The sequence below is a fragment of the Procambarus clarkii genome, chromosome 14 (genome assembly GCF_040958095.1).
Source record: "Procambarus clarkii isolate CNS0578487 chromosome 14, FALCON_Pclarkii_2.0, whole genome shotgun sequence".
NCBI classification, from domain to species: Eukaryota; Metazoa; Arthropoda; class Malacostraca; order Decapoda; family Cambaridae; genus Procambarus; species Procambarus clarkii.
This window is the reverse complement of record NC_091163.1, coordinates 20,306,395-20,436,394: the sequence shown is the minus strand read 5'-3', so window position 1 is coordinate 20,436,394 and position 130,000 is coordinate 20,306,395. Positions and strand designations below refer to the sequence as shown.

The following is a 130,000-nucleotide window of genomic DNA, read 5'->3' as shown; positions in this document are numbered from 1 at the left end:
TGGTGTGGTGTGAGGCGTGCTGATGATGAGTGTGTGGTGTGGTGTGGTGTGAGGCGTGCTGATGATGAGTGTGTGGTGTGGTGTGGTGTGAGGCGTGCTGATGATGAGCGTGTGGTGTGGTGTGGTGTGAGGCGTGCTGATGATGAGTGTGTGGTGTGAGGCGTGCTGATGATGAGTGTGGTGTGGTGTGAGGCGTGTTGATGATGAGTGTGGTGGGGTGTGAGGCGTGCTGATGATGAGCGTGTGGTGGGGTGTGAGGCGTGTTGATGATGAGCGTGTGGTGTGGTGTGGTGTGAGGCGTGTTGATGATGAGCGTGTGGTGGGGTGTGAGGCGTGCTGATGATGAGCGTGTGGTGGGGTGTGAGGCGTGCTGATGATGAGCGTGTGGTGGGGTGTGAGGCGTGTTGATGATGAGCGTGTGGTGTGGTGTGGTGTGAGGCGTGTTGATGATGAGCGTGTGATGGGGTGTGAGGCGTGCTGATGATGAGTGTGTGATGGGGTGTGAGGCGTGCTGATGATGAGTGTGTGGTGTGGTGTGAGGCGTGTTGATGATGAGTGTGGTGTGGTGTGAGGCGTGCTGATGATGAGTGTGGTGTGGTGTGAGGCGTGCTGATGATGAGTGTGTGGTGTGGTGTGAGGCGTGCTGATGATGAGCGTGTGGTGTGGTGTGAGGCGTGCTGATGATGAGTGTGTGATGGGGTGTGAGGCGTGCTGATGATGAGTGTGTGGTGGGGTGTGAGGCGTGTTGATTGTGAGTGATGTGTGGTGTGTGCTGATGGTGAGTGTGTGTTGGCGGGGGAGGATGATGTGGAGTGAGCCATTCTGATTGTGAATGTGGAAAGAGATGTGGTATGAGGCGTTCTAATGGTGTATGTGAGGGAAGATATGGTGATCAGGGCGTAGGGATCATGTGGTGTGGGTCATGATGATGGTGAGTGAAGATGTGGCGCAGGTGATAACAATAGTGAATAGGCAATACAACCCCCTTCCCCCCCCCCCCCCCCCGGCAAGGCGCAGACAGTATGATAACTATCGAAATCACACACAGGCAAATTAAAGTGTGTTCTTGTTCCCAAAAAGGCTTTAATCTTGGCTATTTCGTATGCCAATACCATATCAACCCACCCAATTGGTTCCTACCTCTACCCGCCTGACCTGAAAATCTTGATTTTGGCTTCTGATTCCTCAATAGGATTTTTTTTGGGTGGGGGAGAGGGGGGGGATTCCTTCAAAGTTATTCTCTGAATTATAAATCCCTCCTCCTCTTTACTTGTCACTCCACATCTTTACCTCTCCCTTCACCTCTTTACCTCTTCCCCATCTCCCTTTGTCCCCTCCCCCTTACACCCTAAAATAATGTTCGTTTTCCTGGTCCATTACGCCCTTTCGTACCCACACTAATGAGAAAGAAAATATAAAATGAGAGAGAGAGTGAGTTGTGGGAATTGAGGCTCTTTCTCAATAGAGAATTGAAGAAGAGCCTCGCGTTAGACGTGGAGGTAGAGGAAAGGTGAGAGAAAATACTGTGAAAGAAGTAAAAAAAGGTAAGGCAGTACGGGCTCACCATAGCCCGTGCTACTTGGAACCTTGTTCCATGTAGCGAATCTTTAGCAACAACAACAACAACAACTGTGAGAGAAGAGAGGAAGTTAAGAATGGGAAGAGAGACGTAGAAGAGACAAAACAGTAGAGGAGAGGGGGAGAGAGTGGGTGGGATTGATTGGAAAGAGGGGGAGAGTAAAGAAGGGAAAATATATTAAGGAACAGAGAACAAGTAGAAATTGATGAAGTGCTGAAATGAGAGCGAGCGAGAGGGAAAGGGTCAAATTAAGTGTAAACATTTATTATAATTAAAACTAAAGAAATTAAACCTCGCGTCACTGCGGCACTGAGGAGAGTGACATGATCACCACCTACAAAATTATCAGCGAAATAGGCATGAACAAGGTAATATAGGTGAAAATTAAGTACCCTAATGAGCCATGGAGACATATTACAGAGGATTATTTTAATATCATTTATGAACAAATATATGGCGCTGAATATGGGAGTAGTGAAGACACACTCTATTGACAGATTCAAATATAAATATGACAATTCAATAGACTTTCAGATGTAAACATTATCGAGCTGAGGATTGAGAGGCGAGACCATAGAGCTAAAACCCATTGCAAGCAAGAACAACTTTATAAACAGCACTAAGGTGAATTACATCGAGGGTCATAAACTTGGTTTCAAAAGCGTGAAGGACGCTTGAGAACCAACCTAAGATGTAGTGAAGTATTGCACCTAAAACTGGACAAAGAGGAGAGGAAAAAAGCTAGAATCTTCCAAGTTAGTCAAGTAAGTCTTGACATAAAGTCATGTAAGAGTGTACAGATATTGGTTGTGTTAGAGGATCAGGAAACAATAGAGCCGTCAGCAACGGCTCCATTGTAACAAAGGAGGCGAGTGACATGAGAAACATTTTTCTCGAGAGATCACAGTCAGCTCTCAGACTTTGAAATCATGTCGCTACATTTCTTTTTAGAGAAAGATGTGTGGTTAGTTGTTCGATGAATTTCCGGGGATGATTTAAGAATATTTAATTGAAGACAAAGAGATGACGACCGACAGAAAGAGTTGACAGGATCTGAAGACCTTTGATTACAACTGAATGTATCTCGCTTGTGAGAGAACCAATAGTTAATCTCAACGATACTTCAAAGACAGGTCAATCCAGTAAAACGAAGACTCTCAAGGTATGGAGTGAAATTGAAGAAAAAATTGCCTGAGATCTAAATACGTATTTGCTCCTGAAGGGACAGTGAAGCCCTTCAGGAATTCCTCCATGTATCCTGAAGAAAAAGCGAGAAGGAGTGAGCAGAATACAGACAGATATCTAAAGAAAACATATTTGTAAGAACTTTCAGATAAATAGAAGTAGAATTTCCAAATAAGAGTTGGCATAAATATCTAAAATCTAGCGCCGAGCCATGATCATGGGTAAGATACATCTTAACTACTGTAAGGATGCGTTTTATCAGTGGCAACAGAGTCAATCCTCATCTTAAGAAACGCCTTCCACCTTGCTGGACACCGGCGACCACTTATGTGATATCACACAAAAAACATTGTTGGAAAAAAGGAGAAATATTTTGTTTAGGTTTCATGTAATGTTTGGGGGAAGAGGAGTGTGAGGGAGATAACATAGCAGTCCCAGTTTATCTGTTGGCAGCAAAACTGTACCACATGGTGGAGACAGAACAGTAAATACGACTAATAATGTTAATTTGGAAAGCAGGAAGAACATTGCAATGAACTGACCTGGATGTTGACTCTTGACCCTTTGATGTTGCATGTGTTGAGTTATATAAATAAATGCAACAAATCAGAATGAAGTAGAAAGCACGTAATTATTATTATTATTATTATTATTATTATTATTATTATTATTATTATTATTATTATTATTATTATTATTATTATTATTATTATTATTATTATTATTATAGATAAAATCAGTTGGAACAGTGTGGGGATTCCAACGAGCGTCCTGGTGAATGACAGATGCGCACCTTAACCACTGGGTCACGACAGGACAAAAGTTATTCAACGTGGGACTCTTATAATGAGTCCACTAAGGAAGTCTAAAACCCCCAGCTGGTGCCACAACCGGGTTTTTACGAATAGCCCGCCTGCACTCAGGTGTGGGTAATATAGTTCTCAACCAAACAATGCAGAGATTGAGGGGTGGAGTCCTTCACTTATTCTAACTCAAACACCCCATCGCACTCACGCTCATTCACTCCATTTCACTCACTATCATTCACTTCATCACACTCATTCTCCTTCACAGTACAATCTTTCCCAAAGTCACCCATTTCACAGGACCACCTCCTGCAGTCTTTAAAGCTAGATCAATTGTCTTTCTCCTCACTCACTCATTCACCGACTCACTCACTTATTCACTCACATACTTATTCATTCACTCAACCTAGCTCTCGACTTTTCTCTCTCTCATTATCGCCCTTCTCCGCCCGTCTAACATCCCTTTTACATATATCTGGAAATCCTGTTATAAGTGTTGAAACCTATCATTACAATCTTGGATCTTCTTAACCTTTAAATCCCCTCCCACCTTCCCTAGATCCATGGCACAGTGCCACTGAATATCTTTGTGTGTGCCTTCATCCAGAGTTCGATGATTTTTTGGCCAAGGTGATAGTTTGTGGGCAACAGAAAAAGAAAACAGTGTTTGCTTGCATTGTATAATAAGTGGTAACTAGATCAGCTGGTTGACAGGTGAGTTTGGACAGGTTTGTTTACCTTTCTTTACCTGTGATCTGAGCACACGTGAGCAGATTGTTTAATATGCCCTGGGGATCACCTGTGGGCTAGGTTTAGCATGGGAGGCCCGCAGCATGAGGGGGCTCGAAGAATGAGGGAATATATTCTGTTTCCTCATTCCCACATAAGGAACAAAATGAGGAGATCCCGCCATTACGAATCACCGTATGAAGCAATGCACCATTAGGCGAGGCAGAATGTGAGGTGGCACAGAATGACGGGACTCGGAAAGATGGGAGGCAAAGTCATGAGACGCAGAACGACGGGATATTAAAGAATGCGACGCAGTGAGATAAGACGCAATAATCATTGGACGTAGAACGATGAGATGCAGAATGAGGTTTGTGAGTATGTGTCTGTTCTTACGTATAGGTACTCATCTACATGGGCTTATATAGAGAGATTCAGCTCCTGGGCCACGTCTTTCAACCACATACTGCAATAGCTTCCGATTCAAGTCCTTTTCAATACATGATTCCATGACACTATGAATTAAATTAGCCTTAACTACCTCTCCGTTAAGTTCATTCCAGTTGATAAATATTCTTAAACAATAATAGTGTTTTATTAAATTCGTATATATCTTATCTAAGTAACTAGTTACCACCCATATTATCTCGTCAGTCAAATGTTCAAGCAAAACCTCAATATTTTGCCTCTCAGAATCATTTATGTCAAGATCATGGCTCCTTTTTTTCGGGTTTTCAGCAGTCTGATCTTACATATCAAGCTTAATTTTGACCTTGTTTTTAGCCTCACTTTCTTGGCAATCTATCGAACCTACTGAAGCCAGTGATCATTGATCGGTTGTAACACATTTATTGGTACGCTTTTAACTGGCCTAAACCACCTCCACTTTTACGTAGGGTCCGATAGAGTTAACACAGTGGTGTGTTAAGAGAGAAAAGCAATGTGAGGTCATGTATTCTCAGCTTATCAACCTACCTCAGCCCTCTCAGTTAAAATGAGTGTAGCAGCAAACTTTCAGAATTCCTTTAAATTTGCTATGAAAGTTTCAGGTTGATTTCTCCTCAGGGAAATATATATATTTGAGAACTGGTTGAACGCGAAAAGTGTAAAATATCCTGTAACATGTTCTATTCAGGTTCCTGAAGGATACGCGAATGTGCTTCAAGCACAGAGCTCACATTTTTGTCGGTAATGGTTTTAATACGTTTTCCTTCGTTCTGTGGTTTGTTGACAAGAAGTTCATATAGCATAGTCTTGTTTATTGGAGTAGCTCTGTTGTGTTCTCCACAACTCTGCTCTGTTCCAACAGAGCAGCTTGTCTTCCTTTTGATGACCTTTTCGTTATATATTATAATGTATCCAATGTTCTGCATCCAATTGGAGCCTGGTTAATGTATCAACAACTGATCGGTTGTTAGTTGTCTTGGAATAGACTTAAAAGCATGTGAGCCGTAATTCATTACCGAGAAGGTTAAACTTCCTATCTCGCAAGCAAAGCTAATCAAGGAATATCGCTCGTAGCATTGTCAGGTATCTACAAGAAAGAATCATCAATAGTTCAGTTGAAAACGTTAGTTTTAGCTTCCGGTTAATAGGAAATCTTCTCATATAAAAAAGTACATGCATTATTGGATGGCATCTGCAATGCTAACTGGATACGGTAAACTTTCTCAACAATCATCCATATTGTCTCATTTACGGACACGTGGATAAGACAATATCATCAGGATGAGACACACACACGTTATCTGTGTGCGAACAGATAAAGGAACATAACACGTATGGAGTTAGCAGAGTTTCTGAGTCAGCCAATCTGTAGGTATGTGAGGGGGAGGGATGTTCCGACTGGTGTTCGAACGAAGCACTTACTGAAATTATTTGTTAATTTAGGCAACCAAAAGAGGACTGTTTGACGAGTATTTTAAAATATAATGAAATTAGTTCAAGGTTATTAGGACTGTGCGTCCAGAGTGAATTTGATTGTGGCTAATCCTAAAAGTTTTCATGAAAAATGTGTATGTATTCGTGTGTATGTATAATGTGTATGTATTCTGTATCAAGGTAACAGCTACTTTTGAAGGTATTGTGGAATAGTGTTTACCTCGACTCTCCAATACATTAACACACCTCTACCTCTCTCCCTGCCTGTCTGTCTGCCCCCTTTGTTTACCAATATTTCTTCCTGGACGCCCAACGCAATTATTACCTGTCTCTCCTTCCTGAATACCCGGTCAGTCTGGTACGTTGCTGCTGCCTCTCGATGCTCAAACAGCGACCAGGAGCCACAGCTCCTCCCTAGTGATGTGTACCATGAAACGACTACAATATCTGAACTGCTCCGGGCGAATATGGGGCTAGATTCACGAAGAAGTTATGCAAACACTTATGAACCTAAACATCTTTTCTTAATCTATGGCGACTTTGTTTATAATTATTAAACAGTTATTGAGCTCCGAAGCATCAGGAGGCTGTTTATAACAATAACAACAGTTGGCTGGAAAGTTTTCATGCTTTTAAACTGCTTAATAAATTAACAAAAGCCATCAAAGATTTAGGAAAGATGTACACGTTCGTAAGTACTTGCGTAACTGCTTCGTGAATCTGGCCCATGGACCGCTTGTTGTATCGTCTGATGGGTCAAACGACCCATGAGCCATGGCTGGAAACGAGAAGGTGGATATTTAGTAAATTTTTCAGAAGCGTTTTAGAAATACTGTTTTGGTTTCTTGATGGTGGACCTCATCTGGTGGTGTAAGAGTTCAGGTGTTTATATTATTATGTCATGTGGTTGAGTTAAAAAATGTTAAATATGTATTTTAACTGCTTATGGTGGAATTGGATGAGAAATCATACGCATATTTTAATTGCTTCGATGATTAGGGGTTACATTTCCGTAAAAACATTCTTATGAAGGTGTACGCGTTTGTCCGTGTATGAAAAGCATAGTTTTAATTGTTTTTCCAGTAAGAATTATGGGCTATTGATAGATTGCTTGATTGTAGATTTGCATTCCTATGCATGTATTCACGCTATGCGTATAATATCATTCATAGAAGTGTTCCTGTTTTGCTTAGAACGTATGTTTATCAACCGTTAGTTTACTATAGTCAACAGGCTTCCTTAGTAAGGTTAAACACCTAAGAAATAATAAAATGTCTCAACATATTATTGTTTATAAACTAGTTATTTTATTTACTTTGAGATCTGCTTAGACTATTTATTAGGCTACAAATTCATTCGAGAATCTTTTATATAAATTTCACTTAGTGGTTTATATATATAAAAATTATCAAAATATAATCTCACATCCTCTCCTCACATGTGGTTCTTCACATAGAGGAAAGTCATACTAAACAACGCTCTCCTCACCAGTTGGTAAAGTTCCTTAAGTTATATCACAACCTCTTGTAAACAGCTCCAGAATTCTGTATATTTTTTCCAAACACTCCCTGTGTAACATCTGGGGAATTTCGGGAGGCTTCCGCTAAGACAAAAAACGTGGATTGTCCTTATTCACGAAGGAAGTCAAATCTACTTCCGAAAGCCAATCGGACTCATGGGCTCTCGCAATGTCTCATAGTGGGCAATTTACTGATTGGTTAAATGATTTCCTTTGACTAATCATTGCACAAACTTTTAATGTCCCCCTTTTCTCTTTGGTTTAGACTTTTCACAGCTGTAACGAAACACGAAGACAGTGACGTTAGAGTCCCATTTTCTGCTCTCTTGACTTATAAATATGTACATTTCTTCAAAGAAAATGAATCACAGTAATTCCACTGTAATATTGAGCAAAACGAGGCCTCTTTCATGCAATAAGACCTCATGAATGACACTCTCATGAGCAGGATATAAAGACATGCAGGCCAGCTGTATTGTAATATACTCGCAGTATATACACTGAGGAGTATAACATAGTTTTCAGTGCACATATCGCTTGTCAGGGTAGAAATGTCTCCAACGGGAATCATTCTAGAGCACCAGAGTTTGGATTTTTGAATGTGGTGTGGATGTGTAGCGGATGTTGTACAGATGTGGTGTGGATGTGTAGCGGATGTTGTACAGATGTGGGGTGGATGTGTAATGGATGTAAGGTGGATGCGGCCACAACTATATATATATATATATATATATATATATATATATATATATATATATATATATATATATATATATATATATATATATATATATATATATATATATATATATGTCGTACCTAGTAGCCAGAACGCACGTCTCAGCCTACTATGCAAGGCCTGATTTGCCTAATAAGCCAAGTTTTCATGAATTAATTGTTTTTCAGCTACCTAACCTACCTAACCTAACCTAACCTAACTTTTTCGGCTACCTAACCTAACCTAACCTATAAAGATAGGTTAGGTTAGGTTAGGTAGGGTTGGTTAGGTTCGGTCATATATCTGCGTTAATTTTAACTCCAATAAAAAGAAATTGACCTCATACATTATGAAATGGGTAACTTTATCATTTCGTAAGAAAAAAATTAGAGAAAATATATTAATTCAGGAAAACTTGGCTTATTAGGCAAATTGGGCCTTGCATAGTAGGCTGAGAAGTGCGTTCTGGCTACTAGGTACGACATATATATATATATATATATATATATATATATATATATATATATATATATATATATATATATATATATATATATATATATATATATATATATATATGTTTCATTGAATATGACCTCATATTCCGTATTTATTATTTTCTGGTTTAGGGCTTCTATCCCTCTAACTATTTTCTTAGCATCAGGGCTTAATTAAAATAGGAGTTCTCCAAAACTCATTTTCGTACTTTTAAGGTGAAGAAAAGAAGTGATTTACTATAGAGTGTATTACACTTATTTATATAATTTGCACAACGTTTCGAACCTCCATGGTTCATTCTCAAGTGAACAGATCTTACAATACTAGTTGATTTTATACCCGCAATGGGTCAGGTGATAATTCAATAAAGATAATAAATAAAGATGTTTTCACCTTTATTGTATTATCACCTGACCCAGTGGAGGTATAAAATTAACTAGTATTGTAAGATCTGTTCACTTGAGAATGAACCATGGAGGTTCGAAACGTAGTGCAAATTATATAAATAAGTGTAATACACTCTATAGTAAATCACTTCTTTTCTTCACCTTAAAAGTACGAAAATGAGTTTTAGAGAACTCCTATTTCAATTAAGCCCTGATGCTAAGAAAATAGTTAGAGGGATAGAAGCCCTAAACCAGAAAATAATAAATACAGAATATGCGGTCATATTCAATGAAACATGTTTGAAAGAAAACCTGCTGCCAGTATACACCAATATATATATATATATATATATATATATATATATATATATATATATATATATATATATATATATATATATATATATATATATGTCGTACCTAATAGCCAGAACGCACTTCTCAGCCTACTATGCAAGGCCCGATTTGCCTAATAAGCCAAGTTTTCATGAATTATTTGTTTTTCGGCTACCTAACCTACCTAACCTAACTTAACCTAACTTTTTCGGCTACCTAACCTAACCTAACCTATAAAGATAGGTTAGGTTAGGTTAGGTAGGGTTGGTTAGGTTCGGTCATATATCTACGTTAATTTTAACTCCAATACAAAAAAGTTAACCTCATACATAATGAAATGGGTAGCTTTATCATTTCAAAAGAAAAAAAATAGAGAAAATATATTAATTCAGGAAAACTTGGCTTATTAGGCAAATCGGGCCTTGCAGAGTAGGCCAAAAAGTGCGTTCTGGCTACTAGGTACGACATATATATATATATATATATATATATATATATATATATATATATATATATATATATATATATATATATATATATATATATATATATATATTAGTATATTTTCGTAGCAGTCTTTCCTGTAGACATATATTATTAAATATGACCGAAAAAGTAAGATTAATAATTCTAACACGAATTTTCTCAATCTTTCGTACATTACGCTTCACTGTTGGAGGTAAATAAAAAATCACTTCTCCAAAATTCATTTTTATTTCTAGTCTGACGCGACACGGGCGCGTTTCGTAAAACTTATTACATTTTCAAAGACTTCACAAATACACAACTGATTAGAACGTATCTCTGATTTTATATCTACATTTGAGTGAGGTGGGAAGGGTGATGTGGCACTAACACAAGACTGAACAGGAGGGGATATTAATAGGGTATTAAAAGTATCAACACAAGACAGAACAGAAACAATGGGTATTGAATAGAAGTGTTTGTAGAAAGCCTATTGGTCCATATTTCTTGATGCTTCTATATTGGAGCGGAGTCTTGAGGTGGGTAGAATATAGTTGTGCAATAATTGGCTGTTGATTGCTGGTGTTGACTTCTTGATGTGTAGTGCCTCGCAAGCGATAGCAGGCGGCTTGACGTTTGCGAGGCACTACACATCAAGAAGTCAACACCAGCAATCAACAGCCAATTATTGCACAACTATATTCTACCCACCTCAAGACTCCGCTCCAATATAGAAGCATCAAGAAATATGGACCAATAGGCTTTCTACAAACACTTCTATTCAATACCCATTGTTTCTGTTCTGTCTTGTGTTGATACTTTTAATACCCTATTAATATCCCCTCCTGTTCTGTCTTGTGTTAGTGCCACATCACCCTTCCCACCTCACTCAAATGTAGATATAAAATCAGAGATACGTTCTAATCAGTTGTGTATTTGTGAAGTCTTTGAAAATGTAATAAGTTTTACGAAACGCGCCCGTGTCGCGTCAGACTAGAAATAAAAATGAATTTTGGAGAAGTGATTTTTGATTTACCTCCAACAGTGAAGCGTAATGTACGAAAGATTGAGAAAATTCGTGTTAGAATTATTAATCTTACTTTTTCGGTCATATTTAATAATATATATATATATATATATATATATATATATATATATATATATATATATATATATATATATATATATATATATATATATGTATGTGTGTGTGTGTATGTTTTGTCTGGTACAATCTTCTGAAAAAAAATGATGTTTCGTCTTTCCAATTCTTGCGGAGATTGCGATATGTTGTCTAATAAAAACAGATTTTGGTATTTACCTTCCTTGTTATAAATTCTAAAATTCTACGTTGACATAAGCAAGTCTCTTTGAGTGAATAAACAACACCAGTTTATTAATTGTATACATTTCATCAAAACTTGAAAATATTATCTGAAATTTTTACTATGCAATCATTCACCATTAATGTTTTCGAGAATATTTTCTAACAATACACAGTTTTCACTAGTTTTTCTTAATAAGCGTAAGACTGAGAAGATAGTTGAGCAGTATTGAGAGAGATAGACCTCTGGTGCCTGGGTTAAGAGTGCCACCAGATTTTGAAGTAAACGGGTTCTAAGTTAATTGAAATAATAAGAAACCCAAGAGATGCCTCCAGCTTCCTTTTATAGCGCCTCAGCGTTTTAATATGGAAAATAAATGCTTGCTTCATATTGGACTCATACACACACGGCCAGTAAGTAGCTGGAAGTGTTTTTTTTTAAATGTTTTATGTTTTAAAAAACTTTTTTTCCGAACCTGAATCCAGTGATTAATATGTGTGTGTGTGTGTGTGTGTGTGTGTGTGTGTGTGTGTGTGTGTGTGTGTGTGTGTGTGTGTGTGTGTGCGTGTGTGTGTGTGTGTGTGTGTTTGAGTGTTAGATCTACCCAACTCTCATTTTTTTCAAATCAATTTAAACAAGTTAAAATAATGACAAAATAATAAAATATTTATACTATTTCAGAGAGAACACGTTTAATATTCTTAGTTATTAAGGATACAAGCCACCCGGTAAGTGACATAATATCTCCTCTAATTTGATTTAACTCTGAAAAACAGGTCTCAGGAATCAAAAAAGAATCTCTACGAATGTATTTGCAGAAAAAGTGTAGTATGGACCTCTTGGAGTCTATATATGTTCCTGTAGCCTGCTCTCAGATCGTTTTGTCGCCTATAAAGCAACCATAAACCGTCGAACACCTCTTGACGACCGCATATCTTCAAGAAATACATTCCCACAAAAGTTTCAGAACGTGTTCTGTCCTCCATCACAACATCGTTCATGCAGTTTCTACACTTTATATGACTTTTGTCACATTGTCAGCTGTAAAGCATTTTTTTTGTACTGGAGAACGGAAATTATTATTTTATATATTAGGACAGATCAAGACGTTTTCTTTTTTTAAGTCTGCATGAAGCGTCTACCGATAGCACATATATAGGACATAAATATATAGTAAGTTATATATACACGACTATATATAATTAACAAGAACTAAAGATATACATTCGACAATGAAAATGGCTTTCTCTCTGTCGTTGTCTCTCTCTCTCTCTCTCTCTGTCTCTCTCTCTCTCTCTCTCTCTCTCTCTCTCTCTCTCTCTCTCTCTCTCTCTCTCTCTCTCTCTATCTCTCTCTCTCTCTCTGTCTCTCTCTCTCTCTCTCTCTCTCTCTCTCTCTCTCTCTCTCTCTCTCTCTCTCTCTCTCTCTCTCTCTCTCTCTCTCTGTCTGTCTGTCTCTCTCTCTCTCTCTCTCTCTCTCTCTCTCTCTCTCTCTCTCTCTCTCTCTCTCTCTCTCTCTCTCTCTCTCTCTCTCTCTCTCTCTCATTTACGACGCAGAAGGACTCAGTGAAGACGATCCAACTGGATAGTTGGATAGTTAGTGGTAACCTCAGATCCATTACTAATGTTGCAGGAAATTAATTTCTAATTTTGCAAAAGGAAGATTCCTTGAGAGTTGAATAACTGTAAAATCAAATTAAAATGGGGGAAACAATTGTAGTTTTTGCTAAACATAATAACAATTTTATCCAGCCGTATGCAGCCCTTTCTGCCACCGAAGAAAATAACAGTCAACGGATGGACAGCCCGTTTTACCACGCAAGTAAATAATAGTCAATGGGTAGGCAGCCCGTTCAGCGCAGAGATAGTTCCGAGACACTTTCTAAACTCACTACATAACACTCTCTGTGTATATAATTGGCGGTCATTTTATACATGCCCGAGAAACAATACCGAAGCGGTGAAATCTACGACAGAAAGAAATGGGGGCTGGCGTGGAAATTGAGTAAAAAAAATAGGTTGATAAGCATAGGTTTTGGAAAAGTGTGCGCGCGGTGTTGGCATCAGTGTAGAGTGGGCTGACTGGGTGGGGTGGAGGCTAGGTACTGGAGTGAGAGCGTTCAGTGCGCCTTAGATGGTGATGGTGCGAACACCTCCGTGCTGAGCTCCCGATACTGGGGGTCTCGTCCTGTTGACGTTTCAAGGACCTGAAGTGGTAATCTTTTACTTGGAAACGAGCCCTGACTTAATTCCCTTCTCTGCTTGTTAACTTCTTGTGTGGTTTTAAAAAGTGCAATTTTTTTTTATAATTTTGATCTTTGTATCGAAAAGTAAAACACATCAAAAATATATATATGAAGTTATCGTGTTTTGAATCATATTAAATTTCAGAGTTAACTAAATAACTGAATTACGAATGTTAATACTTAACTGCAGAAAATCAATTTGAATTGTTTGACTCACACTGGATGATAGCAAGAAGTTAATATTTTGTTCTGAGCAATAGAGATAATTTATCGTCAGAATTGAGTGGGTTTATGGAGTAGCACTAGCGAACTTATTTTCTGTGGATTCTGCATCTTCATTTCTACGGGAACTTAGTTCAAGCATCAGCATCTCCACAGGTAATCAATTCTCGTACATTCAGTTCCACTGGTAATGAATTCTAGCATATTCATCTTTACAGGTAAACAGTTGTTGCAAATTCATTTAAACAGGTAATCAGTTGTAGCATATTCGACTCAACAGGTAATCATTTGTTGCAAATTCATCTCAACAAGTAATCAATCAGGTCAAGAAACATCTTCCTCTATAGGACTTCTCAATCTTGCAAGCACAATGATTAAGCTGTTGCATCTTGAGACACGATCGATCGCATAGACTTGGACATATGATTGATGTTCGAATTCATGTTGTTGATGAAGGTAGTCATGTATTGCATTGCTGAGGTTGCAAGTAGTAGTATGTTGCATTGTTGTTGCTGTATGCAGTTTATTGCATTGTTGTTGATGACCGTTGGTTTCTTGCATTGTTGCTTATCGAGGTAGTTTCATACATTGCTATTGATACAGGAATTTTATTTTAATGATGTGGTTGAATGTAGGGTATTGTATTGTTGATAAAAACAGTAGATCACTGAATTATTTTTGTTCAAAATCAGTAGTTCACTGAATTATTTTTGTTCAAAAGCAGTAGTTCACTGAATTAATTTTGATCAAAAACAGTAGTTCTCTGAATTATTTTTGCTCAAAATCAGTAGTTCATTGAATTATTTTTGTTCAAAAACAAGTAATTCTCTGAATTATTTTTGTTCAAAATCAGTAGGTCTCTGAATTATTATTGTTCAAAAACAGTAGTTCTCTGAAATATTTTTGAACAAAAAAAGTAGTTCACTGAATTATTTTTATTCAAAAACAGTAGTTCACTGAATTATTTTGGTTCAAAAACAGTAGGTCAATGAAATACTTTTGACGCAGGTAGTTTTCTGCATAAAGGAAACTCCATATTTTTTAATAATCCATATTTTTCTCATTCATGTCTCGAAGATTCTTGCTTCGATAAAGTTTATATTTAATGCGAATCGTTGCGAATTCTTTTCTCAACAGAAGTTTTTTTTCCTGTTTTTCAACCTATAATCTTCATAAATTACAGCCACATTGTTCCACCTTATTTATTTTATTGGAAAAAATATATTATTTAATTTTCTGTTGTATTGTTATTAAGTCGCAATTAGTCCCCCGTCACACATTTTAAGATTCACTCGATCGCATAATAATTCCATCGAGTGAAGGGTATTATAAGCATTTAACCGCTGGTTATATAGTTATTCTCGCCTTCCACCTTGTATCCACACACCTGCCTTGAGCTCCTTGTGGGTCAAGGAGCTCAAGCAGCCACTTGCCGGCACGTCATTATCTTGACTCACACCAGTCATTTCTTCCCCCCCTCCAGCCCGAGTTTGCAATGTTTTTGTAATGGTATTAATAGTGGTAATCCTAGTTTATGGCTGGAACGTCTCCAGCGGGTCTCAAGTGGGAACGATTGAAAAAATGATGGATTTGTGGAGGATTCTATACATTGTGGTACAGCTGCAGGAGGCACGTGTGATCAAGTCAATGCTCTGGTCCACACCTGGTCCAGACCTGATCCACACTGGCCCACTCCTAGTAATTTATATATTGACCAATGTCGCCAATATATATATATATATATATATATATATATATATATATATATATATATATATATATATATATATATATATATATATATATATATATATATATATATATGACAATGTCAGACCACGGAGGAAAAATGAAACAGCCCTGTTTCATATTTATATACATATATATATATATATATATATATATATATATATATATATATATATATATATATATATATATATATATATATATATATATATATATATATATATATATATATATATTATATAAATATATATATATATATATATGTATATATATGTGTGTATATCACGAAAATAAACACGTGATTAAGAATGTGACAATGTCAGACCACGGAGGAAAAATGAAACAGGAAATTTCCTTAAGTACTTTCGTATATTAAATACATCTTCAGAAGGTCATTTTACAGATCGAGTGATGGGTATAAATAGGCAGGAAGGAGTGGTGAAGTAAGGTGAGGTACAATACTTGGACAACGCAGAAGGCCCATTGGCCCATCACATGCACCCAATTGGCACATCCGATGTAGCACAATGGCCCATCTGATACAGCAGACATACAAGCATAATATATAGGTAATTATAACATAAAGAAGTAAATATATACAATAAATTAGTGAGACAAATGTTTTTCAATGATTCTACTTAAATCGCCCTTTAGCTGATCTATTAGAAATGGATCTAAGTTATATAGACCACTGCTAATATTCAAATTACTTTCTTTGGTGATCTGTATCAAAGCAGATTCAATTATGTTTCTGTTATAGGTGCTTTTACAATTTGTTATTGAAGAAGCACTCTCCCAATCAATTTGGTGAGCTTTTTCTGACAAATGCACAAACAAAGCATTAGACAATTGGCCATGTTTTACAGAGTATTTATGTTGCGATATTCTACATTTTAAATCTTTAGATGTTTGCCCGACATAGAACTTATTACATTCCTTACAAGGTATTTTATAAATGACGCAATTATCACTACGAGGGCTGTTCCTTACTAATAGCTTACCAACAGTGTTTTCGTAGCTAAACATTACATCTATATTAAAAAGTTTCAAGGCCTTGACAATATTCTCAAACCCAGAGAAATATGGTAAACATAACACATTCTTTGGGCGAATCCTTTCACTGCATACATTATTATAATATGTACGACGAGCTTTGTAAATTTAAGAATGTAAATTTACCTTTAATAATGAGTATTATTTACAGACTTTTGGAATGGCAATGGGGAATCCTCTATCGCCATTGCTCTCAAACCTGTACATGGAATTCTTTGAAAAGAAATTCGTTTCAAAAATAACTCCTGGAATCATTCCTTGGTTTAGATATGTTGATGATATCTTGTGTATTTGGCCTTCAGATGTAAACACAGACGAATTTGTAGCCAAACTTAATGACCAAGTTACCTCCATAAAATTTACTATGGAGACTGAAATTGATAAATGTTTGCCATTCTTAGATGTGCTTATTCATAGGGAAAACTCTTCATTAAAGTTTAGTGTTTACAGAAAACCTACGAACAATTTATCTTATGTTCATTATTTTTCAGGGCATAAATACAATGTAAAAAAGTCAATTTTTTCTTCAATATATCTAAGAGCTCTTCGAGTTGTGAGTCCAGAATTCTTAGATGAAGAATTTAAGAATATTGATTCGATTGGTCTTAAGCTTTGTTACCCACTGAATTTTTTGGAAGTTTGTCGTAACAAAGCTCGTCGTACATATTATAATAATGTATGCAGTGAAAGGATTCGCCCAAAGAATGTGTTATGTTTACCATATTTCTCTGGGTTTGAGAATATTGTCAAGGCCTTGAAACTTTTTAATATAGATGTAATGTTTAGCTACGAAAACACTGTTGGTAAGCTATTAGTAAGGAACAGCCCTCGTAGTGATAATTGCGTCATTTATAAAATACCTTGTAAGGAATGTAATAAGTTCTATGTCGGGCAAACATCTAAAGATTTAAAATGTAGAATATCGCAACATAAATACTCTGTAAAACATGGCCAATTGTCTAATGCTTTGTTTGTGCATTTGTCAGAAAAAGCTCACCAAATTGATTGGGAGAGTGCTTCTTCAATAACAAATTGTAAAAGCACCTATAACAGAAACATAATTGAATCTGCTTTGATACAGATCACCAAAGAAAGTAATTTGAATATTAGCAGTGGTCTATATAACTTAGATCCATTTCTAATAGATCAGCTAAAGGGCGATTTAAGTAGAATCATTGAAAAACATTTGTCTCACTAATTTATTGTATATATTTACTTCTTTATGTTATAATTACCTATATATTATGCTTGTATGTCTGCTGTATCAGATGGGCCATTGTGCTACATCGGATGTGCCAATTGGGTGCATGTGATGGGCCAATGGGCCTTCTGCGTTGTCCAAGTATTGTACCTCACCTTACTTCACCACTCCTTCCTGCCTATTTATACCCATCACTCGATCTGTAAAATGACCTTCTGAAGATGTATTTAATATACGAAAGTACTTAAGGAAATTTCCTGTTTCATGTATATATATATATATATATATATATGTATATATATATATATATATATATATATATATATATATATATATATATATATATATATATATATATATATATATAAACCTAGAAGGGGTACCACCTCTGGTGCAAGTGTAGGGACCCATAGCCTCGGAGAAGAAAATAAAGAGTACTCAGAGAAGACCTTGTGGATCCTCACTGAACACTTTGATATTTTCTTCTCCTGCCACCCCTATTCTTTTGGTATGTGTGTATATTTATCTAACTTTATTTGAAAATGTCATTACACAAAAAAAGTTACAATATTGATTACATGCAGGGTACAAGGCTGCTTGTCACAAGTTGAACAGCTCCTCCAGCTCCTCAGATGGCGGGCAGGAACCATGGATGCAGTGAGCATTTCCTCTCTGGATTGCCACACTAAGGCGCTGAAAAAGAAAACTGGCAGCTCTAGGGTCTCTAGTTATTTCGATTAGCTTAGACCCCAACTCCTTCAAAAAGCTAGCAGCACTTTTACCCCAGGCACCAAGTGTCTCTGAGGCAATGGGGACAAAATTGTAGTGGTGCTCAAGGTCTCTGTATTTACGTGACTTGGCCGCTTCCCGGTGATTGGCAGCTCCTCCTGCTTGTGTAACACTGAAGTCAACATAGGTATTGGCTAAAGTTGAAACGCATGTGTAGTCCCACACCAACTGTCTACCATTCTTCCAGGGGTTCACCGTGATTCCGTCTGGGCGACCGACAGGCTCATCAGAGTTGCGGGACATTAGGTAACGGGGCTCTCTCTCTGCTGGACAACCGGCTGTGGTAAGGCTTCTCTTAATAATGTCATTAACCTCGCCATGTCTTGCATGCCATCCTCCCGTCCTATGGCAAAGAAGGCCATGCCGTCCATATCTGTCGGCCTCTGCCTCGCCGCAAATACACCTGTATTCGGTGTGGATTGGGGCAGCGAGGCGGAGAGCCACGGCAATTCGGAGCCGTGGAGAATATATATATATATATATATATATATATATATATATATATATATATATATATATATATATATATATAAATATATATATATATATATATATATATATATATATATATATATATATATATATATATATATATATATATATATAAATATATATATATATATATATATATATATATATAAATATATATATATATATATATATAAATATATATATATATATATATATATATATATATATATATATATATATATATATAAATATATATATATATATATATATATATATATATATATATATATATATATATATATATATATATATATATATATATATATATATATGTCGTACCTAATAGCCAGAACGCACTTCTCAGCCTACTATTCAAGGCCCGATTTGCCTAATAAGCCAAGTTTTCATGAATTAATGTTTTTTCGTCTACCTAACCTACCTAACCTAACCTAACCTAGCTTTTTTTGGCTACCTAACCTAACCTTACCTATAAATATAGGTTAGGTTAGGTTAGGTAGGGTTGGTTAGGTTCGGTCATATATCTACGTTAATTTTAACTCCAATAAAAAAAAATTGACCTCATACATAGAGAAAAGGGTTGCTTTATCATTTCATAAGAAAAAAATTATAGTAAATATATTAATTCAGGAAAACTTGGCTTATTAGGCAAATCGGGCCTTGAATAGTAGGCTGAGAAGTGAGTTCTGGCTACTAGGTACGACATATATATATATATATATAAATATATATATATATAAATATATATATATATATATATATATATATATATATATATATATATATATATATATATATATATATATATATATATATATATATATATATATATGCAAACAAGCCTGAATGGTCCCCAGGACTATATACAACTGAAAACTCACACCCCAGAAGTGACTCGAACCCATACTCCCACAACTGGTATGTACAGGGACGCCTTAATCCGCTTGACCATCACGACCGGACATAAGGAAGTGATAGCCGAGGCTATATGAACCATCCGAGTGCCGGCGGGGAAGTGGTTCATATAGCCTCGGCTATCACTTCCTTATGTCCGGTCGTGATGGTCAAGCGGATTAAGGCGTCCCTGTACATACCAGTTGTGGGAGTATGGGTTCGAGTCACTTCTGGGGTGTGAGTTTTCAGTTATATATATATATATATATATATATATATATATATATATATATATATATATATATATATATATATATATATATATATATATATATATATATATATAGGGCCCCCGATTCAGCCCCCGCTCATGTAAGTCACCTGCACTCGATCATTTATATTTAGATTTGTCTAAGTAAAGTAGGATTACCGTTTGCTGAAATCTATTTTTTTTGTATTAGTGTTTATAAGGGTTGAAAATTTGTCATACAAATAAATGTGTATATATATGTGTTCCCGTATTTGGCAAACATAATGTTGTTGACATAGTGAATAAAAAAATAATAAACGAAATCAGTTTAAATGATTAAAATAAAAGAATATACATATTTTTGTTCTTTTGGGGTTTTATTAAAATGTCTCAAAGAATAGGAGGTTTGCGCGGGTTGCAATATATACTTCAAGAGGAAGATATACTGGCGGTATCTGTGGCCTGCACTTGACGCTGTGCCGACACTGTGCCACCGCTGTGCCACCGCTGTGCCACCGCTGTGCCACCGCTGCCTTGGTGGTGAGTGTCGGAAGGGGTATATGCTTCCTCCTGATATTAAAAAAGGTTCAGTCGGTAACAGGTTAGCCCTTCCTGGAGTGGGAGGGTTTCAGACGACATGAAGGGGGTCGAGGCCCCTTCCTTCCTTCCCACCGACCTTTACTAACTCCAGAAAGGGCTGGCCTTCCTCTTTTTCACCCCTTAACTCTCGTGAACCTGAAGGAGTTCGCCCTCTCTCCCCCTCTCACACACTAACCTCAGGAAGAGATAACTTCCACTTTCAGGAGAGAACATCCGCTTCACCCCAATCCAAACCCAACCCTCTTTAATGTCAGGAGGGGGGGATCTCCTCCACTTTCCCCCCATCTTCCCCCACAGCCCTCTGAGACTCCCCGCACATGAGTAATCACCTCTACACCACCCCTAAGGCCTGGTGGGTAGAGTGTGGTGGCAGAGCTCAAGGTCGAATCGATTTCTCTACCTCTATGTTTTGTCCCAAAAAACATATTAAATAATGCTTCATTTTCATAGTGAATGAAAATAAATATAAAATATATACACAGTAATTACATTATCTTGATGAATCAATGAGAAAATCCACAGGAGCATTGATAAGGATTCTAATGTATGCGCTTGGTACAAATATATAGTATTCTTAGGAATCCGATTTCCTAATAATTTCGGTCTGAAAAGCAGGAATAAACCGCTGTCTTAAGAACACAAACTACAGCAGAATGATGATGAATTGTCTGCGCAAGTCTGCGAATAATAAAGTGTCTTAAAATAGGCTATTGAAATAGCCTTCACTATTTTACTAATATTTTAGTAAATTTAGTAAATATTATTTTACTAATATTTTACTTCACTATATTCACTAATAGCCTTCGTGAAATTTTTTCACAGTATTTTTCAATATTTTTTCACAGTATTTTTCAGTATTTTTTTACAGTATTTTTCAATATTTTTTCACAGTATTCATTAGAAATGAATACTGTGGTGGATTGTAAAAATGAAATTCGCTGATAAGGTAGAGAAGGTCTATGTATCAATATAGTGACACACGTATCACTTTAGTATATTTGAATTGAATAGAAAAACACCAAATAATGTCTCACAGTGTCGTGTGAGAGAATAATTCAGTGTGGTAATACAATGTTATGCTTGAGTGAGATACACTGTATTATTTCAGTATAACAGAGTGTTGTTTCAGTGTAACATAGCGCATTTTTGTGTGTAATAGAGTGCATGATGATTTAGTACTATATAGATTGGATTGTTTCAGTGTAATACAGCATGTTCTTTCAGTGCAATACAGCATGTTCTTTCAGTGTAATACATTGTATTTGTTCAGTATAAAATAGTTTGGTGGGTCAGTATAATACTCAGTTTAAGTAACATTAGAGTGTAACAGTGAATTACTGTGTGTTGCTCCACTTATACATACAGTTTATACATGCTGTATAATACACTACAGTGTAATATAATACATCAGAGTGAAGAAACAGTGTAAAGAAGAACGTTTATTTCTGTAGTTCACTGAGATCTATGAATGAAATACATCGTGGGTAATGTAGTTATTGTAACGTGATAATTCAGTGGTTCTTGTTCTATCATCGTGTTCATCCGTAATATTCTAACATCATGTTCTACCATCATGTTCTTCAATTATTTAGTACCATCCTGTTCTACACTAATGTTCACAACCACGTGGATTTATGTTGTACCATCCTGAGTGACGTGCAAGTGAAGTATAGTGTGATGTGAGAGTGAAGGATAGTGTGTAGTGTGAGAGTGAAGGATAGTGTAATGTGACTGGATGATGGTGACAAAGGACTGGATGAAGAACCTGTCCTCACACTTAATGTGTCGCAATTTTGACGGTAATGACATCCAACGTAAATATTGAACTTCCGAGGCCGGCTAGTATGGATCGGCGACGCCAGCCGGCCCAGTCCTCGAGGTAAAGGCCGGATAGTGAGGAGAGCCGGATGGTGAAGGGGGGACCGAGCGCGGTCGAAATTGGGACTGGGGGAGAAGAGAAAACTGCGAAGAATGTGAAGAAAAAAAAAAGGCTCACGAATGAAGGTGATTTTTTTTCGAGAAATCATTGCATTTTTTCCTCCAAGAAACCATGTAGTAAACACATCATTACTGACCATATGTCTGAAAGGCTTACGAAAACTTTATATATATGTATATATATGTATATATATATATATATATATATATATATATATATATATATATGTCGTACCTAGTAGCCATAACTCACTTCTTAGCCTACTATGCATGGCCGAATTTGCCTAATAAGCCAAGTTTTCATGAATTAATTGTTTTTCGACTACCTAACCTACCTAACCTAACCTAACCTAACTTTTTTGGCTACCTAACCTAACCTAACCTATAAAGATAGGTTAGGTTAGGTTAGGTAGGGTTGGTTAGGTTCGGTCATATATCTACGTAAATTTTAACTCCAATAAAAAAAAATTGACCTCATATATAAAGAAATGGGTAGCTTTATCATTTCATAGGAAAAAAAGTAGAGAAAATATATTAATTAAGGAAAACTTGGCTTATTAGGCAAATCGGGCCTTGAATAGTAGGCCAAAAAGTGAGTTCTGGCTACTAGGTACGACATATATATATATATATATATATATATATATATATATATATATATATATATATGGCACAACTCTCCTAAACACGAGAGTGAAGTATACAACTTTAGAACACTTTCCCACCAGGAGACTCGAACCCTAGCCAGCACAGAAGCCTTCCAGCAACTGGCATAACAGGTATGCCTTAACCCGCTCCACCACCAGCTCAGACCCCTAAAAGAAATGGTAATTTCGGAGTATTTAAATACACCAAAGATCACCACCTCCCAAGAGCACTAGAGCAAGTGAGGGGTCATTTATACGTTTATTTCATCAAGTCCCTGTTAATATGGGAAGACACAGTGTCTATGCTTAAGGCACAACTCTCCTAAACACGAGAGTGAAGTATAGAACTTTAGAACACTTTCCCACCAGGAGACTCGAACCCTAGCCAGCACAGAAGCCTTCCAGCAACTGGCATAACAGGTACGCCTTAACCTGCTCCACCACCAGCTCAGACCCCTAAAAAAAATGGTAATTTCGGAGTATTTAAATACACCAAAGATCACCACCTCCCAAGAGCACTAGAGCAAGTGAGGGGTCATTTATACGTTTATTTCATCAAGTCCCTGTTAATATGGGAAGACACAGTGTCTATGCTTAAGGCACAACTCTCCTAAACACGAGAGTGAAGTATACAACTTTAGAACACTTTCCCACCAGGAGACTCGAACCCTAGCCAGCACAGAAGCCTTCCAGCAACTGGCATAACAGGTACGCCTTAACCCGCTCCACCACCAGCTCAGACCCCTAAAAGAGATGGTAATTTCGGAGTATTTAAATACACCAAAGATCACCACCTCCCAAGAGCACTAGAGCAAGTGAGGGGTCATTTATACGTTTATTTCATCAAGTCCCTGTTAATATGGGAAGACACAGTGTCTATGCTTAAGGCACAACTCTCCTAAACACGAGAGTGAAGTATACAACTTTAGAACACTTTCCCACCAGGAGACTCGAACCCTAGTCAGCACAGAAGCCTTCCAGCAACTGGCATAACAGGTACGCCTTAACCCGCTCCACCACCAGCTCAGACCCCTAAAAGAGATGGTAATTTCGGAGTATTTAAATACACCAAAGATCACCACCTCCCAAGAGCACTAGAGCAAGTGAGGGGTCATTTATACGTTTATTTCATCAAGTCCCTGTTAATATGGGAAGACACAGTGTCTATGCTTAAGGCACAACTCTCCTAAACACGAGAGTGAAGTATACAACTTTAGAACACTTTCCCACCGGGAGACTCGAACCCTAGCCAGCACAGAAGCCTTCCAGCAACTGGCATAACAGGTACGCCTTAACCCGCTCCACCACCAGCTCAGACCCCTAAAAGAGATGGAAATTTCGGAGTATTTAAATACACCAAAGATCACCACCTCCCAAGAGCACTAGAGCAAGTGAGGGGTCATTTATACGTTTATTTCATCAAGTCCCTGTTAATATGGGAAGACACAGTGTCTATGCTTAAGGCACAACTCTCCTAAACACGAGAGTGAAGTATACAACTTTAGAACACTTTCCCACCAGGAGACTCGAACCCTAGCCAGCACAGAAGCCTTCCAGCAACTGGCATAACAGGTACGCCTTAACCCGCTCCACCACCAGCTCAGACCCCTAAAAGAGATGGTAATTTCGGAGTATTTAAATACACCAAAGATCACCACCTCCCAAGAGCACTAGAGCAAGTGAGGGGTACCTGTTACGCCAGTTGCTGGAAGGCTTCTGTGCTGGCTAGGGTTCGAGTCTCCTGGTGGGAAAGTGTTCTAAAGTTGTATACTTCACTCTCGTGTTTAGGAGAGTTGTGCCTTAAGCATAGACACTGTGTCTTCCCATATTAACAGGGACTTGATGAAATAAACGTATAAATGACCCCTCACTTGCTCTAGTGCTCTTGGGAGGTGGTGATCTTTGGTGTATTTAAATACTCGGAAATTACCATCTCTTTTAGGCGTCTGAGCTGGTGGTGGAGCGGGTTAAGGCGTACCTGTTATGCCAGTTGCTGGAAGGCTTCTGTGCTGGCTAGGGTTCGAGTCTCCTGGTGGGAGAGTGTTCTAAAGTTGTATATATATATATATATATATATATATATATATATATATATATATATATATGTATATATATATATATATATATATATAATATTAGTGTATTATATATATATAATTAGTTATATATATATATATATATATATATATATATATATATATATATATATATATATGTCGTACCTAATAGCCAGAACTCACTTCTCAGCCTACTATTCAAGGCCCGATTTGCCTAATAAGCCAAGTTTTCATGAATTAATGTTTTTTCGTCTACCTAACCTACCTAACCTAACCTAACCTAGCTTTTTTTGGCTACCTAACCTAACCTTACCTATAAATATAGGTTAGGTTAGGTTAGGTAGGGTTGGTTAGGTTCGGTCATATATCTACGTTAATTTTAACTCCAATAAAAAAAAATTGACCTCATACATAGAGAAAAGGGTTGCTTTATCATTTCATAAGAAAAAAATTATAGTAAATATATTAATTCAGGAAAACTTGGCTTATTAGGCAAATCGGGCCTTGAATAGTAGGCTGAGAAGTGAGTTCTGGCTACTAGGTACGACATATATATATATATATATATATATATATATATATATATATATATATATATATATATATATATATATATATATATATATATATATATATATATATAAGTTTGTGAGGGTACCACCTCTGGTGCCAATGTGGGGACCCATAGCCTCGGAGAAGAAAATAAAAAGTATTCAGAGAAGACCTTGTGGTTTCTCACTGAACACTAATATTATCTTCTACCACCTCCACTCTTTTGTATGTACATATATATATTTGTTTTATTAGAACTTTGTTACAAAAAAGAAGTTACATATAGGGTACAAAGGTGGTTATCATAGGTTGTCGAGTTCCTCCAGCTCCTCAGATGGCGGGCAGGAACCCTGAATGCAGTGCGCATTTCCCCTCTGTATCGTCACGCTGAGGCGCTGGAAAAGAAAGCTGGCAGCTCTAGGGTCTCTTGTTGTTTCAATGAGCCTAGAACCCAGTTCCTTAAAAAAACTGGTAGTACTTTTACCCCTGGCGCCGATGGTCTCAGAAGCAATGGGGATAAAATTGTAGTGGTTATCCAGTTCTCTGTACTTACGGGATTTGGCTGCTTCCCTGTGGGTGGCAGCGCCACCTGGTTGTGTAACACTAAGATCAATGTAGGTCTTAGCCTGGGCTGATACGCATGTGCAGTCCCATACAACTGCTTGCCATTCTTCCAGGGGTTCACTGTGATACCATCCGGGCAACCAATAAGAGAATCAGAGTTATGGGGCGTTAGGTAACGGGGTTCTCTTTCAGCTGGGCATCCAGCTGTGGTGAGGCTCCTCTTGATGATGTCGTTAGCTTCACTGTGCCTCGAGTGCCATCCCCCTGTGCTTTGGCAGAGTAGGCCATAGTGGCCGTACCTGTCAGCAACCACCTCGCCGCAAATACACCTATATCTGGTGTGGATTGGGGCAGCAAGGCGGAGGGCCACAGCAATTCGGTGGGCGTGTGGTGTGAGATGCGTGCCAGTTGCCGACATTGGGGTTGCTAACAGGAAATCCCCTGCATGTGGTGCTGCTACTGCTGTGAGGCGAGCAATGTCGTGTTGTGTTGTTGCAGCACCCAGGCACTCTGCAGCAACTTGGTCTACAATGGGGCCATCCAAGCTGGATTGCTTGTGGGCTTTCGAGGATGGTGGTTGAGGTGATGGGCCTGCACGAGAGGCCCATTCTGTGGCATAACGTGTAAAATTGGAATCATGTACACCTGCCAGCTGATGTAAGTGGGCAGGTAGAATTTCCTTCACAAGGTCGTCGGATGCCGATAAGGAGGACAGGAAGGCTGGAACAGCGATTTGCGTTGCTGTTCGAACTCCGAGGCCCCCAAGTCTTACAGGAATACAGGAAAAGAGGCTTGTTTCCACTGTAGGTCATCAAGAGAGAGGTTAACGGCTTTTTTGGCATTGATTTCAGTAACCGGTCATACTCACCTATTTTTTTGGCTACTGTAAGATGGTGAACACCTCAGAAATAGGTTAACCTGGGGAGGGACAGACATCTGGTGATGAGGTAGAGTGCATCAGTATCCTCAATCCTCCCATCCATCCTCTTAAGGTCGGCGATTTTCTTATCAAGGACCTCATCGATGGCTTTCAACCCCAGGGGAGCTCCTAGGAGTGTGCTGTCTTCAGGTTTAGTTTTGTGGATATTTGGCAGAAGACCCTCTCTCTCTATTCTCTCTACGATGCCCTGGTTGGAACATATTGTTTCACATTTAGAAGGGTTCAGGGTGAGGCCTAAAACTGCACCTTGCTCCTGGATTTTTCGGATGTCCTCCAGAAGGGAGTCTTGGGAACCAGCTAGGGTACCATCATCCAAGAACCAGCTGTTAAGCTCGCTGGACAGGACCTCTGTGACTTGTTTGATGACTAAGCAAGGGGGACACCCTGTTGGACGCCTTCTCGCGAGTCAATTTCATGTTCGCCAAAAAAGTAGCTTTAGATCCATACTGTAGCATGAATGTACAAAAGGGTAGAGGGATGGGAAATGACTATGAACCGCACGGAGTACAGCATCCCTCCGCACCAAATTGAAGGCATTTTTGAAATCTAGCTTGATAAGGGCCTTTTCGTCTGTGATGTTGGCGATGAAGGCTCGAGCTGCATGGGCTGCCGCCTCACACCCTTGTGGAATGCCGAACCCGAGCTGTTTTGGCTTCAGCATGTTGGCCGCTGCATCACTAACTGTTCTTGCAGCTGCCTTTGCGAAGAGACGCCGGAGAGAATTGCCCACAACTATTGGCCTGATCCCTCCATCCTTTTTCTTTAGAGCACAGAAAGATGCTCCAAAAAAGATAGGTCTTATGGTCGCTGGTATGTTGCAACCTAGACATGTGTTGGTGAATCTGATTAGTTCCACCAAGAGGTTCTTTGCAATGTCACCCAAGGCAGGGTTGAGCATTTGCTTGAGGTGGTTGGGTTTTAGTCCTGTGAACCCACCTGCTGATCCTGTTGGGAAGGACATGGCTGCTTTATGGACCACAGATTCAGCCACCCAGAGAGGTTCTGCTCCAGTAGCCTCCACTTGTACAATGTCGTCCTCACGCCGAGCCCTGGGTGGGTGTTTCTCCCTTAGGGCTTGAGCTGTTGCGGCATCTCTGTCGGCAATTGAGTCCTCACTGGTGATGACTCTTATTGCGCCAATTGTGTTTTCTTCTTCTATTTTCTTGGTGACTGATGTTCTGATTTTTGATGTCTCGGATATGCCACTGTTGCTCTTCCTGCCGTGGGTGTTTCTCGCGCGAGTGGGAAGGCGCACCTGGTTGTCCTCCCTGGGAAAATCATTTATAGCTTTGATGAATGAGGCCGCTAAGGTTTTGTTTCTCCTTGCAGGGATGGCTAGACATATGTTGCCAAACATTAGGAGGTTGTGCCATGCTTGGGTCGTTCCAGGAGAGTCGTTGACCTTTCTCAGGAGGGCAGATAATTTGGCTGCTGCATGGGGGCGGGCTGCTTTAGGAATGTGTTGCAAGGTTCTGGACGATGTTGCTTTGATAGCTTCTAATAAATTTTCTGTGGGAATGAGGGTCTGGGAGGTGTTTTGCCTGACGGGTGGTGTGGGCTGTTGATTGGTGTTCTCCCTGGGAGGGCGCCCAGAACCCAAACACCTTGCTCCGTTGTGGTATTGATTGCGCACATTACCGTCACTCGACCGGATATAGCTTACCTTGTCACACGTCTGACATCTGCCTTGTCTACCCCCTGCTTGATGGCTCATCTTGGCTTGTAGAAGCCTGGCTGTCTGTTGAGAGCTGCGACATGGGCGGGTGCTGGGTTGGCGCTGGGCGGGCTCTGGGTGGGCGCTGGGCGGACGCTGGGCGGAAGGGTGGACGGCGGGTGGAGACTGGAGGGTGGGCGGCGGTTGGTGGCGGGGGAGATAGTCAGCTGGCCGTTGCACTTACTACTCAGATGCAACCCGTTCTCGCAAATTTAATAAGTCAATATTGACTTATTAAATATGTGCATAGGTGACATACTTAACATAATAGATACCCTTAAAAAGATTCATAGAAAACACCGACCTTACCTAACCTTGTTAGTATCTTAAGATAAGCATCTTATTGCTTAGTAATTACAATTATTACCTAACCTATAATAAGTATAGGTTAAGTAATAATTGTAATTACGAAGCAATAAGATGCTTATCTTAAGATACTAACAAGGTTAGGTAAGGTCGGTGTTTTCTATGAATCTTTTTAGGGGTATCTATTATGTTTAGTATATCACCTATGCACGTAGTTAATAAGTCAATATTGACTTTACGAATTTGTGAGAACGGGTTGTCAGATGAGTGGTAATACATATACCACCTCTATACGAAGTGTGGGTATACACCCACTACACAATATGTGGGTTTACATTGGGTGGGTGGGTAGCGTAGATACACACATGGGAGCCTCCCGGCTTCTATGGGCGGGTGGCAAGGTGGTCTCGTGGGTGGGGAGGAGACGTGGTGGGGTGGGGAAGGAGGGGGAGAGCAGGTACTTCCCTGTCTGGGGGCTGGGTGGGGGCGGGGGTCAAGGCGACACTAACACTGGTATAATTTTCCCGTATATCACTGCACAATGATGAAAGAATCATACACTTGTAATATGACTCACTGCACGTGTGATGTACCCACTATATGATAGATATGTTGCGCCAATTATCGCTGACGACGTAACTTGTTCAACAAAACTTTCAGAAAAGAAAAACACTATTTGGCACACGCGTAACCCCCACCTCTCTCTCCTGACCACACAACACCCCTCACTCACCCCCCACCTCCCCTCACTATGGGAGGGCTGCAGGGTCCATCCTGGCCCCTCACTCCAGCCTCCATGACTCCACACTGCCAACCCACCTGTTTTGATAAGTTTTCACATAGATGGTACACCGTAGGCACTTCCGGCTACTCCCAAGTCTGCTTGATGTATTCACGGTAAATATGGTTAAGTCTTGGTACGGTGAGGCCAAGATGTCTCAGGGTAATGGCTGAGAAGGCAGCAGCTCCTCCACCACACGTCCGTCCCCTAGGCCTCTCTCTCTCATATATATATATACATATGTCGTACCTAGTAGCCAGAACGCACTTCTCGGCCTACTATGCAAGGCCCGATTTGCGTAATAAGCAAAGTTTTCTAGAATTAATATATTTTCTCTAATTTTTTTCTTATGAAATCATAAAGGTACCCATTTCATTATGTATGAGGTCAATTTATTTTTATTGGAGTTAAAATTAACGTAGATATATGACCGAACCTAACCAACCCTACCTAACCCAACCTAACCTATCTTCATAGGTTAGGTTAGGTTAGGTAGCCGAAAAAGTTAGGTTAGGTTATGTTAGGTAGGTTAGGTAGTCGAAAAACAAACAATTCATGAAAACTTGGCTTATTAGGCAAATCGGGCCTTGCATAGTAGGCAGAGAAGTGCGTTCTGGCTACTAGGTACGACATATATATATATATATATATATATATATATATATATATATATATATATATATATATATATATATATATATATATATATATATATATATACTAGGTACGACATATATATATATATATATATATATATATATATATATATATATATATATATATATATATATATATATATATATATATATATATATATATATATGTCGTACCTAGTAGCCAGAACGCACTTCTCAGCCTACTATGCAAGGCCCAATTTGCCTAATAAGCCAAGTTTTCATGAATTAATTGCTTTTAGACTACCTAACCTACCTAACCTAACCTAACCTAACTTTTTCGGCTACCTAACCTAACCTAACCTATAAAGATAGGTTAGGTTAGGTTAGGTAGGGTTGGTTAGGTTCGGTCATTTATCTACGTTAATTTTAACTCCAATAAAAAAAATTGACCTCATACATAATGAAATGGGTAGCTTTATCATTTCATAAGAAAAAAATTAGAGAAAATATATTAATTCAAGAAAACTTGGCTTATTAGGCAAATCGGGCCTTGCATAGTAGGCCGAAAAGTGCGTTCTGGCTACTAGGTACGACATATATATATATATATATATATATATATATATATATATGTCGTACCTAGTAGCCAGAACTCACTTCTCAGCCTACTATGCGAGGCCCGATTTGCCTAATAAGCCAAGTTTTACTGAATTAATATATTTTCTCTAATTTTTTTCTTATGAAATGATAAAGCAACCCATTTCATCATGTATGAGGTCAATTTTTTTTTATTGGAGTTAAAATTAACGTAGATATATGACCGAACCTAACCAACCCTACCTAACCTAACCTAACCTATCTCTATAGGTTAGGTTAGGTTAGGTAGCCGAAAACGTTAGGTTAGGTTAGGTAGGTTAGGTTGTCGAAAAAACATTAATTCATGAAAACTAGGCTTATTAGGCAAATCGGGCCTTGCATAGTAGGCTGAAAAGTGCGTTCTGGCTATTAGGTACGACATATATATATATATATATATATGTCGTACCTAGTAGCCAGAACTCACTTCTCAGCCTACTATTCAAGGCCCGATTTGCCTAATAAGCCAAGTTTTCATGAATTAATGTTTTTTCGTCTACCTAACCTACCTAACCTAACCTAACCTAGCTTTTTTTGGCTACCTAACCTAACCTTACCTATATATATAGGTTAGGTTAGGTTAGGTAGGGTTGGTTAGGTTCGGTCATATATCTACGTTAATTTTAACTCCAATAAAAAAAAATTGACCTCATACATAGTGAAAAGGGTAGCTTTATCATTTCATAAGAAAAAAATTATAATAAATATATTAATTCATGAAAACTTGGCTTATTAGGCAAATCGGGCCTTGAATAGTAGGCTGAGAAGTGAGTTCTGGCTACTAGGTACGACATATATATATATATATATATATATATATATATATATATATATATATATATATATATATATATATGTCGTACCTAGTAGCCAGAACTCACTTCTCAGCCTACTATGCAAGGCCCGATTTGCCTAATAAGCCTACTTTTCATGAATTAATGTTTTTTCGTCTACCTAACCTACCTTACCTAACCTAACCTAACGTTTTCGGCTACCTAACCTAACCTAACCTATAAAGATAGGTTAGGTTAGGTTAGGTAGGGTTGGTTAGGTTCGGTCATATATCTACGGTAATTTTAACACCAATAAAAAAAATTGACCTCATACATAATGAAATGGGTAGCTTTATCATTTCATAAGAAAAAAATTAGAGAAAATATATTAATTCATGAAAACTAGGCTTATTAGGCAAATCGGGCCTTGCATTGTAGGCTGAGAAGTGAGTTCTGGCTACTAGGTACGACATTATATATATATATATATATATATATATATATATATATATATATATATATATATATATATATGTCGTACCTAGTAGCCAGAATGCACTTCTCAGCCTACTATGCAAGGCTCGATTTGCCTAATAAGTAAAGTTTTCCTGAATTAATATATTTTCTCTATTTTTTTTCTTGTGAAATGATAAAGCTACCCATTTCATTTTGTATGAGGGCAATTTTTTTTTATTGGAGTTAAAATTAACATAGATATATGACCGAACCTAACCAACCCTACCTAACCTAACCTAATCTATCTTTATAGGTTAGGTTAGGTTAGGTAGCAGAAAAAGTTATGTTAGGTTAGGTTAGGTAGGTTAGGTTGGCGAAAAAAACATTAATTCATGAAAACTTGGCCTATTAGGCAAATCGGGCCTTGCGTAGTAGGTTGAGAAGTGCGTTCTGGCTACTAGGTACGACATATATATATATATATATATATATATATATATATATATATATATATATATATATATATATATATATATATATATATATATATCTACACACACATATTTTTTCAAGCCAATATCATCTCAGCTTTGTCAGTCAAGACTGAAAATGTCTTTAGATAATTATGCTATATTTTCAGTGTTTTTTAATACTGAAAATGTATACGTTAAAGGCTGCATTATTCAATATTTAGTAAATATCATGAAAATATACAATCAAAGGAAAGTTTTTTCCGAACAAAATTATATTTTCGAGTAAGGAATTTTTTTTTCGAAGGAATGAGTTGAGTTTTCCAGCTCAGAATTTGATGAATTTCTTGGTGGTGACTCAATGGTCCGGTTGCATATTTTTCCTCCCTCGGCCACGTCTTCAACGTATACGCTTGTTGCAAAATTTGCATAGAGGCCTCCTCGGCGAATATTGAAATCTTTGGGAGTAGGTCACGCTTTCAGAATACGTATATGCTCGCCTTGGTACCCTATCGTGTATTCTGTCACCTTCCTCACCGAAACTTTCGGAATCCATCCTCCTGCCATCCTAACCTGCGTCACCCACACCTGTAACCACGCAAGCCTGTCACCCCTACACATGTGGCTAGCTAGAAAAGCGTCACTCACATGTAGCACCTTCGTAACTTAAACCTGCAACACTCATAGAGGGGTAACCAAAGCTGCATAACCCATACCTGCATTAGCAACCCAAAACAAAATCTCCCACACCTGCCTCTAATATACCTGCCTGCTCTAAGTGGAACGTTGTTTAATCTTTTTTACCCTCCTAGCTGCTGCTGCTTTTACCAAAATTTCTCAGTTTTTCTTATCAAGACGAATGGCGGTACCGTTTTGTATGGCTACTCGTCTTAAATCCAGTGTGACATCAGCGTCAAAAGGTTTCTTATCTTGCTTCGTAATAACTTGTGTGTAAACTTCTTGTTTATAAATTATAAATATAGAGCATTCATACAATTTTTACCTTTGTTGAAGTTGTAGGATTTTTCCCCATGGTCAGTGAGAGTAAAATATTACAATTCTTAATATTAATATAATTATTGAAATATATGAAAATATATATTTTTGAGGGCTTGACTAAATGCTACTAAGTCTTAAGAATTCAGCGTCTGTTAATTTAGATTTGTTATGGTAAGGAAATTTGACGTGAGGCATACTTACACCAGAAGACAAAGTCTACTCTGCAAACGATGGCTTTTGTTGATTATACATTCATATCTAAATGCAGACGATGAGTCACAATAATGTGGCTGAAGATATGTTGACCAATGAAATTGGTCATTGTCATTGTTCAATGTTGCAGCTGCTGTGTTGTGGTCAATGTTGCAGCTGCTGTGTTGTGGTCAATGTTGCAGCTGCTGTGTTGTGGTCAATGTTGCAGCTGCTGTGTTGTGGTCAATGTTGCAGCTGCTGTGTTGTGGTCAATGTTGCAGCTGCTGTGTGTGTGGTCAATGTTGCAGCTGCTGTGTGTGTGGTCAATGTTGCAGCTGCTGTGTGTGTGGTCAATGTTGCAGCTGCTGTGTGTGTGGTCAATGTTGCAGCTGCTGTGTTGTGGTCAATGTTGCAGCTGCTGTGTTGTGGTCAATGTTGCAGCTGCTGTGTTGTGGTCAATGTTGCAGCTGCTGTGTTGTGGTCAATGTTGCAGCTGCTGTGTTGTGGTCAATGTTGCAGCTGCTGTGTTGTGATCAATGTTGCAGCTGCTGTGTTGTGATCAATGTTGCAGCTGCTGTGTTGTGGTCAATGTTGCAGCTGCTGTGTTGTGGTCAATGTTGCAGCTGATGTGTGTGGTCAATGTTGCAGCTGCTGTGTTGTGGTCAATGTTGCAGCTGCTGTGTTGTGGTCAATGTTGCAGCTGCTGTGTTGTGGTCAATGTTGCAGCTGCTGTGTGTGTGGTCAATGTTGCAGCTGCTGTGTTGTGATCAATGTTGCAGCTGCTGTGGTGTGATCAATGTTGCAGCTGCTGTGTTGTGGTCAATGTTGCAGCTGCTGTGTTGTGGTCAATGTTGCAGCTGCTGTGTTGTGGTCAATGTTGCAGCTGCTGTGTGTGTAGTCAATGTTGCAGCTGCTGTGTTGTGGTCAATGTTGCAGCTGCTGTGTGTGTGGTCAATGTTGCAGCAGCTGTGTGTGTGGTCAATGTTGCAGCTGCTGTGTGTGTGGTCAATGTTGCAGCTGCTGTGTTGTGGTCAATGTTGCAGCTGCTGTGTGTGTGGTCAATGTTGCAGCTGCTGTGTGTGTGGTCAATGTTGCAGCTGCTGTGTGTGTGGTCAATGTTGCAGCTGCTGTGTGTGTGGTCAATGTTGCAGCTGCTGTGTGTGTGGTCAATGTTGCAGCTGCTGTGTTGTGGTCAATGTTGCAGCTGCTGTGTTGTGGTCAATGTTGCAGCTGCTGTGCTGTGGTCAATGTTGCAGCTGCTGTGTTGTGATCAATGTGGTCAATATGAAGATATGATGATCCAATCACACATCTGAAGGTGAAGAAACGACGACGTTTCGGACCGTCCTGGACCATTGGTGTGATCGAAACGTCGTCGTCTCTTTATTCTCTGATGTGTAGCTTGTTGTTCATATTTAAAAATAAATTTAACGTAGTTATCTCAAAGTTTCATTTTACGGAGTTATGTCTCATTTTAATCTAGAAATAAGTATATAAATTTCAAACTTTTTTACTTCTTAATTCTAACTTGTACTCATCAATCAATTAGACGTTGTTCCACTTCATAACTGGTAACTTGTATGTGATATCTTTAGTTAGTGGATACAGCTAATTAAAAATAAAAATTAAAAACTCATTCTACATTAAGGTCCTAGAGACAGATGAGCAGGACATCTGTAGTAGTACCCTGAGCACTTGTTTTCATAAGTTTTGATGAGTTTATTAGGTATATTTCCATCTCAGAAATCACTAATCATCAAGACTTCAGTGTAATTATACAGGACTGACAATGTAAGTATTTTATTGACGTTATTATAGAACGTGGCAGTTGTTTGATTTTAACCATTTGGGCATAAATAAAGACAAACGTAATTGCCTTTGATCGTTGTTTAATGTGTTACAAAGATCGTTTTCAGGAGGTGTTTTGTTGTTGTCGGTTAGTTTCCGTTCCGTCATCGGGTGACTAAAGGCTTAAATTACATTTTTTGTTCTCTTTTTTTTTTTTGTAAACTTTAAACGTCGTTCTAGCTTTTATTTAATTTATAAATGATGTATATTTTCGTCGCATTTATTTAGTATGAACGTCTAACTTTATATGTATTGACTATAAGGATACCTTAAGCCTACTTACTTAAGTCTACAATGTATTTTTGTACTTTCTTTTCAATCATACAAATACCTTCTTAAAATTATATGTTAAAATAAGGATCTGCCCGAAACGCACTGCGTGCTAGTGGCTTTACAAGAATGTATAACTTCAAGTCTTTGTAATCTAATAAACCCAATGTACCTTCTTGTATATGAATAAACAAACAAAGAAATAAATAAATAAATAAATAAATACCTACAATTATTCGAGTGGATTCAGACCTAAGGAATACTCTTTGTCCGTTCGTCAGTTAATTCCACATAACTTATAAGTGATTTTGACTTTACTCAAACTTGGCAAACTTTCTGGTGTTAGTTAAGTATTATTTGCATTTTGATATTAAGCTAATAACGTTTTCTAACGATGTTTTAATCACTAATTTGATATTTTTCATCTTAAACGGGAGTTATTTGAACTTTGTTGACTATGTGGTACATAAACCTGTAGCTCTTACTCTATGGAATGATTTCGAATGGAAATATTCACAAAAAAGTAATGATTTGATTTAAATTTATCCAAACATGGCAAAAATGGTTCATTAGCTCATTTCAAATGGTTCAAAAATGGTTCGTTTCAAATGGTTCAAATGGTCTATTTCATTTATCTCAAACACTGAATCAAATTATTAAATTGAAGAGTTATCATGCGTTACAGTGTGACAAGATCCATACTGATATGTTTGTGAAGAGTTAAATTTCGTTTTTCAGAGTACAATCATTCTAATCATTTGCAGATTATATTTCAGGGTGATACGAGACTTGTGTTATGATGTGTGTGAATACTGTTTGTGCCTTGCTGAGTAGAGCTATTAGCTCTTGGACCCCGCCTTTTTATTCAATCTATATTTTCTCTATTATGTCTACTACTTATATTTCACTTTAAAACACACACACACACACACACACACACACACACACACACACACGCGCACCTCGCCAAGACTTTTGTTTGTAATTATCAGGAGAAAGTGCCAAGCCATTACGACTTTATAGCATTTTAAAGGGGTCAGGATTTAGGATGGGTTGGGAGGAGGAAGGAATGGTGCCCAACCACTTGGATGGTCGGGGATTGAACGACGACCTGCATGAAGCGAGACTGATGAAAGACGATTAAACATAAATAGAAAGACTGATTCAACAGAAATAGAAAGACTGATTCAACAGAAATAGAAAGACTGATTAAACAGTATGTCAGGATTTCAAACAGAAATGTAATGATAACTTGTCAGAAAACAAGAAGCTATTTCGGGTAAGAATTTGTAAGGAACATTTCGGAAAGACGATTAAAACTATCAAAGATAAACATGGGAGAATGCTATCTTGGTGAGCTGAAAAAAATGAAAGTAGGCAGAGAGAGAAAACTCTGAAAATCGAGTGAAGAAAATTCATGAAAGCTATGCAGATGAGAGCGTGATCGGGTTCACTGGTGGGGGTGTGTGAAGAATGCAAGATAGAATGAGAGAATGTCCAAATTCTGAAATATAGAAAAATTGCATAGTGTGGAAAGGAATGGGATGCGTTTGTGTGTGTGTGTGGAACCTTTCACTTAAAAGTTTGGAAAAAGTGGTAGGCGATGGTGAATTGGCTGGGCACATTACCTTTCATCTAATACTTCTATTCATCTAACAATTAACAGAGTTAGGCAACTGTTGTTGGGTTGTTTTTTGGTAGAAAGACGGTAAATAGTGGTGGGGAGGGGGGATTCCTCGATATATGACTAAAATATATATATATATATACAGAGGCTGTCAGTCCCCGGCAAAATGAATAATTAATTACGTCTGTGAGTACTATTTAGTGTTTATATATCAAATACTTTCTCCCGTTTTAGAAAGCGTATATACAACCTTTATCAACAATTAACTTCTTGAAGGATTGATTGATGAAGATTAAGCCACCCAAAAGGTGGCACGGGCATGAATAGCCCGTAAGTGGTGGCCCTTTTAAGCCATTACCAGTATCAAAAGCTGATACTGAAGATCTGTGGAGGTGCGACTGCACCCTGCGTGACGGGAGATGTCTCGCTTGTGAATATGTTAAGATGAAGATGAAGCCACCCAAAAGGTGGCACGGGCATGAATAGCTCGTAAGTTGTGGCCCTTTTGAGCCATCACCAGTATCAATAGATGATACTGCAGATCTGTGGAGGTGCGACTGCACCCTGCGTGACGGGAGATGTCTCCCGGACCAAATAGTGACCAGATGGAAGGAGGTATTCACCTTCAATTGAATCTAAGTCACATGAACATTATGACATATTTGAGAGCTCTATATTATCATAAAGAGGCTCTTTAATGGAAACTCTTTAAGAGTTCACGTCAACGTTAGAGCTCTTTTATTCCCATTTTATGATCGCCGTAAATTCTAAAATATTAGAAATTGATCGCCTTATATAAGCTGGACATGGATTACCACTTTTACTTAATCCCACCGGGATTGCCATGTCTCTATTGGGATGGCCATGGCAGCCATAGAAGGCACACTTGAGACATTCACACTTTGCATGATCATAACAAAACACTTCATGCCTTACCAAACAGCGTCGTTCGTTGTAATTAAAACTTTCTTCACCTTCCCCCAACGTAAGTCCATTTCCTTGTAGTGCCCCTAAGGTCACGACATAGTTAATTAAGCAGGGTTCGAAATATTTAGGGGACATGGTCAAGACGCTATAATTTCTGGGTGATAAGAAAGCCTGAGGAAGTAGTTAGGTAGTTAAGGGTGTTTTGTGAGGGCTCGTCACGACAATATCGCCCCTTTGGGTAGTGCCATATTACACTCTGAGGCAACACAGTGGCACAGTAGTCTTTGGTGCTACACAGTGGCTATTGAGAGTGTTTCACTGGTCTTACAGAGTGTTACTTCAGCCACTTTCAGTCAAACCCAGGGGGGGTTTGGGCCAAATATGACGCACCGCTGTTTTCAATAATTGGCAAATTTTCGGTATAAATATTCGTAATTTGAAAATTAAAATAGGTGCAGAGAGTCAGAATTCGGCTCAAAAACCACCATCAGGAGTCAAATTTCTGACATTTACGAAATTTTGAAAACTGCAGGGTGTTACGGCCCTCTCGGGACGCAACGGGGTTCTTACTCTGATGTTGTTAGAGTCAGATATATATATCCGTTCCCAAGCCAGTAGTGGCTATCAAGGGATGAGATCCGTGACGCAAGTAACTTAAAGGGAGTAGGGAAAGAAAGCTAAGAACTTAATATAATATAATGTCTGTCACCAATAAATAATATATAAAACGGTTACACAAGGGGGGGGGGGGGGTATTAACACTATACAAGGGGATTAATCCATAATCGTGGTCTTCTGCTGAAGACGCTGGTGCTACAACTCTCGGTGCCGAGTCCTTGGTGCTTTCTTCGTGGCCTCACGACGTGTCCTCTGAGAATGCCGAGCCTACCCGGGCCACAGGTCAGCCAAAACCCAGGTCCACTGGGGGCACCGCCGTGGAGGCCGTCAACCACACGTCCAGCTGGTCTGCTGGCAGGTTCTGAGCCAACAAGGCTGGTACGGCCACTCCACGAACGATAAAAGGGGAACGCCCTAGACAGGAGCCTCGTGTGACAACACAAGTCACTCTCCTGTCTTCAGTACCCCAGTGGATGATCGTCTCCAACAGTCGGTCCCGGGTAAATCCTTTCACTGCCACTCCACTGGCAGGCTAACACACCACAGTGTTCTTCTGGGGGGACGACGTCACAACAGCTGCAGCAAGGTTCAAGGTATGGAGACTGGCTGCCTCGGGTAGACTGCTTCCACTTCCATCACAGCAGTCCCAGGTCGGCTCTGTAAGCAGACACGTCATCAATAACTGGGACACTAAAACACCTCACTTACGGGCTCGGGCGCAAACACCTGACGTATCCAGTCCATAGATGGCGCTGTCGTCGGAGCACCACCTCACCAGAGGTCAGGAGCGGCTGTGTTGTGAGCTGCACAGGACTGGAAACTGGCCCTTGTGGCCGAAATTCGCCGTCCTCATCCGGTGTCGTCGTTCGTTTGGCGGGGGTTTCGGGAGCTGACCCACAGATGGCGTAGTCGTTACTACTCCGTGCTCGGATGCTAGATCCGGGTTCGTAACACAGGGGCGTTTGGGTAAAATATGACCAACCGCGGTTTTCAGTAATTGGCATATTTTTGGTATAAAATGTTGTTATTTGTAAATGAAAATAGGTCCAGAGAGTCAGAATTCAGATCAAAAATCACTCTCAGGAGTAAAATTTCCGACATTTCAGTTATTTTGAAAACTGCAGGGGAGTTTGGGCAAAAAATATGACCCACCGCCGTATCAGTAATTGGCATATTTCCGGAATAAAAAGTGGTAATTTGAAAATGAAAATAGTTGCCGAGAGTCAGAATTCGGCTCAAAAATCACGCTCAGGAGTCAAATTTCTGACACTTCTGATGTTTTGAAAACGGCAGGGGGGTTTGGACAAATATGACCCACCGCCGTTTTCAATATTTGGCATATTTTCGGGCTAAAAAAAAGTAATTTGAAAACGAAAATAGGTGCAGAGACTCGGAATTGGGCTCAAAAATCACGCTCAGGAGTCAAATTTCCGACATTTCAGATATTTTGAAAACTGGAAGGGAGTTTGGGATAAAATATGACCCGCCGCAGTTTTCATTAATTGGCATATTTGCGCAATAAAAAGTTGTAATTTGAAAATGAAAATAGGTCCAGAGAGTAAGATTTCGACTCAAAAATCACGTTAAGGAGTCAAATTTCTGACATTTCCGATATTTTGAAAACTGCAGGGGGGCAGGGGGGGGGGGTTGGACGGAATATGACCCACCGCCGTTTTCAGTTATTGGCATATTTTCGGTATAAAAAGTGGTAATTTGAAAACGAAAATAGATGCCGAGAGTCTGAATTGGGTTCAAAAATCAAGCTCAGGATTCAAAATTCCGACATTTTATATATATGGAAAATTGCAAGGGTTCTGGGCAAATATGATCCACCGTCGTTGTCAATAATTGCCATAATTTCGGTATAAAAATTCGTATTTTGTAAATTAAAATACATACAGAGAGTCAGAATTCGACTAAAAAATCACGCTCAGGAGGTAAACTTCCGACATTTCCGATATTCTTAAAACTGCAGGGGGTGGGGCAAATTATGACCCACGGCCGTTTTCAATATTTGTCATATTTTCGGTACAGAAAACCGTAATTTGAAAACAAAAAAAGGTGCAGAGAGTGGGAATTTGGCTAAAAAATCACGCTCAGGAGTCAAATTTCCGACATTTCAGTTATTTTGAATACTGCAAGGGGGTTTGGGCTAAAATATGACCCACCGCCGTTTTCATTAATTGGCATATTTTCGCTATAAAATGTTGTAATTGGAAAATGAAAATAGGTTCAGATAGTAAGATTTCGGCTCAAAAATCACGCTCAGGAATCAAATTTCCGATATTTCTGATATTTTGAAAACCACAAGGGGGTTTGGGCAAAACATGACCCACCTCAGTTTTCACTAATGGGCATATTTTCGGTATAAAAAGTTGTAATATGAAAATGAAAATAGATCCAGAGAGTCAGAATTCGACTCAAAAATCAAACTCAAGAGTCAAATTTCTGACATTTCAGATATTTTGAAAAGTGCAGGGGGGTTTGAACAACATATGACCCATTGCCGTTTTCAGTAATTGGCATATTTTCGGTATAAATATTCGTAATTTGAAAATGAAAATAGGTGCAGAGAGTCAGAATTCGGCTAAAAAATCACGTTCACGAGTCAAATTTCTTACATCTCAGATATTTTGAAAACAGCAAGGGGTGGGGGGTCAAAATATGACCCATAACAGTTTTCAATAATAACATATTTAAGGTAAAAAAAAGTCGTAATTTGAAAATGAAAATAGGTGCAGAGAGTCATAATTCGGCTAAAAAATCTCGCTCAGGATTCAAATTTCCGACATTTATGATATTTTGAAAAATGCGGGCGGGGTTTGGCCAAAATAAGACCCACCGCTGTTTTCAATAATTGGCATATTTTCTGAATAAAAAGTTGTACTTTGAAAATGAAAATAGGTCCAGAGAATGAGAATTCGGCTCAAAAATCACGCTCAGGAGTAAAATTTCTTACATTTCAGAAATTTTGAAAACTGCAGTGGGGTTTGTACAAAATATGCCCTACCTGCGTTTTCAGTAATTGGCATATATTAGGTATAAAATGTCGTAATTTGAAAATGAAAATAGGTGCATCGAGTCAGAATTTGGCTCAAAATTTCTGCTCAGGAGTCAAAATTCCTACATTTTAGATATTTGGAAAACTGCACAGGGGGGTTTGGACAAAAATATGACCTATTGTCATTTTCAGTATTTAAGTTTTGGCATATTTTTGGTATAAAAAGTCGTAATTTGAAAATGAAAATAGGTGAAGAGAGTCTGAATTCGGTTTAAAAATTATGCTCTGGAGTCTAATTTCCGACATTTCAGATATTTTGAAAAGTACAGGGGTGTTTGGACAAATTATGACCCACTGCTGTTTTCAGTAATTGGCATATTTTCGGTATAAAAAGTCGTAATATGAAAATTAAAATAGGTGCAGAAGGCAGAATTCGGCTCAAAAATCACGATCAGGAGTAAAATTTCCGACATTTCTGATATTATGAAAACTTCAGGGGGGTTTGGGCAAAATATAACCCACGGCAGTTTTCAGTAATTAGCATATTTTCGGTATAAAAAGTGGTAATTTGAAAATGAAAATAGATGCCGAGAGTCAGAATTTGGCTCAAAAATTACGCTCTGGATTAAAATTTCCGACATTTCGTATATGTGGAAAATTGCAAAGTGGGGATTGGGCAAGTATGATCCACCATCGTTTTCAATAATGGCCATATTTTCGGTATAAAATTCGTATTTTGAAAATGAAAATAGGCGCAGAGAATCAGAATTCGGCTCAAAAATCACGCCCAGGAGTCATATTTCCGACATTTCAGATATTTTGAAAATTGCAGGGTGCGGGGAGGGGGAAAATATGACCCACTGCTGTTTTCAGTATTTGTCATATTTTCGGTATAGAAAACCGTAATATGAAAATAGAAATAGGTGCAGAGAGTCCGAATTTGGCATATTGTTGTTATAAAAAGCTGTAGTATGTAAATGAAAATAGGTTCAGAGTCAGAATTTTGCTCAAAAATTATGCTCAGGAAACAAGTTTCCGACATTTCAGATATATTGAAAACTGCAGGGGGGTTTACGCAAAATATTACCAACCGCCGTTTTCAGTAATTGGCATATTTTTTGTATAAAAAGTAGTAATTTGAAAATGAAAATAGATGCCGAAAGTCTGAATTTGGCTCAAAAATCACTCTCAGGAGTTAAATTTCCGACGTTTCAGATATTTTGAAAACTACAGGGGGGATTTGGGGAAAATATGACCCACCGTCGTTGTCAATAATTGCCATAATTTCGGTATAAAAAGTCGTATTTTGAAAATGAAAATACATGCAGAGAGTCAGAATTCTGCTAAAAAATCAAGCTCAGGAGTTAAATTACCGACATTTCCGATATTCTTAAAACTGCAGGGGGGGGGGGGCAAATTATGATCCACCGCCGTTTTCAATATTTGTCATATTTTCGGTATAGAAAACCGTAATTTGAAAATAAAATTAGGTGCAGGGAGTCCGAATGTAGCTCACAAATTCCGCTCAGGAGTAAAAATTCCTACATTTTAAACATTTTGAAAACTGCATGAGGGGTTTGGGCTAAAATATGACCTACTGCCGTTTTCATTATTTTAGTTTTGGCATATTTTCGGAATAAAAAATTGTAATTTGAAAATGAAAATAGGTCCAGAGAGTCAGGATTCTGTTCAAAAATCACTCTCAGGAGTCAAATTTCCGACATTTCAGATATTATGAAAACTTCATGGGGGTTTGGGCAAAATATAACCCACCTCCATTTTCAGTAATTGGCATATTTCCGGTAAAAAAGTGGTAATTTGAAAATGAAAATAGATGCCGAGAGTCAGAATTTGGCTCAAAAATCACGCTCAGGATTCAAATTTCCGACATTTCATATATATGGAAAATTGCAAAGTGGGGTTTGGGCAAGTATGATCCACCGTCGTTTTCAATAATGGCTATATTTTCGGTATAAAATTCGTATTTTGAAAATGAAAATAAGTGCAGAGAGTCAGAATTCGGCTCAAAAATCACGCTCAGGAGTCAAATTTCCGACATTTCAGATATTTTGAAAATTGCAGGGTGGGGGTGGGAGGGGCAATATATGACCCACCGCTGTTTTCAATATTTGGCATATTTTCGGCATAGAAAACCGTAATTTGCAAATGAAAATAGTTGCAGAGAGTCCGAATTTGGCTCACAAATTCCGCTCATGAGTCAAAATTCCTACATTTTAGACATTTTGAAAGCTTGAAGGGGGGTTTGGGCAAAAATATGACCTACTGCCGTTTTCAGTATTTCAGTTTTGGAATATTTTCGGATTAAAAAGTTTTAATATGAAAATGAAAATAGGTCTAGAGAGTCAGAATTCGGCTCGAAAATCACACTCAGGAGTCAAATTTCCGGCATTTCAGATATTTTAAAAAGTGCAGGGGGGTGTGGACATAATATGACCCACTGCCGTTGTCAGTAATAGGCATATTTTCGGTATAAAAATTCGTAATTTGAAAATGAAAACAGGTGCAGAGAGTGCGAATTTGACTTGCAAATCCTGCTCAGGAGTCAAATTTCCGACATTTCAGATAATTTCGAAACTGCAGGGAAGGTTTAGGAAAAATATGACCCACCGCAGTTTTCAAAAATTGGCATATTTTTGGTATAAAAATTCAAAATTTGTAAATTAAAATAAGTTCAGAAAGTCAGAATTCGACTCCAAAATCACGCTCAGGAGTCAAATTTCCTATATTTAGGAATTTTTGAAAACTGCAGAGGGTTTGGGCAAAATATGACCCATCACAGTTTACAGTAATTGCCATATTTTCTTTATTAAAAGTCGTAATATGAAAAAAATAGGTGAAGAGAGTTAGAATTAGGCTCAAAAATCACGACCAGGAGTAAAATTTCCGACATTTCACATTTTTTGATAACTACATGGGGGTTTGGCCAAAATATGACCCTCGCCGTTTTCAGTAATTGGCATATTTTCGTTATAAAAAGTCGTAATTTCAAAATGGAAATAGGTGCAGTGAGTCAGAATTCGGCTAAAAAAAATCACGCTCAGGAGTCAAATATCTGACATTTCAGATATTTTGAAAACTGCAGGGGGGGTTTGGGCAAAATATGACCCACTGCCGTTTTCAATATTTGGCATATTTTCGGGCTAAAAAGAAGTAATTTGAAAACAAAAATAGGTGCAGAGAGTCGGAATTTGGCTAAAAAATCACACTCAGCAGTCAAATTTCCGACATTTCAGATATTTTGAAAACTGCAAGGGGGTTTGGGCTAAAATATGACCCACCGCCGTTTTCATTAATTGGCATATTTTTGCAACAAAAAGTTGTAATTTGAAAACGGAAATAGGTCCAGAGAGTAAGATTTCGACTTAAAAATCACACTCAGGAGTCAAATTTCTGACATTTCAGATATTTTGAAAACTGCAGGGGGGGTTTGGGCAGAATAAGACCTACCACTGTTTTCAGTAATTTTCATATTTTCGGGCTAAAAAGAAGTAATTTGAAAACAAAAATAGGTGCAGAGAGTCGGAATTTAAAAAAAAAAATCACGCTCAGGAGTCAAATTTTCGACATTTCAGATATTTTGAAAACTGCATGGGGGTTTGGGCTAAAATATGACCCACCGCAGTTTTCATTAATTGGCATATTTTCGCTATAAAAAGTTGTAATTTGAAAATGAAAATACGTTCAGAGAGTTAAATTTCGGCTCAAAAATTACGCTCAGGAGTCAAATTTCCGATATTTCAGATATTTTGAAAACCACAAGGGGGTTTGGGCAAAATATGACCCTCCTCAGTTTTCAGTAATGGGCATATTTTCGGTATAAAAAGTCGTAATTTGAAAATGAATATAGGTGAAGAGAGTCAGAATTCGGTTCAAAAATCATGCTCACGAGTCAAATTTCCTGCATTTCATATATTTTGAAAACAGCAGGGAGGGGGGGGGGGGGTGGCAAAATATGACCCCCCGCCATTTTCAGTAATTGCCATATTTTTTGTATAAAAGTCGAAATTTGAAAACGAAAATAAGTGCAGAGAGTTAGAATTCGACTCCAAAATCAAGCTCAGGAGACAAATTTCCGACATTTCAGATATTTTGAAAATTGCAGGGTGGGGGTGGGAGGGGCAAAATATGACCCACCGCTGTTTTCAATATTTGTCATATTTTCGGTATAGAACACCGTAATATGAATATGAAAATAGGTGCAGAGAGTCCGAATTTGGCTCAAAAATTCCGCTCAGGATTCAAAATTCCTACATTTCAGACATTTTGAAAACTGCAAGAGGAGTTTGGGCAAAAATATAACCTACTGCTGTTTTCAGTATTTCAGTTTTGGCATATTTTCGGAATAAAAAGTTGGAATTTGAAAATGAAAATAGGTCCAGAGAGTCAGGATTCGGCTCAAAAATCACTCTCAGGAGTCAAATTTCCGACATTTCAGATATTATGAAAACTTCAGGAGGGTTTTGGCAAAATATGACCCACCGCCGTTTTCGTTAAAAACATATTTTTGGTATAAAAATTCGTATTTTGAAAATGAAATAAGGTACAGAGAGTCAGAATTCGGCTCAAAGATCACGATCAGCAGTCAAATTTCCGATAATTCAGATATTTTGAAAACCACAACGGGTTTTGGGCAAAATATGACACAGCCGTTTTCAGTAATTGGCATATTTTCGGTATAAAAATTCGTAATTTCATATGAATATCAGTGAAGAGAGTGAGAATTCTACTAAAAAATCACGCTCACGATCAAATTTCCGACATTTCAGATATTTTGAAAACTTCAGGGGGGTTTTGGCAAAATATGACCTACCGCCGTTTTCACTAAAAACATATTTTCGGTATAAAAATTCGTATTTTGAAAATGAAATAAGGAACAGAGAGTCAGAATTCGGCTCAAAAATTACGCTCAGCAATAAAATTTCCGATATTTCAGATATTTTGAAAACCTCAGGGGGGTTTGGGCAAAATGTGACCCCCACCTCAGTTTTCAGTAATTGCCTTTTTTTCGGCAACAAAATTCGTAATTTGAAAAGGAAAATAGGTGCAGAGAGTCTGAATTCGGTTCAAAAATCACGCTCAGGTGTCAAATTTCCGACATTTCAGATATTTTGAAAATTGCAGGGGGGGGGGCAAAATATGACCCACTGCAGTTTTCAGTAATTGCCATATTTTCGGTATAAAAATTCGCAATTTGAAATGGAAAATAGATGCAGAGAGTCTGAGTTCGGCTCAAAAATCACGCTTAGGTGTCAAATTTCCGACATTTTAGATATTTTGAAAACTGCAGGGGGGTTTTGGCAAAATTTGACCCACCGCCATTTTCAGTAATAGGCATATTTTAGGTATAAAATGTTGTAATTTGAAAATGGAAATATGTCCAGAGAGTCAGAATTCGGCTCAAAAATCACGCTCAGGAGTCAAATTTCCAACATTTCAGATATTTTGAAAACTGCACGAGGGGGTTTGGGCAAAATATGGACCACTGTCGTTTTCAGTAATTAACATCTTAGGTATAAAAATCGTAATTTGTAAATGAATATAGGTGCAGAGAGTCAGAATTCGGCTCGAAAATCACGCTCAGGAGTCAAATTCTCAACAATTCAGATATATTGAAAACTGCACGGTGGGTTTGGGCAAAATATGGCCCACTGCCGTTTTCAGTAATTAACATATTTTAGGTATAAAAAGTCGTAATTTGAAAATGAAAATAGGTGCAGAGAGTCAGAATTCGGCTCGAAAATCGCGCTCAGGAGTAAAATTTCCAACATTTCGGATATTTTGAAAACCGCAGGGTGGTTTTGTACAAAATATGGCCCACTGGCGTTTTCAGTAATTAACATATTTTAGGTATAAAAAAGTCGTAATTTGAAATTGAAAATAGGTGCAGAGAGTCAAAATTCGGCTAAAAAATCACGCTCAGGAGTCAAATTTCCAAAATTTCAGATATTTTGAAAACTGCACGGGGGGTATGGGCAAAATATGGCACACTGTCGTTTTCAGTAATTAACATATTTTCGGTATAAAAAGTCGTAATTTGAAAATGAAAATAGGTGCGGAGAGTCAGAATTCGGCTCAAAAGTTACGCTCAGCAGTCAAATTTCCGATATTTCAGATATTTTGAAAACCACAAGGGGGTTTGGGCAAAACATGACCCCACCTCAGTTTTCAGTAATTGGCATATTTTCGGTATAAAAAGTCGTAATATGAAAATGAATATAAGTGAAGGGAGTCAGAATTTGGCTCAAAAATCACTCTCATGAGTCGAATTTCCGACATTTCAGATAATTTGAAAACTGCAGGGGGGGTTTTGGCAAAATTTGACCCATCGCCGTTTTCAGAAATTGGCATATTTCAGGTATAAAAAGTTGTAATTTGAAAATGAAAATAGGTCCATAGAGTCAGAATTTGGCTCAAAAATCACGCTAAGGAGTAAAATTTCCAACATTTCAGATATTTTGAAAACTGCACTGTAGGTTTGGGCAAAATATTGCCCACTGCAGTTTTCAGAAATTAACATATTTTAGGTATAAAAAGTCGTAATTTGAATATGAAAATAGGTGCAGAGAGTCAGAATTCGCCTTGAAAATCATGCTCAGGTGTCAAATTTCCGACATTTCTAATATTTGCAAAACTGCATGGGGGTTTGGGCAAAATATGACCAACCTCCGTTTTCAGTATTTAGCATATTTTGTTTATAAAAAGTCGTCATTTGAAAATGAAAATAGATGCAGAGAGTCAGAATTCGGCTCAAAATTACCGCTCAGGAGTCAAATTTCCTACATTTTTGAAACTTTGAAAACTGCAAGGGGGTTATGGCTCAGATATGACCTAGCGCCGTTTTCATTAATTGGCATTGTTTCGCAATAAAAAGTTGTAATCTGAAGATGAAAATAGGTCCAGAGTGTCAGATTTCGGTTCAAAAATCACGCTCAAGAGTCAAATTTCCGACATTTCAGATATTTTCAAAACTTCAGGGGGGTTTTGGCAAAATATGACCCACCGCAGTTTTCAGTAATCGCCATATTTTCAGTATAAAAAGTCGTAATTTGAAAATGAAAATTGGTGCAGAGAGTCAGAATTCGGCTCAAAAATCATGCTCAGGAGTCAAATTTCCGACACTTCAGATATTTTGAAAACAGCAGTGGGGGTTTGGGCAAAATATGACCCACCGCAGTTTTCAGTAATTGGCATATTTTCGGTATAAAAACTCGTAATTTTAAAACGAAAATTGGTGAAGAGAGTCAGAATTCGGTTCAAAAATCACGTTCATGTGTCAAATTTCCGACATTTCAGATATTTTGAGAACTGCAAGGGTGTTTGGGCCAAATATGACACACCGCCTTTTTCAGTAAGTGGCATATTTTCAGTATAGAAAATCGTTTGTAATTTGAAAATTAAAATAGGTGAAGAGAATCAGTATTCAGCAACAAAAATCACGCTCAGGAGTAAAATTTCCTACATTTTAGATATTTTGAAAACTGCAGGGGGGTTTAGGCAAAATATGACCCACTGCAGTTTTCAGTAATTGCCATATTTTCGGTATAAAAATTCGTAATTTGAAAATGAAAATAGGTGTAGAGAGTCAGAATTCGGCTCAAAACTCATGCTCAGGAGTCAAATTTCCTACATTTTAAAACTTTTAAAAGCTGCAGGGTGCTTGGGCAAAATTGGACCCACCGCAGTTTACAGTAATTGCCATATTTTCGGTATAAAAAGTCGTAATATGAAAATGAAAATAGGTGCAGAGAGTCAGAATTCTGCTCAAAATTTAGTCTCAGGAGTCAAATTTCCGACATTTCAGATATTTTGAAAACTGCAAGGGGGGGGGGGGGTTTGGCAAAATATGGCCCCCTGCCGTTTTTAGCAATTAACATATTTTCAATATAAAAAGTCGTAATATGAAAATGAAAATAAGTGCAGAGTTCGAATTCGGCTCAAAAACTCACGCTCAGTAGTCAAATTTCCGATATTTTAGATATTTTGAAAACCACAAGGGGGTTGGTGCAAAATATGACCCACCGCCGTTTTCAGTAATTGGCATGTTTTCGGTATAAAAAGTCGTAATTTGAAAATGAAAATAGGTGAAGAGAGTCAGAATACGGCAAAAAATCACGCTCACGAGTCATATTTCTGACATATCAGATATTTTGAAAACAGCAGGGGAGTTTAGACAAAATATGACCCATCGCTGTTTTCAGTAATTGCCATATTTTCGGTATAAAAAGTAGTAATTTGAAAACGAAAATAGGTGAAGAGAGTCAGAATTCGGCTCAAATTTCACACTCAGGAGTCAAATTTCTGACATTTCAGATATTTTGAAATCAGCAGGGGGAGGGGGGGGCAATACATGACCCACTGCAGTTTTCAGTAATTGCCATATTTTCGATATAAAAAATCTTAATTTGAAAAGGAAAATAGGTGCAGAGAGTCTGAATTCGGCTCAAAAATCACGCTCACGTGTCAAATTTCCGACATTTCAGATATTTTGAAAACTGCAGGGGGGTTTTGGCAAAATTTGAACCATCGTTGTTTTCAGTAATTGGCATATTTTACGTATAAAATGTTGCAATTTTAAAATGAAAATAGGTCCAGAGAGTCAGAATTCGGCTCAAAAATCACGCTCAGGAGTCATATTTCCAACATTTCAGTTATTTTGAAAACTGCACGGGGGAGCTTAGGGCAAAAAATGGCCCACTGTCGTTTTCAGTAATTAGCATATTTTAGGTATAAAAGTTGTAATTTGTAAATGAAAATAGGTGCAGAGTCATAATTCGGGTCGAAAATCACGCTAAGGAGTAAAATTTCCAACATTTTAGATATTTTGAAAATGGCACTGTAGGTTTGGGCAAAATAAGGCCCACTGCCGTTTTCAGTAATTAACATATTTTAGGTATAAAAAGTCGTAATTTGAAAGTGAAATTAGGTGCAGAGAGTCATAATTCGGCTCGAAAATCACGCTAAGGAGTAAAATTTCCGACATTTCAGATATTTTGAAAACTGCTAAAAGGGGGGGGGGGCAAAATATGACCCACCACTGTTTTCATTAATTGGCATATTTTCGGTATAAAAATTCGTAATTTGAAAATGAAAATGGGTCCAGAGAGTCAGAATTCGGCTCAAAAATTAATCTCAGGAGTCATATTTCCAACAGTTCAGATATTTTGAAAACTGCACGGTGGGTTTGGGCAAAATATGGCCCACTGCCTTTTTCAGTAATTGGCATATTTTCGGTATAAAAAGTCGTAATTTGAAAATGAAAATAGGTGCAGTCATAATTCGGCTCGAAAATCACGCTCAGGAGTCAAATTTCCAACATTTCAGTTATTTTGAAAACAGAAAGGGATGGGGGGGGGGTGGTTAAAGAAATATGACCCACCCCTGTCATCAGTAAATGGCATATTTTCGGTAGAAAAATTCGTAATTTGAAAATGAAAATAGGTGCAGAAAGTGAGACTTCGGCTCAAAAATCACGCTCAGGGGTCAAATTTCCGACATTTCATATATTTTGAAAACTGCAAGGGGGTTTGGCCAAAATATGACCTTGCCGTTTTCAACAAATAACATATTTTCGTTATAAAAAGTCGTAATTTCAAAATGAAAATAAGTGCAGAGTTAGAATTCGGCTCAAAAATCAAGCTCAGGAGTCAAATTTCCAATTTTTCAGATATTTTGAAAACCACAAGGGGGTTGGTGCAAAATATGACCCACCACGGTTTTCAGTAATTGACATATTTTCAGTATAGAAAGTCGTAATTTGAAAATGAAAATAGGTGGAGAGAGTCAGAATTCGGCTCAAAAATCAGGCTCAGGAGTCAAATTTCCGACATTTTAGATATTTTGAAAATTGAAGGGGGGTTTGGGCAAAATATGACTCACCGCCGTTTTCAGTAATTGGCATGTTTTCGGTATAAAAATTCGTAATATGAAAATAAAATAGGTGAAGAGAGTCAAAATACGGCTCAAAAATCACGCTTACGATTCAAATTTCTGACATTTCAGATATTTTCAAAACCTCAGGGGGGGGGGGGGGTTGGGCAAAATTGACCCACCGCAGTTTTCAGTAATTGCCATATTTTCAGTATAAAAAGTCGTAATTTGATGAAGTGAGTCAGAATTCAGCTAAAAAATCACGCTCAGGGGTAAAGTTTCCGACATTTCAGATATTTTAATAACCGCAGGGGGGGGGGGGGGGTGGCAAAATATGATCCACCGCCGTTTCAGTAATTGGCATATTTTCGGTATAAAAAGGCATAATTTGAAAATGAAAACAGGTGCAGCGAGTCAGAATTCGGCTCAAAAATAACGCTCTGGAGTAAAATTTTTGACATTTCAGATATTTTGGAAACTGCACGGGGGGTTTGGGCAAAATATGTCCCACTGCCATTTTCAGTAATAGTTTTCAGTAATTGGCATATTTTAGGTAAAAAAAATCGTAATTTGAAAATGAAAATAGGTGCAGAGAGTCAGAATTCAGCTTGAAAATCACGCTCAGGAGTCAAATTTCCGACAAATCAGATATTTTGAAAACTGCAGGGGCGTTTGGGCAAAATATGACCCACCGCAGTTTTCGATAATTGGCATATTTTCGGTATAAAAAGTAGTAATTTGAAAATGGAAATAGATGCAGACATTCAGAATCTGGCTCAAAAATCAAGCTCACGATTCAAATTTCTGACATTTCAGGTATTTTCAAAATAGCAAGTGGGGTTGGATAAAATATAACCCACCGCAGTTTTCAGTAATTGCCATATTTTCGGTATAAAAAGACGTAATTTGAAATAGAAAATAGGTGCAGAAAGTCAGAATTCGACTCAAAAATCAAGCTCAGGAGTCAAATTTCCGATATTTCAGATATTATGAAAACTGCAGTGGGGTTTGGGCCAAATATGACCCTCCGCCGTTTTTAGTAATTGGCATATTTTCGGTATAAAAAGTCATATTTTGAAAATGAAAATAGATGCAGAGAGTCAAAATTCGGCTGAAAAACCACCCTCAGGAGTCAAATTTCCGACATTTCAAATATTATGAAAACTGCAAAGGGGTTTGGGCACAATATGATCTACCGCTGTTTTCAGTAATTGGCATATTTTCCATATAAAAAGTCGTAATTTGAAAATGAAAATAATGTGAAGATATCCTGATCTCTTCCAAGTGCTATATAGTCGTATTGGCTGGCGTTTTCCCCTGATAATACCTTTCCATTCCAGTTTTTATTTTGTGTAATTTATCACTGTTGAATATGCTGTTGCTTTATGTTGCCCGTTGAAATATATTATTGATATAGGTTTATAAATTTGTTTACGTATTTTAGCCTATATATGATACGAGAATGGGAAAGAACAGTGGTGCAAGGAACAGTACTTTGAGGTAAAGAGCTTTTCACTGTACTCAGGCTTCATATTTTTTTTCTTCTTTACTGTGATTCTGAGAAATACCTGTTATAATACCTTTATATATATATATATATATATATATATATATATATATATATATATATATATATATATATATATATATATATATATATATATATATATATATATATATATATATATATATATGTCGTACCTAGTAGCCAGAACTCACTTCTCAGCCTACTATGCAAGGCCCGATTTGCCTAATAAGCCAAGTTTTCATGAATTAATGTTTTTTCGTCGACCTAACCTACCTAACCTAACCTAACCTAGCTTTTTTTTGGCTACCTAACCTAACCTTACCTATATATATAGGTTAGGTTAGGTTAGGTAGGGTTGGTTAGGTTCGGTCATATATCTACGTTAATTTTAACTCCAATAAAAAAAAATTGACCTCATACATAGTGAAAAGGGTAGCTTTATCATTTCATAAGAAAAAAATTATAGTAAATATATTAATTCAGGAAAACTAGGCTTATTAGGCAAATCGGGCCTTGCATAGTAGGCTGAGAAGTGCGTTCTGGCTACTAGGTACGACATATATATATATATATATATATATATATATATATATATATATATATATATATATATATATATATATATATATATATATATATGTCGTACCTAATAGCCAGAACGCACTTCTCAGCCTACTATTCAAGGCCCGATTTGCCTAATAAGCCAAGTTTTCATGAATTAATGTTTTTTCGTCTACCTAACCTACCTAACCTAACCTAACCTAGCTTTTTTTGGCTACCTAACCTAACCTTACCTATAAATATAGGTTAGGTTAGGTTAGGTAGGGTTGGTTAGGTTCGGTCATATATGTTCGTTAATTTTAACTCAAATAAAAAAAAATTGACCTCATACATAGAGAAAAGGGTTGCTTTATCATTTCATAAGAAAAAAATTATAGTAAATATATTAATTCAGGAAAACTTGGCTTATTAGGCAAATCGGGCCTTGAATAGTAGGCTGAGAAGTGAGTTCTGGCTACTAGGTACGACATATATATATATATATATATATCCCTCTATATCTTACTCCTTCTCCCTCTCTTTTTCTACCACAGAGACTCTCTCTTTCTCTCTCTCTCTCTCTCTCTCTCTCTCTCTCTCTCTCTCTCTCTCTCTCTCTCTCTCTCTCTCTCTCTCTCTCTCTCTCTCTCTCTCTCTCTCTATCAGTCTCCTTCCCTATCTCCTTTTACTGCCTCGTCCTCTCCCAATTCTCTCTTTCATCAAGCTTGCAACATATTGCAACGGGTCATATTCTTCTGACAATGGCGTAATTTGATAGATAAAATGGTAAGTAATATTTAAATTGGTATAATAAAGGCATTCATTTATCTGAGGTGGTATAATTCAACCCTCATACACACAACCTCACTGCTCCCTCCCTCACTTGACCCCCCCCCCCTTCATTCTCCCGTGCTACGACCTCACCTCACCGTCATCAGACCGTGTCACACACTCACACCACATTCTAACACACACCACATTTTAACGCACTCACATCTCATTCTAATACACTCATATCACATTCTAACACACACCACATTCTTACAAACTCACTCACTCCTCACACACACTCACCATACCCTTACCCATCCTTAGTCTTAGCTGGTAGAATTTATAGCCGCTATTTGGCCCCTTACTTTCAAACTGTGTCAGGCCAAGACGTTTATTGGTTTCCTGAGAGAGAGCCACTACTCCCACCAGTCTGTAGTCACTCAGACACATTAGGTACCTCTAGGGGCAAGGGACACTGGGATACCCCTAGGGCCGAGGGACGCTGGGATACCCCTAGGGGCGAGGGACGCTGGGATACCTCTAGGGGCGATGGACGCTGGGATACCCCTAGGGGCGAGGGACGCTGGGATACCTCTAGGGGCGATGGACGCTGGGATACCCCAAGTGACGTGGGACGCTGGGATACCCCTAGGGCCGATGGACGCTGGGATATCCCTGGGGACGAGGGACGCTGGGATATCCCTGGGGACGAGGGACGCTAGGATACTCCTAGGGACGAGGGACGCTGGGATACCCCTAGTGACGAGGGACGCTGGGATACCCTAGGACCGATGGACGCTGGGATATTCCTGGGGACGAGGGACGCTGGGATAGCCCTAGGGACGAGGGACGCTGGGATACCCCTAGGGACGAGGGACACTGAGATACCCCTAGGGCTGAAGGACGCTGGGATACCCCTAGGGACGAGGGTCGCTGAGGTACCCCTAGGGACGAGGGACGCTGGGATACCTCTAGGGACGAGGGACGTTGTTACACCTCTAGGGACGAGGGACGGTGTGATACCCCTAGGGCTGAGGGACGCTGATATACCCCTAGGGCTGAGGGACGTTGGGATACCCCCGAGGGGAGAGGGACGCTGGGATACCCCTAGGGCCCAGGGACGCTGTGTTTCCCCCTAGGGCCCAGGGACGCTGGGATACCCCTAGGGCCCAGGGACGCTGGGATGCCCCTAGGGCCCAGGGACGCTGGGATACCCCTAGGGGCTGAGGGACGCTGGGATACCCCTAGGGCTGAGGGACGCTGGGATACCCCTAGGGACGAGGAACGCTGGGATACCCATAGGGACGAGGGACGCTGGGATACCCCTAGGGGCGTCCTTCGCCCCTAAGGGTATCGGCAAGAAAGAGGCAAATCTCTTTGCATAACCCAATAGTGGACTCAATACTATTCCCCTCAATACTATTCCCCTCAATACAATAGTCCCCTCGCCTGCATGACGCGGATCAGCCTGCTCTCTTTCCAGAGGGAATGTTATCGTTGTTATTGTTTAGAATCTGACGGTATTTCTCTTCAGCTGGACGGAATTCCACGGGTACTTAACCTCTGGCTTATATTTCCGGGAATCATAGCTTGGAGGCTGTTTGATGGCTTTCCTCGTTTCCTTCTCTGCTAGTGACGATAAAAGCTCCCATTAGCCCGGTACGCTGGTACATACAGTTCTTATTCTAATAGGAACGGTCGGAATGTTTACGTGTGTGATATACTAATTTATTGTGAATATTTGAGTTTACTTGAAAAGCTGAATAGAAACCACGACCTAACCTACCCTTCATAGTATTTTAAGATATTACAAATAGTACTTAACCTATACCTATATTGATATTACAGTTCGAGTGCCACTGGTGGGTTTCCTATGATTTAAGTGCCTCTGGAATTACGCCAATATCTAACAGTTTTTTGTAAGACTTTTTTTCTGAATTTTTTTATCTGTACAAAGGAAGTACCTGTATCTTGTAGGAGTTCCTCACAGTACAAGTGATACGTCTATCAGTTGACGTATACAACGTCACCTTGCAGTCTATATATGTCTCCTCTTTGACATGAAAGACGGAACGAAGGAATTTGAATCTGCCTAATTTTTTTTTCACTCAATCTCCGAAATATTCCTGGATTTTGCCACGACTGAGCTACAGTTTTTTTCTTCGGTGCTGCCTGTATTCCCGTAGACAGCTGCCTGTAGTCCCGTAGACAGCTGCCTGTAGTCTCGTAGAGAGCTGCCTGACCGTGGTAATGTCAGTAAGGAAGAAGAGGTCATCCAGTCAATGCAAGTACTTTATTGCCACGGCTGGGACGTCGTATCTCAATTGTTTCATCCCTCATCCCCTTTAGACCTTATTGACACAGCAGCGATGCGAGCTTGACTAGTGACAAGATGATTTTGATGACTACTGAAGATGACTACTGCCTAGATGATGACTAATACCAAGAGGAATTTGATGTGGAAGTTGTCTGGACGATCTCTTACCTCCAGTGTTAGAGTGCTCGTCTGGAATCTACCAATCACCATATATTTATCATCTTGAGACGTCAGTATTCAACACACACATCATCATGTAAACACCTGCTGCAAGATCTTAGCTTCATCAACACCTGAAACATCAGACTCTATTACCGTCTGAACATATTAATCTTACATAGTTCACTTCAGACGTGATTAAACACAATTAATGGAACTGAAATCAATTCAATATTTTTTTACAGGCTTGGGCAAGGAAGGAAAAAAATAGTATCCTTTTTTATTTTTTCTGGGCCAACGTGGTTCTTAAAAGCCTTTTGGCCGATCTGATTTTCTGAGTGGCTGCCTTTAAGGTTCGTTTGAAAGCGATGTATTCAGCCCATTTCCCTGGTATTTTGGGATTTCCGGCAATGATCGTGTTATTTTTAATGGCGTTCTTTAGCACAGCAATCCCTCTCAATGAGGATTTTTCATTCACTTCCTTCATGAAGGCAAAAAAAAATCCGGGCCTTTAAGGGAGTCTTACTGAGACGTCTTTATTTATATAGGTGTTTTATCCTGACTTCCCAGATGGCTTTCAACTGTCTCTATGCCTCCGTCAGGAGCGAGGCTTTAACTGTCAGGAGCGAGGCTTTAACTGTCAGGAGCGAGGCTTTAGCTGTCAGGAGCGAGGCTTTAGCTGTTAGGAGCGAGGCTATAGCTGTCAGGAGCGAGGCTATAGCTGTCAGGAGCGAGGCTTTAACTGTCAGGAGCGAGGCTTTAGCTTTTAGGAGCGAGGCTATAGCTATCAGGAGCAAAGCTACAGCTGTCAGTAGCAAAATTATAGTTTTCATGATCGAGCTAACATCACTGAAAATGTGACGAAGGAGAAGAAAGAACAGTAACGATAACAATAAAGTGAAGGAGAAGGCTCAGAAGAATGAAAAACTAGGGATGCCGCCTTCAGTGAAGAAGGTTGAGGCTTGATGCCACTAGAAGTGACGGAGAGTGGAGTTTAGTACCACTAGCAGTGACTTTGGGTGAAAATGAAAGAGAGAGAGAGAGAGAGAGAGAGAGAGAGAGAGAGAGAGAGAGAGAGAACTAATCAGAACGCTCAGAAAGGCTCTCTCTCTCTCTCTCTCTCTCTCTCTCTCTCTCTCTCTCTCTCTCTCTCTCTCTCTCTCTCTCTCTCTCTCTCTCTCTCTCTCTCTCTCTCTCTCTCCCTCAGAAAATTTATTACATATCACTGAAGAAACTGCAAAAAAATGTCTGGAAAAATCATACATGAATTAATTTTATTATTATGGTCAAAATATAAATTGCAAACTTATAATATACATTTTATTGTAATATTTTTATTAAGTATTTTTCAAAAGCATTAAATATTGCAGATTACTTATTAATTCAACAAGCACCTAATTTTAAAACAAATAAGAACTTTCAAACATTTTTGTGACATATCATTCGTATTTCAGACGAATAAATTATATAATAAAATAAGTTATAAAAGTCTCAGATTCCTCTTTACTGTCAAGATGCCCTCGACGACAACGATCTCAGTCTTCCGTGATCTTAACTTTATTGAAAGAGCCCAAGATTTACTTCCACTCCACATCACTCTTCACAAGTCAGAGGAGCGCGCTCCAGACAGCTTAACTATCTGCGTGGCTGGATTCAGTCTTCTCCTCACCTGAGCTGTTGTCTCTCTCTTTAGGCTCCAGGCTCCATCTATCGAGGAAAAATGAAGGTTTATCTAGGTACCTTACTAGGAAATGTGAAGGTCTATCTAAGGACCATACTAGGGAAATGGGAAGGTTTATCTAGTTATCATACTTGGGAAATGGAAGATTTATCTAGTTACCATACTAGGGAAATGGGAAGGTTTAATCTAGTGACCATACTAGGGAAACAGAAAGGTTTATCTAGTTACCATACTAGAAAATGGAAGGATTATCTTTTAATCTTTGTAGATTAGGTTTGATTAGGATAGGTAACGTTCAGGTTAAGTTTGGTTTGGTTAGGCCACGTTTGATACTAAGGTTAGGTTAACCTAGATTTGGTTACGCCAGGTAAGGTTTAGTATAAAGAATATAGCACTTGGAAGGGATATGAGGATAATGAGTAGGGATATATGGATATGAGCATAATCCCCCTACAGCTCCCTCGCAGTTGGCTTCGTTCTAAACTCCCACTCAGGGATCCAGGGTTCGATTCCAGGGCAGGACAGATATGGTTTAGCACGTTTTTTTCACGTAATGCCTCTGCTCACCTAGCAGTAAATTAAATACCCGAGAGAAAGCAAACTGTCGTGGGTGGTATTTTGAGAAAAATCAGTAATTCGGCCACGGAGAGGACCTCGATACAGGCCTAAAGTAAAATTATATATACACAGGCGTACTATCCCCGAGAAAACGAATGAAAATATGATAGAAAAGACACACATTTGCATTCGTTTAAGGAAGTGTTTTGTCGGTTTGGTGTTGGGTTTAAGGTCTATCAACCGTGAGAATGGCATTATTTGGCCACCACAATTTTGGTCATAATAGCTACCACAATTAGTCATAATGGCCACCTGAATAATTTACTGACCAACCACCAAAGTACACTTTAGTCCAGGATTAAAGCCAGGTAAACCTCTGGTTGAGTATATCCCTGTATTTATTAATATTTTCTTTATCTTTGATATTTACTGATTATCTGCTGTCATCTGATGTAGATGTCTTTGGCAGATAGGGAAATTTTATTAAGTTTGAAATTTTTTAGTAGGTTTATTATTTTTGGAGGGGGGGGGGAGTAAATTGTAAATAAGTCAAGCTTTCTATATCGATGTGATGAACAGGAATTTTAATTTGCTCTCATTTGATTTTGGAAAATTCCAACGCTCTCACTTTTTGGGGATTAAATTAATTTTTAATCGGGCTTTTCGATTTCAGGTATTTTTTTAATTAGTTATCTCTAAATAATTCATGAATGCTCATATATGTTATGTATTTTATCGGCTTTTTGTGTGTTTTTGCAAAAAATATTTTGCATCAAAATCGATGTTTTTGTTAGCAAGACCTGACAGACCTTTGATTGTAAAATTGTCCATAATACGAAAGAATTCTTTGCATGAAGAGGTGTTTGCTAAGAAAAACTTGTATCCTCTTGGAGTGCATTTCCCAGCAAACACAAAGCGAAACTACGACGTTGGTACATTGTTCGAACAAGTTTTAACACCTCCTAACAACTTATAACAACCAATATAGCAAGTTGTAACAACGTTCTAATACGTTATAAACACGTTAAGCCAAGATATAACAACTTTATTACAAGTTGTAACAAGCTGAAAAAAGAGACTGTTACGGTTTGTGTTTCCAGGGTTCTGTGTATTATTCTAAAGAACTTTTATATAAAAAATCATATCTACTAAGAAGACCTGAGCACCTCTCTCGATCATCAACACATAGTTCAAAGAGAACCTCTTCAATGGGAAGTTGGTAGGAGAGATGGTCTCTACAATCAACCCATTCTCCCACTTTCTTACAGTCAATATTGACTTATTAAATACGTGCATATGTGACATACTAAACATACTAGTTTACCTTGAAAAGCTTCATAGAAAACATCGACCTTACCTAACCTTCTTAGTATGTTAAGATAAGCATCTTATTGCTTCGTAATTACAATTATTACTTAACCTATACCTATAATAGGTTAAGTGTTTTATACTTAAAGTGTTATATACTTTTTAATTGCTTCGTAATTACAATTATTACTTAACCTATACCTATAATAGGTTAAGTAATAATTGTAATTACGAAGCAATAAGATGCTTATCTTAACATACTAAGAAGGTTAGGTAAGGTCGGTGTTTTCTATGAAGCTTTTCAAGGTAAACTAGTATGTTTAGTATGTCACATATACACTTATTTAATAAATCAATATTGGCCATACGAAATTGCGATAACGGGTTGCTACAATATGTAATTAATTAAAATAAATATTTTTTTTACAATTTCGTCACGTGTGGTATTTTTTTTCTGTGCCAAGAGTCACTAGTAACGTTGAGGACCATAGTATATATACCGACGTACAACAAAATTAGGATTTAGAAATCTGAACTATTGATTTGGTAAAACCGGAAATCTATTTTTTTTACTTGTGTTGACAAACTAGACTAACCAATCCTAACCTCCCTAGGCCTAATACAAGATATCTGAGGCCTTATATAGTACATATGTGTGCTATACTGGGCCTAGGAATTCTTAAGTTTGTGTTTCAGCTTCATTAGTTTAAAAAAAAATTACTTACTAGTCAGTATACTACTATCTTAAATCTAAGAAGGTACGAATTCTGACTACTGACGATCGCCACAATAGGTACCGTATAAACTGGAGAATGTGTTGAGTGGTAACCTACAGTTTTCACTAATTTTGTTCTTGGTATATTGCATCTTCATGACGCCTTCCCAGTCGTTGTTCCAAATCTACTATGTGGATCACATTGTTCACTCTCTACAACACCCATGCGGATTTATTTTAACATTAAATTGTTTTTTATATCGTGCAAATTTTGTTAAATTTTTGAAATATGCTAACAAATTAGAATCCGTGACTACTTCTTATTTCCAGGATTGTTATTTTTATTTTATTTCTAACAAAGAAGGGCAGAAAAAGGCGAATTTTGACTCTTGTTAGCAAGTTTAGGGCTTTTTCTTCCCTCAGTACACCATAACTCTTCGTCTATTCGATTCCCTATAACACCATCAACCCATTTTTTTTAAATAACTTTAGAACCAAGTCCCTATAATAACTGCTGAGGGAATAGGGAGGGTAAACGAGCACTTGAGGGTTATTGACCAGTCGAAGCGCTCAAAAAAAAGGTGATTCACATTCTTCTGTGGTTTATAATGTTTCTTTTGGCAACATTATAACACATATATTATGACACATAAAGCCAAACTATCTCCTGTTTTCCCCCACACAAAGCCACACTATCTCTCTCTCTTTCCCCCCAGACAAAGCCACACTATCTCATTGTTTTTCTCCCACACACCTTTCCTATCTCGCCTCATCACTGTGACGAGAGTGAGAAGGCCACATACGCTCTTCACTATATATATCTTCACATCATGCCCATCTCCACTGACATTATTTCTCTCCACATCCACTCATGTGGACAGAAATGTGGACATTTCCACATTAATATATCTATATAAATGAAAATGGAAATGCTCGTTTGTTCAAAATCGCTAATCTCCGAAAGTTCTTCCCCGATTGCTTTCAAATTTTCACACAACGTTCCACTCTCATCCGAGCTGGTTTTTATATACATACTATATTGATGTCACGTCTGTGACGGGAAAAATCTAGCTTTTTATGAAAAACTGTGTTTTTCATTTGTTTTTCATGTGAAGGAAATCTTCGAAACCTCTTTACCGATTGCTTTGAAATTTTGACACAACGTTGCATTCGAATAGGCGAGTGTTTTTATATACCTACTATATACATGCTTCAGTTGTGACAGGAAAAATCATGTGGTTGGTTTTTAAACAGCGCCATTTGTTGGACGTAAGAGCAACACATTCTGTAATCTCCGAAAGTTCTTCACCGATTGCTTTGAAAATTTGAGACAACGTTCCATTCAAATACGTGCATGTTTTTATATTCCTACTATATAGATACCACACTTGCGACAGGTAAAAATATGCTTTTTTTGAAAAACAGCGCCATCTGCTGCATGTATGAGCAACACACGAAATATGTTATGATTCCATTTCAAGGTTTACGATTTCATTGATAATTGGAATTTTCATAGAGTTTCATTTATTTTCATTTTGATTTAGTTATTTTGTGTGACATTGCGTTGGAATTGAGCTGTGTTGTTTACCATGCCGTTCATTTCGTGGGTATAGTTTATTTGTCTCTTTTTTCATTTTTTTTCATTTGTTTTGTTTAGCTGTTCTTTTTAGTTTTCAGTGAAATTCGTGGTGAAATTGAGCTGTGTCGATTGATCTGCGTTTGAAATGAAATATTTCGTTAGTATTTTTTGTTTTTGTTTTGGAAACAAGAAAATGTACAACACGTTTATTTCACTGCTGCAAATGTGCAACAAACAACTATGAATCCACCGGCTTCAACGTTAACAGCTTTCTTCACGTTATGTCAAAATGATACGTTTGCGAAAACACTGCTGTATTCGGAAGTGCCTCCGTATTACAAATGGAATTCCAGTAAAAAATCATTTGAACGACGCAACGAGGAGAGCGAGTCGATGGACAACCTGACATATTCAAACAAACTACGATAGGCAGACTGTACTCTGTGCAGCCCAATCATGATGAATGCCTCTTTCTTCGCATGCTGTTTTAAATGTGCCCGATCCAACGTCTTTCCAGCAATTGAAATTTGTCAACGGCGTAACACATACCACTTTCCGTAATACATGTCAAGCTCTGAATTTTTTGGGGAACGAAAGACCCTTGGATGTATGCATTAATGACGCGTCCAACACGTCACATCCAAATCACATTCATGTATTGTTTGCAATCATATTGACCACCTGCTCTCCTTCATCTCCAACAGAGTTATGGGAGAAATATAAATCGCACATGGCTGAAGATATTATCTGTCGAATACGCAACAAAAATTTAAATATAGACATGGCTTTCACAGCAGAAATCTAAAACGAAACGTTGATAATGATTGGAGATTTGTGCTTAGAAATCGCGAACAAAGTTCTCAATCAATTGGAAATGCCATCGCCGAGTCGATCTGCTGCTGCTTCGTTCGATGTAGAATTGCGTCGTGAACAAAATTACTACACGGATGATCTGTTGTCGTATGTGCAATCAAATATTCACAATTTAACGCTTGAGGGAAAAGGCATTTACGATCAAATAATTTAAACTGTCAATAATGGGCTTGGAGAAATCTTCTTAGATGCGCCAGGAGGAACTGATAAACCTTCCTAATTAGATTGATTCTGGCAGCATTTCAATCCCAAATGGCATGACCTTAGCTCTTACATAGTCCGGAATTAGCTGCGACATTGGTACCAGGTGGATGAACTGCTACTTCGGCTTTGAAATTACCATAGAACATGTAATTCATTGAAACTCTCCTGTGCAACATTTCCAAAGCATCCGGCATGGAAAAAATATTGCAGAAACGCAAACTTATTGTTTGGGATGAATGCACAATGGCCCACAAAAAGTCGCTCAAGGCTCTTGATGAATCATTATAAGATTTGCGTGGAAACATCAGACCATTTGGGAACGCATTAATATTGCTTGCAGGAGATTTCAGGCAAACTTTACCTGTAATTCCTTGATTGCCTTCAGCGGACGAAATAAATGCTTTCTTGAAATACTCTACTTTGTTGCGCCACGTAAAGACGTTAAAATTAACTTCAAATATGCGTGTCCAGCTGCAACAGGATCCATCAGCTGAGATATTCTCATATAAATTTTTAGAAATTGAGAACGTAAACGTGCCGGTTGATCTGACCTGAGGACGAATTTCATTGCCTCGTAACTTATACAATTTAGTGACATCAAAAGAAGAATTGGTTGAAAAAGTACTTCCCAATATTCAAACCAATTATAAGAATCACGATTGGCTGAGTGAACGAGCTGTTCTTGCGGCCAAGAACAAAGACGTTCGAACTTAACAATATTATTAAGTTTAACTTTCAAAGCAAGGCAGTCACATACAAGTCTGTCGACACTGTTGAGGAAGCAGATGAAGCGGTTAATTATCCAACAAAATTGTTCAATTTACTCGATCTGTTAGGGATACCATCACACGTACGACAATGGAAAATCTGCTTGCCAATTATCATGTTGCGAAATATCAACTAGCCAAAACTTTGCAACGCCACGCGTCTTGCAGTAAAAAAAATTAATCAGCGACGTCGTAGAAGAAACAATCTTGACAGGACCTTTCAAAAGTGAAATGTACTCATTCCTTGCATTCATATGATTCCAACAGATATGCCATTTAAACTTAAGATATTCTGATTTCCAATCAGATTGGCGTTTGCAATTACCATCAACAAAGCTCAGCGCACATCTTTAGAATTGTGCGGTTTACATCTAGTCACGGATTGCTTCTCACATGGACAATTATATGTTGCGTGTTCAAGAGGAGGTAAACCAGACAACCTCTATATCTCCACAGACAATGGAACAACAAAAAATGTTGTATACCCACAAGCACTGTGAAATTAACCTTATCAGAAACGTGCACCTTCTATTTTCTTTCTTTCCCATTTCACTAGACTGAGCCACAGCAACGCGTGGCGGGTACAGCTAGTGTATATATATATATATATATATATATATATATATATATATATATATGTCGTACCTAGTAGCCAGAACTCACTTCTCAGCCTACTATTCAAGGCCCGATTTGCCTAATAAGCCAAGTTTTCCTGAATTAATATATTTACTATAATTTTTTTCTTATGAAATGATAAAGCAACCATTTTTTCTATGTATGAGGTAAATTTTTTTTTATTGGAGTTAAAATTAACGTAGATATATGACCGAACCTAACCAACCCTACCTAACCTAACCTAACCTATATTTATAGGTAAGGTTAGGTTAGGTAGCCAAAAAAAGCTAGGTTAGGTTAGGTTAGGTAGGTTAGGTAGACGAAAAAACATTAATTCATGAAAACTTGGCTTATTAGGCAAATCGGGCCTTGAATAGTAGGCTGAGAAGTGCGTTCTGGCTATTAGGTACGACATATATATATATATATATATATATATATATATATATATATATATATATATATATATATATATATATATATATACACTAGACACGACAAAGTCAACGACATCATTAAAAGAAGCCTTGCCTCTGCTCAGTGTCCAGCGGAGAGAGAGCCCCGCAACCTACTGAACCGTGACTCTGTTAGCTTTGCCGGCCGACCAGACGGAATCACACTGCGTCCGTGGAAGGGTGGCAGGCAGTTAGCATGGGACTATACTTGCGTATCCATCCTGGCAACGACATACATCACCCTCTCTGCCGGCACGGCAGGAGCCGCAGCGACACACAGAGAAAAACAAAAGTCAGTCAAGTACAGGCAATTAGATCAAAGGTACAATTTCGTTCCAATAGGGTCTGAGACCCTAGGCCCATGGGGTGAGAGTGCAAGAAGGTTTCTTAAGGATCTTGGTTCCAAGCTCATTGACACCACAAGAGACCCTAGAGCAGCAAGTTTTCTCTTTCAGCGCCTCAGTGTCGCGATCCAGAGGGGAAATGCCCGCTGCATCCTCGGTTCCTGCCCGGAGTCGGAGGAGTTCGAGGAAATCTACAGCCTCTAGGAAGCGAACTTTTTCTTGTGTCCTCTCAATGTTCATTTTTTGTATAAAATCAGATATGTAACTGTACAACCTTGCATAATAAAGTGTACATCATAATAACAAAAAAAGGGGGTGGTAGGAGAAGTGAACACTCTTTCGTATTCAGAGTTAAATGTCAAGTTTTTCCCTGAGTGCTCTGTGTTCCCTTCTCTGAGGCTGTGGGTCCCAATAATTGCACCAGTGGTGGTACCCCCCTATATATATATATATATATATATATATATATATATATATATATATATATATATATATATATATATATATATATATATATTAGTATATTTTGGTAGCAGTCTTTCCTGTAGACATATATTATTAAATATGACCGAAAAAGTAAGATTAATAATTCTAACACGAATTTTCTCAATCTTTCGTACATTACGCTTCACTGTTGGAGGTAAATCAAAAATCACTTCTCCAAAATTCATTTTTATTTCTAGTCTAGAAGCATAGAAGCATCAAGAAATATGGACCAATAGGCTTGTACACTATCTTGTCACAAACACTTCTATTCAATACCCATTGTTTCTGTTCTGTCTTGTGTTGATACTTTTAATACCCTATTAATATCCCCTCCTGTTCTGTCTTGTGTTAATGCCACATCACCCTTCCCACCTCACTCAAATGTAGATATAAAATCAGAGATACGTTCTAATCAGTTGTGTATTTGTGAAGTCTTTGAAAATGTAATAAGTTTTACGAAACGCGCCCGTGTCGCGTCAGACTAGAAATAAAAATGAATTTTGGAGAAGTGATTTTTGATTTACCTCCAACAGTGAAGCGTAATGTACGAAAGATTGAGAAAATTCGTGTTAGAATTATTAATCTTACTTTTTCGGTCATATTTAATAATATATATATATATATATATATATATATATATATATATATATATATATATATATATATATATATATATATATATATATATATATATATATATATTATTAAATATGACCGAAAAAGTAAGATTAATAATTCTAACACGAATTTTCTCAATCTTTCGTACATTACGCTTCACTGTTGGAGGTAAATAAAAAATTAATTCTCCAAAATTCATTTTTATTTCTAGTCTGACGCGACACGGGCGCGTTTCGTAAAACTTATTACATTTTCAAAGACTTTTGTTCACAAATACACAACTGAATAGAACTTACGTATCTCTGATTTTATATCTACATTTGAGTGAGGTGGGAGGGGTGATGTGGCATTAACACAAGACAGAACAAGAGGGGATATTAATAGGGTATTAAAAGTATCAACACAAGACAGAACACAAACAATGGGTATTGAATAGAAGTGTTTGTAGAAAGCCTATTGGTCCATATTTCTTGATGCTTCTATATTGGAGCGGAGTCTTGAGGTGGGTAGAATATAGTTGTGCAATAATTGGCTGTTGATTGCTGGTGTTGACTTCTTGATGTGTAGTGCCTCGCAAACGTCAAGCCGCCTGCTATCGCTGTATCTATCGATGATTTCTGTGTTGTTTACTAGGATTTCTCTGGCGATGGTTTGGTTGTGGGAAGAGATTATATGTTCCTTAATGGAGCCCTGTTGCTTATGCATCGTTAAACGCCTAGAAAGAGATGTTGTTGTCTTGCCTATATACTGGGTTTTTTGGAGCTTACAGTCCCCAAGTGGGCATTTGAAGGCATAGACAACGTTAGTCTCTTTTAAAGCGTTCTGTTTTGTGTCTGGAGAGTTTCTCATGAGTAGGCTGGCCGTTTTTCTGGTTTTATAGTAAATCGTCAGTTGTATCCTCTGATTTTTGTCTGTAGGGATAACGTTTCTATTAACAATATCTTTCAGGACCCTTTCCTCCGTTTTATGAGCTGTGGAAAAGAAGTTCCTGTAAAATAGTCTAATAGGGGGTATAGGTGTTGTGTTAGTTGTCTCTTCAGAGGTTGCATAGCTTTTCACTTTCCTTCTTATGATGTCTTCGACGAAACCATTGGAGAAGCCGTTATTGACTAGGACCTGCCTTACCCTACAGAGTTCTTCGTCGACTTGCTTCCATTCTGAGCTGTGGCTGAGAGCACGGTCGACATATGCGTTAACAACACTCCTCTTGTACCTGTCAGGGCAGTCACTGTTGGCATTTAGGCACATTCCTATGTTTGTTTCCTTAGTGTAGACTGCAGTGTGGAAACCTCCGCCCTTTTCCATGACTGTTACATCTAGAAAGGGCAGCTTCCCATCCTTTTCCATCTCGTAAGTGAAACGCAGCACGGAACTCTGCTCAAATGCCTCCTTCAGCTCCTGCAGATGTCTGACATCAGGTACCTGTGTAAAAATGTCGTCAACATACCTGCAGTATATGGCCGGTTTCAACTTCATGTCGACTAAGACTTTTTGCTCGATGGTACCCATATAGAAGTTTGCAAACAGGACACCTAGGGGAGAACCCATGGCGACCCCATCTACTTGCTTATACATGTGCCCATCCGGGCACATGAACTTGAAACCGGCCATATACTGCAGGTATGTTGGCGACATTTTTACACAGGTACCTGATGTCAGACATCTGCAGGAGCTGAAGGAGGCATTTGAGCAGAGTTCTACATTTTTACATTTAAAAAAAATTAGAATTAGAGAGAATTACATTTTCAAAGACTTTAGTTTACACACACACAACTATAACTAAACAGAGTTTAAAAAGCTTCGATTTTATACCTGCATTTGGGTGAGGTGATATGATACAACAGTTTTGGATGAGGTGAAAACAAACTTTCAACACAAGACAGAACACGAAACAATGGGTATAATATTTAATAAGTGTTATGATCTCAGCTTGCAGGAGAAACGAGTCTCCCTCTTTGAGAGTTATTCATCAAGCCTGACCTGATTAGAAGGTCATGCAAATATTGAGGTGATAACACATATGTAAAATAGTTGCTTGGATATGTATAACAATTTGAGATTATGGGCAATGAAGAAGAAAACAGATAAATGACTGGCTAGGAGATGTGGATATTTTGCTGGAGGCGTGAGGCTCGCTTCTGGAGGGGCTTTGGCCTCACTTGAGTGCCAGACATCGCAGGGGAAAATCGCGCTCCATTCGAGCTCCCGTCAGAAGGGAACCCCTAGTGATATATCTCCAAGAGAAGAGAAGTGTGTAGACGTGCCAGCTGTGGAACTGAGCTGGGAACGTTGTGGTCTCAAGTCCTGGTCGAAGAGGAGAGTAATAAACCGCCCAGAGGCATTATTGCGGGCCGTGGAAGCGCCCTGACTAAGCTTCGTCAGAGGGAGGAGCGCCCTCGACCAGACAATCTGTGGTAAGTACGATATACGCCAGTTCATAGTGATTGCTTGTAGTTGGTCGTGTGCCCAGCGACAGTAGCAATGTTTATTGATACGTTAGACGTGTTTTGGTGAGGCCGAAAGCCTAAAATATGAGAGTGGAGAGGGAGGAACACGGAGCGACGTCCATCCCCTCTGAGCACTGGCAGGTAACTGAGGGAGCTTGGCTCCTAACGGTGGAAGACCCTCCCAGCGAGTGAGGACCACCGCCGGGCGAGGTGGAGTATGGACCCGCCCAAAACGGGGGAGTCCACTCTCACAGTATGTAGAGGACAGATAGAGGTTTGAGGCAAACATATTGTGTGATTATTTTTGTTTATGTGTTAAAGGGGAAACATTTTTATTGGAGTGTCGATGGGTTGCAGGTTTGTCTTTGGGGAAGAAGTTGCTGAGAACTTCGAAGCCAGCCCAGATGAAGTAATTGATGAGACTCCAAGGTAGTGGAGGAGAGGACCTCGAGCTGTGAGGAGAAGCAGTGAAGAGGAGTGTCACATGCTTCTGTAGAGGTGGTGAAGCACCATAGTTGCTCGAGAGAACTTCATGGTGTAGCAGCCAGGAGAGCTGTGGAGGACCCTAGCAGAAGGGTGAAGCACCTTAGTTGCTCAAGGAAACTTCGTGGTAGCAGCCTGGAGGAGCTGTAGAGGATCCTGTTAGTAAAGCCCGGAAGAACCTGAAGATATCAGGGTAGTGAACTTCGAGAGGTGGAAGGGAAGTTCTGGTGGATTCCTTGTAGGGAGTTGATAGTGTTTGGTTGTCATTAGCGTGCATGACGCAGTGAGAGGTGAGTGATTGTTGGCATTCTTATGTCAAGGAGTGTTTTATACAGAAGTTTAGAGTTGCAGGCGTAGGCTGGATTACCTACAGATGTATGTGTTCTAGGACTGATAGGGTGACCGATTGATCATTGCAGTGTATCAAGGAACATTTATGCTGATATATGTTATTGCATTCACATGTGGATTTTCATTGTACACATTTATATATATATATATATATATATATATATATATATATATATATATATATATATATATATATATAAATATATATATATATATATATATATATATATATATATATATATATATATATATATATATATATATATATATATATATATATATATATATATTTATATTTCTCTTGTAGATAGTGCAACAGTGTATATATACTTGATCTACTTGAGGAGGTTGATGGTATCAGGTGGTGAATCAGAAGATAAGATACCACATGGTAAACTGATAATAGAGTTCTGATGGCGTTGGAGAGCAACCTGATTGTAATATTATAGAGTATAGGATTCATTATTATTATATGTGTGTATGTATCGTGTATGTGCTTTGTCCAGTAAATGTAACCCAATTTGCTGGTGTTTGCCCTTGTCCTAGTGAGGCTTCCCAGGAGGTAGTAAAGAAGGAGAGAGAGAAAGAACCAAGAACCACTGCTGTGGACAGGGTAGAAGGTAATACTAATAAGTCAAAGGGGGATTGAGGAGATCATATCACCTAAGCAGAGAGTGGGGAGTCACAGCGGCTCGAGTGGGTGTGTGCACGTGACAGCGAGGCTAAGTGTTGGAGCCGCATCCCCTAAATGTGTGACGTTGAGCCCCTCTCCATGGGCCAGAAGCGCCTAGTGTGATCTCCTAGCGAGGTATAAGCACTCTACCGAGTTGTGGGTTGGGTTGTCTGCAAAGGAGGAACAACACGACAACACCACCAACACACAATCTATAATAGTAAGTTAAAGGGAAGAATGGAAGTAACTGCAAAGGGCCTATTGGCCCATATTTCTTGATGCTTCTATATTGGTGCAGAGTCTTGAAGTGGGTAGAATATAGTTGTGCATTAATTGGCTGTTGATTGTTGGTGTCGACTTCTTAATGTGTAGTGCCTCGCAGATATCAAGCCGCCTGCTATCTCTGTATCTATCGATGATTTCCGTGTTTTTTGTTAAGACTTCTTTGGTGATAGTCTGGTTGTGGGAAGAGATTATATGTTCCTTAATGAAGCCCTGTTGCTTATGCATCGTTAGTCGCCTGGAAAGAGTTAATGTTGTCTTGCCTATATACTGAATTTCATGAGGCTTACAGTCCCCAAGTGGGCATTTGAAGGTATAGACGACATTGGTCTCTTTTAAAGCGTTCTGCTTTGTGTCTGGAGTGTTTCTCATGAGTAGGTTGGCCGTTTTCTTGGTTTTATAGTAGATCGTCAATTGTATCTTCTGATTTTTCTCTGTAGGGATAACGTTTCTATTAACAATATCTTTCAGGACCCTTTCCTCCGTTTTATGAGCTGTGGAAAAGAAGTTCCTGTAAAATAGTCTAATAGGGGGTACAGGCGTTGTGTTAATTGTCTCTTCAGAGGTTGCATGGCGTTGCACCTTCCTTCTTATGATGTCTTCAACGAAACTATTGGAGAAGCCATTGTTGACTAGGACCTGCCTTACCCTACAGAGTTCTTCATCGACTTGCTTCCATCCTGAGCTGTGGCTGAGAGCACGTTCGACATAAGCGTTAACGACTCTCCTCTTGTACCTGTCTGGGCAGTCACTGTTGGCATTGAAGAACATTCCTATGTTTGTTTCCTTAGTGTAGACTGCAGTGTGGAAACCTCCGCTCCTTTCCATGACTGTTACATCTAGAAAGGGCAGCTTCCAATCCTTCTCCATCTTGTAAGTGAAACGAACACAGAATTCCGCTCAAATGCCTCCTTCAGCTCCTGCAGATGTCTGACATCAGGTACCTGTGTAAAAATCTCGTCAACATAACTGCAGTATATGGCCGGTTTCAAGTTCATGTCGACTAAGACCTTTTATTCGATGGTACCCATGTAGAAGTTCGCAAACAGGACACCTAAGGGAGAACCCATGGCGACCCCATCTACTTGCTTATACATGTGCCCATCCGGGCTCAAGAAGGGTGCCTCTTTAGTACAAGCTTGGAGTAGTTTCCTTAGAATGTTTTCTGGTTTGTCAAGAGGAGTACAGGCCAGATCACGATACACTCTGTCCGCTATCATCCCGATTGTTTCATCCACAGGTACGTTGGTAAACACTGTTTCCACGTCCAACAAGGCTCTTATCCCTGTGGCCTGTGTTCCCCGCAGTAAGTCAACAAATTCGTTTGGAGACTTCAGGCTGAAGGTGCAAGGGACATAAGGAGTCAGCAAGTCGTTGAGTCGCTTCGCCAGTCTGTACGTGGGTGTGGGTATCTGGCTAATGATTGGCCGAAGTGGGTTTCCAGGCTTGTGTGTCTTGGATTAAGGCGTCTTGTACATACCAGTTGCGTTGCTCCTGGGAGTATGGGTTCGAGTCACTTCTGGGGTGTGAGTTTTCAGTTGCATATTGTCCTGGGGACCATTCAGGCTTGTTCGCATTTGTGTTCCTCACGTGTGCCCCAAAGAATGAGGTGATTTGGTAAAATGCTATGCCCAAGATTACTATCCGAGTGCCGGTGGTGGGGTGGTTCAAATAGCCTCGGCTATCACCTCATTATGTCCGGTCGTGATGGTCAAGTGGATTAAGGCGTCTTGTACATACCAGTTGCGTTGCTCCTGGGAGTATGGGTTCGAGTCACTTCTGGGGTGTGAGTTTTCAGTTGCATATTGTCCTGGGGACCATTCAGGCTTGTTCGCATTTGTGTTCCTCACGTGTGCCCCAAAGAATGAGGTGATTTGGTAAAATGCTATGCCCAAGATTACTATCCGAGTGCCGGTGGTGGGGTGGTTCAAATAGCCTCGGCTATCACCTCATTATGTCCGGTCGTGATGGTCAAGTGGATTAAGGCGTCTTGTACATACCAGTTGCGTTGTTCCTGGGAGTATGGGTTCGAGTCACTTCTGGGGTGTGAGTTTTCAGTTGCATATTGTCCTGGGGACCATTCAGGCTTGTTCGCATTTGTGTTCCTCACGTGTGCTCCAAAGAATGAGGTGATTTGGTAAAATGCTATGCCCAAGATTACTATCCGAGTGCCGGCGGTGGGGTGGTTCAAATAGCCTCGGCTATCACCTCATTATGTCCTGTCGTGATGGTCAAGTGGATTAAGGCGTCTTGTACATACCAGTTGCGTTGCTCCTGGGTGTATGGGTTCGAGTCACTTCTGGGGTGTGAGTTTTCAGTTGCATATTGTCCTGGGGACCATTCAGGCTTGTTCGCATTTGTGTTCCTCACGTGTGCCCCAAAGAATGAGGTGATTTGGTAAAATGCTATGCCCAAGATTACTATCCGAGTGCCGGCGGTGGGGTGGTTCAAATAGCCTCGGCTATCACCTCATTATGTCCTGTCGTGATGGTCAAGTGGATTAAGGCGTCTTGTACATACCAGTTGCGTTGCTCCTGGGAGTATGGGTTCGAGTCACTTCTGGGGTGTGAGTTTTCAGTTGCATATTGTCCTGGGGACCATTCAGGCTTGTTCGCATATATATATATATATATATATATATATATATATATATATATATATATATATATATATATATATATATATATACACATATATATATATATATATATATATATATATATTGTGACGGGAAAATGTAGGAGTGTAGATGTTCGGCAGTCCTCCTAATGGCTGGTGTCAATGCCTAGTCACACTTACAAAATAAAGATAGACTGCTTGCCTGTTTATCTGTGGTAAAGTAAGGTAAGACACGCAAAACACATAGTATGAACAATGAAACTTTAATTATTATAGAAATTAAATTTTAAACAAAGACAATCCCTTGGCTATGTACAGTGCAAATAAACAAGTAAAAAACATATAGCATAAATGAAGATTAGGGATGAAGTTACTCAACAATAATATAAATACACTGAAAAATAATCAGATGCTGAGAATATGGCGCTAGCTGAGAAACTTCCACCTGATACACAGCTTATATCAGTTAGTTGTTCACTGCTTGAGAGCACAAGGATATTCCGACTTCAATGGCTGGTTCAAGCCCAGACATCGACTCAGGTAGAGGGCGCAGAGGGGCAGAAGTGCAGTTGTGCAGTCGGCGAGTCACCAATCAGGAGCAGGCAGGCTGGGAAGGGTAGTTGGCTGGTTGATGACGAGCCGGCGTGGAGGGAGTGTGGAGTAGGGGTTGAGTTTTGGGTACGTTTACCTCCTGGTCAAAACGTTTTGTGCTACTAGCAGACGTATCTTGTAGGTAGCATCTTATTCTTGTATAATATACGTAACTTGATGTAGAGAAGAGCAAGCTCAATCTCTCTTGAAAGAGATTATCCTCACAATATATATATATATATATATATATATATATATATATATATATATATATATATATATATATATATATATATATATATATATATATATATATATATAAATATATATATATATATATATATATATATATATATATATATATATATATATATACATATATATATATATATATATATATATATTATTAAATATGACCGAAAAAGTAAGATTAATAATTCTAACACGAATTTTCTCAATCTTTCGTACATTTCTTTTCACTGTTGGAAGTAATTCAAAAATCAATTCTCCAAAATTCATTTTTATTTCTAGTCTGACGCGACACTTGAGCGCGTTTCATAAAACTTATTACATTTTCAAAGACTTTAGTTAACACATACACAACTGAATAGAACTTACACATCTCCGATTTTGTTTATATCTACATTTGAGTGAGGTGGATGGGTGAGGTGGTATTTAATAAGGTATTAATTTCATCAACACAAGCCAGAACATGAGACAATGGGTATTGAATAGAAGTGATTGTAGAAAGCCTATTGGTCCATATTTCTTGATGCTTCTATATTGGAGCGGAGTCTTGAGGTGGGTAGAATATAGTTGTGCATTAATTGGCTGTTGATTGCTGGTGTTGACTTCTTGATGTGTAATGCCTCGCAAACGTCAAGCCGCCTGCTATCGCTGTATCTATCGATAATTTCTGTGTTGTTTACTAGGATTTCTCTGGCGATGGTTTGGTTGTGGGAAGAGATTATATGTTCCTTAATGGAGCCCTGTTGCTTATGCATCGTTAAACGCCTAGAAAGAGATGTTGTTGTCTTGCCTATATACTGGGTTTTTTGGAGCTTACAGTCCCCAAGAGGGCATTTGAAGGCATAGACGACATTAGTCTCTTTTAAAGCGTTCTGTTTTGTGTCTGGAGAGTTTCTCATGAGTAGGCTGGCCGTTTTTCTGGTTTTATAGTAAATCGTCAGTTGTATCCTCTGATTTTTGTCTGTAGGGATAACGTTTCTATTAACAATATCTTTCAGGATATGTTCCCTTTCCTCCGCTTTATGAGCTGTGGAAAAGAAGTTCCTGTAAAATAGTCTAATAGGGGGTATAGGTGTAAACACCTATACCCCCTATTAGACTACTATAGCATTTCAAGCATTTCAACGTGGATCACGATGCCTGAGCCAGCCAAGACTTGACCTATGTAGGTATGAATACCTGCTGAAGGCCCCGGGGGTGACAAAAAGAACTGTATCTCCTTCATTCCAACACAATCAACGTAGAAAGGTGCGTCGTTTGAGCTTCGTGTATGGCGAGGCAGGTACAGTGTATGGGTGAGGGTGAGGGGAGGGTCGCTGCCGTCATGCCAGTGTCGCCACCCACCAGCCCCCAAGCGGGGTGTGGGGGGATGGGGGAGTGGTGGGGGAGGCTCTCAAGCAGCCTACAATGATATTAGTCGGGTATTAGTGCGTTCCTAATAATTGTGGCGAGTGTAGTGTTTCAAACAGAGTGCACAAGTGATTTCCTCGAGTGTTGAAAGTGTGTCTCAAGTTTGACGGCGGCCTCCCTCGTGTTAGTTTAGTTTACTCACATGTGCCGCCTCCATCACCCCTGCCCCCAGAACAGCCCACCCGCCATCTACCCTCACCCCCGCTACCTGTGCCCGACCCAGCCCATCAACACACAGCCTACCCACAGACGGTGCCCAGGCCATGCCCAACTCCCCCAGGAGGGTAATGCTTGCCTTGGTATACTCCATTCGGGAAGGAGAGGGTACACTCAATGGTCACCCAGGCGTCAGGACATCTAGGCATGGCGCATGTTGCACCTTACACACACCCTCCTTCTAGCCAAGAGGGGGAACGCCCAAGTGGAAACTGTAAGTGTGTGGCAAACGGGTTTGTCTTGTTGCTGATGGAACTGTCCACCGACATTTTGTCAATTCTGGCAGTTGTCTAGGGTCTAGGCGCCCGGGACAGTAACAATGAACAACCTGCTGCTGAAGCGAGGAACAATACCTCCCTCAACTTTATTTCAGTAGATAATCTGCTTGAAGTGGTCAAAGCGACGTCCACAAGAACCTTGTCCCACATCCCCAAGGCTGCCGTCACCAAGCAGCTACCAAACTCACCAGTCTGCTGACAAAGGTCAACAATGCTCCTAGAACCATTGGAGCATGGCATAATCTCCTACTTTTTTGGGAATGCATGCCTAGCATTACCGCCGAGGAGAGACAAGACATTAGCAACCTCCAAAATTAGGGCTCTTAATGAATTCCCCAGAGCAGACCACCTAGTCCGCCTCCCCCCTCGTGCCAAGAACACCAGCCGTAGGACGACAAACAACAGCTCACATGAGAATCACAAACTGAGAGCACAGATCACCAGGAAAATAGAAGAGGGCAATACCACAGGTGCCATCAGAATCATAACTAGCGATGACACTATTGCCCCCAGGAACGCCACGACAGCACAGGCTCTACAAGACAAAAACCTACCCCGAGCCCCAGACAGTAGCAGGGATCCCCAGGAAAACAATGCTGGCATAGAACCCTTGACTGTTCGAGAATCTGAGGTTTACAAAGCATCCATGTCTTTCCCAACAGGTTCAGCAGGGGGCTTTACAGGCCTAAGACCCCAGCACATCAAACAAATGCTGAACCCGGTGCTGGGAGATGCCGCAAAGGACCTTCTGGTGAAACTTACCAGATTCTCCAAAATGTGTTTGGCCGGCGACATCCCTGAGGACATCAGGCCTCTCTTTTATGGAGCAGCACTCTGTGCTCTAAAGAAGGACAGGAGAATTAGGCCCATTACCGTTGGCAACACCCTCCGACGCCTCGTAGCTAAGGCGGCAGTGAAATCTATCAGCCAGGAAGCAGCCACCTTGCTGAAACCTAATCAGCTCGGATTTGGGATCCCCCTAGGCTGTGAAGCTGCAACACATGCAGCGCGGGCTTACATTGCTGATCTCCCAGCCCAGAAGACACTAGTAGAACTTGACTTCAAAAATGCCTTCAATCAAGTCAGAAGAGACGCTGTCCTCAGGGCTGTACACAACCATTTCCGTCCCCTTTACCCATTCATCCGATCGTACTACAGTGGGGACTCTAAGCTTCTTTTTGGGGAGCATGAAATAGACTACTGTGAAGGAGTCAAACAAGGTGATCCCTTGGCCCCCCTCCTTTTCTGCTTAGCTATCAAAGAGGTCACTGACAATCTGACAAGCGAACTAAACATCTGGTACCTGGATGATGGCACTCTCGCCGGAACCTCGGATACCATTTTGGAGGATATAAGGAAAATCCAGGAGCAAGGAGCAGCTTCGGGCCTCATTCTCATTGCATCCAAATGCGAAATAGTCTCCCGCAACCCAGGTATCACTGGCCAAATAAAAAATGTCCTTCCAGATATTCTCGTTGTCGAGCCACGTGACTGCACTCTCCTGGGTACCCTCATTGGCCCACAAGCGATCGAGGAGGTCCTGGACGCAAAAATCACTGATCTAAGGAGAATGCTGGACAGGATTGACAAGATCGATGCCCATGATGCTCTCTTCCTCCTCACAAGATGTCTATCTCTCTCTAAGTTGATTTACTTTCTCAGGTGTTCCCCATCCTACAACAGCCCTAAATTAAATGTGTATGATACCCTTCTGAGGTCCATCTTGGTGAAAGTCCTGAACCTGCCATTGGACGACTCTCAGTGGGAGCAAGCAACCCTCCCTGTAAGATTCGGCGGCCTTGGTGTCCGTACAGCCTCCCAGATTGTTCTACCAGCCTTCATTTCCTCCTACCATGCATCGCACGATCTCGTAAGAGATATCCTACCTGAACTCTTGAGTAATTCAGCAGATATACACAATCCTGCTTTCACTGAATGTTCAAATCAGTGGGAAGCTCCTGCAGCCCCAGCACCCATCATAGAACCATAAAAAAAACACAAACAGTCCAGCTGGGACCACCCACTAATAGAAAAAAGAGCTGCGGCTCAGCGCCGCAACATCAGACAAGGAGAAAGCCTTCCTCAGAGCAGTGGGTGCCCCCCATGCAGGAGACTTCCTCCTGGCAGTACCCATGTCAGCAATGGGCACGTGCCTAGATCCAGAATCCCTTTGTGTAGCAGTTGTCCTCCGCCTTGGTGTCCCAATTCACACTGAATACAAGTGTATTTGGAACAGGGTGGAAGCAGACCAATACGGACTGCATGAATTGCATTGCGGAAGCACAAAGGCCTGGCATGCAAGACACAAAGAGGTCAATGACATCATCAAGAGAAGTCTCGCCTCAGCTCAGTGCCCTGCGGTGAGAGAAGTACGCATCTTAGGGGACCAAAACCCAGATTTCCTCGCACTTCACCCGGATGGCATCACCATATACTCATGGAAGGAGGGTAGACAGTTGGTGTGGGACTACACATGTGTATCCACCCCTGGCTGACACCTAGGTACACTTCGGTGCTGATCAAGCAGGTGGGGCGGCCAACCACAGGGAAATAGCTAAATCAGTCAAATACAAGCGATTGGAAGGTCAATACACCTTTGTTCCCATAGCGTCTGAGACCAATGGCCCCTGGGGCAAGAGTGCCTTGAGATTTCTCAAGGAATTAGGCTCCAAGCTCATTGACGTCACCAGAGACCCAGGAGCGGCCAGTTTTTTGTTTCAACGTCTCAGTGTGGCGATCCAGAGGGGAAACGCCTGATGCATCCTCGGTTCCTGTCCGGAAGCGGAGTAGCTTCAAGAGATCCACAACCTTTGAGCACTCTTTGCATCAACCAATGTACATCTTGTAACCTTTCAGTATATACAATAAAGCTACAAAAAAATCATAAGGAAGGGAGTGGTAGGAGAAAAGCACACAGAAACTGTATTGGAGGGGACCTAAACATTCCCTCTAATGCGTTATGTGTGATTTCCTCCGAGACTAAGGGTCCCCCTTCTTCCAGCCACAGGTGGTACTCATTAAAAAAAAAAAATATATATATATATATATATATATATATATATATATATATATATATATATATATATATATATATATATATATATATATATATATATATATATAACTGAAAACTCACACCCCAAAAGTGACTCGAACCCGTACTGCCAGGAGCAACGCAACTGGTATGTACAGGGACGCCTTAATCCGCTTGACCATCACGACCGGACAAAAGGAAGTGATAGCCGAAGCTATTTGAACCACTTCCCCACCGGCACTCGGATGGTAATCTTGGGCATAGCATTTTATCAAATCACCTCATTCTTTGGGGCACACGTGAGGAACACAAATGCAAACAAGATTCACAAAACAAGAACACAAATGCAAACAAAATTTGTTTGCATTTGTGTTCCTCACGTGTGCCCCAAAGAATGAGGTGATTTGATAAAATGCTATCCCCAAGATTACCATCCGAGTGCCGGCGGGGAAGTGGTTCAAATAGCTTCGGCTATCACTTCCTTTTGTCCGGTCGTGATGGTCAAGCGGATTAAGGCGTCCCTGTACATACCAGTTGCGTTGCTCCTGGCAGTATGGGTTCGAGTCACTTCTGGGGTGTGAGTTTTCAGTTGGATATAGTCCTGGGGACCATTCAGGCTTGTTTGCATATATATATATATATATATATATATATATATATATATATATATATATATATATATATATATATATATATATATATAACTTTAGAACACTTTCCCACCAGGAGACTCGAACCCTAGCCAGCACAGAAGCCTTCCAGCAACTGGTATAACAGGTACGCCTTAACCCGCTCCACCACCAGCTCAGACCCTTAAAAGAGATGGTAATTTCGGAGTATTTAAATACACCAAAGATCACCACCTCCCAAGAGCACTAGAGCAAGTGAGGGGTCATTTACACGTTAATTTTATCAAGTCCCTGTTAATATGGGAAGACACAGTGTCTATGCTTAAGGCACAACTCTCCTAAACACGAGAGTGAAGTGTACAACTTTAGAACACCTTCCCACCAGGAGACTCGAACCCTAGCCAGCACAGAAGCCTTCCAGCAACTGGCATAACAGGTACGCCTTAACCCGCTCCACCACCAGCTCAGACCCTTAAAAGAGATGGTAATTTCGGAGTATTTAAATACACCAAAGATCACCACCTCCCAAGAGCACTAGACCAAGTGAGGAGTCATTTAGACGTTAATTTCATGAAGTCCCTGTTAATATGGGAAGACACAGTGTCTATGCTTAAGGCACAACTCTCCTAAACACGAGAGTGAAGTGTACAACTTTAGAACACTTTCCCACCAGGAGACTCGAACCCTAGCCAGCACAGAAGCCTTCCAGCAACTGGCATAACAGGTACGCCTTAACCCGCTCCACCACCAGCTCAGACCCTTAAAAGAGATGGTAATATCGGAGTATTTAAATACACCAAAGATCACCACCTCCCAAGAGCACTTGAGCAAGTGAGGGGTCATTTAGACGTTAATTTCATCAAGTCCCTGTTAATATGGGAAGACACAGTGTCTATGCTTAAGGCACAACTCTCCTAAACACGAGAGTGAAGTGTACAACTTTAGAACACTTTCCCACCAGGAGACTCGAACCCTAGCCAGCACAGAAGCCTTCCAGCAACTGGCATAACAGGTACGCCTTAACCCGCTCCACCACCAGCTCAGAGCCTTAAAAGAGATGGTAATTTCGGAGTATTTAAATACACCAAAGATCACCACCTCCCAAGAGCACTAGAGCAAGTGAGGGGTCATTTAGACGTTAATTTCATCAAGTCCCTGTTAATATGGGAAGACACAGTGTCTATGCTTAAGGCACAACTCTCCTAAACACGAGAGTGAAGTGTACAACTTTAGAACACTTTCCCACCAGGAGACTCGAACCCTAGCCAGCACAGAAGCCTTCCAGCAACTGGCATAACAGGTACGCCTTAACCCGCTCCACCACCAGCTCAGACCCTTAAAAGAGATGGTAATTTCGGAGTATTTAAATACACCAAAGATCACCACCTCCCAAGAGCACTAGAGCAAGTGAGGGGTCATTTACACGTTAATTTTATCAAGTCCCTGTTAATATGGGAAGACACAGTGTCTATGCTTAAGGCACAACTCTCCTAAACACGAGAGTGAAGTGTACAACTTTAGAACACTTTCCCACCAGGAGACTCGAACCCTAGCCAGCACAGAAGCCTTCCAGCAACTGGCATAACAGGTACGCCTTAACCCGCTCCACCACCAGCTCAGACCCTTAAAAGAGATGGTAATTTCGGAGTATTTAAATACACCAAAGATCACCACCTCCCAAGAGCACTAGAGCAAGTGAGGGGTCATTTAGACGTTAATTTCATCAAGTCCCTGTTAATATGGGAAGACACAGTGTCTATGCTTAAGCCACAACTCTCCTAAACACGAGAGTGAAGTGTACAACTTTAGAACACTTTCCCACCAGGAGACTCGAACCCTAGCCAGCACAGAAGCCTTCCAGCAACTGGCATAACAGGTACGCCTTAACCCGCTCCACCACCAGCTCAGACCCTTAAAAGAGATGGTAATTTCGGAGTATTTAAATACACCAAAGATCACCACCTCCCAAGAGCACTAGAGCAAGTGAGGGGTCATTTAGACGTTAATTTCATCAAGTCCCTGTTAATATGGGAAGACACAGTGTCTATGCTTAAGGCACAACTCTCCTAAACACGAGAGTGAAGTGTACAACTTTAGAACACTTTCCCACCAGGAGACTCGAACCCTAGCCAGCACAGAAGCTTTCCAGCAACTGGCATAACAGGTACGCCTTAACCCGCTCCACCACCAGCTCAGACCCTTAAAAGAGATGGTAATTTTGGAGTATTTAAATACGCCAAAGATCACCACCTCCCAAGAGCACTAGAGCAAGTGAGGGGTCATTTAGACGTTAATTTCATCAAGTCCCTGTTAATATGGGAAGACACAGTGTCTATGCTTAAGGCACAACTCTCCTAAACACGAGAGTGAAGTGTACAACTTTAGAACACTTTCCCACCAGGAGACTCGAACCCTAGCCAGCACAGAAGCCTTCCAGCAACTGTTATGCCAGTTGCTGGAAGGCTTCTGTGCTGGCTAGGGTTCGAGTCTCCTGGTGGGAAAGTGTTCTAAAGTTGTACACTTCACTCTCGTGTTTAGGAGAGTTGTGCCTTATATATATATATATATATATATATATATATATATATATATATATATATATATATATATATATATATATATATATATATATATATATATATATATATTTATATATATATATATATATATATATATATATATATATATATATATATATATATATATATATATATATATATATATACATATATTCGTTTAGTGAAATTGCTTTTCTCTATAGCTCATTGGAGATAACTCTTGCAACATATTGCAAACAATTGCAGTGTTTATTGCTACAATTTTGTATTAGTTGCTTGGAATCTATAACACAAGTTAGAAGGGCGAGGCAAAATTATGTATAAATTATAAACAAATCAATATTACCCCCCCCCCTTATATATTCATTTCATTTAAAACGTGTACCAATTCCAATGATTAATCTGTTATTAAAAGTAAGTGTCCATATTAAGTAAATCACAGTGAAGCTAACGTAATAAATATATTATTTTTTTCAGAATGAAAATTCCTTTCCTGGTCATGTGTTTAAGGCCTGAGAAGAACAGTGACGGGAGAGGAGTGATGCTTAGTCCTCCCCAGCCTCCACCACATCCGGATGATGCTACCTCCTCTCCTCTTGCTCCTAATGATGCAACAATCTGGTAAGAATTCGCCTTTCATCAGTGCAAGGCGGATCCTGAAATAAATCCACTTCCATTGGTGTTGATGATGCACGGATTTGATCAAGACTTATCGGATTTAACCATATTACCCACTCCTCCCCCCCCCAACCCCCCTCCATCCTGCTGAAGATGCAGGAATGTGGTCTGAACTTGCTTAAGGAGAGAAGATGTGGCGGTGTCAGAGCCGGTATTTGAGGACCATATATTGGTGTCTTAACAGAAAATATGAAGTGATGAGAAAGTGTAAAAAGAGAAGTCGTTCCTCTTCCTGAGAATTCTCATAAATTCTCATAAATACACTAATAATGACAAGAAAAGTAGACAATAAAAATACTCAAGCTAGAAATGGAGCAACAAATACAAAAAATATCCATATGTGAAGGGGAAAAATGGAAGATAATATGCAGCAAAACCAAATATGACATATTTGTTAAAAACAATAACTTTAAAATTAAAATTTAAGTGAAGACGGCCAATAAACAGTTGATTAACGCGAGGAGTGATAGAAAAACGCCGGGGAGAAGGGGGATCGATCGAGGCCAGCATGGAGAGTGAGAGCTGGTCGCTACTACTGTGTGTGGTCGTTCTTATCTTAGGTAAGTTAGCCCTGACCTACAGATAAATGGCTTTCTGTCCGTCTGTCTTTCTGTCTGTCTGTCTCTCTCTCTCTCTCTCTCTCTCTCTCTCTCTCTCTCTCTCTCTCTCTCTCTCTCTCTCTCTCTCTCTCTCTCTCTCTCTCTCTCTCTCTCTCTCTCCCTCTCTCCCTGCAGAGAGAATAGTTGCAATTGCAATTGTCCCTAATTGTTATATAAAAGTATCTGTTTGAAGAAGGAAAGGTGGAACTATCAAAGGAAAGCGCCAAGCTATTACGACTATATAGCACTGGGAAGGGGTCAGGATAAGGATTTGGGATGGGACGGGGGAGAAGAATGGTGCCCAACCATTTGGACGGTCAGGGATTGAACGTCGACCTAAAGGAAGCGAGACCGTCGCTCTACCGCCCAGCCCAAGTGATTGGGTCTCTGTTTAAAGAGCATATGGAAGAACGTAATATTGCAATCAGCCAACCGTAGAATTAAAATGTAATTAATATGTGTGTGAGCTATTGACTGCAGGGCAGCTGTCGAAATAGATTTTGCTGCAGTTTAGGGAACCATAATGTGTTGTGTTGGTCATACGTCATATATTGAGTGGCTCACCCATCATTTATTGTGTTTACTATCATATGCCGTGTGGCTCAAACATCACGTACTCGGTACGAACCTAACAGGTAAATACCTATCCTACCGTATGCACTTGCCATTGTCTACGGGGAAGTGAGGACTAGCTTTAAACATCTCGCCTACTAGCCTTGTGCCTATTCCGTTATCATTTACCTGTCCTAATGTTGTAAACATTTGTCGACTTTAAGGTTATGGATAAGGGTGGCTTCTACAATACACACAGAAATCACAATAGCGTGTTATTGTGGTTATACCTCTCGGATGTAGGTTCGAACCCTCATTACGGCCCTTGTGGATTTGTTCGTGGCATCTATATCTTCTTCTTTCAGTGCATTCCTGTTGTTGACCACTCGTAGAGGCTACGAGAGTTTCCATACAGTTCTTCAATCCATATGCGTTTCCAGCTTCCACTTATTGTCCTACTTTCTCTCAGTTTAAATGTAAATATGTCAATTCTCAGTAGTCTCCTCTGGAACCTATATATCAATTGATGAAGGGTTGAGAGGCGGGACCTAAGAGCCGTAACTCAACGCCCAGTAAGGTGAGTACACACACACACACTTGATGTTTTGTGTATGTGTTTGTGTGCAAAAAGTACACACACACACACACACACACACACACACACACACACACACACACACACACACACACACACACACACACACACACACACACACACACACGAACCTAGGGAGGGTCGCTGGGGTCACGCGCTACAATAAACGCCAATATTTTTGGGTTAATTAATGCTACAGTGACAGATCACAGATCTAGGGGTATCACAAAGCGTATAACCGCAGCGAAAAGGAAAGAAATAATACAGTGCTATCACTAGAACTTTGTGTTAAACAGTGAATTCACCAGACAGGCGATGTGGGAGGGCCCAAAAGGCTTTGTTTACATATTGGGTCAAGTGATCAGTGGTACAGTGAATTGGTGAACTGTAACACAACAGACACACCGATACCTTGGCTACCTTGAGGTGCTTCCGGGGCTTAGTGTCCCCGCGGCCCGGTCGTCGACCAGGCCTCCTGGTTGCTGGACTGATCAACCAGGCTGTTAGACGCGGCTGCTCGCAGCCTGACGTATGAGTCACAGCCTGGTTGATCAGGTATCCTTTGGAGGTGCTTATCCAGTTCTCTCTTGAACACTGTGAGGGGTTTGCCAGTTATGCCCCTTATGTGTAGTGGAAGCGTGTTGAACAGTCTCGGGCCTCTGATGTTGATAGAGTTCTCTCTCAGAGTACCTGTTGCACCTCTGCTTTTCAACGGGGGTATTCTGCACATCCTGCCATGTCTTCTTGTCTCATGTGGTGTTATTTCTGTGTGCAGGTTTGGGACCAGCCCCTCAATTATTTTCCACGTGTAAATTATTATGTATCTCTCCCGCCTGCGCTCAAGGGAGTACAGATTTAGGCTCTTTAGTCGGTCCCAGTAATTTAGATGTTTTACTGAGTGGATTCTAGCAGTAAAGGATCTCTGCACGCTCTCTAGGTCAGCAATTTCTCCAGCTTTGAAAGGGGCTGTCATTGTGCAGCAGTACTCCACTCTAGATAGCACAAGCGTTTTGAAAAGTATCATCATCGGTATAGCATTTCTAGTGTGAAAAGTTCTTGTTATCCAACCTGTCATTTTTCTTGCAGTTGTGACGGCTACTTTATTGTGTTCTTTAAAGGTAAGGTCTTCCGACATGAGTACACCCAGGTCCTTTACATTGCCTTTTCGTTCTATGATATGATTTGCCTGCGTTTTGTACGTGGTTCCTGTTTTTATATTTTCAATTTTTCCGTAGCGCATGAGCTGAAACTTATCCTCGTTGAATACCATATTATTTTCTGTAGCCCATAGAAAGACCTGATCAACATCTGATTGGAGGTTTGCCGTGTCCTCTATGTTGCCAACTCTCATGAAAATCCTAGTGTCATCTGCAAAGGATGATACAGTGCTATAGGTTGTGTTCTGGTCTATGTCCGATATGAGGATGAGAAAAAGTACTGGAGCAAGCACAGTACCATGGGGGTACTGTGCTTGCAGTGACTGATACAGTGTACCGATACAGTGACTGACTCCAGAGATTTGTGTTAGATAGAGAAGAACCGCCATCATCAATGTAATGGATTAGTGAATCACCGCGTGGGAGGCGACGACGGATTACTTCGTCATCCAACATCGTAATTATTCACCTGGTTGTGTGAGCGGGAGGCTGACAGGTAGGTACCCCTCTCTGGTCAATTCTTCAGGTGTACAGAGGTAAAATATTACCAAATTCTTGCTCAGTATATCAGATACATTTAAAATATCAAAGTGGCTGAATTTGGATAGAGGTTGACATTATACGGGGCCCCCGTAACACACGCACGTATGCACACGTACGTTTGCAAGCACACACGCATGCACACGCAAAAACAAACACATGCACAAACGCACACGCACGCACACACACATACGTCCAGTCAGGCTAGAAGGGATTACCACCTTTCGTGGAAAGGGATAAAACCTCACTCATAATTCACCCCCTCTCTTACCCCTTCTCTTACCCCCTCTATTACCTGCCGTAATCGGCAGACAACACCTCACCTTCTCTTAACCTTCTCTCTTAACACACACACGCACACGCACACGTTCTCTCTGTTCTCTCTCTCACTCTCTCTCTCTCTCTCTCTCTCTCTCTCTCTCTCTCTCTCTCTCTCTCTCTCTCTCTCTCTCTCTCTCTCTCTCTCTCTCTCTCTCTCTCTCTTTCTCTCTCTCTCTCTCTCTCTCTTGCTCTCTTTCTCTTGTTCTATCTCTCTTTTTCTCTCTCTTGCTCTCTCTTGCAATCTCTCTCTTGCTCTCTCTCTCTCTTGCTCTCTCTCTCTCTTGCTCTCTCTCTCTCTCTTGACAAGGGGCAAAATGGCAGGAGGACTCAACAGGGCCACAGGAAACAGCCAGAGTGTCCAAACGAAGGAAACATTAACCCAAGTTCTGGAGGAATTCAGGAGGGAGATGCATGAAATGAGGATTACAATTAACAATCTGCAAAGTGAGCTGACATCAGCAGGGGAGAACAAATCACTCACAGAGAAAAATAAAGAGACCGAGCATCAGACTATCATCCAAAGGGAAGGTGGGAATGTTACATTGGATGGAAATGCCTCTGTACCTGAAACATTTGCGAAAAGACTGAAAAAGAGCTCAGAAGCAATGGACACAGTGAGGGAGGTAGCGATGCAAGCAGCTACGTCACAGGAAGCAGCAAGGTGCACAGCTCAGCTGCTGGAGAGAAAAAGATCAGTGGTAGTTGTAGGCATCAAAGAACAGGAAGGATCCAACAGGCAAGAATGGAATAGCAAGGACAGAGAGGCAGTACATTGGCTACTGAAGGGGTTACAGATGGAAGGGGCTGAACAAAACATTGAGAAGGTTTTCAGGTTTGGCTGGTACAACAGGACAGAAACCGACTTGTAAAGGTAGTGTTAAAAAACGAAACCACGAAGGAGGATATTCTCGAAAGGTAGAGTCGTCTGCAGCATGTGGAGGGATACAAAAAAGTATTCCTGCAGAGTGACAGGACGAAGGAGGAGAGAGCCAGGACAGCAGAGGCAAGGAGGAAGCGCTGGGAGAGAGGAGCAAACCAGGAAATCAAACCCCCAACACAACAGTCCCAGAGACAAGAGGGTAGTCAAAAACCAGCATCCCAGCAACACCAGAGGGGAGGGCAACACCACCACCCCCCTCTGCATAGAAACCCTCCCTTCCCCTCACCCTACCTGCCCCCACCCAACCATCCCTCCCCCCCACCCCATTCTGACCCTGTCACCCCTTCCCTATTCCCATCATGTCCCCCCCTCCCACCTTTCCCCCCTGTCCCCACTCCCCCTTCATCCCATACCCTCCCTATCCCTCCTCCCCCCTCACCCCGTATCCTCCATGTCCCCCCTATCTCCTTAACTCACACCCTACCTGTCCCCCTTCCCTTAAACCCCCACCCCAAAATCCTCTGAGACCCTGCAAACCACGTCACAGATCTTCTCACCCACAGAACAGCTTCCCACACCAGCAGAATGCTCGCCAAGAAAGGGACAAGAAAATGAACAGAAGAAATTGAACTTCAAGGCAATGTACACTAATATAGATGGGATTACAAGTAAAACAAGTGAATTCGGAGAATGGGCACTAGAAGAAAACCCAGACATAATAGCACTCACAGAAACAAAGCTAACGAAAATCATAACAAACGCAGTGTTTCCACAGGGTCTACTATGTAGTGAGGAAGGAGAGAGAAGGGAGAGGAGGAGGTGGTGTAGCTTTGCTACTAGGAGAAGGTTGGTGTTTCGAAGAGATGGTAATTCAGAACTGTGAAGGTTTCAGTGACTACATATCAGGCACCATAGCAACTGGAGGACAGAAAATTATAGTAGTAGTCATATATAACCCCCGCCGAATGACAGAAGACCCAGACAGGAATATGATAGAAACAACTTGGCCACCATCAATATAATAGAGAGAACAGCTTCTGTGACTAGCAGGAATGGATCCAGAATACTAATCATGGGAGACTTCCACTATGGGAAGATAATTTGGGGGAACAGAGACCCACATGTAGGCCCAGATACATGGAGAGCTAAGCTGTTGGATGTGGCAACAAGAAACTTTCTAAGTCAACACGTCAAGGGGCCGACAAGAATGAGAGGAGGGGATGAACCAGCCTTGCTTGATCTGATATTTATCCTAAATGAGTCGGATATAAGGGAAGTTAAGTTGGAAGCCCCCTTGGGAATGAGTGATCATAGTGTATTGAGCTTTGAGTACTTGGTTGAGCTAGGAAATTTCACCCCAAAAAAGAACTGGGAAACAAAGGGCTGGCGTGCAGAAAGGGAAACTATGAGGAGATGAATAAATTTCTATGGGATATACATTGGGACACAGAACTCGGAACCAAGTCCGTACAAGGCATGATGGACTATGTCACCCAAAAATGTCAGGAGGGTTTAAGCAGGATTATCCCAGCCTGACAGGAAAAAAACAGAGAAGCAAAGGAAGAATCCGTGGTTTAATAGGGATTGTATGAAAGCAAAGGAGCTGAAAAAAAGGGCATGGAGGAACTTCCGTAATAACAGAACACCAGAAAGTAGAGAGAGATACCAGAGAACAAGGAACGAGTATGTTAGTGTGAGAAGAGCAGCTGAGAAAAGGTATGAAAATGATGTAGCTAATAAAGCCAAGACCGAAGCAAAGCTACTACACAGTCACATCAGGAGGAAGACAACAGTGAAGGAACATGTGATGAAGCTTAGGGTGGGCGAGGACAGGTACACAGAGAATGATAAAGAGGTGTGTGAAGAACTCAACAAAAGGTTCCAGGAGGTCTTTACAATAGAACAGGGAGATGTCACAGCGCTAAGAGAGGTGGCAGCAAACCAGGTGACCTTGGATAGGATCTAAATTACAAGAGATGAGGTCAAGAAACACCTATTGGAGCTGGATGTGAGAAAGCTGTTGGGCCGGACGGAATCTCACCATGGGTATTGAAAGAGTGAGTAGGAGCACTTTGCTTGCCACTCTCCATAGTGTATAGTTACTAGTAGGTCACTGGAAACGGGAGACCTACCAGAAATATGAAAGACTGCTAATGTAGTACCAATATACAAAAAGGGTGACAGACAAGAGGCACTGAACTACAGGCCAGTGTCCTTAACTTGTATACCATGCAAGGTGATGGAGAAGATTGTGAGAAAAAACCTAGTAACACATCTGGAGAGAAGAGACTTCGTGACAACCCATCAACATGGGTTCAGGGAGGGTAAATCTTGCCTTACAGGCTTGATAGAATTCTACGATCAGGTGACAAAGATTAAGCAAGAAAGAGAAGGATGGCGGACTGCATTTTTTGGACTGTCGGAAAGTCTTTGACACTGTACCCCATAAAAGGTTGATGCATAAGCTGGAGAAACAGGCAGGAGTAACTGGTAGGACGCTCCAGTGGATAAGGGGAGTACCTAAGCAATAGGAAGCAGAGAGTTACAGTGAGGGGTGAGACCTCAGAAGGGCGTGAAGTCACCAGTGGAGTCCCACAGGGCTCTGTACTTGGACCTATCCTGTTTCTGATATACGTAAATGATCTCCCAGAGGGTATAGACTCATTCCTCTCAATGTTTGCTGACGACGCCCAAATTATGAGAAAGATTAAGACAGAGGACAGATTGAGGCTTCAAGAAGACCTGGACAAGCTGCAGGAATGGTCGAACAAATGGCTGTTAGAGTTTAACCCAAGCAAATGTAATGTAATGAAGATAGGGGTAGGAAGCACGAGACCAGATACAAGGTATCATTTGGGAGATGAAATACTTCAAGAGTCAGAGAGAGAGAAAGACCTGGGGGTTAATATCACGCCAGATCTGTCCCCTGAAGCTCATATCAAGAGGATAACATCAGCAGCATATGCCAGGTTGGCTAACATAAGAACGGCCTTTAGAAACTTGTGTAAGGAATCTTTCAGAACATTATATACCACATATGTCAGACCAATCCTGGAGTATGCGGCTCCAGCATGGAGTCCATATCTAGTCAAGCATAAGACTAAACTGGAAAAGGTTCAAAGGTTTGCCACCAGACTAGTACCCGAGCTGAGAGGTATGAGCTACGAGGAGAGACTACGGAAATTAAACCTCACTTCGTTGGAAGACAGAAGAGTTAGGGGGGGGGACATGATCACCACATTCAAGATTCTCAAGGGAATCAACAGGGTTGATAAAGACAGGCTATTTAACACAAGGGGCACACGCATTAGGGGACACAGGTGGAAACTGAGTGCCCAAATGAGTCACAGAGATATTAGAAAGAACTTTTTTAGAGTCAGAGTGGTTGACAAATGGAATGCATTAGGAAGTGATGTCGTGGAGGCTGACTGCATACACAGTTTCAAATGTAGATATGATAGAGCCCAATAGGCTCAGGAACATGTACACCTGTTGATTGACGGTTGAGAGGCGGGTCCAAAGAGCCAGAGCTCAACCCCTGCAAGCACAACTAGGTGAGTGCACACACACACACACACACACACACACACACACACACACACACACACACACACACACACACACACACACACACACACACTGCTTGGCTGACAATAACACCCCGATTGTTTTAAAACAATCGACAATGAATGAATGCTGTTTACAATGCATAATTAATGATTCTAAATGCCGTCAGTATAGTTGTACGCCTTTCAGATATATTTCAATAATCATTACTCACTGCTCTGAAAAACCGACACATTTTGTTTAACTACTTCAAAAAAATTCCGAATATCACATTTTTATTACAGAAAATATCAAATCAACGACCTCCTTAATTCGCTAAATTGTTTTCTTAATTGCATTGCTTACGTCTGGAAATCAAGATGTAAAAAATATATGTATGAATGTGCTTATTTATGTAAATGTAATCACCTGGGTTTCTTTAGCTGGCCCAACGGTAGAATCGTGCACCTTTCAATCATATTTACAATGGAATCCAAGGACTTTGCTCAATCTCGCTTATAATAACATATTTACACATACAATTTTTAGATTTAATTAGTTTAAATCAATTCTTCATCTAATTTATGCTATTTATTAACAATCATTACATTAAAGATGTTCTTTTCTATCATTTATGTAATTCTTCTGCGTTTCTATTCTTTTCTGTTTGTTCTCTTTCTTGTCCTCTGGTTCTGCCGTTCTCAGCAATAAACATAATCTCTGTCTACCTTGTTGATTCCATTTACAATTGTGTATGTCGCAATCATGTTTCCAATGTTCTTCTTTGCATCCAGTGCGATTAAGTCAAGTTCCCAGAGTCTCAATTTTCTAAGTTCAGTTCACTCATCTCATGAGAAACTTTACTGTGTATCGTTCAAACGTTTCTAAATATCTTTAATGCCGGGGGTTGCATATTTGCAGGTGAGTGCCACAAAGTTCATTGCACCCTCGAGTATCTCATTTTGTTTTCAAAGTTACTAAATGCTGTCCAGACGTTGATCGATTTCTCATATGCCGCTCATAGTTTTTTGTTAATGTGTCATAATGTGGGTGCTGGTGGCTCTACCTACTGAGCCACCAGCACCCACAATAGCATTTCGGAGACACCTATCTGCTTTCCAACTATAGAACTTTAAGTTTTGAAGATGTAACAGTATATATAAACACCATTCTTACACGTTCAACAAATCATTCACTGAATCTAACTTACTTATGGTTCTGATCCCCCAGGGAATATGGTGGGGCAGGCAGGGGCGGGCACAGGGCTATACATGGGTCCTTATTTCCCCAGCCCTCAGCCACTGAACATCACCGTACACCAGGACACCGTAGCCTACCTTCCCTGCACCGTCAATCAGCTTGGAGACAAGTCGGTTAGTGCCACAAAATCTACAAAAGTCTAAAACAGAGTTTTTTGTATTTTTTTGTAACTCAAAATTGTATTTCATACTTAGGTTTTTTTATTACTTTTTTCTTCTTAAACACCAAAGTTTTAGGTATTAATAGTGAAGATCTGTAATTTTCTTGAATTTGTATTATTTTTTTTTTTTGGGGGGGGGGGCGATTTATCACCCATTTCATTTCTCATTAATTATCAGTTATTATAACCTTTCCTGGCATGTTCTTTATTCTTTCTTTATTTATTAAACGTTTAACTTTTATTTTGTGCCCTATGAAGCTTTGTTTGTTATTTGAATTCATCATTAAATGCTGTGTTATCACGTACATTGCTGAATTAGATTGTCTTAAATTCAATGTAAATTGGTAGAATTTCTCTTGTAAATTGGTAGAATTTCTCTTGTAAATTGGTAGATTTGGTAATGTAAATTGGTTTGTTATGCAGATGTTATGACGTTATTAGATATAAGCTGACTTATGAGTACGAAATCTCATAGGCTGTTATGTCTCATAGATAGTTACGCAAGTTTTATAAATAGGAGCTGCCTCATATGGGCCAAAAGACCCTCTGCAGTTACCTTTGTTCTTATGTTCTTATGAAATGAGAGTGCTTGATATAAAGTCCTTCGGCTATGTCTAAAATAGTTTTCTCGCTAAATCTAGTGATTATTTCTAGGTCTTGATGAACGTTCTCTGATAGTTCACATGAACATATTCCTCTCTAATCACTTACAGACTTTTTATATATACTGCCTCATTGTGTATAAAATAAATACCATTACACGTTTCCAATAATATTTACAATGTGTGTGTGTGCTAACTAATTACTGCATCCAGGGTCCTGAGTTGGGTCTCCGTCCTGCAGGTGTCTTGGGTGAGGCAGAGGGACGCGGATATACTAACAGTGGACCGCTACACCTTCGTCAGGGACGACCGGTTGACCGTACACTTCACCCCTGATACAGGCACCTGGACGCTGGTCATCAAGTACGTCCAGGAGCGCGACGCTGGCACCTATGAGTGCCAGATCTCCACCGAGCCAAAGATGTCAATGCTGGTCCATCTTAACGTCATTGGTGAGTCACGGTTACTTGTTGCTTCCTGCTGGTGCTTGCAATCATCCAGCTGGTGTTTGCAATCATCCAGCTGGTGCTTGCAATCATCCAGCTGGTGCTTGCAATCATCCAGCTGATGCTTGCAATCATCCACCTGAAGCTTGCAATCATCCAGCTGGTGCTTGCAATCATCCAGCCAGTGCCTGGTGCTTGTGAGAGCCAGCTGGACTGGTAACCTACAATTTGTGTCTGGTGCTGGTCGGTAAAATTCCTGTCTTCCACTCTGGTGCTACTGGGTTCGAGACTCCTGAGGGTAAAAGTGAATGGAATGTTATTTTCAACTTTCAATGTGGTTTGCAAGTGGTTTGACTGGCACGAGGATCACCTAATTGTCTAATTAGTCTAATCAATCTAATTAGTCTAATTGATCAATCTAATTGTTAGGATCACCTAAATCATCATTTATTGATAACAAAGTCTAAGGGAAGTTTTTGTGAGAATCCAGAGTATAGATTTGAATCCGTAACTATAACTCAGCGCCCTGGCAAGTACATCAAGTAATTAAAGTTCACTTGACTGCTCCACTTACTCACTGCTGCTCTGATAATCTCTTCAATGTCGGCTCCTTTCACTCTGCAAAGTGATAATGAGGTCGCATATCAGACGATCTCCCTTTGACAGATCCGTCGTTCGCGATCATTCTCAATACGTTGAGATCCAACGGCCCAATTGGAGCCAGACTTTGCACGTTCTAATTAGCTGTCACCGATTATATATGATAATTGGAGCGATGAAAGCCTCCTACTTATCCTTCTAGGCTTCTAATTGGTTGAGGCCCCTCACTCGACACATAAGGGAAAGGTTCTTAATTGTCTTTCATCTTCACTACGTAGTTATGGGCTTCTTAAAGAGCCTGGGGCTAGATTCACGAAGAAGTTACGCAAACATTTACGAACCTGTACATCTTTTCTCTATCTTTGGCGGCTTTGTTTACAATTATTAAGCAGTTAATGAGCTCCGAAGCACCAGGAGGCTGTTTATAACAATAACAACAGTTGATTGAAAAGTTTTCATACTTGCAAACTGTTTAATAAATGTAACCAAAGCCGTCAAAGATTGAGGAACGATGTACACGTTCGTAAGTACTTGCGTAAATGCTTCGTGAATCTGACCCCATGGATGGTAGCAGCGGACTGTCTGGTCCCCTTAACCAACTACAAATGAATACCCTGCTTTAGAATACCTTGAGAGGTGTATTGAATTTATGATTTAATAGAAGTGCGTTCTTTGCAAGCAACGTGCAGAGGGTTGCAGCTTAAAAACAAGGAATGTTGTCTTGACAGAGAGGGTGTCACTAAACATTGGTGCCATGCGTGTGAATATATGGTATATAACTCACTGAGAACTCATCTGAAATAAGGAGACTCTGTGAAAACCTATGTGTGTACATATATATATATATATATATATATATATATATATATATATATATATATATATATATATATATATATATATATATATATATATATATATATATATATATATGTCGTACCTAGTAGCCAGAACGTACTTCTCAGCCTACTTTGCAAGGCCCGATTTGCCTAATAAGCCAAGTTTTCATGAATTAATTGTTTTTCGGCTATCTAACCTACCTAACCTAACCTAACCTAACTTTTTCGGCCACCTAACCTAACCTAACCTATAAAGAAAGGTTAGGTTAGGTTAGGTAGCGTTGGTTAGGTTCGGTCATATATCTACGTTAATTTTAACTCCAATAAAAAAAATTGACCTCATACATAATGAAATGGGTAGCTTTATCATTTCATTAGAAAAAAATTAGAGAAAATATATTAATTCAGGAAAACTTGGCTTATTAGGCAAATCGGGCCTTGCATAGTAGGCTGAGAAGTGCGTTCTGGCTACTAGGTACGACATATATATATATATATATATATATATATATATATATATATATATGTCGTACCTAATAGCCAGAACGCACTTCTATGCCTACTATTCAAGGCCCGATTTGCCTAATAAGCCAAGTTTTCATGAATTAGTATATTTTCTCTAATTTTTTTCTTATGAAATTATAAAGCTACCCATTTCATTACGTATGACGTCAATTTTTTTTATTGGAGTTAAAATTAATGTAGATATATGACCGAACCTAACCAACCCTACCTAACCTAACCTAACCTATCTTTATCGGTTAGGTTAGGTTAGGTAGCCGAAAATGTTAGGTTAGGTTAGGTTAGGTAGGTTAGGTAGTCGAAAAACAATTAATTCATGAAAACTTGGCTTATTAGGCAAATCGGGCCTTGAATAGTAGGCATAGAAGTGCGTTCTGGCTACTAGGTACGACATATATATATATATATATATATATATATATATATATATATATATATATATATATATATATGTCGTACCTAGTAGCCAGAACTCACTTCTTAGCCTACTATGCAAGGCCCAATTTGCCTAATAAGCCAAGTTTTCATGAATTAATGTTTTTTCGTCTACCTAACCTACCTAACCTAACCTAACCTAGCTTTTTTTGGCTACCTAACCTAACCTTACCTATATATATAGGTTAGGTTAAGTAAGGTAGGGTTGGTTAGGTTCGGTCATATATCTACGTTAATTTTAACTCCAATAAAAAAAAATTTACCTCATACATAGTGAAAAGGGTAGCTTTATCATTTCATAAGAAAAAAATTATAGTAAATATATTAATTCAGGAAAACTTGGCTTATTAGGCAAATCGGGCCTTGAATAGTAGGCTGAGAAGTGAGTTCTGGCTACTAGATACGACATATATATATATATATATATATATATATATATATATATATATATATTTATATATATATATATATATATATATATATATATATATATATATATATATATATATATATATATATATATATATATATATATATATATATATAATTAGTATATTTTGGTAGCAGTCTTTCCTGTAGACATATATTATTAAATATGACCGAAAAAGTAAGATTAATAATTCTAACACGAATTTTCTCAATCTTTCGAACATTTCTTTTCACTGTTGGAGGTAATTCAAAAATCAATTTTCCAAAATTCATTTTTATTTCTAGTCTGACGCGACACTTGAGCGCGTTTCGTAAAACTTATTACATTTTCAAAGACTTTAGTTAACACATACACAACTGAATAGAACTTACACATCTCCGATTTTGTTTATATCTACATTTGAGTGAGGTGGATGGGGTGAGGTGGTATTTAATAAGGTATTAATTTCATCAACACAAGCCAGAACATGAAACAATGGGTATTGAATAGAAGTGATTGTAGAAAGCCTATTGGTCCATATTTCTTGATGCTTCTATATTGGAGCGGAGTCTTGAGGTGGGTAGAATATATTTGTGCATTAATTGGCTGTTGGTTGCTGGTGTTGACTTCTTGATGTGTAATGCCTCGCAAACGTCAAGCCGCCTGCTATCGCTGTATCTATCGATGATTTCTGTGTTGTTTACTAGAATTTCTCTGGCGATGGTTTGGTTGTGGGAAGAGATTATATGTTCCTTAATGGAGCCCTGTTGCTTATGCATCGTTAAACGCCAAGAAAGAGATGTTGTTGTCTTGCCTATATACTGTTTTTTTTGGAGCTTACAGTCCCCAAGAGGGCATTTGAAGGCATAGACGACGTTAGTCTCTTTTAAAGCGTTCTGTTTTGTGTCTGGAGAGTTTCTCATGAGTAGGCTGGCCGTTTTTCTGGTTTTATAGTAAATCGTCAGTTGTATCCTCTGAGTTTTGTCTGTAGGGATAACGTTTCTATTAACAATATCTTTCAGGACCCTTTCCTCCGTTTTATGAGCTGTGGAAAAGAAGTTCCTGTAAAATAGTCTAATAGGGGGTATAGGTGTTGTGTTGGTTGTCTCTTCAGAGGTTGCATGGCATTTCACTTTCTTTCTTATGATGTCTTCGACGAAACCATTGGAGAAGCCGTTGTTGACTAGGACCTGCCTTACCCTACAGAGTTCTTCGTCGACTTGCTTCCATTCTGAGCTGTGGCTGAGAGCACGGTCGACATATGCGTTAACAACACTCCTTTTGTACCTATCTGGGCAATCGCTTTTGGCATTTAGGCACATTCCTATGTTCGTTTCCTTAGTGTAGACTGCAGTGTGGAAACCTCCGCTCTTTTCCATGACTGTTACATCTAGAAAGGGCAGCTTCCCATCCTTTTCCATCTCATAAGTGAAACGCAGCACGGAACTCCGCTCAAATGCCTCCTTCAACTCCTGCAGATGTCTGACATCAGGTACCTGTGTAAAAATGTCGTCAACATACCTGCAGTATATGGCCGGTTTCATGTTCATGTCGACTAAGACTTTTTGCTCGATGGTACCCATGTAGAAGTTTGCAAACTGGACACCTAGGGGAGAACCCATGGTGACCCCATCTACTTACTTATACATGTGCCCATCCGGGCTCAAGAAGGGTGCCTCTTTAGTACAAGCTTGGAGTAGTTTCCTTAGGATTTTTTCTGGTATGTCAAGAGGAGTACAGGCTGGATCACGATACACTCTGTCGGCTATCATCCCGATTGTCTCGTCCACTGGTACGTTAGTGAACAGCGATTCTACGTCCAACGAGGCTCTTATCCCTGTGGCCCGTGTGCCCCACAGTAAATCAACAAATTCCTTTGGAGACTTCAGGCTGAAGGCACAAGGAACATAAGGAGTCAGCAGGCCGTTGAGTCGCTTCGCCAGTCTGTACGTGGGTGTGGGTATCTGGCTAATGATTGGCCGAAGTGGGTTTCCAGGCTTGTGTGTCTTGACATTTCCATACGCATATCCAGGTTTATATTCCCCAATGATCTTTGGCAGGTGGAGTCCGGATTTCTTGGCGTTCACAGTTTCGATCAGTTTGTTGACATTTGCTTTCAATTCGGCTGTAGTGTCCTTCGTTACCCTTTGGAACTTAGTTTGGTCAGAGAGTATGAGGTTCATTTTCGCCAGATATTCGTCTTTTTTAAGAATGACATATATTGGCGACTTGTCACCTCCTCTGACAACTATCTCCTTGTTCTCACGAAGGCTTTTAGCTGCCGCTTTGAGCTCGGGGGACAGTATGGTGCTTCTGTAATTGCCTCGATTCTTTCCTCCTTCTGCAATAAGTTCTGCTTGTAAGGTATGTTTGGTAGTGACCTTCTTTTGTGTCTCGAGGTCGAATATGTCGTCCAACAGAATTTCCAACTCTACTTTCCGGGCCATCTCACTCGGTCTGGACATAAGGTGACAGTTTATGCCCAGATTTAGGAGAGTGACTTGGTCCTCAGTGAGGTTAATTCCTGCAAGGTTCAGGAAGCCATCTCTTGGTCATGGAATTGCCATAGGTCCTCCATATAATGTTGTTAGTTTCTTGATAATCCTTGTTTCAGTGCTGAGGTGATGTCAGTCTGTGAGGATGTCGAGGTGTTGTTCAAGACGGGCCACATGGATAAGAGCCTCGTTGGACGTAGAATCGCTGTTCACTAACGTACCAGTGGATGAGACAATCGGGATGATTGCCGACAGAGTGTATCGTGATCCAGCCTGTACTCCTCTTGACATACCAGAAAATATCCTAAGGAAACAACTCCAAGCTTCTACTAAAGAGGCACCCTTCTTGAGCCCGGATGAGCACATGTATAAGCAAGTAGATGGGGTCGCCATGGGTTCTCCCCTAGGTGTCCTGTTTGCAAACTTCTACATGGGTACCATCGAGCAAAAAGTCTTAGTCGACATGAACATGAAACCGGCCATATACTGCAGGTATGTTGACGACATTTTTACACAGGTACCTGATGTCAGACATCTGCAGGAGCTGAAGGAGGCATTTGAGCAGAGTTCCGTGCTGCGTTTCACTTACGAGATGGAAAAGGATGGGAAGCTGCCCTTTCTAGATGTAACAATCATGGAAAAGGGCGGAGGTTTCCACACTGCAGTCTACACTAAGGAAACAAACATAGGAATGTGCCTAAATGCCAACAGCGACTGCCCAGACAGGTACAAGAGGAGTGTTGTTAATGCATATGTCGACCGTGCTCTCAGCCACAGCTCAGAATGGAAGCAAGTCGACGAAGAACTCTGTAGGGTAAAGCAGGTCCTAGTCAATAACGGCTTCTCCAATGGTTTCGTCGAAGACATCATAAGAAGGAAAGTGAAAAGCCATGCAACCTCTGAAGAGACAACTAACACAACACCTATACCCCCTATTAGACAATTTTACAGGAACTTCTTTTCCACAGCTCATAAAATGGAGGAAAGGGTCCTGAAAGATATTTTTAATAGAAACGTTATCCCTACACAAAAAAAATCAGAGGATACAACTGACGATTTACTATAAAACCAGAAAAACGGCCAGCCTACTCATGAGAAACTCTCCAGACACAAAACAGAACGCTTTAAAAGAGACTAACGTCGTCTATGCCTTCAAATGCCCTCTTGGGGACTGTAAGCTCCAAAAAACCCAGTATATAGGCAAGACAACAACATCTCTTTCTAGGCGTTTAACGATGCATAAGCAACAGGGCTCCATTAAGGAACATATAATCTCTTCCCACAACCAAACCATCGCCAGAGAAATCCTAGTAAACAACACAGAAATCATCGATAGATACAGCGATAGCAGGCGGCTTGACGTTTGCGAGGCACTACACATCAAGAAGTCAACACCAGCAATCAACAGCCAATTATTGCACAACTATATTCTACCCACCTCAAGACTCCGCTCCAATATAGAAGCATCAAGAAATATGGACCAATAGGCTTTCTACAAACACTTCTATTCAATATCCATTGTTTCGTGTTCTGTCTTGTGTTGATGAAATTAATACCCTATTAATACCACTTCTTGCTCTGTCTTGCGTTGATGAAATTAATACCCTATTAATGCCACATCCTGTTCTGTCTTGTGTTAATGCCACATCACCCCTTCCACCTCACTCAAATGTAGATATAAAATCGGAGATGTGTAAGTTCTATTCAGTTGTGTATGTGTTAACTAAAGTCTTTGAAAATGTAATAAGTTTTACGAAACGCGCTCGTGTTGCGTCAGACTAGAAATAAAAATGAATTTTGGAGAATTGATTTTTGATTTACCTCCAACAGTGAAAAGAAATGTACGGAAGATTGAGAAAATTCGTGTTAGAATTATTAATCTTACTTTTTCGGTCATATTTAATTATATATATATATATATATATATATATATATATATATATATATATATATATATATATATATATATATATATATATATATATATATATATATATATATATAAATATATATATATATATATATATATATATATATATATATATATATATATATATAAATATATATATATATATATATATATATATATATATATATATATGTCGTACCTAGTAGCCAGAACGCACTTCTCGGCCTACTATGCAAGGCCTGATTTGCCTAATATGCCAAGTTTTCCTGAATTAATATATTTTCTCTAATTTTTTCTTATGAAATGATAAAGCTACCCATTTCATTATGTATGACGTTAATTTTTTTTATTGTAATAAAATTGACGTAGATATGACCGAACCTAATCAACCCTACCTAACCTAACCTAACCTAACCTATCTTTATAGGTTAGTTTAGGTTAGGTAGCCGAAAAAGTTAGGTTAGGTTAGGTTAGGTAGGATAGGTAGTCGAAAAAACATTAATTCATGAAAACTTGGCTTATTAGGCAAATCGGGCCTTGTATAGTAGGCTGAGAAGTGCGTTCTGGCTACTAGGTACGACATATATATATATATATATATATATATATATATATATATATATATATATATATATATATATATATATATATATATATATATGCAACAATGATCACAAAAACACTGATCCAAGTATGCAGAATAACCACATATGAAAAATAGAAAATGCTTAACGCGTTTTCGGCTAATTCGCCTTCATCAGAGCAAAGTAGAATGAGGATAAGATTGCTGATCAGACCTTTATATCCGCCTGGGCAGATCACCTGACCACCAAAAATAAGTGGAGGAAAGGAATTATAAGAAAGAAGGTAATTGCAGAAGGCCTATTATTGAACTTATAAAATTGTGCATTAAAGATAATTATTTCAGCTTTAATGATTCATTTTATAAACAAACATTTGGCATGGCGATGGGTAATCCCCTCTCCCCTGTTTTGAGCAATCTGTACATGGAATGTTTCGAAACAAATATCCTTCCCAGGATTTTACCCTCAAATTTGCTTTGGTACAGGTACGTTGACGATATTTTGTGCCTGTGGCCGGTTAATCATGACGAAACTGATTTTCTCAATCAAATCAATTCGCTGGTTCCGTCAATTAAATTCACAATTGAGAACGAAGTGAATGGTGTTCTGCCTTTTTTAGACATCATGATTCATAGAATTGGTAGAAGTTTCAAATTCAATGTGTATAGGAAACCTACCAATGTGTGCTCGTATGTACATTTCTATTCAAATCATCATGTTCAGGTCAAGCGGGCAGTTTTTTCTGGTATGTTTCTCAGAGCACTGAGAGTTTGTAGTCCGGAATTTTTCGATGAAGAAATAGCAAATATATTTGAAATTGGGAAGACGTTAAAATACCCAAAATCGATCTTGGATCTTGCGTTTGGTCAAGCAAAAAGGACTTTCTACAAACAGACTACTAAGTCGAAACCAGAACTGAAAAATTCGTTGGTATTACCATATTCTGAGGGTCTAGTAAATCTTGCCCCAGCCCTGAAGAACCTTAATATTAATCTAGTGTTCAAAAATGATAATACAGTTAAGTCCATGTTAATTAAGAACTCGCCCTCGTCTGTAGCAGGTTGTGTGTATTCCATCCTTTGTAATGAGTGTGCATGTGTTTACATCGGCCAGACAGGTAAAACTCTTTCCTCACGTTTAAAACAGCATTCATACGCTATTCGTACAGCCCAGCAATCCAGTGCATTGTATTTACATTCCAGTTTATGTAATCATTCTATCGACTTCACAGGGGCAAAATGTATTGTTAAAAGTAAGGATTTTGTTGAACGAAACGTGATCGAGTCTGCTCTGATCAAACATTGTAACAACAGCCTTAATGTGAGCCCCGGTATGTACAAGTTGGATCCCTATTTAAGCCTCAATATAGCACGTCAAAACAATATAGCAATCATTTAAACACGTATGGCACTTGGAGATATTAATAGGAGCTGCCTTGTATGGGCCAATAGGCCTTCTGCAATTACCTTCTTTCTTATAATTCCTTTCCTCCACTTATTTTTGGTGGTCAGGTGATCTGCCCAGGCGGATATAAAGGTCTGATCAGCAATCTTATCCTCATTCTACTTTGCTCTGATGAAGGCGAATTAGCCGAAAACGCGTTAAGCATTTTCTATTTTTCATATGTGGTTATTCTGCATATATATATATATATATATATATATATATATATATATATATATATATATATATATATATATATATATATATATATATATATATATATATAAATCTTTGGACAACATCAGATTAACAATCTTTGGACAACACCCACCAGTGGGCCTCGAACCCAGAAAGCACAACTACCTTCCAGTTGCTGCCATATCTAGTACGCCTTAACCCACTGCACCATCAGACCCTTAAAAGAAGAAGAGATTTCGAGCTTTATATACACCTCAAATATCTCCACTTCCCAAGGGCACTAGACAAGTGAGAGGTTACTATGCGTTTTTCATCAAGCCACTGTTAATGTGGGAGAACTCGTGTCCATGCTATAAGCCTATACTTGCTTAAACCACAAGTGAAGATTAACAATCTTTGGACAACACCCACCAGTGGGCCTCGAACCCAGAAAGCACAACTACCTTCCAATAGCTGCCATAACTAGTACGCCTTAACCCACTACACCATCAGACCCTTAATAGAAGTAGAGATTTCGAGATATATATACACCTCAAATATCTCCACTTCCCAAGGGCACTAGACAAGAGAGAGGTTACTATGCGTTTTTCGTCAAGCCACTGTTAATGTGGGAGAACTCGTGTCCATACTATAAGCCTATACCTGCTTAAACCACATGTGAAGATTAACAATCTTTGGACAACACCCACCAGTGGGCCTCGAACCCAGAAAGCACTTTTAAGGGTCTGATGGTGTAGTGGGTTAAGGCGTACTAGTTATGGCAGCTACTGGAAGGTAGTTGTGATTGCTGGGTTCGAGGCCCACTGGTGGGTGTTGTCCAAAGATTGTTAATCTGATGTTGTCCAAAGATTTATATATATATATATATATATATATATATATATATATATATATATATATATATATATATATATATATATATATATATATATATATATATATGTCGTACCTAGTAGCCAGAATGCACTTCTCAGCCTACTATGCAAGGCCCGATTTGCCTAATAAGCAAAGTTTTCCTGAATTAACATATTTTCTATATTTTTTTCTTATGAACTGATAAAGCTACCCATTTCATTATGTATGATTTCAATTTTTTTTTATTGGAGTTAAAATTAACGTAGATATATGACCGAACCTAACCAACCCTACCTAACCTAACCTAACCTATCTTAATAGGTTAGGTTAGGTTAGGTAGCTGAAAAAGTTAGGTTAGGTTAGGTAGGTTAGGTAGTCGAAAAACATATAATTCATGAAAACTTGGCTTTTTAGGCAAATCGGGCCTTGCATAGAAGGCAGAGAAGTGCGTTCTGGCTACTAGGTACGACATATATATATATATATATATATATATATATATATATATATATATATATATATATATATATATATATATATATATATATTTAAAGTATTCAGTGAGAATCCACAAGGTCTTCTCTGAACACTATTTATTTTCTTTTTCGAGGATGTGGGTCCCTTTAATTAAACCAGTGGTGGTACCCCTATATATATATATATATATATATATATATATATATATATATATATATATATATATATATATATATACATATATATATATATATATATATATATATATATATATATATATATATAAATCTCAGTGTATATATTGATTGTTCTCTATATTGTGCATATATATGTGTGAATAAAGATCTTTATATATATATATATATATATATATATATATATATATATATATATATATATATATATATATATATATATATAAATATATATATATAAATATATATATATATATATATATATATATATATATATATATATATATATATATATATATATATATATATATATATATATATATATATATATATTTACTCTGTATAAAAAACGTCTGTGTAAACCTTTCATATATATAAAATACAAGCGAGAACTATAGGCAGCCAGCGTATATGCACATCTATGTCTATTCTTTTGATGTAAAAGAAATAAAAGCGAAAGATTTATACGTAAAAAATGCCTGAATTTACAACAAAAACAACAAGAACAACAACAACAACAACAATAATAATAATAAAATTAAAAATAATAATAATAAAACCAATTGAACCTATAGGGTGTCTCAATCAATTGATACCTACAGAGCGATCAAGGTACTCCTTACCCCTGTACCACCACGACTTAAGTTACGCCACCTTGGGGGGATTCCACTGAACGTGCAGGGAGTCTGACGGCTTCTCGTGAAGCCAGTTTAAGTTTGTCATAACCTGGAAGCCCTCGAGTGTAAGGTCAAGTTGTCTAACTACCTCACACTCCAGCTGGTATTAACTCTGGGCGTCAACGGAGCCTTTAGGTCTATTCACACAGGTAGAACCATAGTGCCGGAAGTAATCCTCCAATCATCCACAGTGGCGCATGGAGGGAGGGAACTATCAGGAGGGAAAACGCCAAGTCATTACGACTATTAATCACTTGGGACAGGATCAGAATAAGTTAGGATGGGACTGAGGGTAAAAGAATGGTTGCCAACCACTTGTGGACGGTCTTGGGGGATTGAACCCCGACCTGCAGGAAGGGATAGCCTCATCCCAAACTTCCGTTCTCTACATTTCCGCATCCAAAACTAATTTTCCTGTCCTCCCTTCTGTAGTTCCGCAAGTGGAAGTGAGTGGCGCGGCGGACAAGTACGTGAGGAGTGGATCCACCGCTCGGCTCGAGTGCAAAGTGAGCTCAACAGTTCAGCTTCCCGATTACATCTTCTGGTACCACTCTGGGGAGCGGCTGCTGGAGTACGACAACCCCAGAGTGAAGTTTACGGTTTCGAGGCGGGGCGGCCAGGGCAGTGAGATGAGTGTCACTTCGACTCTGGTGATTTCCAACGCCAAGTCCGCAGACGCCGGCAACTATACCTGCCTTCCCTCCAATCTTCACCCTGCCACCACGCTCCTCCATGTCCTCAATGGTACGTGGCATGATTATTATAGTTGTGGTTTTATATTAAGTTACTTGTAACAAGTTCCAATATCTTGACCAAACCACACACTAGAAAGTGAAGGGACGACGACGTTTCGGTCCGTCCTGGACCATTCTCAAGTCGATTGAGTCCAGGACGGTTCGAAACGTCGTCGTCCCTTCACTTTCTAGTGTGTGGTTTGGTCAACATATTTCAGCCACGTTATTGTGACTCCTCGTCTGCAACAAGTTCTAAGTAGCACTAGCTATGGTGAGCCCGGAGTGAACATAAGAATGAAGGTAACTGCAGAAGGCCTATTGGCTCATACGAGGTAGCTCCTATTTCATATCCACTTAATCTCATTCATATATATGTCTAACCTACGCTTGAAATAATCAATGGATACTACTTCTATTGGAATTACTTGACACAGGAACGGGGCTGTGTGCACTGGTGGCATGATATTTGTCAATTTCTTGAACAAATCCACAAGGACCATTTCTTCCCTTGTCCATTTCTTCTTTAGTTCATTCAACCTTACTTCTCCAGTTTCATCTTCCAGGAGCAAGAACTGTCTCTATAGACAACTCAAAGCTACTGACTGTCTCTGATCACATCAAAATGTGATAACAAATCTAGTTTTTTCTTTGTTTTCGACAAATTTTGAGTGTTAATATACATATACATTCACAACATATACATCAGAATTATACATATGTATTCCGTTCTTTGCATTGTTTTGCTTGAGTGGAAATTATGCTTATTTTAATGAAAATAATAATAATAATAATAATAATAATAATATTATTATTATTATTATTATTATTATTATTATTTTTGTTATCAATCCCACACAGAAATCACACTAACGTGATATATATAGCGAATCTATGAATGCACTTGGCAATGCTAAGGTGGAAAGTTCGTTCCTCCTCACAGTCCAAGTATTTTCTCATTATTATTATTATTGTTATTTATTCATTTATATTTCAGCAGATGAGCACCCGGCAGCAATGCATACGGGCAGAGCGATGACAACAGAGCCTCCCCCTGCCTGGGGAGTAATCTTGGCAGTAGTACTCTGTATAGTGATGGTCCACGCCAACCCCCTGACAGACCAGGCATGTGTTGGCACGCCTTTCTTCGTTCCTAGCGATGTAGGCGACGACGAGGTACATCGCCCCATTAGAAGGACTAGACGCAGGAGGGACTCGGCGTCTGGACTCCTAGCAAGGGTCTGTCAGATCTCTCTACCTCACCGCTATCCTTGTGAGAGCCGGGTCCGACCGCCCTCCTACAGGAGACAACCGGGTTCGGTCACCTGGCGGTGGAGAGCAACAGGTTCTGGAGGCATTGTTAGGCAGGGTCATCCTGCCTTCCTCACTCTGTCTGCTTCAAAGCTCCACACTGCATTTAGATTAAGCGATATAATTGGTTCACACTAACACGCACACACACACAAACACACACACACACACACACACACACACACACACACACACACACACACACACACACACACACACACACACACACACTTTTTCAGTGTCAGAGTAGTTAACAGATGGATTGCATTAGGCAGTGATGTGGTGGAGGCTGACTCCATACACAGTTTTAAATGTAGATATGATAGAGCCCAGTAGGCTCAGGAACCTGTACACCTGTTGATTGACAGTTGAGAGGCAGACCAAAGAGCCAAAGCTCAACCCCCACATGCACAAATAGGTGAGTACAAATAGGTGAGTACACACACACATTGTGTATTAACCCTGAGTTTTATAATTTTGTGTAACATTATGCTTAGAGTCTCAAGCTGGAAGCTTCCATTGAATAAATGCATAACCTTACATGTGAATTACAAACCTTTTTTGTATTGCAATCTTCTGTGTATGCAGCCTCAAAAATGCAATGTTCTTCACGCAAAGCTTCAGGTTAATGTAAATCTGAGTTGTTATATTCATTTCATCATATATATGCCTTTTGGAAACTTACTCTTGAATTTGGATTAAAAAGCCTTTAATTCTACTATTTTTTAAAACTTTTAATTTCCATTATAAATAGCAGCGTTGAGGATAATGTGGTCAGTGTTAAATGCTCTAAAATTGTGTTGGATAAGATTATATTATACAGCATAAATTGCAGACGAAATATAACTTTTTCCTGAGTTTTATAGGTGTTGAATATCGCAAATAATGGACCCGGGAAGAATTCTTATTGCGGAAAAAATGTCAAATATTCAGTCAGAACCATTTTTAATTTTTCAGAAGACATACCGTAAGTAATTTCCGATCTGGAAGTTCCAATTCGTTGAATATTTTAGAAATAAAATACAATTCTCATCGCCTATGGGGCACACACCTCATCAGGCAATTATCTGAAGCCAATTTTTTGCAGTATATTTGAAGTCATATCACTGCGTCAAGACATAACGTCAATATCACCGCTCTCACAGACGTCAACACGTCAATCGCCACGTGACGCTGAAATTTTCTGAGCCAAAATCCACAGTGTTTTAGAGACGTATATATTGTTTCATAAATAATAAACTCATTTACTTCTTGTGATTTCTGATGGCAAATCACATTGAGTGTCATGCATAACGATCAGTATCCTAAGAGGTGATTTCCATTTCTGTGTTATTAATTTAAGTTCTGAATCAAGCTTATGAAATGTTTTCCAAATAGCTGCTGTTCTACATTTTTTCCACAATTATTATTTTTGTTTACGATAATCTTTATTTGTAATACACCAAAGCTAAGGTTTGGTCTGAAATTTCAAACTTAAAATACATATCTAATATTGTAATTTTACTCCGAATAATTAATACTTATCGTATTTTGCCTTTAGTTTATCCCATCCTGTCTACTGCCTCAAGATATTTTTGTTTAATTCAATGTTGTGAACAATCAATTAATGTGTTACTACCAATGATCTGTTTAATTACACGAGTCCCACTAGGGGCTTTCTATTTTCGTTCGTATTTACAACTCGTCTAGTGTAGTTTACATTGGCTGATAAACTGTTCTCTGAGTTAACCACTGTCTGAGTATACACAACACTATTATGGTTATTATTTACATTCATGATAAACCTCAGAATGTATTATGCTCGAACAAACTCATTCAGTAAGGTGTTTCCTGAATGTTGTTTAACAAACTTTTGTATCAGTGTGTCAGATCACCAAGGTTGTCTCTGTAAGACAAAGGAACAGAAGTCACTGTAATGTTTGGATACATAAATGTGAGAATAAGTGGAAGTACTATTTGTGAGTTTTATTTATTTCCTATACAGGAACAAAATGTATTTTAACAAATATTGTATGGTACGACCTGCATGGTTAGGTGATTATGCTCTCCAGATTCACGTCTTACGGTATATTCATAATTGCTTGATGCTTTATATATACCTTATATATAGATATATAGATATACGCTGCGAGGTGCACCATATACACACTGCACCTATTATATCATCCCAGGAATATATCTAGCCAGAAAAGTATATATATAGTAAGATCTGAACCACATCTGTGAGTGAATATACCTTCAGAGCGCTGCCTCACATGCCACTGTATATAAACTGAGAGCTGATCGACATATATAAATAAGTTCCAGCCCCGCTCCTGTGTCAGGTAAGTCCACTACGGGCTCACTATAGCCCGTGCAACCTGGAACTTTTTGTTCCCAGTAGCTAAACCTATAACAACAGCCATATATAAGTGAACATGTGTAGGTATCCACTGGGAAAATGAAACGACATAACCAAGTCATGTTTCTGTTTATGATTATTGATGCATAAATGAATATTCGCTGATAGATCACCCCACATATTGGTAAATCTACAGAGAGAGAGAGAGAGGTACCCTCCCCCTCAGGTCCATATATACACTGATTGCTATACCGATATGTCAGTGTATATATACGCTCAGAGACAAACCCTGCAAATCAGTGAATATATATACCATCATCTATGCAACAGCCGATCCTTAAGACACATTCATTAATATTAAAGCGTTCTACATTCAAAATCAGTATATTTTTTCATATTTCTATTAACATAAATATATATTAGAGTTTGGTGTATAGTAAGACCTAATTTAGGCTTGCCGTTTTTTTCAGTTTCTTGTCAGTTATTCTTGCTGTCATGAAGTCAGAATCGTTTAACCTGCAGCGTCCCTAAGGTTGTGCAAATTGTATAAATAAGTGTAATACACTCTATAGTAAATCACTTCTTTTCTTCACCTTAAAAGTACGAAAATGAGTTTTGGAGAACTCCTATTTCAACTAAGCCCTGATGCTAAGAAAATAGTTAGAGGGATAGAAACCCTAAACCAGAAAATAATAAATACAGAATATGCGGTCATATTCAATGAAACACACACACACATATATATATATATATATATATATATATATATATATATATATATATATATATATATATATATATATATATATATATATATATATATATATATACATATATATATATATATATATACATATATATATATATATATATATATATATATATATATATATATATATATATATATATATATATATATATATATATATATATATATATATTATTAAATATGACCGAAAAAGTAAGATTAACAATTCTAACAAGAATTTTCTCAATCTTTCGTACATTTCTTTTCACTGTTGGTGGTAATTCAAAAATCAATTCTCCAAAATTCATTTTTATTTCTAGTCTGACGCGACACTTGAGCGCGTTTCGTAAAATTTATTACATTTTCAAAGACTTTAGTTACACATACACAACTGAATAGAACTTACACATCTCCGATTTGTTTATATCTGCATTTGAGTGAAGTGGATGGGGTGAGGTGGAATTTAATAGAGTATTAAATTCATCAACACAAGACAGAACACGAAACAATGGGTATTGAATAGAAGTGATTGTAGAAAGCCTATTGGTCCATATTTCTTGATGCTTCTATATTGGAGCGGAGTCTTGAGGTGGGTAGAATATAGTTGTGCATTAATTGGCTGTTGATTGCTGGTGTTGACTTTTTGATGTGTAGTGCCTCGCAAACGTCAAGCCGTCTGCTATCGCTGTATCTATCGATGATTTCTGTGTTGTTTACTAGGATTTCTCTGGCGATGGTTTGGTTGTGGGAAGAGATTATATGTTCCTTAATGGAGCCCTGTTGCTTATGCATCGTTAAACGCCTAGAAAGAGATGTTGTTGTCTTGCCTATATACTGGGTTTTTTGGAGCTTACAATCCCCAAGAGGGTATTTGAAGGCATAGACGACGTTGGTCTCTTTTAAAGCGTTCTGCTTTGTGTCTGGAGAGTTTCTCATGAGTAGGCTGGTCGTTTTTCTAGTTTTATAGTAAATCGTCAGTTGTATCCTCTGATTTTTATCTGTAGGGATAACGTTTCTATTAACAATATCTTTCAGGACGCTTTCCTCCGTTTTATGCGCTGTGGAAAAGAAGTTCCTGTAAAATAGTCTAATAGGGGGTATAGGTGTTGTGTTAGTTGTCTCTTCAGAGGTTGCATGGCGTTTCACTTTCCTTCTTATGATGTCTTCGACGAAACCATTGGAGAAGCCGTTGTTGACTAGGACCTGCCTTACACTACAGAGTTCTTCGTCGACTTGCTTCCATTCTGAGCTGTGGCTGAGAGCACGGTCGACATATGCGTTAACAACACTCCTCTTGTACCTGTCTGGGCAGTCGCTGTTGGCATTTAGGCACATTCCTATGTTCGTTTCCTTAGTGTAGACTGCAGTGTGGAAACCTCCGCTCTTTTCCATGACTGTTACATCTAGAAAGGGCAGCTTCCCATCCTTTTCCATCTCGTAAGTGAAACGCAGCACGGAACTCTGCTCAAACGCTTCCTTCAGCTTCTGCATATGTCTGACATCAGGTACCTGTGTAAAAATGTCGACAACATACCTGCAGTATATGGCCGACTTCAAGTTCATGTCGACTAAGACTTTTTGCTCGATGGTACCCATGTAGAAGTTTGCAAACAGGACACCTAGGGGAGAACCCATGGCGACCCCATCTACTTGCTTATACATGTGCCCATCCGGGCTCAAGAAGGTTGCCTCTTTAGTACAAGCTTGGAGTAGTTTCCTTAGAATATTCTCTGGTATGTCAAGAGGAGTACAGGCTGGATCACGATACACTCTGTCGGCTATCATCCCGATTGTCTCGTCCACAGGTACGTTGGTGAACAGTGATTCTACGTCCAACGAGGCTCTTATCCCTGTGGCCCGTATGCCCCGCAGTAAGTCAACAAATTCTTTTGGAGACTTCAGGCTGAAGGCGCAAGGGACGTAAGGAGTCAGCAGGCCGTTGAGACGCTTCGCCAGTCTGTACGTGGGTGTGGGTATCTGGCTAATGATTGGCCGAAGTGGGTTTCCAGGCTTGTGTGTCTTGACATTTCCATACGTATATCCAGGATTATATTCCCCAATAATCTTTGGCAGGTGGAGTCCGGATTTCTTGGCGTTCTAAGTTTCAATCAGTTTGTTGACCTTTGCTTTCAATTCGGCTGTAGTGTCCTTCGTTACCCTTTGGAATTTAGTTTGGTCAGAGAGTATGAGGTTCATTTTCGCCAGATATTCGTCTTTTTTAAGAATGACATATATTGGCGACTTGTCACCTCTCCTGACAACTATCTCCTTTTTCTCACGAAGGCTTTTAGCTGCCGCTTTGAGCTCGGGGGACAGTATTGTGCTTCTGTAATTGCCTCAATTCTTTCCTCCTTCCGCAATAAGTTCTGCTTGTAAGGTATCTTTGGTAGTGACCTTCTTTTGTGTCTCAAGGTCGAATATGTCGTCCAACAGAATTTCCAACTCCACTTTCCGGGCCATCTCACTCGGTCTGGACATAACGTGACAGTTTATGCCCAGATTTAGGAGAGTGACTTGGTCCTCAGTGAGGTTAATTCCTGCAAGGTTCAGGAAGCCCTCTCTTGGTCGTGGAATTGCCATAGGTCCTCCATATAACGTTGTTAGTTTCTTGATAATCCTTGTTTCAGTGCTGAGGTGATGTCGGTCTGTGAGGATGTCGAGGTGTTGTTCAATGCGGGTACGGATACTTTCGTCGATGTTGCTATTTCTCCACTCGTTTGTAGCATGAAGTAGTTGCGTTTTGTTGTCTTTGATTTCATTCTCTGCCTTGTATATCTGATCACGAATCAGATCCTGGCGATATTTTATCGTGAAAGCTTGATTCCTTGCTGCTGGGTCGTGCGTTTTAATATTAGTATATTTTGGTAGCAGTCTTTCCTGTAGACATATATTATTAAATATGACCGAAAAAGTAAGATTAATAATTCTAACACGAATTTTCTCAATCTTTCGTACATTTCTTTTCACTGTTGGTGGTAATTCAAAATCAATTCCCCAAAATTCATTTATTTCTAGTCTGGATATGCGTATGGAAATGTCAAGACACACAAGCCTGGAAACCCACTTCGGCCAATCATTAGCCAGATACCCACACCAACGTACAGACTGGCGAAGCGACTCAACGGCCTGCTGACTCCTTATGTCCCTTGCGCCTTCAGCCTGTAGTCTCCAAAGGAATTTGTTGACTTGCTGCTGGGAACCCGGGCCACAGGGATAAGTGCCTCGTTGGACGTAGAATCTCTATTTACCAACGTACCTGTGGATGATACAATCGGGATGATAGCCGACAGAGTGTACCGTGATCCAGCCTGTACTCCTATTGACATACCAGAGAATATTCTAAGGAAACTACTCCAAGCGTGTACTAAAGAGGCACCCTTCTTGAGCCCGGATGGGCACATGTATAAGCAAGTAGATGGGGTCGCCATGGGTTCTCCCCTAGGTGTCCTGTTTGCAAACTTCTACATGGGTACCATCGAGCAAAAAGTCTTAGTCGACATGAACTTGAAACCGGCCATATACTGCAGGTATGTTGACGACATTTTTACACAGGTACCTGATGTCAGACATCTGCAGGAGCTGAAGGAGGCGTTTGAGCAGAGTTCCATGCTGCGTTTCACTTACGAGATGGAAAAGGATGGGAAGCTGCCCTTTCTAGATGTAACAGTCATGGAAAAGAGCGGAGGTTTCCACACTGCAGTCTACACTAAGGAAACGAACATAGGAATGTGCCTAAATGCCAACAGCGACTGCCCAGACAGGTACAAGAGGAGTGTTGTTAACGCATATGTCGACCGTGCTCTCAGCCACAGCTCAGAATGGAAGCAAGTCGACGAAGAACTCTGTAGGGTAAGGCAGGTCCTAGTCAACAATGGCTTCTCCAATGGTTTCGTCGAAGACATCATAAGAAGGAAAGTGAAACGCCATGCAACCTCTGAAGAGACAACTAACACAACACCTAAACCCCCTATTAGACTATTTTACAGGAACTTCTTTTCCACAGCTCATAAAACGGAGGAAAGGGTCCTGAAAGATATTGTTAATAGAAACGTTATCCCTACAGACAAAAATCAGAGGATACAACTGACGATTTACTATAAAACCAGAAAAACGGCCAGCCTACTCATGAGAAACTCTCCGGACACAAAGCAGAACGCTTTAAAAAAGACCAACGTCGTCTCTTGCCCAGTATTTAGGCAAGACAACAACATCTCTTTCTAGGCGTTTAACGATGCATAAGCAACAGGGCTCCATTAAGGAACATATATTCTCTTCCCACAACCAAACCATCGCCAGAGAAATCCTAGTAAACAACACAGAAATCATCGATAGATACAGCGATAGCAGACGGCTTGACGTTTGCGAGGCACTACACATCAAAAAGTCAACACCAGCAATCAATAGCCAATTAATGCACAACTATATTCTACCCACCTCAAGACTCCGCTCCAATATAGAAGCATCAAGAAATATGGACCAATAGGCTTTCTACAATCACTTCTATTCAATACCCATTGTTTCGTGTTCTGTCTTGTGTTGATGAACTTAATACCCTATTAAATACCACCTCACCCCATCCACCTCACTCAAATGCAGATATAAACAAATCGAAGATGTGTAAGTTCTATTCAGTTGTGTATGTGTAACGAAAGTCTTTGAAAATGAACTAAGTTTTACGAAACACGCTCAAATGTCGTGTCAGACTAGAAATAAAAATGAATTTTGGAGAATTGATTTTTGAATTACCACCAACAGTGAAAAGAAATGTACGAAAGATTGAGAAAATTCGTGTTAGAATTATTAATCTTACTTTTTCGGTCATATTTAATAATATATGTCTACAGGAAAGACTGCTACCAAAATATACTAATATATATATATATATATATATATATATATATATATATATATATATATATATATATATATATATATATATATATATATATATATATATATATATATATATATATATATATATATATATATATATATATATATGTATATATATATATATATATATATATATATATATATATATATATATATATATATATATATATATATATATATATATATATATATATATTTATATATATATATATATATATATATAATATATATATATATATATATATATATATATATATATATATATATATATATATATATATATATACATATACATATATATATATTATTAAATATGACCGAAAAAGTAAGAATAATAATTCTAACACGAATTTTCTCTATCTTTCTTACGTTTCTTTTCACTGTTGGTGGTAATTCAAAAATCAATTCTCCAAAATTCATTTTTATTTCTAGTCTGACGTGACACTTGAGCGCGTTTCGTAAAACTTATTACATTTTCAAAGATATATTACAAAATGTAATAAGTTTTACGAAACGCGCTCAAGTGTCGCGTCAGACTAAAAATAAAAAGGAATTTTGGAGAATTGATCTTTGAATTACCATCAACAGTGAAAAGAAACGTAAGAAAGATAGAGAAAATTCCTCTTACAGTTATTAATCTTACTTTTTCGGTCATATTTAATAATATATGTCTACAGGAAAGACTGCTACTAAAATATACTAATATATATATATATATATATATATATATATATATATATATATATATATATATATATATATACTAATATATATATATATATATATATATATATATATATATATATATATATATATATATATATATATATATATATATATGTCGTACCTAGTAGCCAGAACGCACTTCTCAGCCTACTATGCATGGCCCGATTTGCCTAATAAGCCAAGTTTTCATGAAATAATTGTTTTTCGACTACCTAACCTACCAAACCTAACCTAACCTAACTTTTTCGGCTACCTAACCTAACCTAACCTATAAAGATAGGTTAGGTTAGGTTAGGTAGGGTTGGTTAGGTTTGGTTATATATCTACATTAATTTTAACTCCAATAAAAAAAAATTGACCTCATACATAATGAAATGGGTAGCTTTATCATTTCATAAGAAAAAAATTAGAGAAAATATATTAATTCAGAAAAACTTGGCTTATTAGGCAAATCGGGCCTTGCATAGTTGGCCAAGAAGTGCGTTCTGGCTACTAGGTACGACATATATATATATATATATATATATATATATATATATATATATATATATATATATATATATATATATATATATATATATATATTAATTTATCTCTGAGGAAATTTTTATTTTCATTGAACAGCATGTTAAAATTGATGAATGGATCCTTGGGGTCTACCGCTGGATGGAATGAACGTAGTCTGAAGACTGTTTGAGGTAAGTGCAGTGCTACTTCCAAGCAACGACAGCACACAGAACAGTTAAGACTTGAAAGCTGCTAAAGCAACAGTCGGTGTTTGTTGGGAATATTTCGGAGAGTATTCTTAAGTGGTGAGTGGAACATTTTGAAGATGTACCACAGCTTACTGAGAACTGGTGAGTACTGGCTATGGGTATACATGGTACTTTCAACTTTTTTTAGGAGTAGTTCTAATTCTCACCGTTCTCAATAATAGTTACACTCGTATGTCGCATTGTCTCACTACTCTAGTGACGCAGTGTCACTCTCCTCCCTATTGTCACGGCATCACAGTCCCCTCCCGAACCATATAGTTGGTGCTCCGCTGCAATATACACCCCGTTATTTACTGAGCCACATATACATATATGTGGCCCCCTGACACACATAGATGTGTCAGGAGCCTGAAACATTACCTCGTGAAATATAACTGTCTGTGAGGCCATTAATGAATTTTTTTTTTACAGGTCTGGATTTATCTACTCTATGTTGCAAGCAATTTCCATGTTTGTTGATGTTGTTGCATTGTCTTACTTGTGTTTGCTAATATTTTATATTTCTCAATCCTGACTAATTTAATTAGGGAAAAATGTATCATTCAATTAGATTTTCTTATATTATTTCTGTTATCAAAAGTATTTAATTGTTTTATGACATTATTTTTTATAGATATTTAGCTAACTTTACTTACGAAAGTTCTCAGCAAGTCAATGACATTCGTCATTATATATCTAAAGACTATTATTTCTGTTCGTTTCTCGATTCAAGGTTTGGAATAGACGCTCGGGGCTAGCCTCATCAAATCTTTGCATTGTGAATAGGGAGGTGGGGTGAGGAGGGGTGGGGTAGTAAATTGGCATAGGCAGGTCGAAGTCAGCCCCATTGCTCCCATTGATATCTGAATACGGTTACAGTAATATGCTTCCTCTGCGTACGGGAGATTTCCTTCCTCTGTGATGTGGAGCTTAAGAGAAGACGGTCCACATAGTAACCCCCTCCCTCATGAAGTCGGTGGAGATAAAAGGTGTGTAGTGGAGTCCTCAGTCCTATTATTTGAAAGTAGCCTTAGAATATAAGTGCACTAGAGTAGCCATGGTCGCTGAATAGTGAAAAGAGTTGAATTGATGGGGGGGGGGGGGTTGAGTGTGGTGGTACTTCCTTCCCTGGCAGTTGCACGCTGTATCCACTATACCATACTTGAAAACCATAAAAAGAGAGGTAGGAATTCTGGGGTATTTAACCAACCAGAACTCCAATCCTTTCCCAGGCAATGAGATAGTGTGGGACCCTCGATGCTCTTTCATCGAGCCCTGTGATATGGGAAAACTCAGTGCCAAATGCTTAATGCACAGACTACCCTATTCCAGTAGCTGAAGTTTATAGCTTTTTAGACAATCAACCCATCAGGGGACTCGAACACTGGCCAATTCTGGTTGGTTAAATATCCCAGAATTAATACCTCTCTTTTTATGGCTTTGAAGTATGGTATAGTGGATACAGCGTGCAATTGCCACCTTGTTGGCCAGTGTTCGAGTCCCCTGGTGGGTTGAGTGTCTAAAAAGTTATATATATATATATATATATATATATATATATATATATATATATATATATATATATATATATATATATGTCGTACCTAGTAGCCAGAACGCACTTCTCAGCCTACTATGCAAGGCCCAATTTGCCTAATAAGCCAAGTTTTCCTTAATTAATATATTTTCTCTAATTTTTTTCTTATGAAATGATAAAGCTTCCCATTTCATTATGTATGAGGTCAATTTTTTTTTATTGGAGTTAAAATTAACGTAGATATATGACCGAACCTAACCCACCCTACCTAACCTAACCTAACCTATCTTTATAGGTTAGGTTAGGTTAGGTAGCCGAAAAAGTTAGGTTAGGTTAGGTTAGGTAGGTTAGGTAGTCGAAAAAACATTAATTCATGAAAACTTGGCTTATTAGGCAAATTGGGCCTTGCATAGTAGGCTGAGAAGTGCGTTCTGGCTACTAGGTACGACATATATATATATATATATATATATATATATATATATATATATATATATATATATATATATATATATATATATATATATATATATATATATATATATATATATATATATGTCGTACCTAATAGCCAGAACGCACTTATCTGCCTACTATGCAAGGCCCGATTTGCCTAATAAGCCAAGTTTTCATGAATTAATGTTTTTTCGACTATCTAACCTACCTAACCTAACCTAACCTAACTTTTTCTGCTACCTAACCGAACCTAACCTTTGAAGATAGGTTAGGTTAGGTTAGGTTAGGTAGGTTTGGTTAGGTTCGATCATATATCTACGTTAATTTTAACTCCATTAAAAAAAATTGACCTCATACATAATGAAATGGGTAGCTTTATCATTTCATAAGAAAAAAATTAGAGAAAATATATTAATTCATGAAAACTTGGCTTATTTGGCAAATTTGGCCTTGCATAGTAGGCTGATAAGTGTGTTCTGGCTACTAGGTACGACATATATATATATATATATATATATATATATATATATATATATATATATATATATATATATATATATATATATATATATATATATATATATATATATATATATATATATAATATATATATATATATATATATATATATATATATATATATATATATATATATATATATATATATATATATATATATATATATATATATATATATATATATATATAGACATATGTCGTACTTAGTAGCCAGAACGCACTTCTCAGCCTAGAATGCAAGGCCAGATTTGCCTAATGAGACAAGTTTTCGTGAATTAATTGTTTTTCGACTACCTAACCTACCTAACCTAACCTAACCTAACTTTTTCGGCTACCTAACATAACCTAACCTATAGAGATAGGTTAGGTTAGGTTAGGTAGGGTTGGTTAGATTCGGTCATATATCTACGTTAATTTTAACTCTAATAAAAAGAAACTGACCTCATACATAATGAAATGGGTAGCTTTATCATTTCACAAGAAAAAAATTAGAGAAAATATATTAATTCAGGAAAACTTGGCTTATATGGCAAATCTGGCCTTGAATAGTAGGCCGAGAAGTGCGTTCTGGCTACAAGGTACGACATATATATATATATATATATATATATATATATATATATATATATATATATATATATATATATATATATATATATATGTATATGTTGTACCTAGTAGCCAGAACGTCGTCCTCGGCCTACTATGCAAGACCCGATTTGCCAAATAAGCCAAGTTGTCCTGAATTTATATATTTTTCCAATTTTTTTTTGAAATGATAAATCTGTCCATTTCATTATGTGACAGTTAATTTGTTTTAATTTGAGTTAAAACTAACATAGATATATGACCGAACCTCACCAACCCTACCTAACTTAACCTAACCTCTCTTAACCTAACCTAAATTAACACAACTAAGTCAATAAATTAGGTCTTAATATAAAATAATAGTAATAATTCAAATAAACTATTTGGAAAAAAATTATTGAAAAAAAAAGAAAATCACTCGGCCTCTTAAGCAAATTGGGTCATGCATAGTAGACCGAGAAGTGCGTTCTGGCTACTAGGTACGACATGTATATATACATATACATATATATATATATATATATATATATATATATATATATATATATATATATATATATATATATATATATATATATATACATATATATATATATACATATATATATATATATATATATATATATATATATATGTTTCATTGAATATGACCGCATATTCTGTATTTATTATTTTCTGGTTTAGGGCTTCTATCCCTCTAACTATTTTCTTAGCATCAGGGCTTAATTGGAATAGGAGTTCTCCAAAACTCATTTTCGTACTTTTAAGGTGAAGAAAAGAAGTGATTTACTATAGAGTGTATTACACTTATTTGTATAATTTGCACGACGTTTCGAACCTCCATGGTTCATTCTCAAGTGAACAGATCTTACAATACTAGTTGATTTTATACCCGCATTAGGTCAGGTGATAATACAATGAAGGTGAAAAACATGGGGGGATACATAAGGGATAAACATAGGGGCTGCTGAAGGCGTATTGGCCCATACGAGGCATCTCCTATCTAAACACAAAGATTAATCCAGTGTAATTGGCCTGTTATGTTGGACATTGTCTTCTGTGTTGGCATCGATATGTTCTTGTCTTGTCCTTACTCTCATGGTGGGTAGAGTAAATAGTTCCGTGATTTGGGTGTTCATGGTAGGTCGCTCTATTCTTATGTGTATTGCCTCAAGAATTTGTAATCTTCTTGAATCTTGGGTTTTGTCTATTATGCAAGTATTCTTGTTCAACATTTCTCTTGTTAGAGTAATGTCATGGGCTTGTCTCATGTGATTCCTAGGGGCACCAGATTGAAGATGGCATGTCAAACGCCTCGTCAGCTTGGTCGACGTCATACCTATGTACTTACATTGAAGGTTACATCCTTCGTGGGGGCAAGTGTACATGTATACAACGCTTGACTGCTGTAGAGGGTTCTCCGTCGGCTTCGGGCTGTTTTTGATAAGGAGTTCGGAAGTCTTCTTGATTTTGTAGAATATTATCAGGTTTATGTTTTGGTTAGGAGTAGTGCTTTTTACTCCTTTACGGATTATTTCTTTCATTATTCTTTCCTCTTTTATATGTTCACTGTGCATGGTAGATTTGTAATATAATTTTATTGGGGGTGTTGTGGTTTCTGTTCTAGGTTCTGAATTATACCAACGGTCCAAGTGTCTTCTTATAGCAGCGTTTATTTCCGCGTTGCTATATCCGTTGTTCACCAATACCTGAGTTACTCTTTCAAACTCTCTACTCACGTTGCTCCATTCAGAGCAGTGGGTAAGCGCTCGACGAATATAAGCATTGAGAACACTGGCTTTGTATCTTTGGGGGCACTCACTTCTACCGTTCAGGCATAATCCTATGTTGGTGGACTTGGTATATACGTTGGTGCTTAAAGAGGTTCCTGTTTTTGTTATTAGTACATCCAAGAATGGCAGACTGTTATTTTCACTATTTTCATGTGTAAATCGGAGTACTGACTCTCTCTCTAGGTGTCTTTTTAGGTCAATTAGTTCATCTGAGTCTTTTACTATTACGAATATGTCATCTACATAACGGCAGTATACAGTTGGTTTTTGTCTGCTACTGAAGACCCTATCTTCGATGGTTCCCATATAAAAATTAGCAAATAAAACTCCTAAGGGGGAGCCCATTGCTACTCCGTCTATTTGTAAATACATGTCTCCTTGTGGACTGATGAAAGGGGCTTCCTTTGTACATGCTTCGAGAAGACTTTTCAAGTGTGGCTCAGGTATGTCTAATTTGGGGGTGCTCTCGTCTCTGTATACTCTGTCCAGTATCATTCCTATGGTTGTGTCGACTGGGACGTTGGTAAAAAGGGATTCAACGTCCAGGGAAGCGATGATTCCATCGGGCTGGGTAGATTTGATCAATTCTAGGAAATCTGCTGATGATTGTAGACTAAACTTACTTGGAGTGTATGGAGTTAGGAGTTCATTGAGTTTCTTTGCCAGGTGATAAGTTGGGGTTGGTATTTGGCTGATTATAGGGCGTAGTGGGTTACCTGGTTTATGCGTCTTAACATTGCCGTAGGCATATCCTAAGCCATAGTCGCCTTGAAGTTTATTGAAATGCACACTACCTTTCTTTGCGTTGATTGCTGTAATTGTTTTGTTTACTTTCCGCTTAAGGTCTTCTACGGGGTTCCTCGTGATTCGTTGAAATTTGGAGTCGTCACTTAGGATGTCGCTAATTTTGTTCATGTATTCATGGGTAGGAATCAATACATATGCTGCTGTTTTGTCGGCTTTTCTTATTGTTACGTCTTTCAGATTTTTTAGTTGTTTCGCTGCTTCTTTGAGTCGTGGGGTTAAGATTGTAGATGAATATGTTCCTCGTTTTTTCCCTGCTTCTGCAAGTAGTTCAGCTTGAAGTGTGTCAGTGGTGATGACTTTTTTGTTGTCTTCTAGCTTATGGATATCGTCCAGAAGCATTTCGATTTCCAGGCGTTTTTGATGCATCTTTGGTTTAGATAAGAATTGACAATTTAGACCAAGATTTAAGAGGTCTCGTTGGTCCTGGGTAAGATCATAAGAAGTCAGGTTAAAGTAGCCATCTTTAGGACGAGGGATTTTTAGCTGTCCACCGTTTAGGGATGTTAACTTACGGAGTGTCTTTGTTTCTACAAGAGTTTTATGTTGTTGTTTCAGGTTAAATAGTTCACTGTTGATGGTTTGCTTGAGTTGGATAGGGATGTCGTACTGGGTCCATTTGTTTAACAGATGCTCCGCCTGCTCTATAAAGGTTTGGAGGGCTTCCTTCTTCTTGTTTAGTTGATGCCGAATGAGCTCTTGCCTATACCTATAGGTAAACTCTGTATTGCGGACTGCTGGGTCATGTGGGTTTATATTGGTGTATACTGGCAGCAGGTTTTCTTTCAAACATGTTTCATTGAATATGACCGCATATTCTGTATTTATTATTTTCTGGTTTAGGGCTTCTATCCCTCTAACTATTTTCTTAGCATCAGGGCTTAATTGGAATAGGAGTTCTCCAAAACTCATTTTCGTACTTTTAAGGTGAAGAAAAGAAGTGATTTACTATAGAGTGTATTACACTTATTTGTATAATTTGCACGACGTTTCGAACCTCCATGGTTCATTCTCAAGTGAACAGATCTTACAATACTAGTTGATTTTATACCCGCATTAGGTCAGGTGATAATACAATGAAGGTGAAAAACATGGGGGGATACATAAGGGATAAACATAGGGGCTGCAGAAGGCGTATTGGCCCATACGAGGCATCTCCTATCTAAACACAAAGATTAATCCAGTGTAATTGGCCTGTTATGTTGGACATTGTCTTCTGTGTTGGCATCGATATGTTCTTGTCTTGTCCTTACTCTCATGGTGGGTAGAGTAAATAGTTCCGTGATTTGGGTGTTCATGGTAGGTCGCTCTATTCTTATGTGTATTGCCTCAAGAATTTGTAATCTTCTTGAATCTTGGGTTTTGTCTATTATGCAAGTATTCTTGTTCAACATTTCTCTTGTTAGAGTAATGTCATGGGCTTGTCTCATGTGATTCCTAGGGGCACCAGATTGAAGATGGCATGTCAAACGCCTCGTCAGCTTGGTCGACGTCATACCTATGTACTTACATTGAAGGTTACATCCTTCGTGGGGGCAAGTGTACATGTATACAACGCTTGACTGCTGTAGAGGGTTCTCCGTCGGCTTCGGGCTGTTTTTGATAAGGAGTTCGGAAGTCTTCTTGGTTTTGTAGAATATTATCAGGTTTATGTTTTGGTTAGGAGTAGTGCTTTTTACTCCTTTACGGATTATTTCTTTCATTATTCTTTCCTCTTTTATATGTTCACTGTGCATGGTAGATTTGTAATATAATTTTATTGGGGGTGTTGTGGTTTCTGTTCTAGGTTATATTACAAATCTACCATGCACAGTGAACATATAAAAGAGGAAAGAATAATGAAAGAAATAATCCGTAAAGGAGTAAAAAGCACTACTCCTAACCAAAACATAAACCTGATAATATTCTACAAAACCAAGAAGGCTTCCGAACTCCTTATCAAAAACAGCCCGAAGCCGACGGAGAACCCTCTACAGCAGTCAAGCGTTGTATACATGTACACTTGCCCCCACGAAGGATGTAACCTTCAATGTAAGTACATAGGTATGACGTCGACCAAGCTGACGAGGCGTTTGACATGCCATCTTCAATCTGGTGCCCCTAGGAATCACATGAGACAAGCCCATGACATTACTCTAACAAGAGAAATGTTGAACAAGAATACTTGCATAATAGACAAAACCCAAGATTCAAGAAGATTACAAATTCTTGAGGCAATACACATAAGAATAGAGCGACCTACCATGAACACCCAAATCACGGAACTATTTACTCTACCCACCATGAGAGTAAGGACAAGACAAGAACATATCGATGCCAACACAGAAGACAATGTCCAACATAACAGGCCAATTACACTGGATTAATCTTTGTGTTTAGATAGGAGATGCCTCGTATGGGCCAATACGCCTTCTGCAGCCCCTATGTTTATCCCTTATGTATCCCCCCATGTTTTTCACCTTCATTGTATTATCACCTGACCTAATGCGGGTATAAAATCAACTAGTATTGTAAGATCTGTTCACTTGAGAATGAACCATGGAGGTTCGAAACGTCGTGCAAATTATACAAATAAGTGTAATACACTCTATAGTAAATCACTTCTTTTCTTCACCTTAAAAGTACGAAAATGAGTTTTGGAGAACTCCTATTCCAATTAAGCCCTGATGCTAAGAAAATAGTTAGAGGGATAGAAGCCCTAAACCAGAAAATAATAAATACAGAATATGCGGTCATATTCAATGAAACATGTTTGAAAGAAAACCTGCTGCCAGTATACACCAATATATATATATATATATATATATATATATATATATATATATATATATATATATATATATATATATATTAGTATATTTTGGTAGCAGTCTTTCCTGTAGACATATATTATTAAATATGACCGAAAAAGTAAGATTAATAATTCTAACACGAATTTTCTCAATCTTTCGTACATTACGCTTCACTGTTGGAGGTAAATCAAAAATCACTTCTCCAAAATTCATTTTCTATTTCTAGTCTGACGCGACACGGGCGCGTTTCGTAAAACTTATTACATTTTCAAAGACTTCACAAATACACAACTGATTAGAACATATCTTTGATTTTATATCTACATTTGAGTGAGGTGGGAAGGGTGATGTGGCATTAACACAAGACAGAACAGGAGAGGATATTAATAGGGTATTAAAAGTATCAACACAAGACAGAACACAAACAATGGGTATTGAATAGAAGTGTTTGTAGAAACCCTATTGGTCCATATTTCTTGATGCTTCTATATTGGAGCGGAGTCTTGAGGTGGGTAGAATATAATTGTGTAATAATTGGCTGTTGATTGCTGGTGTTGACTTCTTGATGTGTAGTGCCTCGCAAACGTCAAGCCGCCTGCTATCGCTGTATCTATCGATGATTTCTGTGTTGTTTACTAGGATTTCTCTGGCGATGGTTTGGTTATGGGAAGAGATTATATGTTCCTTAATGGAGCCCTGTTGCTTATGCATCGTTAAACGATGCATAAGCATGTTAAACGACCCTTGTTAACATAAGCATGTTAACATAAACGATGTTAAACGACCCTTTCCTCCGTTTTATAAAACGGAGGAAAGGGTCCTGAAAGATATTGTTAATAGAAACGTTATCCCTACAGACAAAAATCAGAGGATACAACTGACGATTTACTATAAAACCAGAAAAACTGCCAGCCTACTCATGAGAAAGTCTCCAGACACAAAACTGAACGCTTTAAAAGAGACTAATGTCGTCTATGCCTTCAAATGCCCACTTGGGGACTGTAAGCTCCAAAAAACCCAGTATATAGGCAAGACAACAACATCTCTTTCTAGGCGTTTACCGATGCATAAGCAACAGGGCTCCATTAAGGAACATATAATCTCTTCCCATAACCAAACCATCGCCAGAGAAATCCTAGTAAACAACACAGAAATCATCGATAGATACAGCGATAGCAGGCGGCTTGACGTTTGCGAGGCACTACACATCAAGAAGTCAACACCAGCAATCAACAGCCAATTATTACACAACTATATTCTACCCACCTCAAGACTCCGCTCCAATATAGAAGCATCAAGAAATATGGACCAATAGGCTTTCTACAAACACTTCTATTCAATACCCATTGTTTGTGTTCTGTCTTGTGTTGATACTTTTAATACCCTATTAATATCCTCTCCTGTTCTGTCTTGTGTTAATGCCACATCACCCTTCCCACCTCACTCAAATGTAGATATAAAATCAGAGATACGTTCTAATCAGTTGTGTATTTGTGAAGCCTTTGAAAATGTAATAAGTTTTACGAAACGCGCCCGTGTCGCGTCAGACTAGAAATAGAAAATGAATTTTGGAGAAGTGATTTTTGATTTACCTCCAACAGTGAAGCGTAATGTACGAAAGATTGAGAAAATTCGTGTTAGAATTATTAATCTTACTTTTTCGGTCATATTTAATAATATATATATATATATATATATATATATATATATATATATATATATATATATATATATATATATATATATATATATATATGTATATATATATATGTCGTACCTAGTAGCAGGAACGCACTTCTCAGCCTACTTTGCAAGGCCCGATTTGCCTAATAAGCCAAGTTTTCATGAAATAATGTTTTTTCGACTACCTATCCTACCTAACCTAGCCTAACTTTTTCGGCTACCTAACCTTACCTAACCTATAAAGATAGGTTAGGTTAGGTAGGGTTGGTTAGGTTCGGTCATTTATCTACGTTAATTTTAACTCCAATAAAAAAAAATTGACCTCTTATATAATGAAATGGGAAGCTTTATCATTTCATAAGAAAAATATTTGTGAAAATATATTAATTCAGGAAAACTTGGCTTATTAGGCAAATTGGGCCTTGCATGGTAGGCCGAGTACAACGTTCTGGCTACTAGGTACGACATATATATATATATATATATATATATATATATATATATATATATATATATATATATATATATATATATATATATATATATATATATATATACATATATATATATATATATATATATATATATATATATATATATATATATATATATATATATATATATGTATATATTTAAACCTAGATGGGGTACCACCTCTCGTGCAAGTGTAGGGACCCATAGCCTCGGAGAAGAAAATAAAGAGTACTCAGAGAAGACCTTGTGGATCCTCACTGAACACCTTGATGTTTTCTTCTCCTACCATCCCTATTCTTTTGGTATGTGTGTATATTTATCTAACTTTATTTGAAAATGTCATTACACAAAAAAAGTTACAATATTGATTACATGCAGGGTGCAAGGCTGCTTGTCACAAGTTGAACAGCTCCTCCAGCTCCTCAGATGGCGGGCAGGAACCAAGAATGCAGTGAGCGCTGAAAAAGAAATATATATATATATATATATATATATATATATATATATATATATATATATATATATATATATATATATATATATATATATATATATATATATATATATATATATATATATATAAGTGAAGGAAGTGGAGAAAGTTATTTGTAGGCACTAATTGGCAGTATAAGACAATCGCTCGTGTGGAGGAAAGCAAACTGCTGAAAACAGAACTGTTAGCTGTTTATATTGCATTACAACTGTAGACAATTTTTGGGCGACATAGTGACGTCTCGTCCAGAGGGCCCGAGACGGAATGTCTTAGATTGAAATAATGTAGGGTTGAGTATTATTTAA

At 38.8% G+C, this 130,000-nt stretch overlaps 1 protein-coding gene across 3 annotated transcripts; it reads left to right on the top strand.

Annotated features, from left to right (window-relative positions):
• Positions 1–13,555: 13,555 nt before the first annotated feature.
• On the top strand, positions 13,556–111,048 carry LOC123748003 (matrix-remodeling-associated protein 5-like). Of its 3 annotated transcripts, XM_069324412.1 has the most exons (8): positions 13,556–13,641; positions 13,818–14,050; positions 18,874–18,969; positions 84,556–85,316; positions 94,177–94,319; positions 95,210–95,420; positions 107,484–107,795; positions 108,780–111,048. In XM_069324412.1, exons 4-8 carry the CDS (start codon positions 85,265–85,267, stop codon positions 109,229–109,231), a joined length of 1,170 nt encoding a protein of 389 aa, XP_069180513.1. In that variant the 5' UTR covers positions 13,556–13,641; positions 13,818–14,050; positions 18,874–18,969; positions 84,556–85,264; the 3' UTR covers positions 109,232–111,048. The 3 variants fall into 3 exon arrangements, with proteins under 3 accessions (XP_069180513.1, XP_069180514.1, XP_069180512.1); XM_069324413.1 differs by lacking the exon at positions 18,874–18,969 and having other exon boundaries at positions 108,783–111,048; XM_069324411.1 differs by lacking the exon at positions 18,874–18,969.
• The last annotated feature ends 18,952 nt before the right edge of the window (positions 111,049–130,000 follow it).

Coding starts and splice junctions, on each gene's coding strand:
- LOC123748003 (XM_069324411.1), top strand. CDS start 85,265: ATGGAGAGTGAGAGCTGGTCGCTACTACTGTGTGTGGTCGTTCTTATC. Junction 94,320..95,209: donor ATCAGCTTGGAGACAAGTCG/GTTAGTGCCACA, acceptor TCCGTCCTGCAG/GTGTCTTGGGTGAGGCAGAG. Junction 95,421..107,483: donor GGTCCATCTTAACGTCATTG/GTGAGTCACGGT, acceptor TCCCTTCTGTAG/TTCCGCAAGTGGAAGTGAGT.